This window comes from Eublepharis macularius, chromosome 4 (assembly GCF_028583425.1).
Source record: "Eublepharis macularius isolate TG4126 chromosome 4, MPM_Emac_v1.0, whole genome shotgun sequence".
Lineage (NCBI taxonomy): Eukaryota > Metazoa > Chordata > Lepidosauria > Squamata > Eublepharidae > Eublepharis > Eublepharis macularius.
Window position 1 is genome coordinate 183,152,707 of NC_072793.1, and position 138,147 is coordinate 183,290,853.

The 138,147-nt window shown below is 47.5% G+C and overlaps 5 protein-coding genes across 5 annotated transcripts; 2 read left to right on the forward strand and 3 right to left on the reverse strand.

The window, feature by feature from the left end:
- Positions 1-1,182: 1,182 nt before the first annotated feature.
- On the reverse strand, positions 1,183-62,122 carry LOC129329108 (zinc finger protein 850-like). Its single transcript, XM_054978537.1, has 6 exons — positions 61,923-62,122; positions 61,652-61,751; positions 56,670-58,203; positions 34,969-36,635; positions 1,776-2,213; positions 1,183-1,607 (listed from the first exon to the last, which is right to left on the reverse strand). The coding sequence occupies exons 1-6, from the start codon at positions 62,016-62,018 to the stop codon at positions 1,297-1,299; spliced, it is 4,146 nt and encodes a 1,381-aa protein (XP_054834512.1). The 5' UTR covers positions 62,019-62,122; the 3' UTR covers positions 1,183-1,296.
- A 5,791-nt stretch (positions 62,123-67,913) lies between these two features.
- LOC129327999 (zinc finger protein 665-like) lies at positions 67,914-85,446 on the reverse strand. The gene is made up of 6 exons (XM_054976739.1): positions 85,352-85,446; positions 84,837-84,919; positions 84,502-84,628; positions 80,500-80,592; positions 79,628-79,729; positions 67,914-71,329 (listed from the first exon to the last, which is right to left on the reverse strand). The coding sequence occupies exons 2-6, from the start codon at positions 84,906-84,908 to the stop codon at positions 68,841-68,843; spliced, it is 2,883 nt and encodes a 960-aa protein (XP_054832714.1). The 5' UTR covers positions 84,909-84,919; positions 85,352-85,446; the 3' UTR covers positions 67,914-68,840.
- A 20,995-nt stretch (positions 85,447-106,441) lies between these two features.
- LOC129328000 (zinc finger protein ZFP2-like) lies at positions 106,442-112,578 on the reverse strand. The gene is made up of 5 exons (XM_054976740.1): positions 112,327-112,578; positions 111,940-112,050; positions 111,308-111,407; positions 109,542-109,640; positions 106,442-108,669 (listed from the first exon to the last, which is right to left on the reverse strand). The coding sequence occupies exons 1-5, from the start codon at positions 112,576-112,578 to the stop codon at positions 107,420-107,422; spliced, it is 1,812 nt and encodes a 603-aa protein (XP_054832715.1). The 3' UTR covers positions 106,442-107,419.
- A 2,367-nt stretch (positions 112,579-114,945) lies between these two features.
- LOC129328001 (zinc finger protein 675-like) lies at positions 114,946-118,839 on the forward strand. Its single transcript, XM_054976742.1, has 5 exons — positions 114,946-114,958; positions 115,142-115,227; positions 115,884-116,010; positions 116,550-116,642; positions 117,459-118,839. Exons 1-5 carry the CDS (start codon positions 114,946-114,948, stop codon positions 118,415-118,417), a joined length of 1,278 nt encoding a protein of 425 aa, XP_054832717.1. The 3' UTR covers positions 118,418-118,839.
- A 5,318-nt stretch (positions 118,840-124,157) lies between these two features.
- On the forward strand, positions 124,158-133,526 carry LOC129328002 (zinc finger protein 135-like). Its single transcript, XM_054976743.1, has 5 exons — positions 124,158-124,173; positions 125,840-125,925; positions 126,559-126,685; positions 127,277-127,369; positions 131,832-133,526. Exons 1-5 carry the CDS (start codon positions 124,158-124,160, stop codon positions 132,599-132,601), a joined length of 1,092 nt encoding a protein of 363 aa, XP_054832718.1. The 3' UTR covers positions 132,602-133,526.
- Positions 133,527-138,147: the final 4,621 nt, after the last annotated feature.

The following is a 138,147-nucleotide window of genomic DNA, read 5'->3' on the forward strand; positions in this document are numbered from 1 at the left end:
AAATGGGCTTACTCTGCTGGCTTCCCATCGCAGTTATGCTTACTCCATACTTTTGGATGTGGATCATTGTACAGAACATTGGACTTTATTATATTTATTCATCTGTACCTCCCATAATTACGATTTGCGTTACTTAAATGTTAGACGAGTTTATGAATTTCAGGCATTAGTACTTTGTAAAATTATTGAGTTTAGCACTTGGCTCTTTGTTCTTTGCCATTGGCATATGAATTTTTGCACTTGGCACTTTGCATTTGCCATTATACTTCTTGTGAGATGCTTTGCCTTTTGTATGTATCCAAGCTATAGTGTATGTATAGTTTATGAGACCCCTGAGAGATTGTTACACCACTAAATGATATTTGGAATATATTTCTTAAGTGACTGTTTAAAAATTCTTCAATTAGTTGATCACGGGTTTTTTCCCTGTTGGGTAGCTGCTTTTACCGTGATACTCTCCTTTCCACATTTAGAATCAGGTGCAGAGCAGGTGGCCATACCCCCCCACCCCCGCTGCCTACATCCAACCGGGATCAGTAACAGAGGAGGAGGGAATGCCCCCTGACCACCCTCCCCTTTCTAGAGTCCTTTGTATTGTTTCCCACAACAGGCTTTGTAGCTAGTGTGCATATAACTATGGTACTACTTTGTCTCTTCTCTCTCTCCGAGGCTGTTCAACACTGGGCCCTTTCTGGCCAAGTTAACTCTATTCCTACATTCAGAGATAACCGCTATGATTTTCTCGATGAAATGCAGCAACGGTTTCCCTGTATTTCTGGCTGTATCTGCTACAACAGTCTCGAGCGGTGCAGTCAAAAGTTCCAAGGAAGTTGGAGAAGCATTAAGCCACCACACCTGTCAGCTACAAAGGCAGTTTCCAGTATTTTGCCTGCAGAGCCCAGAGGCATATCATGTTTCCCAAGGAAGGAAAGTGGGCAAAGGGCTGTGACTTGGACATCCATCTAAGTTTGCCACCTCTGGCTTGGGAAATGGTGGCATATGGGGATGGGACTGATCTCAGAAGGGATGTGAAGCCATAGAATCAGCCCTCTGAAGCTGGACTTCAGGAGAACTCATCTCGATGATCTGCAGATCAGATGCAAGTCTGGGACAACTCCTGGTCCCGCCTGGAGGTTGGATACCGCAAGTGACATCTGTGCGTCGCACTGGAGTGGATTGGATGGGAACTAAGATGTCCACTAACCCTGAAGCTTTTCCCACACTCCAGGCAATTGTTTCTCTCGTGTGAATTCTTTGATGGTAAGTAAGGCTTCCACTATCCTTGATGGTGTTTCCTCATTCCAGACATTTATATGGTTTCTTACCTTTATGAATTCTTTGGTGGGAATTAAGGCTTCCCCGCTGACCGAAGCATTTCCCACACTCCAGGCATTCATAAGGTTTCACTCCTGTGTGAATTCTTTGATGGCGAGTAAGGCTTTCCCTCTGACTGAAGCATTTTCCACACTCCAGGCATTTATAAGGTTTCTCTCCTGTGTGAATTCTTTGATGCTGAGTAAGCCTTGCCCTCTGATTGAAGCTTTTCCCACACTCCAGGCATTTATATGGTTTCTCACCTGTGTGCACTCTTCGATGGGAATTAAGTTCTCCATTCCGACTAAAAGTTTTTCCACACTCCAGGCATTTATATGGTTTCTCCCCTGTGTGAATTGCTTGATGGGCATTAAGGTGGCCACTCTGAGTGAAGCTTTTCCCACACTCCAGGCATTTATATGGTTTCTCCCCTGTGTGAATTCTGTGATGGGAAGAAAGACTTCGTCTATCACTGAAGGCTTTTCCACATTCCAGGCATTTATATGGTTTTTCACCTGAATGGATTCTTTGGTGGGAAGAAAGGACTGTAGTGTGACTGAAAGTTTTTCCACACTCCAGGCATTTATATGGTTTCTCCCCTGTGTGAATTCTTCGATGGGTATTAAGGTGTCCACTCTGAGTGAAGCTTTTCCCACACTCCAGGCATTTATATGGTTTCTCCCCTGTGTGAATTCTGTGATGGGAAGAAAGGCATCGTCTATCACTGAAGGCTTTTCCACATTCCAGGCATTTATATGGTTTTTCACCTGAATGAATTCTTTGATGGCAAGTAAGGCTTTGGCTCCAGCCAAAGCTTTTCCCACACTCCAAGCATTTATAAGTTTTCTTTCCTGTGTGAATTCTTTGATGGGAATTAAGGTGTTCACTCCGTCTGAAGCCTTTCCCACATTCCAGGCATTTATATTGTTTCTTTGTATTATGGATTTTCCAAAGCATGTTGACATCTGATTTTCCAGAATTTCCCCCCCCATTTGCTGTGCCCTCACTTTGATTGTCCTCTTTGTACATTTTTTCAAGTAATGGGATTTCATGAGTGTTTTCACTTTGTAAAAGACCAGAATTACTCCTTCCTTTAGACAGATGTTTTGTCTCCTCCTTCCTCAGTGTATCACAACATTCTACCGTCCCTTTCACATCTGCATATGTATCTCCTTTATCCATCACTGGATGTTCAGATGTTTCATTCACTGACTCCCACATGCCCCCTGCAGAAAGAAAGAGAAACCTGGTGTGAGGATAGGACCATTTTACAGCTCATCTGTGTCAGAGTTTTCTCTTTTGCTTTGTTATTATTGTTTGTACTCTGGGAATGCTCAGGGGTTAAGTTCACACAGTCTGTACCCAGTTCTCTCTCTCACTTTCTCCATTCCTTCTAAGAGCCGAAACAAACGTGACGAAATACCTAGATTCAACTCGTGTTCTCTTGCCTCAAGGGTTGTCAGGAAGTGTAGGCGTCCTTGCAGCTTAAAGTTTAGCATTTACAGAGCAGCAGGGACGGAAGTGCAGGTGTCCTTGCAGCTTAAAGTTTAGCATTTACAGAGCAGCAGGGAGGGAAGTGCGGGCATCCTTGCAGCTTAAAGTCTTCCGGTGCAGCCAGGCGTCGCTCTGCAGGGCCAAGCCGGGTGAGGGGAAGGGAAAATGCCGTGATGCACCTTGAGAGTGGGAGGAAAGGCACCCCATGCCTGCACTTCCCTCCCTGCTGCTCTATAAATGCTAAACTTTAAGCTGCAAGGACGCCTGCACTTCCCTCCCTGCTGCTCTGTAAATGCTAAACTTTAAGCTGCAAGGATGCCTACACTTCCTGACAAACCTTGAGGTAAGAGAACACGAGTTGAATCTAGGTATTTTGTCATGTCTGTTTCGAGTCTTAGTTCCGAGCTGGCTAAGCTGGCAGAGAAGCCATTCCTATGGTAATGACTGTAGGCCAAGAGGACAAAAAACAGAGAATATACAATGGAGATCGCCCCCTCCTCCCATCCCCAAGGCTCAAAGTGACTCTGTTGCTTTAAGTTCCTCTTTTCCTGCCCTGGTAAATTTAGAGGGTGATGGGTTTGGGGGGGCTTTGGGGGAGATTTAAGAGATAGACAGCAAGTTATGGTTTAACACATACAATAGAGGGTCTGAACAGGTGGCCAGCCAAATGCAGAAGGACAGAGAAAGTTTTATATGTAGGGAAAACTTTCTAGGGAAAAAAATCTAGGGAAGCCCTATATCTAAGGCTTTTCATATTTCCTTGTACATTCCACCTCTTTCATGACTTTTGCAACTGTTTTGTCTTTACATAGCCCTCACTCCTTGCACCACCTATATATCTCTGACCAGTTTCTTCATACCCTCCGCAATCTGACAAAGAGAGCTGTGGTTCTCAAAAGCTTATGCTACAATAAAGTTGGTTAGTCTTGAAGGTGCTACTAGACTCTTTACTATTTTGCAACTACAGACTAACATGGCTAACTCTTCTAATTTATTTTTTATGTTTTCTAAACATATAAAGGGGCACAGAGAGTAAAATATGCATTGCAAGGCCTATCAAAATGCCTTTAAAATGTATTTTTAAAATATATAACGCAACCATATTAAAAAATTTCCTCTTTTCATCCTTATCTATCCAAAAGGTATGCTAATCATAAAAAATACTGATTATGTTATATCAATCAACTTAACTACCATATATATCCATATACCATGTCAAAAACTTAAAACAAACAACACTATTATAGCCTCTACAGATCAAAATCCGTAACAAAATTTACAAAACTGTTCTACATCACTCTTTCCCATCTTTGTTGATAATAGGAGTAATAAATTTGCCATTTCTTTTCAAATTCTTCTGCTTATATAATTCGTTAAATTTACCATTACAGCATGTTCTGCCATTTTGTCTTTAAATTTTCCCTGGTTGGACATTCTTTGGCTTTCCATTTAGTTGCCATGGCTACTAGGGTTGCGCACCGGGAAAAGATTCGGTGCACAATTTGGAATAACCCGAATCTCGAAGCAACAAGTTGCTTCAGGATTCAGATGTTTAAACCACTTCGGTATGCTCTGTAAAGATTTGGGAATTCCCATTTAGTTGCCATGGCTGCTCTAGCTGCTGTCAACATGACCTTCAGAAATTCATGTAATATTCTTTCAATATTGTCTGGCAAATTCCCAACAACACAGTTTGAGGTTTCATGGCAAAATAATTTTTAAAATCTTCTGAATCTCCGTATGTATATCTTTCCATTTTTTTGTTGCTGTTCATTTAGTTCATTAACTACCCCCAACTCACAAGTAATAACAACAACAATAAAAATAGCTTATATACAGCTTTTCTAGACAGATTAGTGCTTGACCTGGAGCGGTCAGTTAGTGATAATAATAATGTTAGTGTTATTATTATCCCCACAATACAGCTGGGAAGATGTGGCTGAGAGGAGTGGCTTACCCAAGGCCACCTACTGAGTTCATGGCAGTAATGAGATTCGAACCAGTCAAGTGCTGATTAACAGCCAAACCACTTAACCACTGTGCTACAGCAGCTCTCCTTGCCATCTCTTATGTCACAGCCTTGAAGAATTACTGGAGGATAATTATTACTGGATAACAAGCAACTGTCCTTGTTTTCTGGAAGGCGTGGATCTGCTTGACAATGACAGATAAGAGGTACCTGAACTATCTAGCTTTGCTGGATTCACTGTGCATGTGGGAATGGAGTGCTTTGACCTGGCTGCAGATAGTTCCAAAACGAGAAGGCTGAAGATGGATTGGAACCTCTTACTTCCCTACATCCCCAAGCCCACGTCAAAACTCCACAGAAATGGAATTTGGGTAAAATTGACCCCACCATCTTCAAAGCGGATGACACAGTTTGGAATTGGACAAGGAGCGTGTGTGACAGGCCCTTGCGATGGAAAGGAAGACTCCAGTCATGCCAGTAAAAGTGTTAACAAGTCTTAACACAAAGAAAAAATATCTGCACACTTTCTCCGAATCTTATTGTAACCTGACCACAGGATGCAGTTTAAGGAAATTCCTTGGGAAGGCATGGGAGAGAAGTTGCATTTCTCTACACTTGACTTCCTGGACACAGATGTCGCCATTGATGTGTTGAAGTGTATGGTTTTTGTGTATCCATTTTATTCTGTACCTTTTAAGATAAAGAGTACGCATGTGGTCTTCTTGGCATCATGAGGAATACGCTAGCAGAGTTCTTGCCTTGAGGAGAATCTCTCTGAAAGTGCAGTTTTGAGAATTCACTCCTACCTCCATGTTAGCTGATGTAAAGGGGGAACCAGTTTGGTGTAGTGGTTAAGAGCGCGGGACCCTAATCTGGAGAGCCGGGTTTGATTCCCCACTCCTTCGCTTGAAGCCGGATCGGCGACCTTGGGCTAGTCACAGCTCTCTGGAGCTCTCTCAGCCCCACCCACCTCACAGGGTGTTTTGTTATGGGGATAATAACAACATACGTTGTAAACTGCTCTGAGTGGGTATTAAGTTGTCCTGAAGGGCAGTATATAAATCGAATGTTATGATTATTATTATAACTCTTATGCGATTAATGTGGGTCTGTTTCAGTAAACCTCTCAGAGGCCTATGGAGGCAGCTCTGACAAAGAAGAAAGGGAATGGACTTGGGTGAAGGCTCCTCATTGAGGTCCAGCAACTTAAGAACAAGGTCTGCAGAACAAGTGCTCATTCGCAGATCTTTCCCCCTCAGTCCCCCCCACCCCCGGCCAGAGGTGAAATGACCTTTCTTCTTCCCCTCTGCAATTTGGAGAGGAGCTAAAATGTGTTCCTATGAGACCAGTCTCAGGCTGCTTTTGATCCTGTCTGTGAGGAAAAGCAGATGCTTTGCTTTGTAGGCCCAGCACCCCAGGACCAAGGCCTGCCCCCTCCAATTAAACGGACTACTGAAGGAAGTTTTCTGTTTTCCTACGTTCAAGACCTACAGGCACCATTTCAGCACTCACAACCCAGCCAATCTCTTTGGAGAAGAGGCTCAGACTGTGAGGAGAAACAAGGCCACAGAAATCCACCAGCCCCTGGGAGGAAGTGCAGGCATCGCATAGCCCAACATCAGATGGAAGCAGCTACCTGCCAATCCCTCTTCTGCATCAGAGATCAGGAGAAACGGCTCTTCTTCTCCTTCCAGCCTGGAAATGAGGTCAGGTTTGGCAATCTCAGGTCCTTTTGTTAGGAAAAAAGAAACACAAAATTATGAATCTTCTGTGTGCTCCTGAATCGAGCAATTCCAAGTCAGGATGCCTGTTCCTTCAGAAATACACAACAGACAAGTAATTGAGGCAGGGTAGTATGGGACCATATCTGGCATGGGCAGTTCTGAGCCTCCTCCCTGCCAAGACGAGATGGAAGTCCCAGCTGAGAACTAAGTCAGTGGCAGAGAAGCCAGCACAGCTCCTTCCAGAGCCACATCTCAGTCCAGGTGAGACAAGGCCCAGACTGTGGGGAAGCCCCTGCTTAGACCCTCTCACCTCCTCCATATCTAGGCTCACTTGGCACCACTTCTGATGCCCTCTTTTGTGTTTCAGATGCAGAGATGCCAGATGGGGGGGCCCTTCTCCACAACCCCTCCCATATTGGAGGAAGGATCACAGAAAATGGCAGAGATCAGCCACTGGGCCCAGGGAAGGCAGCCTGACCACGTCCTCCCTTAATAAGGAGTTCACTTCAGTCACCCCTCACAGCCTCTCAGCCAGAAGGAGGCAGCCCAGGAAAAAAGGATCCTCACCCAAAGAGGCCACAGTCCCAAAATTCTCCAGCATGACTTCCTTGTACAGGGCTCTTTGCGCTGGGCTCAGCAGGCTCCACTCCCCCTGGGTGAAATACACAGCCACCTCCTCGAAGGACACCAGATGCTGGAAGAAGAGAAAAAGAAAATCCCAATGGCCAGTGTGATGTAGTGGTTAAAGTGAAGGACTAGGACCTGGGAGGAGTGTTTGAATCCCTTCTCTGTCATGGATGCTTCTCCAGGGACACTGGGCCCTTCTCAGTCTCACAGCCTAACCTACCTCACAAGACTGTTGTAAGGAGGGTTATCTGGTAGAGAGGAGAACTGTAAGAAAAGGTGCTTTGAGTCTCTGATCAGTGAAAAAAGAGAGATGTCATTTAAAAAATAGGTATAAATAAATCATACACAAAATCAGGGATGGCAAAAGCAAATTGGAACAAAGAGGAGAGCAGAAGACCCCATAGGGACATTTATCTCTCCCCCACCCCAGTCTTTCTAGGGGCATCTGAGGGCCAGGGGGGCTCTCCTTATCTGCAGGGGGCCAGCAGCCAAGTGGGGAAGGGGCCGGAGATGGCGGAGAAAAGGAGCAAATCCTTTCCCAGGGGGCATTTGAAGCGCAGTATTGGTTCCTTCTCTGAATATGTCATCCAATACAGGGAGTGACCATTTCCTACCTTCTAAGCAGGCAGCCTCAAAATCTTGTGGCACCAGAACCAAGAGGAAGGAACCCGATCCGCTGAGCCTTGCAGCAGAGAAGGAACCCCTTCCTCACATCCGCTGTGCATCCTCCCCTTACCTGAGCTGGCTGCATGGCTGGTCTTTCCCCTTCACCACACGGAGGAGACAGCAGAGAAACAGCCAAGAGGGTCTTTCTGGGGCTACATGGGGGGTGAGAAAGAAAGATAGAGGGCAACGCTTTTTGCTGCACTCAAATTTCTATGACAGTCCCTTCATTGAAACTCTCTCTGGATTTTCTTGGGGGCACAATTCAAGATCTTGGATCCCGAGTCTTCAGCCCGATATCTCTCCCCCTACCCAGCCATTCTTTACAGGGGAAGGTCCCACCTTCCTTATCCATTCATCCCCCTCCCCTTCTGGCCACCTTTCCTCCCAAGCTCACCAAATCCTTTCCTGGGTGCTGAGTCCCTGGCCCTGCCAGAAGCCACAACGACCCCTCCTCCCCTCTGAGGGAAGACAAGCCCCTCCGGCCTGCCCCACACAACTAGGAGGACGTGATGGGAGGGAGGAGCCCTGAGGTGACGGTTTGGACTGCCTGACTCCCCCATAGAAGCAGAGGAAATGCACATGGGGGAAGGGGAATGGAAAGTCTCCCCCCCATGCAGAAATCCAGGTTTGCAAGGAAGCTGGAGGGCGTCTTTCATCAGCCTCCAGTCCCTGACCCCCTCCCCAGGCTTTTGCCACCCAGCTTTGCAGAGAGAAGGAACTTCCGGAGGGGGGGTTGTTAGAGGAGCCCCAAGGGATCCACCGTGCAGCTACTCCCCCTCGAGTGCAGTGGGGGGGGCTCTCCCCTCCTCGCCTCATTCTCTCTCCCCCAAAGCAGCTCCTGCTTTCTTTCTCCCCTAACGCGATTCAAACTCACCAAACGCGTCTGGGATGGAGCAGAGGCTGTCAAGGGAAAAACCGAGCAGCAGGAAGTGACCTCATCAGACCCCCCGCCTCGCTGCCCGTCTAGGAGTCAGGTCTCTCTCGCTTTAACCCAGTGGTTGCCTACCCCCCTCCCCAGCCTTGCCCGGCTTTGCGCCCCTGGGAGGCCGGGGACTGGGTGGCCACGGAGGCGGCCCGGCTGGCTGCTGCGCGCTGCTCCGGCTGCTCCTCCGGCAAAGGCGTCGCCTGCCTTGTGCGGGGGGCGAGGGAAGGGGAGGGTCCCCTCTCCACCTTGCGGGGCTTCAGCCCGGGAGTTCGTGGGAGAGTCCCGAGGGGGAGCCGCTCCCAGTCCTTCTCCAGCCCGCCCCGCCGTTGAAGGAAACGGGCCTTTGGTTGCCTCCTGCATAGCCAACCCCCCCCCCCATACACACCCCCGGATCCTGAGAGGGGGACTTGCATGGGGGGGGGGTAGAGAGAGACACCCCAGACTGTAGCGGAGGAGGGACTTGCCTTTCCAGGGAACCTGCGCGAGGGGGCTTGAGAAAGGAAACATCAAACAGTTTTAAAAACTCGCTCTGGTTGGCTCCGGAGATCAGCCCAGCTTGCTAGGCAATGGGGCCTGAAATGGGAAGGTTCCCTAATGGATGTGGCTCTTGGCCTTGGCCTCGGCTTTTCCCTCTCTGCCTTTTTCCTGCGGACCCTCTTCAAGCCCTTTACGGATTGCAGCTTTGCTTTAGTGCCTTGGAGTTTGGAACTGAACGCTGACCAAGAATTCTGTGTGATACCTGCAAGCTGCCATCATGGATTAGAGGGGCAAAGTCTTTGCCAGTAAATATAATGTAGGTTTTAGCTAGCGGTATTGTTTTCTGTTTCTTTTCACGCTCTTTCTTAATACAGCCTTTTGTGTACAATTTTAATAAATAAAAAATACTCTTCAAGCTGTGTGGTGTTTTCTTGGCTCAACCTCAACCAGTGGCCAGGATGGACTGGCCCAGCTGCCTCTGCAACTCTTTATGTATGTATGTATGTATGTATGTATGTCATTTATAGTCCGCCTTTCTCACTCTGAGCCAAACTGCAAGTGACGCCTGACACTAGTTGGACACTTGTCAGCTTCCCTCAAGTTTTGATGGGAAATATAGGCGTCCTGGTCTTGCAGCTTGGCTCCCCGACTGCTGTCCAATGGACTTTTCAACTGCCACTCCTCCCACATTCCGCCCAGCTGCCTACATTTCCCCTCAAAACTTGAGGGAAGCTGACAAGTGTCCAACTAGTGTCAGGCGTCACTTGTAGCTTGGCTCTGAGACTCAAGGCAGATTACACAGTTTGAGATTAGTACAGTCAGTATCAAGAACATTTCCATAAACAATGCTACAGGGTAAATAGATACAAGTACACAAAGACATAGCATTAGCAGGAATCCAATACAACTTAGTGGTGAAGTCTAGGGTGCCTATTAGTGGAGCGTGTGAGACCCCCTCCCTGCAATACTGCCCTCCTATCTGAGTGGAAAGCCAGGAGAGTGGGGGCTCTCCTGACTTCCTCAGGTAGGCTGTTCCACAGGGTAGGGGGCCACCACAGAGAAAGCCCGTGTACAGGCTGCTGTTGATTTCACCCATGTGCAAGATGACACCTGCAGCAGACCCTGTTCAGAAGAGCGAAGCTGCCGTTGGGGATCATAGGGAGAGATGCAGTCCTGTAGGTATGTTGGGCCGAGGCCGTGAAGAGCTTTGCATGTGATAACCAATACCTTGAACTGAGCATGGTAACTGATGGGTAGCCCATGGAGTGACTGCAGGATGGGAGTGATGTTCAGGCTCCTGCTTGCTCCTAATAACAGTCGAGCTGCAGCGTTTTGCACCAGTTGGAGTCTCCTAGTTAACTTAGATGGGAGACCAATGTATAGTGCATTGCAATGGTCAAGCCTTGACGTTACCATAGCATGGATCCAGGTGGCCGGGTTAGCTGTGTCGAGGGAAGAAGCCATCTTGCAGGCTAGAGTGAGGTTGGAGAAGGAATGGCAGCTCTGGATGGTGGACTCCGTGGCATCGTACCCCTGCTGAGCTCACTCACTTCCCCAGGCTCCTCTCCCCAGTCTCCAGGAATTTCCATCCTGGAGCTGGGACGGCTAATCCCAGCAGTGGCACTCTCTCGTACCAGCCTTAGGAGGGAAGGGACTACAATATAAAGATGAATGTTGTTTCATGGGTTTGGCAAGTCTTGCTTGGGATTCCTGGAGGTTTGGGGGCTGTGCCTGGGGAAAGATACCCGTTTCTCCCAATAGAGGGAGAAAGTCCCAATAGAGTCAGCCCTCTGACACTGGGTCTCAGTCTTTCTCATCACCTCCTGTCTGATGACCCTTTTCACTGGAGATGCTGGGGCTTGAACCTGGGATCTGCCACAGGCCAAGCAGAGCCTCAGTTTCTCCCCTCCTGCCTGCTGGGGACACTGGAGAAGGCAGGCAGTGCAGGGCCTGGCAGGTTCACGTACAGAATCGGTATAAAGCAGCTTGAGGCCTGGACGTTATCTGGGTCAGAGCCACAGTGCTGAATGCAGGCGGCCCTAGTTCAGTCCCCGCCATTCAGGATAGGGTAAGGATGGCAGTCTAAACTAACTAGCAAAACTGGGATGGACGGAGATAGAGAAGAGCCTGTCTCATGGTTGCAAGAGGGAGGATGTCAGGGGGCCTCACCTGTCACACATCAGCCCTTGTTTATGACCTGATGCTTTCTATTCTGAATGTGAAAACCCTCCAGGCCTCTGCTGTGAAAATATACAAGGGAGGCATTTGTTCCACTGTTGTCTGTGTAATTGTCTGAACAGCCTCTCTCCCTCGTCTGGGAAAAGGCGCCACCACCTTGGAAATCCCGTGCCTTTTTCTGCTGTGTTAGTTAGAAATTAGCTGACTGTTAGAATGAAGTGTGGGGCTTTAAGATTTGCCGGGGCTCTGGGAACCTCTGTCTGGCTGGTGCTGGTGTCTGGTGCAAACGTCATTCCTGGCAAAGATGGAGTAAGATCATGATACAAGCAGATTTTCAATAAAGTTCTTTTACTACACCCAGTGAAGTCTTTTGAGAGTGCTGGAGGGAGGGAGGGAGGCCAACTGAGGGGGGATATGATCGCCTTCTTCAAGTATTTGAAGGGCTGTCACACAGAGGATGGAGCAGAGTCGTTTTCTGTTTGACCAGAAATGAGCTAAAGTTAAAGCAGAAGAGTTTTTGGCTAAACATTAGGAAGAACTTCCTGACAGTTAAGAGCGGTTCCTCAGTGGACTGGATTCCTTGGGAGGAGTGTAAGCCCCTTCAGGTGCCCATCTGGGAGAACAGAGGGTCTTTTGTAGGGGGTACAAGAGTTCAAGTGATTGCCAATAACTCTTTTATTCATAGGAACATCAGCACTCAAAGCACAAAAACCATCAAAACAGCAGTTATACTCAACTCCCCTCCAGAACACGCCCACCATTAAACTCAGCCAATAGCAAACACCCGGTATCCAGAAACCCTATTCGCTAGTTCATTAGTCTGCAGGGGAATCCTGACTGGCCAGCTCAACAACACGGCCAATCGGAATACAGCTGTATGGAACCTTGCTAGGAAAGGGCTGTTGGAATAGCAAGGCTCTAGCAGTTAGTAATAGCAGGGCAAATTTTCTAGTTACCCATTCTTATTTATCTTTTGCTCCCTTAACTTTTAATAGAAATAAAATATTAGATGCTTCCCCTCAACTTTTCTGCTTCTGTACCCTATTGTATTTCTTTCACTACATGCCCGAACCACTGTGCATTATAGTACTTTGCTCAATGAATGTCCTAGCTGTTGATTATATTGTATTTTCACTTGCAATGTGTGATCTGCCTTGGATTTCAATGAGGAAGGAAGGAAGGAAGGAAGGAAGGAAGAATGGCATGGGTTACAAGTGCACCACCATCTTTTGTTCTTCGCTCTTTTTGAAAGCAACAAACTTCACGTGGACTTTATTCCCAGTGCACTCGCCCCACTTTCCACATCACAAACAGGTGCTAACCAGCTCTTCCAGCATATAATTATCCAAATCACGGTGTCTGATTTTTCTCCTCCTCAAAGCTCAAGGGATTTTTCCTCAAAGGGTTTCTCACACAAACATCAGAATCAAGATCAACACGATGCCATCTTGTACCAAGGCAGGAAAAGCGAGTGCACAAATGCGTCCTGTGCGAGAGAGCCTGGGCTGGCACGGAGGGCACGTGTGAGGCTTAATAGCACCTCCTTTGGACCTGAGGCCAGGGCTGTGTTCCATGTCAATTAGCAAAGGGATTGGAGGCTCGGTCTTAGAAGAGGGGTTTGCTCCCTTCTAACTACCCACCAACGTAGCTGAGAAGGGGGGATCTGCAGCCCGCAAAACCCAGAATGGACCTGCTGTTGTTATTGCTGCTGTTTCTTTTGCTGCTGCCCCAGGCAGCCTGTGGGACTCGGAAGGCACGATGCTCCCTGCCTTTGAAAAAGGGGAATATCAAATTATTGAATTATTACAGGCCTGGAGACCATCTCATTCAGGGGTTCCTATCCACTGTAAATATTCATTTGGAACCCTACACCTTCCACGAGGTTCCCATCACCAGACATGACTTGTAAGTGATTCTGTGACGATGACGTGAATATTGCTTCTCGGAGTCCTCAAGATATATTGTACTTCTGACTTTAATGTTTGTATTTATATTATTTTAATAATGTTTTTATATGTATGCTGTAAACCACCTCGAGCACTAAATATGGAGGAGAGGCAGTATACAAGTTAAATAAATAAAAATAAAATAAATAAATATTATGGAATGATCTGGTTTCTCTAACATAATTTTACCCCAAAAGGACACAGAGCTTCCTTCCCTCATATAATTCCAACGTAAAGTAAAATTATTTTTTAAGTTAATGAATCGGTTACAGTCAGTATATTTGTTTTTAATAGTTACATCCCACATTCTCCAGAATCTGTTTTGAGTACACTAACCATTTAAAATAAATTTAAATTTAAAATAGAAATATGGCAATTAAATTACCTCATAAGAGGCAATTAAATTACCTCATTACCTCATAAGAACTTATTTATTTCTTTATGTCATTTATAGTCCGTCTTTCTCACTGAGACTCAAGGTGGATTACATAGTGTGAGATTAGTACAATCAGTAGCAAGGACAAGGGCAGGCATTTCCATACAGTGTCAAGAACATTTCCATAAACAATGTCATAGGGTAAATGAACAGAAGTTTACAAAGACATGGCATTAGCAACGATCCAATACAGGGCTGAAGAATTGCTGAAACAGGACATAATCAGTTCTAGGACTGACATTAAACAACATGAAGTACAGGTAGTATATAAGAGTACATACTTAAAGCAATAGATAATATGTAAGGCAACCTAATGGTGAAGTCTATGGTCCCTAACTCATTAGCGAAGCATCTGAGACCCCCTCCCTACAATACCACCCCCCTATCTGAGAAAAAAGCCTTTTTGAATAATTCGGTTTTGCATTGTTTGCAGAAAGCCAGGGGCATGAGGGGGGGGGTCTCCTGACCCTTTCAGGCAGGCCGTTCCATAGCGTAGGGGCCACCACAGAGAAAGCCCATGTACGGGCTGGCACCTGCAAGAGACTCTGTTCAAATGAGCAAAGCTGCCGTGGAGGGATATAGGGAGGGAGGCGGTCTTGTAGGTATGTAGGCTGTGAAGAGCTTTGTATGTAACAACCAATACCTTGAACTGAGCATGGTAATTGATAGGTAGCCAATGGAGTGACTGTAGGATGGGAGTGATGCTCCTGCTCACAGTTGAGCTGCAGCATTTTGCACCAGTTGGAGTCTCCTAGTTAACTTAGATGGGAGACCAATGAATAGTGCATCACAATAGTCAAGTTTTGATGTTACCATAACATGGATCCAGGTGGCCAGATCAGCCGTGTCGAGGTAAGGAGCCATCTTCCAGGCTAGAGTGAGGTTGTAGTAAGCATTTCTGCAGCTGTTTTAACGTGTTTTCTCGTAGCAGCACTTGATCCAGTATAGCCCCTAGCCTCTTAACTGAGTCTGCAAGGGTCAAACGAACTCCATCAAAAGTGGAGAGTACAATATCCTTCAAGATCTCTGACTTCCCAACAAGCATCACTTCAGTCTTGTCTGGGTTCAATTTTAATTTCTTATCTTTCAGCCATTTCACTACGGCTGTCAGGCAGCGATCTAAGATTTTTACTGCAAGCCACATCAATTTTCTCATCCTGCAACGTATCAGCAATGCATGCAACCTTGCACCTAATAGATGTGGTATTGCATAGTATTAGTGTAGCAGGGGTGGGGGTGGAAGTGGCCCCATTATCAGTAGGGGCCACTAGAGAGGTTGCAAGCATTACTGCTTGACGTTGGGTGCCTTTGGTAAGTCCTACTCCCATATTTACCAGCACCCGACTGCGCTTGAATAGCAAATGTGCCAGACATTTTCACCAAGCAAGTAAGTAGTAAGAAGCTTAGCATGGGACTCTACAACCACGTACTAGAGCATCAAACAGACCAGTGGTCTCAATTCAGGCAACAGACCAGGGCTACAATCATGGTATAGTTAAGCAAACAGCGTTGAACTGGTGTTGCAACCATCTCAGGAACAGTTCATAATACGGAGGTGTTCTTCTGATTCTCTCATGTCCTCCACCTCGTGAAGTTGATGATTGCTCCCTAGCTAGCTAAAATATCAGCAATAAAAACTATGACAATATAAATCAGCATAAAAGTAAGCACCACAAATGTGCAGAGAGAACAGGGCAAGATGATAAAATCTAGTTAAAAGCAGGGGTGAACCGCAATATTTTGACCTGGTGCCTGAAAGCCAATAATGTAATGCCAGGTGATCTTTTGGTGTAACCTCCTGAGAAGTGTCCAAATTTGTTTCCAAGGTGAAAGTGAGTTTGCGAAGTGATCGGGAAGAGAACAAGAGAAAGAGAAGAGACTGAACTACCCTCCTTCTATAATCTCCATTATGACATAGTAATTGCCTGAGAGAGCATTTCTCACAGAACAGCCTTATTCCTCCCCACAAACTAGAACTACTTTCTATTGTTGGGCAACTGGCACCTGACAGGCTCGCTCTAGACCTTTTCTTTGTATGAGTCAATTAGCTATTGGACAATGCCCTCCACAACCACCCCTGAACCTGTATCTCCTGTTATATTGGGATGGGTGGCTGTACTTCTGGCACCGGATCCAAGCTGCCTTGGATATATGACCTATGAGCCATCAGGTCGCAACTGACTTGGGGCAACCCCAGCGAGGGGCTTTGAAGGCAAGTGAGAAGGCAAGAGGTGGTTTGCCATTTCCTCCCTCTGGGGGATACCCCTGTCTTCCCTGGTGGTCTCCCTCCCAAGCTCTGATCCTGCTTAGCTGCCAAGAGCAGATGAGATCAAAGTATACTATGTCACCTTCTCTCCCAACACAATTAAATCCAGCTGAGTTGAAGAAGGATGCATTTGATATATTTTGTCGTAGGATGTCTCGCACAACCTACTGGGACATCCTGTCCTTCACGTTTGCCATTCAGGAGATCAACCAGAATCCCGGACTCCTGCCCAACATCACTCTTGGCTACAACATCTATGAGAACTTTTTCAACTCAAGAATAACTTTCGATGCCCTGCTGGACTTGCTCTCTCCTGGGCAGAAGACTGTTCCGAACTACACCTGGGGAAGACAGAGGGAACCGTTGGCTGTTCTGGAGGGGTCCGACTCTGAAAACTCCGTCCCCGTTTCCACTATGTTGGGCATCTACAAAATCCCACAGGTATGAACCAGGGGGAGGGGATTAATTGTGCTTGGATCATGTTCCTTGGCCACACCAAAGAACATTAAGAAAGTAGGACGTGCCCTTATGGACTTCCTACGTAAGATGAGGAAAAATGAACGGATGATCTGTGGTTTTGATTTTTAAGAAGATAAATTTGGAAAAAATAAATAGAAGAGGGGAAGTATTGAAAAGGTCAATTTTTGGATATATTAAAATTAAAAGTATAATGTTTGCTAAAATATAGATGTTGTAGAGAAAAATGGAAAATGAAAAGCATTATTTTTCTTTGTTATTTTTAATTTTTGTTCTTTTTCTCTCTTTGTATTCTTTTTTCTTTCCTTTTTTCTTCTATTTCTCTGCCTTTTTACTGGGCTTTTAATCTTATTAATAAAATAAAAATTTAAACTTCAAAAAAAGAAAGCAGAACGTGCTTGCTTTTATCACCCATCCAATAACAAATAGCCAAATTCCTACCAATAGGACAATGAATTGGGGTAACTCAGAGGCAGGAAAGGAGTATTTGCTCAAAAGTACTGCAAGGCAAGCAGAAAATATATACTTCATAAGGCTGTTTTCACATGGAAGTTTTGATGTCTAAATTAGAGAGCCAGTTTGAGAGAGCTAGTTTGGTATAGTGGTTAAGAGCATGGGACTCTAATCTGGAGAGCCAGGTTTGATTCCCCACTCCTCTCCTTGAAGCCGGCTGGGTGACCTTGGGCCAGTCACAGCTCTCTGGAGCTCTCTCAGCCCCACCCACCTCACAGGGTGATTGTTGTTGTGGGGATAATAATAACATACTTTGTAAACCGCTCTGAGTGGGCGTTAAGTTGTCCTGAAGGGTGGTATATAAATCAAATATTATTATTGGTGAATCCACACAACATCATCCCCCGATTGTCCCCTTTCCCTGAGTTAAAAATAATTCATTCAAGTGTTTATCCCAAAAAAAGCCCTTTCTTCATCTCGCACCCACATATCTGCAAGATCGGCAACCCTGCTCTTGATGTACTTTGATTGCATTGGATCCATCTAGAGGTACCAGCTATAGACTGGGGATTTTCTGGAGGTTTGTGGGGGTGGAATCTAGAAAGAGCGGAGTTTGAGGAAGTGAAGGACTTCAGTGGTGTATAATGCCTCAGAATCCACCCTCAAATAGACATTTTCTCCAGGGGAACTGATCTCAGTGGCCTGGAGATCGGCTGTAATTCCAGGAAATCTCCAGCTGCCACCTGGAGGTTGGCAACCCTAGATCCATCTGAGCAACGCCCCATTTCAAAAGTCTGTACCTGAGCATTCCCTGTTGAGGCCCCCACCTGGTGGAATAGCCTGCCTGAACAGGTGAGGAAGACTTATACACTTCTATCATTGCAGATTGTGTAGGAGGGCATTTTCCTAAAGGGAATAGGACTGCAGTGTAATGGAATGGTTTGGGAGGACAGTTTTTTCTTAAAGGAACAGGACTGCTTTTCTTGCCCATCAGCAATCCTTCATTGCTCATAGTTTGAGCGTTATCTCGCAGACTTACCAAGAGAACTCTCTCTTCCTTTCCTGACTAGGTCAATTATGGGTTGGGTTCGCATGTTCTTACCGATAAAACTCAGTTCCCGTTCTTCTACCGGATGATCCCAAAATCAGAACTCCCATATCTGGGGATTGCCAAACTGCTCCTGTATTTTGCATGGACGTGGGTTGGTCTCGTTGCTCCGGACACTGAGAATGGAGAAAGGTTCATCAGCACCGTGACTCCGGTTCTCACCAGAAGTGATATTTGTGTTGTGTTTACACAAAGAATAATAGGAGATGGTCTTTTTTACTTATTAAAAATGTACGACGATCTGCACCACATGACTTCTCTTTCTATACAGAAACGAGTCAATGTATATGTTTACTACGGGGACCTTCTCTACCTGGCAAATCTAACATTTGTGTTCAAACACATCGAGAAGTTTGCTAAACACAGCATTAGGAACATTTGGGTCACAGTCGCTTTATCAGACATCACATTTGGCTTGACTGACAACGCCTTTGACATCCACCAAATCCATGGTTCCTTGTCCTTCTTAATCCAGACAAAGCGAAAGCCAAACAATATTAGTTTTCTCACATATGATATGGATGATGCTATTGAGGCATTTGGGCGTAACACATTCCGCTGTATATATTTCGAAGATGCATTAAAAAGTTGGACATACTGTAAGGAGAAAGAGGAACGGCAGAGCCCGCCCCAGAAGGTCCTTGAAAGGACTCTGTCTCAAGACAGCTACGGTATTTACAACACCCTCTGGGCCATAGCACATGCCCTCCACGTGGTCTCTACCTCCCGATCCAGGCCGATGGCAATCATGGGCACCAACACGTCAGTGCTTCAGAGGTTGCAGCCATGGCAGGTACTCCTTTTTCCTACTATACAGTGCCACTGAAAAGTACAGTCTGTTCCATTCCAGATCCAAAGTCCAAGAAGAAGGTAAAATTTTACATGTTTCTGAGGGAAATCCAGTTTGTGAGACTTTAGTTAAAGCCCCGCACCCCTTCCCCCCACCACTTCAGTGGACGCAGCTCTGAGACTCCTTCCCAGGGGAATTTATTTTTGGCTTCGACTTCGCTGTGTCTTCCAAGACCTTTACGTGAGGCTTCACCCCTGGTGTAAAGGCCCATTTAAAAGGAGCTTTCCTCACATGGGGGGGGCCTTCCCTGGTCCCACCGTCCCCTTCTTGCCCTTTTCCTCAGGCTAAAGTTGAAGGGAAATCAAGCTGGCTGCATTATGGTGCCAGGCCTTTCTTGTCCAGGTCTGTCCTTGGTCCCGTGTCACTAAATGCCAACCACTGGAAACTTCACGGACTGAGGACTTGTGAGTAGCGATTATGTAAAATCTGAAGACAACTATGATCACAAGAACATCACAACATTGTACATGAGGATTTTCAAACCTGAGGAAGAATTTTTTTCTTTGAAATGGGAGAATTATTGGATGCCTGCAGTTGTTTAATCTAAGCAACATTTTAATGGTGTTGATAAGTTATTGAACATTTTAATCAACATCTGAATGGTGTTGAAAAGTAGGACCTTTCTCTTAGGTATTGTTTATATATAAGATCAGTTCTCTGTACTTGAGTGTTATGGAGATATGTTATCGTTCTGTCATGTATACATGTTTGGCAGTTGAAAGTAAGTAAGAGAGTAAGAAGGTTTAATTGTATATGGCCAAAGGCCATCACAATACAAAGTTAAAAACAGTAAAAATAGAAATCTATCTTACAAGCATAAAATACAGTTATTAAAATAATAAAAATAGAATACAATTAAAATGGGACCTTAATAAATACCAGACAGTTGTGGGAAAATTAGGTTTCTAAGGAAACAATCTTGGCCCTAATCTTTTTTGCAGCTAAGGAAAACAGGGATACTCTGCTAGTGACAAATGAATCAGTATCAGATAACAAAAAAACTAATTTGTCAATATCAGGGGTAAAGTTACGCCCCACTAATAAGTTGGCAAGAAATTTAGCTCTAACCTCTGCATACATGGGACAAAATAAGGTGTAATGTAGAAGATCCTCGGGAACTGAGGCACCGCATATGCAGAGACGGAGAGCCATTGGGGTTTGATGGTATCTTCCTGTAAGTAAAGCTGTCGGCATTGTTTGAAAGCGCAGGGAGGTAAATGATTTTCTGAGATTCTGGGATGTGATATTCACTAAATAAGGAGATCTAACATGATCTCTTTTGATCAGTTTAAACCAAGGGGAAGATCTGGACTGGGAAATTGTAAGACTGTCCAAAAAAGCATCACATCTGTAGACACAATTTCGTAAGTTGGAGCCATTATTTAAGACCCCCAACAAATCATCTGGAATGGTATAATGAACAAGAATGTTATTGTAGCAAGCTGCCCAGGGAGTTGAAAGTAAGTGCTCTTGACTTTAGGTGATTTTCTGTTGTGTAGTTTACTTTTGAATTAAATATAATTGCACTTGTTCACGAAGGATTTCATCCTACATACTCAAGCAGACATCTCAAATAATAACGATTTATGGTTGACTATAAAAATCTAGAATACATTTATTAGCCCTTTAACTTTCACACAGTGATCTTTTGTATAGGTTTTAATTTACACCATAGTCTGTTGTGTTGTGTAGATTTTTCCAGGACTCAACGGCAACTGCTAGGGGAAGAGGGGCCTAGATGAACCAAGATGACTTGAGGATGAGCTCTGAATCATTAAAAAATGAATCGGTCCAGACATGCAGGCCTGACACGGCTCTCACGGATTCCTTTTTCCTAAACAGTGGTGTTTTTTCCTCTCTCATTCTAGCTTCATCCTTTCCTGAGAAGTTTCAGGTTCTACAATATTTCCATGGAGGGAGTTTATTTGGATCACAACGGAGACCTGGCGACCAACTTTGATATTGTGAACTGGGTGGTGTTTCCCAATAACTCCCTTGCAAAAATGCGGGTCGGGAGTCTAGAAAGAGACGCATCTGAAGACCTAAAAATTTCCGTTGACCGGAATGCCATAGTGTGGCCAAGGCAGTTTAACCAGGTAGATCACCTAGTAAAATAGCCAACGCAGAGGCATCTTCACTCTACCAGGGACTGGGAATTAACCAACAGACGGAGGTCCTAAGTTATTCACTGTGGAATTCCTTTTTGTTCCACCAATTCTGGGAGAAATAGGAAGCTTACCCCCTTTGCCACTATCAGAAACTGGGCTTGTTTTTCCTTGTGGAAACTAAATTATCTCCTTTCAGTTATTCACAAATAAACAGCAGCAGTCTTTCCCTTGCTATGTGCTCTTTTCATCTGTCTTTTTATTATCTCCCTCAAACATGCAGCAGAAAGGAAGACTGAACTCAAAACTTGTGGTTTGAGTCTTCTTGAGAGAGGCAGATTGTTATGATCTTCACTTTCTTCAGGGTGGATTTTGCTTTAAAACTCCCCCTTACACCCTCTGGGTAGTTTGCTGCCACCAGGAATATATTATTCCAAAATGTTTTATTTAAATTTTCCCTTTTTTAACGTGTTTGAGCGTCAGGCTCCTTCATGGTTCTATGAGGCCTTGAGGATAAGAATGGGATATAACAAAACAAAATAAAAGTTTATTTTTTAAGAAGCGTATTGGTCTCATAAAAGTAGTTCTTAGTTCATCCAAACTCATTCACACAGATCTCTTGTAAGGCTTCACACACAGTTAGCCTCTTTCTCTAGGCTCTATATTTCTCTCACAGAGAACTCCTCAGACAGCACACAGCTAGCCTGTTTTCTTTTCACTCTCAATTCTTTCTCTCTCAGGCGCACACACAGTTTGCCTGCTTCAAATAGAATGAATATATAGTCTCACAGACACACTCAGTTCAGGCTTCCACTCAGGTTGCCTTTCCCTCACAAATACATGAACACCCTCAGGCTGCACACAGCTCGCCTCTCTTGCCCTGACTGAACCTTTTCCTCTCCCTCAATAACTGAAAACTGCCTTCACTCCGCCCACTCTTTGTCATCAACCAATCATATCACTCACTTATCTCTCTCTTTCACCCCCCCACTCTTCACCTATCTCACCAAACATTTAAAGACACATGCACCCATTTCTTGAAATCATTACACAGATGATAGACAATAAATTAACCAACTAAAAGTAGAAGTCACCAGGTTTAAAAATTGCCCCTCTTTGACTCCTGGCTGTGAGGCATTGGTGCTTAGAAGGGGGACTTGAAGGGGTTTTCATCATTCTCAACGTCTTATCCTCACAACAGTCCTGTGAGGTGGGTTAAACTGAGACTATGTGACTGGCTCAAGGTCACTCAGCGAGCTTCCATGGCAGAAGGAGATTTGAACCTGGGACTCCCAGATCATAGTCCAACACTCTACCCTGTACACCACACTGGGTCTCAGATAATACAATCACTCTTTGATGGCAATGGGCCACTTAAGAGGTCATTCTGACCTACCCCACAGGATTGTTGGGAAGGCAAAGAAAGAGAAGTGGGAAGATGCCACTTCTTAGATACCTGGTGAAAAGGCAAAGTAAACTGTGATAGGCAGCTGCGTGTTAGGAATTTATGTGTGCATGTGTGTGTGTGCTGCCAAGTCACAACTGATTTATGGCAACCCCAGCAAGGGGCTTTCAAGGCAAGTGAGAAGCAGAGGTGGTTTGCCATTGCCTTCCTCTGCAGAGTCTTCCTCAGTGGCCCCCATCCAAGTACCGACCTGGCTTAGCATCCAAGATCTGACAAGACTGAGCTATACCACGCAGTTCCACCACCTGCTTTAGGACTATAGCCCTCAAAAAATATGAGGTCACATAGTACTGAAATTAGGGCAGCAGTTCTTTGGAGTCCTTTACACCTTTATGACCAATTTCTACTGAGTGACGCCTTTTGCTTAATGCACCTCGTCTTTTTCGCTTAGACCCCGCCTACTTCCAGGTGTAATACAGCTTGCCCCCCTGGCTATGCCAAGCACATTCAGGAAGGAGAGCCCATTTGCTGCTATGCCTGTTCCCCATGCCAGGGTGGGACCATCTCTGCTCAAGAAGGTAATCACTCCAAGACAAAGCAATGCTGGGGGGGGGGCGGGCAAAGATTCACCTTGGCATTATTTATGGTAGTTTAAAGGCCATTTCAAACGACCTGAAATGTATGAGTTTGAGAAGGGGTACGTTAACTTTGTTTTTGCACATGCAAGTTTACACAGTATTGAACAGTAGACCCGAATGCACACACATATGTCTTAAGCATATATGCACACTGTCGTTGCTGTTGTAGTTATGTGGTGCAGTAGCTGGGATTGCGCTGTGCAGGGCTGAATGCCACCCTGTCCCAGCCACAAACCTCATTGCTTTCTGGTCCTGGGCAGCTTGGAGAAATAGTTGCGTTCCAATCAAATCATTTCCCCATAATCCTACGTACTTTCATGCGGGTAACCCTGTTAGTTGTAGCAGAAATTCTTGAGTCAACGTTCCCTTCTTCAGATACAAATAGGAATAGAGATCTCGGAGCCCTTATATCCATGTCCGAAGGTGGGAGGAGCATTACAGAGGTACAAGGCAGAATGTGACCAGCCTGCTCAGAGCGAGGAGATGAGCATAAAGATGGGAAGGGCAGAAAATATGCTAATGACAGGAGCTGCTTTTCTGCATTTCCCACCTCTGTGCGTACCTTCCAGCTCTGTTCCAACTGCTCCCTTTTTGCATTGCACCCAGACTTCAACAGGCCCTTCTTTGAAACATGCCTCTGACCTTCCGGCCTGGATAGAAGGGCTGATGGATCTTCACCCTCCTACCTGGAGAAGAGAAATGCCGATTCCCTGGAAAATTTTGTTGCTCTTTAAGGGGCTGCTGTACTCAATTTCGGTTCTATTATCTTAAGTAGTCTCTTTATTTTGGCTGCCATTTTAATAATAACAATAACACTAACAACAACAACATCTGCGCTTACATACCTCTCTTTTAGGCAGATTAGTGCCCCCATCAGAGAGGTGAACAGTGTATTATTATCCCCACAATACTGCTGGGGAGCTGAGCTGCGAGGAGGGGCTTGCCCAAGGCTGCCTGCAGAGCTCACAGCAGTAGAGGAAGTCGAACCAGAAGGGAGCTGATTTGTAGCCCAGCCACTTCACCTCTATGCTACAGCAGCTGGTTTATATGGAATCAGACCATTGATCCAGCCGCTCTGGTGTTGTTTGGTCTGATCAGTAGGGACTCTCTTGTTAATAATTTGCCTCTGAAAATGTCTCAGAAGCTTTAATTTGTGCAAAATGTGGCAGCAGTGCACCTCACTGGATCACTCTTCTTCTTTCCAGATACTGAGCATTGTTCCAAGTGTCCAGAAGATCGGTATCCAAACAAGGACCGGACTCAATGTGTCCCCAAGATTATAGCCTTCCTGGCCTATGAAGAACCCCTGGGCATCGGTCTGTCCTTCTGTGCCCTGTTTTTGTCCCTTATCTCAAGTTTTGTTTTAGTCCTATTTATTAGATTCCTAGAAACTCCCCTAGTCAAAGCCAACAACCGGGACCTCACCTACATTCTCCTGGTCTCCCTTCTGCTTTCCTTTCTCTCCTCCTTTCTGTTCATTGGCCAGCCAGGGAAGGTGACCTGTCTTCTCCGACAAACCGCCTTCAGCATCATCTTCTCAGTTGCCGTCTCTTCTGTGCTGGCCAAAACAGTCACTGTGGTGGTGGCCTTCATGGCCATCAAACCAGGAAACCGGATGAGACAATGGCTGGGGACGAGTCTGGCCAACTCCATTGTCATTTCTTTTTCTGGTATTCAAGTCGGCCTCTGCATCATCTGGCTGGGATTCTCTCCCCCCTTCCCGGACTCTGACATGCACTCCCAGCCTGGGCACATCACCCTTCAATGCAACGAGGGCTCTGTCGCCATGTTTTATGCTGCCCTGGGCTACCTGGGCTTCCTGGCTGCCGTCTCCTTCACGGTGGCTTTCCTGGCCAGGAAGCTGCCCGGGGCCTTCAACGAGGCCAAGCTGATCACCTTCAGCATGCTGGTCTTCTGCAGCGTCTGGGTGTCCTTCGTGCCCTCCTACCTGAGCACGAAGGGGAAGTACATGGTGGCCATGCAGGTCTTCTCCATCCTGGCCTCCAGTGCTGGCTTGCTGGGCTGCCTCTTCCTTCCCAAATGCTACGTTATTCTACTGAGGTCTGATCTTAATACCAAGGAACATCTAATGATTCAAAGGCGAGATCCCATATGATTTCCAGTACTTTCCCCCCAAAACTTTGCCATTTTACATCTATTATACCAGGAATGAAAACAATGTACTTCCCTTGGGGATTTTGTTTACTTACTCAGGGCCCAGCACTGCTGCCTCCACTTGCCAACTCCTAGCTCCACAGCCCTCTCAATATTTAACAATTCTGCTTCCTGACAGAAGAGTTGTAGCAACACCTCATGAAACAATAACGATCACTGTATTTTGGTGAACAGTAGGCAAAATTAGACTGATAACAAATGTTGTACCTCCCCTCTCTCCTCAATGGGGACCCAAAGCACCTCACATCATTCTTCTGCATCAGGGATCTCCAACCTTTTTGAGGCTGCGGGCGCATTTGGAGTTCTGACCTAGGGCAGTGGGCTGCCAAAAATGGCTGCCACAGGAAGCACAGCCAACACAAAATGGCTGCCACAGGAAGCAGAGCCAGCCCCCCCCCCGACTGCCCCTGCAGGAAGTCCGAGGCCAGCCAGTTAAGCAGGGGGGGGGGGTTGGAGACTTTTGTTTGTCCCTACATTAAGGCCTTTGTTGAGAGAGAGAGAGAAAGGAGGGATTCTTCTATTCTCATCTTAGGGTTGCCAGATGTACATGGCAACTGGCAAAACTGGACACAGCGTTTACTGTTCTTCAGGATGTGACATCATTGTGTCAGATATGCATGGGAACATATCTGTCATGGGTGTATTCTAGACCATGTACCAGTCCTCTGAGAATATGTGAAGTATACTTTGTATTCTGTACTGATCCACTGGAAGTACGTGTATGTGCAATACCCACTTGCTGTTAGATCAGTATCCGCTTTGCTTATCTTGCAGGTGTCTGCTTTTGGTTTTGAAGCAGGCTAGAGAATGTCCTTGACTACCAGCTAGTGTCTGGGAACTATAATTACTTCATTCCTTCTCTCCTTCTTCCCCTTCCCCTACCCCCGGTTCCTTCGTGCCAGAATCCTAACCGTTCCAATCCTAAAGGCGGGAACTTTCCCTATAACTAATCTACCCATCCCTACACACGTCACTTCTGCCAATGCTCTTGTCTGTGTATGCTGATACTGATGGATCTCTAATAAAGCAACTTTAACCCATACACCGGAGTGTTTGAAGTGAGGCACTATTGGGATCTAACTGCCAGAACCTGACACATTGCGCTGGCCTCAGGAGAGCTCCTGCTCTTGGTGCGGGGCTGATTCTTTAAGAGTCTTCAGCCTGTTTGGAGCTGAAATTGATGCAGCACGAAGTGTGATGACGTCACTTCCGAAAGTGACATCATCATGCCCAGCAGGGAGTGAATGTGTCACACATGTGCCTGAGTTGCCTGCTAGTGACAGACAATAGCTGGGTAGCTTGCCGTCTCCCACTGCTCACCAGCGTGCAGCAGTCAGGGGGCACAAATTGCCGAGTGTTTCCCCACTACTAGAGGGCATCTGAGAATCCCCTTTCGTTGCCCTAAGTGGCCAGCTGGGCCTAGTTTATGACTAATATTCAGATTAGAGACCAGACACAGCCTCCGGGTAGGGATCATCTTTTAGCCCTGCCCGTAACAGTCTGGTATAGCACCAGTAAAGCAGCAGATCAACCCGTAGGTTACAACAACCACTGGCTCAGGCCGAAGTTGCCACCTGCGAGTTGGGCTGGCCCAAGCAGCCCTCAGGAGAAGGGTCCTCAGTTGTGGTATAGATGCTGTGAAAATCACCAGCTGCAGGAAGGAAGGAAGGCTTATAAAATCACGCAGGCAGGTGAAGGCTTTCATCATATGGAACGAAAGGACCTCCCATTAAGCCTCGACTAAAAGGAGAGGGCTTTTTTCCCCTTCAGCCAGTGGGCAGCCTCAGCTACTCTGCAGCAGCTAGCAGATGACCAGTATCTCCCCTCCTGCCTGCTGGGGACTTCCTCCCGACTCCTGCCACAGTTTTCATTTTCCACCTACCCCACTGCACCCAGTGGGAAATCAAAAAGAAAAATATAAAGCCGGTTTGATGGGAGGCCTATAAAAACATGCGGACAGGTGAAGGCTTTCATCATATGGCACCAAATAACCTCCCATTAACCCTCTACTAAAAGGAGAGTGGGCAGCCTCAACTACTCTGCAGCAGCTGGCAAACAACCAGTGTCTCAACTCCTGCCTGCTGGGGACACTGGAGAAGGCAGGCAGTGCGGAGCCTGGCAGGTTCATGTGCAGCATCAGTAAAAAGGAGCTTGAGGCCTGGACATTATCTGGGTCAGAACCGCAGTGCTGAATGCAGGTGGACCCAGTTCAATCCCTGCCATTCAGAACAGGGTAGGGATAGCAGTCTAAACTAACTAGCGAAACTGGGATAGATGGAGATAAAGAGCTTGTCTTGCTCTCATGGGTGCAAGATGGAGGGAGGGAAGGGAGGTGACTGAGGAGTGATAGGATAGCCTTCTTCAAGTATTTGAAGGGCTGCCACATAGAGAATGGAGCGGAGTTGTTAGCACTGCAAGCTATAGGGTTACAGAAAGCCGCAAGGGGTGCCAGGCCCTAGGCATTGAATCAATCACTGCGGTGGATATCTTGGGGGTCTCACAGGCATCATCTGACACACAGCATTTTCTTCCTCCTGAGTCCTGCCACAGTTTTCATTTTCCACCTACCCCACTGCACCCAGTGGAAAATCAAAAAGAAAAATATGAAGTGGGTTTGATGGGATTGGATCGGGGCTGAGTATAAACTCACCCAAGCCTGGAACAATCACTAGGATAAAACTGACAGACACAAGAGGGTTTATTTTTTAATAGTGAACAAGAATAAAGTGTAATTAGAAAAAAACACAACTTTGAGATAAACATGAACAATTCTATCGAGAGCCAGTGGGGCGTAGCGGATAAAGGCTCAGAGTAGAATCTGGGGAAACCACGTTTAGATCCCCACACTACCACGGAAGCTTGGTGGGTGATGGAGGGCCAGAAGCACTCTCAGCCTAATCTTGTGAAGATAAAATGGAGGACAGAGTTATGTCATGATAACCACGTGGCTAGACCGCTTCAACGCACTCCACGTGGATCTGGCCTTGAAGTCTTAAAATGCAGCTGGCAGAGTAGAGAATGCCCCAAGGCAATTACTCTGAGGTTTGAGGCACAGAATGCCCATTAAACACATCCTGCAATGGCTCCATGGACCATTGATTAGTGATCAGGCTCAGCTGCAGGGGCTGGAACTTCACGGGGAGATCCAGGGTCCCCCTTTCTCTCCAGGACCAGGCCTTGCCATATGCTCTGCCGCAGGTCTGAGGGGAACAGCTGCCTGGACAGAGGCCTTCTCTCTTGTGGCTCCTATTCGGTAGAAGGGCCTCAGAAAGGCTCCCACAATTGTCTCATCCCACAGAAGGTGTCGGACGGAATGGTTTAAGAGGGGATTTTAACAGATGGAATAGGGTTGTAGTTTTACCACAGGCTCTTCTGCTTACCTCTGGCCAGGCCCGATCCAGGCATCGGCGTGCTCTTAAGAAGCCCTAACCTTTCCTATATGAGATCATTTAAGTAACGGCCAGAGGAACACCTCCGTAATGATTATAAGATCATCAAGGGGTATCGGACACAAGTACATACGATTACGGAGCCTCTGCTTCCATCAACATTCTCGGTATTATATAAATCTAAAGAAAATCATACCATCCATCACTGCTACACGGATTATTTGAAAAGGAGCTATTACATGAGTCTATACATGTTTCTTACCCCAAAAGATGAGCAGATCACAACCAAGAAGCCCCATCTAGAAACAAGACCTGATCAATTTCCCCTCCCATATTTAGACTTTCAGAATCATTTCTCCACAATTCCTAACTGTCCAACTTGCTAAGGGTGCGCATTCTTGGCAAACTCATTATTTTAACTTCTTAAAGCATACAAAATTTCTGAGTTCATTCTTGCTACTTATTATCTTAACCAAGTCTATATAAAAATACCGATTTCAAGTTTCTCATACATATGAATATATTTTGGGCCCAATACAACCAATACACCTTAAATCATATCTTTATTTCAATGAAATTGAAAATCGCCATTCTCAGATGAATCGATGTGCCTGAGCCTCAACACATGGGACCTACTGATAAGGATTAGCAGGATCTGAATCCAGTTGTATCTTCGAGACTAATCAGGTTTTCAGAGTGTCTGAAGAACTCCCTTCTTCTGACAGGAGTAGAAATGGAGATCTCCGAGCCTTTATATCCCAGCCAAAGGTGGGTGGGATGTTACAAGGAAGGGCATCAGACACAAAGGTAAAATGCAGCTGATTAGAGCAGAAATTAGCATTTGTAGTGAAATAAGAACCCCCCAGTCTCTGTTCAGCCCCGGAGTGGGGGGAGTTGTCCATTGATCTGAATGAACTCCATTTCTGCAATATCTCTCCTTGAAGTTTCTCTTTTTGAGGACAGCCACTTTTAGATCAACAATGGAATGTCCTGGTTATGAGTGTTGCGATGTATAATATCAGATTTATATCCATTTATTCTTCTGTGTAGGGACAGACTTGTTTTCCAGTGTAGAGAGTAGAAGGGCATTGATGACAATAGCATATATTGGAAGATAGCGAAGTGAATGAACCGGAGATGGTACAACTGGTGTTCTTGTCGAGATATGGTTTAGGTTGAGCTTCTGATGTACAAACAGCCATATTGTGTGACTACTTTATCTCTTGCCTGTCTCCAAAGCTATTCAACTCTGGGCCCTTTCTAGCCATGAGGCCAAGTGAACTCTATTCCTGCTTGCAGAGATATGATTTTCTCGATGAAATCCAGCACCTCTTTCCCTATATTTCTGGCTATATCTGATACGACAGTCATGAGGGGTGGGATCAAAAGGGCCAAGGGAGTCAGAGAAGCATGATGCCCACATAGCTGTCAGCGACTCAGGCGGTTCCTGGAATTTTGCCTGCACACCCCAGAGATGTGTCATGTTCCCCAGGGAAGGAAAGCAGGCAATGAGCGGCAATTTTGGATGCTCATGTAGGGTAGCCACCCCTGGCTTGGGAAATGGAGGAGTAAGGGGATGGGACAGAACTCAGAAAGGATGTGAAGCCATAAAAGGAGATATCCTTTTACCAATTAAAAATAATTCCCCCCTCCTTTCCGCAAGGAAAGAAGTGGTTGCCATGGAGGCAGAAGAAAAGGATCCAGTGTGGCTGGGAGAGGGGGAAATGCAAAGTTTTGGACTCCCAGGGTAGAAATCGAGGTTTGCAAGGCGGCTGGAGGGGGCGGGTCTGTTATCAGCCTCCAGCCCGTGACCCCCCAGCTCCCTCCCAGGATTCTGTCTCCGGCTTTGCAGTAATTTTGTAATTTTTAATGTATTGATTGTGGTTTTAAATCTTTGAAATGTAATGTTTATTGAACTGGTTATGCAGTGTAATCCGCCCTGAGCCTGCTGGTGTGGGGAGAGAGCAGAATATAAGTTGAAGCAAGCAAGCAAGCAAGCAAGCTCCTCCAGGCTGGGGGGGGGGCTGTTAGAGGAGCCTCAAAGGATCCACCGTGTGGCCCACTTTCCTTTTGGGTGCAGGGGGGCTTCTCCCCTCCTCATCTCCTTCCCCCTTCCTTCAGCTTCTGCTTCCCCACCCGCCACCAACTGTAACTCACCAGACGTGTCTGGGATGGAGCTGGTGCTACCGCCGGAAAGACAAAGGCCACATGCCTGGAAAGGAGAGGGGGTGGCAGGAAATGACCTCACCAGCCCCTTCCCACGCTGCACGTCTAGGAGTCAGGGCTCATTTTAACCCCATCGTTGACCACTCCCCCACCTTGCCCAACTTTGTTGGAGACTGGGCAGCCAAGGAGGGCCCAGCTGCTTCTCTTGGGCAAAGGCGTCACCTGCCTGAAGCAGGGGCAGGAGGTGCAGGGGCACGGGGCTGCCCTCTGCACCTGGGGAGGTGTCGGTCCGGGAGTCCATAGGAAAGTCCCAAGGGGGGAGCCCCTCCCTGCTCTTCTCCAGCCCACCCCACCATGCAGGCAAAGTGACCTTGGATTGTCTCATGCATAGCTACAGCAGCCTCCCCCCACGCTCTGGAGAGTCGGAATTGCATGGGGGGGGGCAGACGCCCCAGGACTGCCGCACCTTGCCTTTTGGCCGCTAGTAGCAAAACAGTATTGTCCAGAAGCACCTTTAAGACTAACCAACTTTACTGTAGCATAAGCTTTTGAGAACCACTGTGCTCTTCATCACATGCAGGGCCAGCGCGCCTATTAAGGCCAGGTAGGCGGTGGCCGCAGGCGCGGGGTGCCGGAGGGAGTGCCGGAGGAGGCGCAGCAGGCGGGAGCGCACGCCACAAAGCACCAGCCTCCTATCCCTCTCACCCCGCGCCGCTGCCGCTGCCAGCACAAGCCCCCGGCCAGGCACAGCCACCGCGGGCAGGCATCTGCGGAGGCACAGGGAACCGAGTGGGAGAGCTCGGAGGCCACCCACCGCAACACTCGGGCCGGTGGCGGCGCATGCGCTCCCGTGATGACGTCACGCGTGATGTCATCATGCAGGCCGGTGCGCGCACGCGCGCGTGCTCATGCGCACACAGGGGCACCCGGCCGGCTGGCCACAAGCGTGGCAGACCCTTGCGCCGCCCCTGATCACATGCATCTGACGAGGACAACTGTGGTTCTCGAAAGCTTGTGCTACAGTAAAGTTGGTTAGTCTTAAAGATGCTTCTGGACCCTTAATTATTTTGCAACCATAGGCTAACACGGCTAACTCCTCTGGATCTATGGCCCCTAGTAGGTTTGCCAGCCTCCAGACTGCAGGCAGCACTCGCCCTGGAGGAAAGGGCAGTTTTGGAAACTCACTGCTCATACCCTTGATTCATTTCTCCTACAGGGAGAAATGGAAGCTCCTTTTAGCCCTCAGGCTCCGTGATGAACTCTGCTGCATGAGTTTCTCTAGTCCCCTTTTCAAGATATTGTACTACAGCTTCATTGCCTGCCGACCCGGCTGCAGATTCCTTGGGGAGGTGGCAAAGTCCAAAGGGGCCAGCGTGGAGAATGTGGGCTCTTGGGCCATCAGCATTAAGAGCTCCTGGCAAGAGACCGGAGACATTAGGGGGAAGGATTGCTAGGGTGAGAAAGACTCCCCAGTTTTGCATTCCAAGCACTGCAAGAGGACATTTGCACAGAAAATATACTGTAACAAAATGTTTTTAAAAAGCAGCTTTGGGGAAAGAATTAGGGCCTGTGAACTATACTATTGTATATAGTTTCTGCTCTCTGTTGGTGTTGTCGCCCGAAGGCAGCTGGGCCAGGCAGCCAGACCCTTCCGGCTTCAAACCACAAGAAGAGAGATCAAGACTCTGAGAGGTACAAGCCGTTTTATTGAAGTACACAGGCCTGTGGGTGCCAAAGAGGAACCCAGAAGCTTCCTGAACAAGGATTTTTATACTGTAAATCAATACTGATAATTGACAGATGCAAAGTGACCTATCTCATCCGCAGTTTTCCCTCTCCTTTCCCCCATTGGCTGAGGTACTTGGGAGTTACACCTTCCGGTCTTCGCCTAAAACTCCGCCTTAGTTCACCACCTGAATTTTCATTATGTGATGTGTTTTATTACTTGTTTACTTATTCCTTACCTATTTTACACAGCCCCACAAATTGCTTATAGTATTTCCCCATCCTGGTTATCTGAAAAATCTTATAACTGAGTAAAAAGCAGATCTTGGTGTTACAACATAGAATAATCTACATCATTTGGGCCTGATCGAAGCACCTCTTGCATGTTCTTTATATTCAAGAATGCTCCTTATTGGTTGGCTCAGTTCTTTTAGACTCTTGTCAAGGTGCCATATGGGACTTCCTTGTTTTTTCCAGTTAATGATGTCAGCTCACACCTAGGTCTTGTCAAAAGAGCCACGCTGGATCAGACTGTTGAGCCCCTCCCTGCCTGGGGCTGCTTGCTGTCCCCCTGCCGTACTGGAATTGTGTCAGATCCAGGAGAGGAACCTGGTTGCTTCACCTGGCTGCCGCCTCCTGTCCTGGTGAGTATTGCCCTTCAAAAGCAGGTCAATGTCCCTAGCCTCCTGTCTCCCCGCATCTTCCATCCAGCTGGCTGCTCTTTGCGTTGCTGTTACTGCTTCCCCATTCCTGCACTCCCCGGGCTGCAGTCCCACCTGCATGTGTCTGCTGCTGCGAGTCTCCCTCTTGCCTTCCTTTCGGCATGGTCAGGGCCCCCAGCTTTCCCATGCAACTTGCAGGCAGCGCTGCTTGAACCGCATCTGCTTCACTTGCTCCTGCCAATGTTGATAACACTCGTCCTGGTTGGGCGGTGCTAGATGACTCCACCACTTCTGTTGATGTGTCCCAGGTAGCCTTAGCAGCTCGAGCGGTGCCCCTGCTGCCTTGGCCATGTTGCTGCCTTGGGAAGCCTTCTCCACTGCCTGGTATTCTGGGATGGCCAAAAGTCTGTAACCATGCAAGGGTAGGAGATTACATTTGCCCCCATTTCCAAGGTTCCCTGTACACATGGAATGCAATTTGTTGCAGTCTGGCTGCAGGCAACACACAGATAGCCATTTTTTTATAGGGAAAGTTTCTGCCTCCTACACATAAATACAATCTGATTATCTATAGTTGTTGTGGCTTTTCCACTGCAGACCAATCTTATTAGAAGGCCTAAATATGGGGCTTGAAGCAGGAAAAAACCCAGTGCTTGTATATGGCTCAGGTGAAAAAGAAAGAAGAGAGAGAGAGAGAGAGAGAGAGAGAGAGAGAGAGAGAGAGAGAGAGAAAGAAAGAAAGAAAGAAAGAAAGAAAGAAAGAAAGAAAGAAAGAAAGAAAGAAAGAAAGAAAGAAAGAAAGAAAGAAAGAAAGAAAGAAAGAAAGAAAGAAAGAAAGAAAGAAAGAAAGAAAAAGTGGGTACCACATCAAATTAAGCCTGGATTCTCCCTAGAAGCTAAAATGACAAGACTATCGTACTTTGCTCACATCATGAGAAGACAAGATTCTCTGGAAAAGTCAATAATGCTAGGAAAAGTGGAAGGCAATAGGAAAAGAGGAAGACCTAAAACGAGGTGGCTTGACTCAATAAAGGAAGCCATGTCCTCCATTTTGCAGGATCTGAGCAAGTGTGTTAATGATAGGACGTTTTGGAGGTCTTTCATTCATAGGTTTGCCATAGGTTGGAGAAGATTTGACCGCACATAACACACACAGTTAAGGCTTGCTAACACTATTTAAATATTTAAATTATTTATTTACACTTGAACGTGAAAGGTTTTCAGAAAACTTTTTGGGATATTTTCCAATTCAAATTTTCCCAGAAAACCCACGCCATTGATTATAGTGCACCTTCTGTGCAACTCACCCCTTGAGACAGCAGCTGCAATCTTCCTGCATGCTGTGCTTCACTAGGAATTATTTCCAGAAGCTATAGGGAAGCTATTTCCACATTCTGAGCATTTATATGGATTCTCTGCAGTGAGAATTTGTTGATAAAAGGTACGCTTTCTGAGCAAAGCCCTTTCCACAAATTGAGGACTTATATGGTTTCTCCAGTTTGTGGATTATCTGAGGGTAAATTAGGCTTGAGCCGTGACTTTCTTTCCACATTCCAAGCATTTATATGGTTTCTAACCTGTGTGGATTGTTTGATGGTAAGTAAGATTTGTGCTATGTCTGAAGCACTTTCCACATTCCAAACACTTCTATGGTTTCTCCCCTGTGTGGATTCTTTCATGGGAAGTAAGATTTGTTCTAGAACTAAAGCTTTTCCCACAAACTGAGCAGTTATACAGCTTCTCCCCTGTGTGGATTCTTTCATGGAAAGTAAGATTTGTTCTATAACTAAAGCCTTTTCCACACTCCAAGCAGTTATATGGTTTCTCCCCTGTGTGGATTCTTTGATGGGAAGCAAGGTTGGAGCTCTGACTGAAGGTCTTTCCACAAACCAAACAACAATGTGGTTTTTCTCCTGTGTGGATTCTTTGATGGGAAGCAAGATTTGTCTTATAACTAAAGCTCTTTCCACATTCAGAGCATTTATATGGTTTCTCTCCTGTGTGGATTCTTTGATGGTATGTAAGGCTTGAGCTCTGACTGAAGCTCATTCCACATTCCAAACATTTGTATGGTTTCTCCCCTGTGTGGATTCTTTGATGGGAAGCAAGGTTGGAACTCTGACTGAAGCTCTTCCCACATAGCAAACAATGATGTGGTTTTTCCCCTGTGTGGATTCTTTCATGAGAAGCAAGATTTGTCTTATAACTAAATCTCTTTCCACACTCAGAGCATTTATATGGTTTCTCTCCTGTGTGGATTCTTTGATGATATGTAAGACTTGAACTCTGACTGAAGCTCATTCCACATTCCAAACATTTATATGGCTTCTCCCCTGTGTGGATTCTTTGATGGGAAGCAAGGTTGGAACTCTGACTGAAGCTCTTTCCACACACCAAACAGCAATGTGGTTTTTCACCTCTGTGGATTCTTTGATGGGACATGAGATTGGTTTTATAGCTAAAGGCCTTTCCACACTCTGAGCATTTGTGTGTTTTCTCCTCTTTGTGGATTCTTTGATGAGATACAAGGCGTGAGTTGTGACTGAATCTCATTCCACATTCTGAGCATTTATATGGTTTCTCCCCTGTATGTATTCTTTGATGGTAATAAAGACTTCCACTCTCCCTGAAGCTCTTTCCACAAGCAGAGCATGTATATGGTTTCTCACCTGTGTGGATTGTTTGATGAGAAGAAAGATTTGCGCTATGTCTGAAACTCTTTCCACATTCCAAGCACTTATATGGTTTCTCCCCAGTGTGGATTCTTTGATGAGAAGCAAGGCTTGAGCCCCGACTGAAGTGCTTTCCACATTCAAGGCATGTATATGGTTTCTCCCCGGTGTGGGTTCTTTGATGAGATGCAAGCCCTGAGGCCTGACTGAAGTGCATTCCACACTCAGAGCAGTTATATGGTTTCTCCCCTCTGTGGATTCTTTGATGGGAAGTAAGGCTTCCATTCTTAGTAAAGCTCTTTCCACATTCTGAGCATTTATATGGTTTCTCTCCTCTGTGGATACTTTGATGGGAATCAAGGCCTGAACTCTGACTGAAGCTCTTTCCACATTCAGGGCATGTGTATGGTTTCTCTCCTGTGTGGATTCTTTGATGGGAAGCAAGGACTGAACTCTGACTGAAGCTCTTTCCACACACAGAGCATATATATGGTTTCACTCCTGTGTGGATTCTTTGATGGGAAGTAAGACTTCCACTATTACTGAAGTTTTTTCCACATTCTGAGCATTGATATGGTTTCTTCCCTGTGTGGACACTTTGGTGGGAAACAAGGGTTGAGCTTTGACTGAAGCTTTTTCCACAATCTGAGCATGTGTATGGTTTCTCCCCTGTATGGATTCTTTGATGGCAAGTAAGATTTGTTCTATAACTAAAGCTTTTTCCACATTCCAAACATTTATATGGTTTCTCCCCAGTGTGGGTTCTTTGGTGGGAAGCAAGACCTGAGCTCTGATAGAAACGTTTTCCACACTCCAAACAACTATGAGGTTTCTCTCCCCTGTGGATTCTTTGATGGGAAGCAAGATTTGGTCTATAGCTAAAGCCCTTTCCACATTCTGAACATTTATATGGTTTCTCCCCTGTGTGGATTCTTTCATGGCCAGTAAGGTTTGAACTCCAAGTGTAACTCTTTCCACTCTCTGAGCATTTGTCTCCATGTTGTGTTCTCCGATGTGGGCTAAGTCTTAAGTAACTAGTAAAGGCTTCTGTACACCGAGGGAACATTGTAATTTTTTTGTAATCTTTTTGTTGGATTGGAATTTTATTAACATCAGTTCCATCTGACAAAAGAGATTTCTTCTGCTGCTCATTCTTTACTTTGGTTTTCCTTCTTCGTCGTTGTTCTTTCTTATACTCCCTCTTATCACCTGTAGAAATAAAGAGAGAGATCTGATGAGAGAGAAATGGAGCCATAGATTATTGAATAAACCCCATTCACAGCTCAAAGACTCATTTTTGGAAGACTGATCCTGGGACCTTCAAGGGCAACTTCAAGGCTGAAAAAACAATGTTGGGTGAAAGGGAACTGGATGGGTATTTACTGGGTCAATGCAGCCCTGCATTGCTGTAACTCTTGTCAAATATTCAGAGTTAGAGATCTAGAAAGAGCCTATATAAGAAAGCCCTTGAAAATACACGCCTGAACTTTACTAATAACTGACAAGTTGGCAACTCAGAAAGCACTTGCAGCCCAAATACTGGACGTTGCAAGTTACCTCGCATGAAGTAATAATTTACACACAGGAGAACCCAGCAGGACTGTTTTAATGTAACTGCATACGTCTGTGCATGGTTCTCTCTTGGATTCCTGTTAACTCTTTGCCGGTCTCTCTTCTGTTAAGTATCTCCGAGACGCCCTTTAGTCCCGCTAAGATATCTGCCTGCCATTCCCTTCCCATGCTGGTGATTCCAGCATCCCACAAACCCCTCTAGGAACTTGTCGAAGGCTTTCACGGCCGGAGAACGATGGTTGTTGTGGGTTTTCCGGGCTGTATTGCCGTGGTCTTGGCATTGTAGTTCCTGACGTTTCGCCAGCAGCTGTGGCTGGCATCTTCAGAGGTGTAGCACCAAAAGACAGAGATCTCTCACTGAGATCTCTCACTGAGAGAGATCTCTCACTGAGATCTCTCACTGAGAGAGATCTCTCACTGAGATCTCTCACTGAGAGAGATCTCTCACTGAGATCTCTCACTGAGAGATCTCTGTCTTTTGGTGCTACACCTCTGAAGATGCCAGCCACAGCTGCTGGCGAAACGTCAGGAACTACAATGCCAAGACCACGGCAATACAGCCCGGAAAACCCACAACAACCCTCTAGGAACGTAACATAATTTGACTCTAACAGGTGGTGACCCACCATGAACCTCCTGAATTGTTTACAGCTTGCTCCTCTTCTACCTCTTGAATTGCACCCAAACCAAATCAGGACATTTTGCGCAATCCTAAGAAGAGTCACTCTTCTTAGGGTTGCACTGGTAAGCAGGAATTTCCCCTGCCACTCCACATTTCCTCTTCCACTTGCTTTTGACCTCTTCTCTCTTCCTCTATTTTTTCCTCTATAGCAGGGGAGACTTAAGAGCAAATGAGTGGGAGCTCAAGGAAGGGACCGGGAGTTGGAGACAGGAAGTGGGACGCACAGAGCAGGAGCACACAGGGCTTGTGCCTAGTGGATCAGTAGATCCAGCAAGGCAGCCTTCCCCGAGTTCAGTTTAAGGAGGGTGGGAGGTAAGTGGGCCCAGCTGCACTTATTTGAAAGGTGTCGAACCTCCTGAGGCTGTGGTGTTCTTTGGCCAGGATCCCACAAAGTAGTACCACTCGCAGCACTCTGCTCTGGATCTACAGAAAGGTAATGCACAGCCAGGCTTGCACATCACCTTCCTTGTGCCACCTCAGCCCGGGCCTTCCTTTGCTGCCATTCCTGTGGAGTAGAAGAGACTCCTGGTGGATACAGGCCCAGGTTCAAGTCCTGCCTGGTGGCCTACCACCTAACTCCAGGGCTGGTGACCTACTTTCTCTTGCAGGTTCTGGTAGGGGGGCTTCTGGTGCTGTTGAAGGGGCCTTTGCAGTGCTGGACACCCCTCTGGTCACGCTGGTCCTCCAAAGCCACCAACCTGGGCTCCTTCGGCTGCTCCCACAAGGATTCTAAGTTTGTCACAGAGCTGGTCATAACCATAAGCCTCTATGAGATCTATAGAGATTAGGAAGTCCCCTGCCTGGAAGGCCTCGATTATGGAGGGTCCAGGGGAAACTTCTCTATCTGACACCTCTGTTGTTTGCTTCAGGTCCAAAATTGCCCTCCAGTTGCTGTTTTTCTCGGGCATGAGAAATAAGATACGGGAGGTCCCAGAAAACCTTTGGCTCTCCAGGACTGGCTCCGGTGTCCTGAACTTCCAGGGGTGAGCAATGGCTTGCCGCATCAGCTGATGATGTTGGCGCTTGTTGGGGACAGGAGAAAACTGTCCCTTGGGGTGTAACAGAGGTCTATGTTGTAGCTCTGAGTTACAGTCAGGTGAACCACTTGCCCTGGGTGGAACAAGTCAGAAAAAACAGCCACACAGCTGTGAAAACTAACCAATAAACAATCAAATGCTATACAAAATGATTTTTGTGTGTACTGATTCACCAAGAAAAAATAAGTGAAGTCATACAAGGATCTCCACGCCGAGGCTTCCTTTTTGAAGATCCAAAAGGCTGATTTCTCTAAGTGATTGATTAGATGTTTCCTTGATGAAAGTACTTCTATCATGCAGCGTTGGTGGCTTTAATAAACAAGCCTGGAAACAGGAGAAAAACACCGGCTTTCCCATAAGCAGTCACGCTTGGAATTTGCATATTGTATTGCACCTTTCATTTCAGAGAATCGATTACAGTGTTCTGGGTTGAAGATTATCCAATAAAATTTCATAAAATCACAGGGTTGGGAGGGACCTCTAGGGTCATCTAGTTCAACCCCCCTTCACAATGCAGGAAACCCACAACTACCCCCACCCCCAATTTCCCCAGTGACCCCTGCTCCATGCCCAGAAGATGGCAAAACACCTCCAGGATCCCTAGCCAAAGTGCCCTAGGGAAAATTGCTACCTGACCCTAAGGTGGAGATCGGCATTACCCTGGGCATATAAGAAGGGCCATGAGAACTGAGCAGTTTGCTGTAGTGGTTAAGAGCATGGGACTCTAATCTGAAGAGTTTGATTCCCTACTCCTCCACTTGAAGCCAGCTGGGTGACCTTGGGCTAGTCACGGCTCTCTGGAGCTCTCTCAGCCCCACCCACTTCACAGGGTGCTTGTTGTTGTGGGGATAATAATAGCATATTTTGTAAACTGCTCTGAGTGGGCGTTAAGTTGTCCTGAAGGGTGGTATATAAATCGAATATGATGATGATGATGATGATGTAATCCATTCTGCCCTCCCCCTCATGATCTGCTCAAGTTCACAGAATCAGCATTGCTGTCAAATTTGCTTGCTTGTTGATATTTAGAAGTCCTTGATGTTTGCAGAAGTCTATTGTTTACATGTAAACGAGACTCTTGGGATGAATGATATGTCACCGGCATAGATTTTACCACTGTGTATAAGAATTGACACTTTGTTATCTAATTTGGCACCCATATTTATTGAATAAGTCAAATGTACATGGAGTTCCTTGTATGACTTGACTTATTTTTTCTCTGTGACTCAATTTCCTGCGGTATTAGGAACTGAAGGGCTTCTACTCAGACTTTTTGGCCAGTCTGGCCCTGGTAGGCAGCGATGGATGCATAAGAGAACAGGGGTCCGTTCCAGGTAGGCTTGCTGAATCTGGCATCTTTGGAAGCTCAGTGCTGAAAAGATCTTCTGGAAGCACAAAGGGAGCCATGGCCGGACCTGCTGGATCTGTTGTCCTCTTTTTCAGAAGCAGAAGAGCACCGCTTTTTTATTTTCCTTGGTCTCCACCCGAACTTCATTCAGCAAAAGGTCCCCCCAAGGTTTTCTCCCTCAGAGGGACGGCGGAGGACTTGCTCTTGGGGAGGTGATCGGCCTTCCAGAGAATTTAGAAGCTCTCTTGATTTTTAGTCGGTTTTGCTGGAGTTTGACTAGATCTAGATCTGGGTCCTGCAAGAGTCGCTCTGCCAAGAGAATGGAGGCTCCGAGAAGAGGCTGTAAGGCCGCACTTGCTCTGGTGGCGAGAGTGAAGGTCATGTGCTACTTCCTGAGGGAAAACTCATTCTTCATTACTTTGGTCTCTCGGGGTGTTGTCCCCATTCTTGGGGAGAATTGCCCTAGAGACCATGCCAGCCACCGTAGCGTTTACTAGGGGTACCAGCAAGGCTTTTGTGATGGTGGAAGGAAGGCGATACATTCTTTCGCCATCAAGATCAGGCCTTTCCTTTCCCCCAGGGAGGCCCACGCATTGCTCAGGGCCTCATTAAAGGAGTCTGGGAAGGCACAAACTGCTGTAAAATGCTGGTTAAGCAGTTAGGTTGAGAATCAGCACTCAGCCGGTTCGATTGCCACGAGCTCAGCAGGTGGCCCTGGGTAAGCAATGGCTGGCTGTGTTAATTGGCCCCAAGAACTGGGGAACAGGAGCTAAGTTTGTCAGACGAATGGCGTTGGTATCTGCTGGACCCCTTTCTTCACCTTCTCCTGGGGAAAGGGGGGGGGGGGTCTTCCTGTTTCATGCTTTTCCCCTCTCAGATGGCACTTAACATCTTTCCCTACTTTTTTGGCACTACAGGCCCAGAGATCTGGAGGGAGGGAAGCCCCACTGGTGAGGATGGGTGGGGAATGGAGACATCTCTCAGAAGGCAGAAGTGTTTCCCCATTTCCCCTGTTGCTAATTTTGGAGCTCTCTTTCCATGGTCAGAGAAAGTAGGGGCACTGCCCTTTCAGCACTCGTACTTGCTGGCCTTGTACAGATGCAGGAGACAGAGGCATCAGCTTGGATGAGTGGAGAATCTTCCTGCCGCCCTCCCTCCTTCCTTCCTTCCTTCCTTCCCTCCCTTCCTCCCTCTCTTCTTCCTTTCTTCCTTCCTTCCCTCCCTTCCTCCCTCCCTCTCTCCCTTTCTCCTTCCTTCCCTCCCTTCCTCCCTCTCCCCCTTTCTCCTTCCTTCCTTCTCTCCATCTGTCCCTTCCTCCCTCTGTCTTTCCTTTCTTTCTTCTTTCCTTCCCTCCCTTCCTCCCTCCCTCCTTTTCCTTCCTTCCTCCCACCCCTCCCTCTCTCCTTCCTTCCCTCTGTCCCTCTCTCCTTCCTTCCTCCCTCTCTTCCTTCATTCCCTCCCTTCTTCCTTCCCTCCCTCCTTCCTTTCTTCCCTCCCTCCCCTCTTCCTTCCCTCCCTTTCTCCTTCCTTCCCTCCCTTCCTCCCTTTCCCCCTTTCTCCTTCCTTCCTTCTCTCCCTCCATCCCTTCCTCCCTCTGTCTTTCCTTTCTTTCTTCTTTCCCTCCCTCCCTCCCTCCAAAAGTACTTTGAAGCAGGACAGGGCCTGTCCAGGACTCCCCATCCCCATCGTTGCTTGGCAGGGGGAATTCAATCCAAGGCTGCTTTCTTGCTAAAGAGTGAGAGGTGTGAAGGGAGGGAGGCTGATTTTGGGGGAGTTTTCGACGTTGGTCCTGCCAGGCCCTTGGTGAGGCAGGAGAGATGGAAGCTGGACTGCCCTCAGAGCAGGCAGGGCACGGAGCTGAGGGGGCGCAGCACCTCCCAGGGAACAGGGGCAGCCTCTGCCGGAAATCTGCACCTGCCCAGCCCACACAGCAAGGGGGACGCGCACAAGGCCTGCAAGCACAGGAGGGCCTGCTTCCTGGGAAGGGGGCTACACATGTCTCCACTTACAGGCTGGGAGGAGGGCGAGTTTCCTTTATGGGGACAGACCAGCAGAGCAAAGACAGCCGAGGCAGGAGGGAAATGATTCTTTTACAATAGGAAGTACAAGTCCGGAGCGGCCACTGAAGCTCTTTCGCTGCCTCAGGTGGGTCAGCCAAGGTGTGTGATTCCTAACTCAGCATGTTTTGGGGAAGACCGGAGTCCCAATCCCCTCCCCAGTCCCCGGCCCCCACCTCCCCTCTCACGCCAGTCATTGGACTCTCTGCTTGCTCTTGGCCCCCTCCCTTCACATGACGTCCTGCCTTCCACCCTTGCATGGCCTTTCCCCACCTTTCACCTGCCCCATTTCTTCCCCACTTCGGCTGCCTCCTCCTCTTGCACTCCTGCCTGCTTTGCTGGACTCTTTGGAGGCCTTTGGAGCCAGGGCTCAGTCACTTCTTGTCTGGTGGCCAAAGTTTCTGGCCAGGCCCCTAAGTAATTCCTCCAGCTGCAGTGCTTACGGGCATGTGCAGCCCATAATAATTAGGCTTGGGGGGGGGAGGTCTCTATAGAAGGGAATCATGAGCAGACCCCTGTCTGAACTTTCTGCCTGGTGCCATGACCCAAGTTTCATCACGTGTGCTGAGCCAGGACTCTGCAAGGAGAGAAAGTGAGTCCCATCTGCCAGGAGAATTCATCACCCGATCGAGGAGACAGAAGGGCCCTCCTGCCCCGTTCCTCACCGTCACCTGCTGCTCTCGCTCCTTGCTGAGAGTCCTGCCCAAACGGGTCTTCTCCTTCTAGCCTGGAGGGGGAATCAGTGGAGACAACCACAAGTCCTGCATTGGAAAGAAAGAAAAATATTGCAGAGACTCCCAAACAGCCTGAATAGCCTCAAAAAGAAGAACTTTTATCTTCTTTAACACTGCTCTTGCAAACAAATTTGCTGAGGATGTTTACGAGATGAAAGAATGCAAACATCCATCTATGGAACAAACTGCCCCAAGGTAAACATCAATCTAAAAACCCATCAGAGCAAAAATACTCACGTAATTAATTACCAAAGACATACAATAGCTGTACATGCAAACCGATGACCGGAACTACACATACAAAATGTAAGAGGTGTTGAAAGACGAAGTTCTAGACCTACTGGGAGAATTAAAAACCAGAAAGCACATACCCAAGAATTCTTAGGAAATTCATATGAGAGATTGTTGATATGACTACACGTTATATGTGCAAATAACGTAAATAAATAAATAAATGTAATTTGTCATTAAAATCTGCCACTGTACCAGAAGACTGGAAAGAAGCCAATGTTATACTGATTTTTAAAAGGAAAATTACAAGCCAGTTGGCCTAATGTCTGCCCCAGGCAAATTAATAGAAACTATAATCAACAATAGAATTATTAGGTACATTGAGTGAAGAGAAATAAAATCTACTGAGGGAAAATGAGCGTGGCTTCTGCAAACGGAAGTCCTGCCTCACCACTTGTTGGAGTTCTTTGAGAAAGTAAACAAGCACGTACATAAGGGTGATCTAGTAGACATTATACACTTGACTTCCAAAAGGCTTTTGACAAGATTCCTCATCGAAAACTCCTGGATAAGCTTAGTAGTTATGGGATAAGGGGGATTAAAAATTGGTTAAAAGGCAGGAGGCAGAAAGTAGAAATAAATGGACAGTTTTGGCAGTGGAGAGAAGTAAGCAGTGAGGTTTCACAAGGACTGAGAAACCAAGTGGGGGACAACAAAACTTGTGTGTGTGTGGGGGGGGGGGGGCGTTTTCAGGGAGCTATGCTGGGCTGCCTGCCCCCTTAGTATCGCTGCTGGATCCTGCCTCACCTTTCCTGCTTCCCAGGCTGCTCCGCAGTTCTCTCCAGCCACAGGTGCTCTTTTGCTCTCTCCACCACCTACCCGACCACCCACTCACCCTGTGATGTTAAGCTTCCCCCCTCCCACTTACCCCTCTTCCCTTTTCAGTACTTTTGGTTGCTTCCCGCTGCAGCTCCAGGGCTTGCCACCTTCACCCCCCCCCCCACCTCCCCTAACCTCCCAGGCTTATCAAATCTCTGAGGATTCTCTGTGGGCAGCAACAACGGAAGAGGTTATATGTGGATGCTGAGACAGCATGCTGTTGTGGGGGAGGGGGGAGAAACCCCCCCCCAGTGAATTGTTGTTGGTTTTCGGATTTTTCTGCAAACCTGAGGGGGGTCCCCAAGTTTGTAGAAATATCTGCTTCATTCCCAAGTGCCCCCACCTTGCTTATTTAAGTATCCACATTTCAGGGCCGCTTGGGGATGAGATATGCTTGAAGACTGCCAGGGGGACTCATAGCCTAAGAGGGTATTGCTTATAATGTCTGGTACTTGCCCTTGGGAAAAAACAGAGACAGTTTCCAGTATCCACCTGCCAAAGTCTCTCCCTCCTCGGAGACCTGTGCAACTGGATCGTCCCCTTCTTCCAGCAAGGAGACCCACTCGGGTATGGGAACCACAAGCCCTTATTTGGAGGAGGAAAAACGCACCAATTATTTCTGGCCTATGCAGCTACAACCATTTCTTAAGGCTTACAAATTACTCAGTTTGCACAATCTCATCCTTTCCCATCAGGGGAAAAGAGTGGAAGGCAAGCTGCTTGAATGCCTGGTTACAGAAGAAACACAGATCGGCTGTTTCACATGTTGGGTGGCTTCACTGGCATTCACTGATGGAGGACAATATGAGCAATTCCTGTTTTTAGTATCGATTAACAGAAAGGGAAAGCTGTACCGAGAGAGGCCAGGTTCCGGTAATTCTCCTCCGTGACTTCCCTGTGCAGAGCCCTTTGGCCCGGATCCAGCAGCGCCCACTCCTCCTCCGAGAAATCCACAGACACATCCGCAAAGGTCACCAGACCCTGAAAAAAGGAAGAAACAATTTCTCCTCAGCGAGAATCCATAAACACAACGAGCCAGGAGTTCTCTGACAGGAACCAAAGAAACCTTTTTCCTGTGACTCTCATAGTCTTTCTTGTCAGCAGTTTTGATAAAAATGAAGGAAAGAGAATCCTTCAGACAAAGGGGATGTGAAGAGGATGGGGCGCCTGGGGTCTCCCATCCCTTCTCCCCACCTGTTCCTCCCCTACCTGATCTGGTGGCACAGAGGGTGTGTGTGCTCCATCACACTGAAGGGAAGGCCCAGAATATACACCCAACATCTTTCGAGGACCTGTGAAGGAGACAAAGGAAGGGAGAAGATGTTTAGCCTATTCACTGCTTGGCCCAGTCCCAGATGCAGGCCCCCACCTTTAAAGTCCTCCATACCCTGGGCCTTCCATCGAGAGGCTAGATCTCATTGAGTTTGGGGAGGACATGCCTTTTTTTGTTATGGCTCCCCCTGCTTTGTGGAACTGTTTGGGAATTTTTAATGAAGACCCCTACCATTTTAGTTTTGTGAGCAAGAAACTTTGCCTGGCATGTGAAAGTTATGGGAAACACCTCAACAGCATATCCCATGTCTCTTGCTGTGACAGATCAAGATGGGTAGCCGTGGTCGTCTGTCTGGAGCAGTGGAAAAGAGCAAGAGTCAGTAGCACCATTAAGACACAAAATTAGTGGTAGGGTATGAGGTTTCGAGAGCCACAGCTCACTTCTTCAGTTTCTTGTTGCGATAGTTGCTACGCTGCAGGTTAGTATTTACAACTTTGTAAATACATAACTAGAAGCAATTTTTATCTAGAATTAGTGTTCCACATTCAGCCCTGGACACTTCATATTGCAGATTGTTTATGTTCCGGCCTTTCCACAAGGAGCCAGAAAGGATTCTTATTTTGGTTGTTGTGGGTTTTCCGGGCTGTATTGCCGTGGTCTTGGCATTGTAGTTCCTGATGTTTCGCCAGCAGCTGTGGCTGGCATCTTCAGAGGTGTAGCACCAAAAGACAGAGATCTCTCAGTGTCACAGTGTGGAAAAGATGTGGCAGGTCATTTGTATCTACTCAGGAGGGGTGGGGTTGAGCTGAGTCATCCTGTAAGAGTTTCCCCAGGTGTGGAATGCTAATGGCGGGAGGCTTCACTGTATCCTGAGGAGGTTCTTTTGCATATGGATTGGTGCTTGATGTGCTAATCTTCTCTGCAGAGCTATTGTCGGGTATAGAGTGTTTTGTTAGCCTGGTGTTTTTCAGAACTGGAAACCATGCTCTGTTCATTCTGTTCAGAGTGTCACTCAGTCTCTCAGTGTCACTGAGAGATCTCTGTCTTTTGGTGCTACACCTCTGAAGATGCCAGCCACAGCTGCTGGCGAAACGTCAGGAACTACAATGCCAAGACCATGGCTACACAGCCCGGAAAATCCACAACAACCATATTTCTCCTTGCCGCGAAAGCCTTCGACAATATAACAATCACTTAATTGATATATGGAGGTATAAACACAAAAATGAAAAAGATTGCATATAGTACTCACCCAAATATGGAATTTATACCAGAATTGACTGTTTATTAACTTCAGATACAAACATAAATAGAATAAACAATTCAGAAATTGGCAGTATTACTCTATCTGACCATGCGTGGGTGGAATGCACTGTAATTATTAATCAGGATCCACCTAAACCAAAAAAATGGGGAATGGAGACATCTCTCAGAAGGCAGAAGTGTTTCCCCATTTCCCCATTTCTGGCACATCCCAGACTGTAGAGGGATGTGCCAGCAGCCCTTGGATTTCAGGCTGTGCTGGAAAACGCTCCCCCCCCCCATTAAATTCACCCTCCTTACCCAGCGAAGGGGCACTTCCATCGCCCTTCTGCTTGACCTCCCCCCAAATTAATCTCTGCACAGGCACTGCCACGCCCTTCTGTGCTCCTTCCAACGGCCCCTGAAAAAGCAGAGAAGGAAGAGGGAAAGGGGTTAGGGGAAAAGAACCGTGCCCGTGAATGCCTGGGAAAGTGGCCAGAATGGACTCTGCCTTGGAGGGTTTCCTGAAAAGTCTGGCTCTGGGGGCAGTTCTGAAGACAGCCGTCCCCACACTTTGGGGGCCGCAGGGGGAAACCCTCTCACCTGCTCCTCCCCGTTCATGCTCCCCGCCTGGCTCTGGAGGAAGGCTTCTGCCAGGGCCACCACCTGGGAACTGGGCTCTGGCTTGGATTCCCTGGCCCAGCTCTCCATCTCAGGGGCACAGCGGCTGGGATCTCCTTGGGACCTTCTGCCTCCTTCTTTGCTGAGGTGAGGAACAGCAGAACGGGTGGGGCTGTGAAGTCCAGAAGTGTCTCCGGGCAATGGAGGCAGGAAGGGGAGGAAGCCGGCTAGGAGATGAGTCTTCTCCCTGTACGGAAAAGAGAACATTTCCAAAGTGGGTGACTGGATGCCTCCTGGAAATGCACTTGCCAGGAAAGAAAGCAACCGGCCTCCCCTGCTGCCGCCCCTTCCCTTTAATTGATCTTCACAGGTAACCTGCCCCTGAAAGTGGAGGCTCTGTTTAACCACTAATAGGTCCACCCCCATGAAAGTGTGTCGTCTCCCTTTATACTCCCCAACACAGCCTGCAGCCCTGAGCTGCATACATTAATTACATGTTTTTCGGACACTTCAAGAGAGGAAGAAAAATTCACTCTGTGGACCTTCCTTCCCTTCCCATGAAGAGTTTTCCTTCTACACCTGAAGCCACAAAGGTCTCGACCTTTAGGGAAGGAGCTGCCCCCCCATCATCCTTTCAGCTGTCCACCTCTGCCCCTATTTCAGTTGGATATCTTTAAGACTCCAGACCTGCATGCAAGGTTCAGACGTGGTGACACCAAAGACCGACTCACGGGAAGAATAAGGTGGACCATTTACTCCCAGACTTGAAAACAGCCAGCAATAATTCCTAACCCCATTCATAGCTGGCCTCCAGATCCTTTTCTTGATCGCCCTCCACCCAGTTCATCATCCACAGCAAAGTAATCTTAAGATTCTTTATTCTCCCGACATAAGTCAGTTTCCACTTGCCTAAAATGAATGTGTGACGTCCCAGCTGCAACTCATGCCCCTGCGGCTGCCAGTGGATCACAAATGCTCTTGAGTGGGCCAACTTTCGGCGGGCGGGGGGAGGGGGGGTTGCCTTCTCCTGGCTTCACATTTGCCGGGAAGGAAGGTGCTTGAAAAGGGTCCTGGCAGGATGGGGCTCAGCTTTGCACAGTGGATCTTAGCCCCATGCACCCTTTAACATCCACAGCTGGCTGAGACCAAACTCCAAGGTGGAGGTTGGAAATGAGATGCGCCCCCCCCCCCCGCCCCGAGCTGCACCCAGCCCAACTTCTCCCTTTCAAGGCCAGACAGAACAGGGGCTTAAATCGTGTGTGTGTGTGTGTGTGTGCGTGTGCGTGTGCGTGTGCGCGCGCTGCTTGTGAGGGGTTCAATCCAGAATGGGGGGGGGGTTGCAGCAGGCACTCCCTAGACCACCGCCTTCTTAGCCCCCCCCCCCCCCGCCCCGCACCTCCATCCCCCTTTTGCTCCTACGTTCCAGTCTGGTATTGCGTTGCATTGCACCCCCCATGCATTTCCAGCTCACCCGATCCTGGGGGTCGAGGCTGATTGACGCCTGCAGCGAAGCCACCGAGCCATGGGGGGGGGGTCTATCAGGAAGTGACTCCCCAGTCCTCCAGCCCTTATCCTCTCTAGTCGTGCACACTCGCTACCCTTTAACCCTTGGAGGGTCTTTCTGTAAGGAGCTGAGTGGGCGGAGTGAGGGGGGGCTTTGATGAGCGATGCGGGCCCCGCCTGACCTGCCCCCCTGCTAAGTTTTCTTGATGAGAATCTGGGCTTTTATTCCTGCTGCAGAATCAAGGGAGTAAAAATGCATTGTGGGAAGGAGGGGGGGTTGAGTAAGCAAGAAAAAGAGTTGGGGGGGGTGGCCAGAGGGGCTTGGCCGGAGGAAGAGACCCCGAGCCGAGGAAAGGGGGGGATGCAATGGGAGGCCGGGAAAGGAGGCCGAGGGCAGCCGCTGGTCCAGGAGGGGAAGCGACAGCCCCCCCCCCCCAGATCTCTGCCGCTGCCCACCCACAGACCTGGGCTGTGTGTGTGTTCCTTCCTTTCTGCAAAGCCACGAAGTCCCTGCAGCACTCAGCACCTTCCTCGGGGCAGAGACCCCCCCCCCCGATGCCCCTCCCATCCTTCGCATGTAAATGCACCCACACGTGTCCCGTTTCTAACCTGGGAAATGGTGCAGTTCCAGGTTGGGGAAAGGGTGCAACTCTCTGCTATGCAACCTCACTGGGGGGCGCCAAGGGCCCCTCCTCTCCGGTCCCTCCTGCAAACGCGGACTCGGCCAGCTGGACCTACTTGGCGGGATGTTGGGAGGGGGCAGAGGGTTAAGGGTGAAACATTGAGGAAGGGGGGGGTGAATGGGGGAAATGGGAGGTGAGCGCCCCCCCCCCCGGGGGGTTTCTTGCTGGAGACTCGATTTGGCACCCACCCCATGTTCCAGGAAAGAGGACAAGGTCTTGTCCAGAGGGCCTGGTAGTTGGCAAGCAGATCCCACCTTGAAACAGCTGGACTGCAGGTCCTTTGGAGCCTCCCTGCAGTGTAGGCCTCATGGCGTTGATGCCAGGAAACATGGCCCTTAGTTGAGGGCCATTGAGAACAGGGCCCTCCGTGGGCCGTGGACCTAGTCTCGGTGGGCTGGAGCCTTCCCATCCCATCCACCCACAAAGCAGGACCCGAACCACTTTCTTCTGTTCCACAATCCTCTTGCAAGAGCTGCTGAGCTCCCTCCTGCCTCAATGGGTGAGCGGGGAGGGATGGTTGGGCAGCTTCCATGCCAGGAGCCAGCTGGAGCCACCCATCCTTGCCCCCAAGAGGCATTGCCAGTTTCCTTTCTGAGTCCCCTGGGGTGGTGGAAGGACCTGGGATATCCCACATAGAGAAAATGAATCTGTAAGAATGGCGGGGGAGGGGCCTTGCTCAGGGCCCATCAAATTCAAACGCTTTGTCCAATTTCTTTTAGATTTGGGGCTCCTTGAAGGACAGGCAGAAGATCCTCCGATGCAGTTTTGGTGATCTTTAGTTGAACAACAACAACTCCAGCTCCTTTGCCCCCGATAGCCTCCCATAAGGAATAATTGGAAGGAAAAGTAAATAAAGAACAAACCTGTCACGTAGGTTTTCAGCATATCTGCCATGTATCGTGCATTATGTGTACTTTGCTTCAGTGCCTCTGAGTGAGTGCAGAGGGACCTGGAGTTGTGTAGACCTGTTGCTAACTGCTTTTCTCCTCCACGCAAGGTGTTTTGGTTACGCGTTCCTGCCGAAGCCTGAGAACCTGACCTTGGACTTAACATGGAGACTGTGCTGAGCTCCTTGTCTCCCCCTTTCCTTCTTCCCAGGCAATGTGCACCAAAACCTCCTTCCCACTGGGTGGAGCGGGGTGGAGACACTGACCCATAATTGATCCTGCTTTATTACCATTGGGCATTCCAGTCAATTCCATTGTCATCGCTTCTTGATACTGGTATCTCTCCTTAATAAAAACATCTTTAACTCATACTCCGAAGCGATGCAGTGAAGTGTTTGGAGAAGTACCTGGCAAGACCTGACAAAACCACAAGGAAGGAACGAAAATGCAGTCTTCAGCGGACAAGCAGGTTTTTTTCGTTCCTCACTACTGGCTGCTGCTTGACAGCCATTTTTAGAATTAATAAAGAGAATTTAGTGCAGCAGTGCAGAGAGGGTTGAAATTGTCCTCCGTGTCATAGCCGCATTGCACAGACCTTTCCTTGCATCCATCCTTGCTCAGCTCGCAGCCTTACATGAGCTACCAGGTGTGGAGCCCAAAAAGAAATGCCGGAGGGAGGGGAAAACTCCGGGCCTCTGGCTCTGTTCCTCCTCCTTATCCCACCTACCCTGCTCTGTTCTCTGGGTATGAAAAGAAGGTGTTGGACCTGTTGGGGGAAGCTTTTTATCATCTCTGTTGCCAGTTGCGAGGTCCCTCTTCTCTCCTTGTCGGAATAAGAAATCAAGGCTTCAAACTTGGTGATCTTTGAAACAGAAAAGGTTTATTATGAGTTGTTCTCAGATAAGCCTAGTGCACACACTATCGCAGCAGGTTGCATGCCAACAACCAGGCTGTACCTACATTTCTATCATCACACAGGCATGATGCAACTAAACAACAATTGCTTACACTGTAGAGAAGTATTACAAGAAGAGATAAGCAATCAAGTAAATGTCTCATGATGTTTGGGACACGGTAGATTGACAGGTCGAGATTATGTTTTCTTTCTGGTCATGCAACATCAGCTATCTCTACGTTGCTAACGGAGATCACCCCAAGTCTGAGAACAGGGCCGGAAGAAAACATATGTAGCCTTCATAGTAAACAGACTGTACACAATACAGGATGGAATGAGGGGTGATAAGCAAACAGATAGGAGGGTTTTATTCTATCACCCCACTAGCTGAAGTCATGTGTGAATATGTGCACCAATGTGTTACATGCAGCAAGCATCCTCCCAAAGCATCCCTCTTTCCACCCATCTCTCCCCATCTCCTGCCTGGGGGGGGGGGCTCAGTTCCATCCCTTCTCACCCCCTCGCTGGCTCTAATGCTTCTTCAGGGTGATCAAGCCCCCCCTGAACTGCAGCTCGGAGTTGAGGGCTCACCGCTGAGTGTTCCAGTCTTTCTTCACTTCCTTGACTCTTTCTCAGCAGAGATAGATCAAGATGGGTTGTCTTCTTAGTCTGTCTCTAGCAATAGAAAAGAGCAAGAGTCCGGTAGCACCTATAACAAAATTTGTGGTAGGGTTATGAGATTTCATGAGTCACTGCTCACCCCTTCAGATATTGGTATCTGAAGAAGTGATCTGTGACTCATGAAAGCTTATACCCTACCACAAATTTTGTACGTCTTAAAGGTGCTACTGGACTCTTGCTCTTTCCTTCTTTCTCAGCCGTTCCACACAGGGCTATCTGGCCAAACTTAATCTTCCGTTGACAACCAGTACGGGCCAGATTTTCTTGTTGTCATGGAAGCAATGCCTGCCAAAGTCAAAGAGGCTCTCCCGGCAATACAGTCAAACAGCAAAAGGTGGTAAACCACAACCGCGGGGATCAAAGAATCAAAAATATTTGTGAAATGTTTGTAGATCAAATGTAATAGTGTGCAACATGACTTCGTGCTTAAATAAATTCTAATAAATTACCAATGACATATCAATCAAAATACATAGTAATATACAAGAATCATATCTCTTAACTGATGGCCATGATAACAGTCTATGAAAATATGTTGAGTAACATTCTCTCTTTCTTATAGATGCCCAATAAATGGATACTCCCACAGGAATGCTGTTGCTTAAGGTAAGTCTTGAATGTGTGCAAAAAAAATCTAATGTTCTTTTCTATTCTTTTTCAGGTGGAGCCATAAAACAAGACAGGGGAGGTGGAAGAACCCCTCGGCCCAACAAGGGGCCAGCTGAATATTCACACTTTTTCATATAAATACTTCCTCAGGGGTCAAGTCCCCGGTCCACCATGAACTAGACTGCAACAGAAACATTCTACTCAATACAATGGACAATTAATACACAGTTCGCAATACCATTTTTATGTAACTCATCACAATCAAATGCAAATACTTCTCAAATGGCAATCTTGGCGCACCTCACGTTTCAGCTCTGTGCAATGCCCCACTTGGAAATATACTATTTATGCAATACACAAATGCTTATGTGATTTGAATTAAAGGTACAGAATCCACATAAATACAATCTAACCGATCGTTCACAGCTTCCTTCCCCCACCCCTGCCAGTGACCCCTGATCTTAATCCAGGAGGGGGGGGGGCGAAACCTCTAGGATCCCCGGCCAATCTGGCCTGGAGGAAAATTAAAATGGCAGCCTTATAACTTCAAACACCAGATAAGGTTATCTGTATTTGACACAACTTCTTGAAGGATATAAAAAATGTTAGTTCATTCTTCCTATATGTGATCTTAACAAAATTAGTGGCTACAAGTTTCTCATAGCTTCAACTTCTGTGAAGTTGGACATTCCTACCATTCTCAGATGCTCTTTGTTACCTTGGCCTCAATAAATTGCATATTTTGACATGGGTTAGATGGTTTTTTCTGATCTGCACAAGGCCATACAACTTTGTTACCCCTCCGTTTTATGCCCCTTTCCAAGGTTGTTCTATTTCTCTTCTTGGCCTCCAGACTGCCTTTGTGGCATGTCTAGCTATGGGTCTGGGCTACCCCCATTTCTGTGTGAAAAGACATCTGCTATGATTTGCTTTGTCTAATGCAGCAGCTGTCCTCCTGTAGTTTTAGCTATATCCCTGACACATGAATCTACAATTCCCCCTAAAGTATCCTTAGAGTCTCTGAACTAGAAATATGAAGATTTAACAGATGTGTAGGGAAACCGGGGTTGGAGACCAGTTCCCTAATTCTCCCTAGCCTAACTTAGTTTATCCAACCAAATCACATCCATCACTGACTCTTTAAAGATAGTATCAATACACCTTCAGCAACAGAGTTAATGTGAATTGCACTTTTCCTAAAAATTAAATGTTCCAGTCTTACAAAGCCATATTTTCAAACTATCCCAGCCAATATTAGAAGCAAAGCAGGTGGCAATGCCCACCTTTGCTTTAACCCAGCTGGGTATTAGGAGTGGGACAGGTGGCAATGCCTATCCAATGCCTTAACCCAGCTGTTGTTAGGAGCAGAGGAGGTCGTAATGCCCGCCACCCCACGTTAACCAAGCTGGTATTAGGAGCAGGACAGGTGACAATGCCTGCCCCAGGCACTTCCCACACTCCAAATTAACCCAGTTAATATTAGGAGTGGAGAAGGTGGCAATGTCCACCCCCACCTTAAGCCAGCTGGTGTTTTGAGCGGAGTAGATGACAATGTCTGTCCACTGCCTTAACCCAACTGGTATTATTAGTGAAGCAGATGGTAATGGCCACTCCCCACCTTAACCCAGCTGGTATTAGGAGCGGGGCAGGTGGCTATGTCCACCACCCCAGCCAGCTGTGATCAGGAGCGGAGCAGGTGGCAATGCCCGCCCCAGCCTTACCCAGCTGGCATTAGAAGCAGAGCAGGTGGCAATTCTCACCCCCCGCAATTCCCACCCCCTGCCTTAAACCAGCTAATATTAGAAGCGGAGCAGGTGGCAATGTCCACTCCTACCTTAACCCAGCTGGTATTAGGTGCGGAGTAGGTGACAATGCTGATCCAATGCCTTAACCCAGCTGGTATTAGGAGAAGAGCAGGTCATAATGTCCAACACCCCCCCACACACACACACACGTTAACCAAGCTGGTATTAGGAGTGGGATAGGTGGCAATGCCTTCCCCCCTTCAGCCATCTGAGATCGGGAGCAGAGAAGGTGGCAATGCCCGCCCTCTGCCTTCACTCAGGTGGTATTAGGAGCAGAACAGGTGGCAATGCTCACCCACCGCCTTAACCCAGCTGATATTAGAAGAGGACCAGATAGGAATACCCACCCCTGCCTTAACTCAGCTGGTATCAGGAGCGGAGCAGGTGGCAATGCCCTCCCCCCACCATAATGCAGCAGGTATTAGGAGCAGGTGGCAATGCCCACCCCCTTCACCCAGCTGAGATCAGGAATAGCAGAAGACATTGCCCGCCCCACTTCACCTAGCTGACATAAGGCACCAAGCAGGAAGCAATGCCCGTCCCCCTTCAATCTGTCACAATCAGGAGCAGAGCAAGTGGCAATACCCGCATCCCCTTCACCCATTTGGTATTAGGAATGGAGCAGGTGGCAATGCCCACATCCCACCATAACCCAGTTGGTATTAGTAGCAGAGCAGCTAGCGATGCCCCACCCTACACCTTGCTGGGATCAGAATTGGAGCAAGTGGCAGTGCCCGCCCTGGCCATCACCCAGTTGTGATTAGGAGTGGAGCAGGTGGCAATGCCCAACCCATGTTTTCACCTGGCTAGGATCAGGTGCAGAGCAGGAGGCAATACCCTTCTTCCCTTCCCAGCCAGGATAAGGAGCGGAGCAGGTGGCAATGCCCACTCCCACTTCCGCAAACTGGGATCAGGAGTGGAGCAGTCGGCAATGCCTGCCCCCCTGTCATAACCCAGTTGGGATTAGAAGTGGAGCAGGTGGCAATGCCCGCCTTGCACCTTCACCTGACTGGCATCAGGCGCAGACCAGGAGTTAATGCCCCTCTTCTCTTCATCCAGCCGAGATAATGAACGGAGCAGGTGGCAATACTCATTCCAACCTACCGGAATAAGGCACTGAGTAGGTAGCCATACCTACCCCCCTTTACTCATCTGTAATCAGGCATGGAGCAGAAGGCAATCCCTGTTTCCCCTTCACCTGTCTGCGATCAGGAGCAGAACAGGTTGCAATGCTAACCCTCTTTACTTGGCAGTATCAGGCATGGAGCAGGAATATTTCTCCTTGACAGTCTGAGAGCACGCTTGGGGCTCAACCTTCCAGGCTGGAAGGCTCACACATTGGAAACGTCTTAGAGGTTCATGTATATGTTGGTCTATACATTAGAACCAAGTCTAACAAGGGGATAAAAGGATAGTTTAATGTCCACCATACATAAACAGATATTCTGCACACCGTTTAACTTTTATCTCATAATCCCCGTTTCTTATCCTTTCACACATGAAAGGGTTCCCTTCATGAAACTGTTCTTACCCATCCGTTCTATCACTATATCCGATTCTCAGCCAGACCCCCAGAGTGCAGATCAAAAAATCAACATAATGGGTCCGGAAAAGGATGGATGGTTTTTCCATAGGCCTGAGAGAAGATTGAGGTTTGCTGACAAATCTGAAATCTTTAAGCGAAAAAAATATACTGAGAGGTTATGAACAACCCAAATAATAAAAGTGGCATCTGTTGCTTTAAGTAGTTAATGCCTAGTGAGGTCTCACAAGACTAAGTTCTCAGTGGCCATTTTAGTGGTTGCTAAACAACCATGACAATATTGCTGAGAATTCCAAGCTTTCAGCCAGTCAAAGATGAGGAAGGTTTGTCCCCCTATGTGGATTCTTTGATGGGATGCAGTTTAGGAGCTGACTGCAAAGATCTTTCCACATTCTGAGGATTTATATGCCTTCTCTCCTGTGTAGATTCTTTGATGGAAAGTAAGACTGAACCTATAAATGAAGCTCTTTCCACATTCAAAACCTTTTATAGAGATTCTTCTCAGTGTGGTTCTTTTTTAAATGTAAAACTAGGGAAGACCTGGCTGTGAAGCTCTTTCCACATTCTGAGCATTTATATGGTTTGTCACCTGTGTGGATTCTTCGATGGCAAGCAAGGCTTGAGCTGTGTGTGAAAGCCTTCCCACATTCTGAGCATTTATATGGTTTGTCACCTGTGTGGTTTCTTTGATGAGCATAAAGAGCTGAACTGTTCCTAAAGCTCTTTCCACATTTCAAGCATTTATATGGTTTCTCTCCAGTATGGATTCTTTGGTGGTAAACAAGGGTTGACCACTGTGTGAAAGCCTTCCCACATTCTGAGCATTTATATGGTTTGTCGCCTGTATGGATTTTTTGATGGGAAGAAAGGGCCGAACTGCTCCTAAAGCTCTTTCCACATTCCAAGCATTTATGTGGTTTCTCTCCTGTGTGGATTCTTTGATGGCACTTAAGTTCTGTAGTCGTCCTAAAGCTCATTCCACATTCTGGGCATTTATGTGGCTTTTCCCCCGTGTGGATTCTTTGATGTAAAATAAGACTTCCACTGCTACTCAAGCTCATTCCACACTCTGAGCATTTATATGGTTTCTCTCCTGTGTGGATTCTTTGATGGCGAGCTAGTGTTGAGTTGAGCCTAAAGCTCTTTCCACATTCTGAGCATTTATACGGTGTTTCACCTGTGTGGATTCTTTGATGGCAAGACAGGTCTAAGTTGTGTATGAAAGCCTTTCCACACATGGAGCATTTAAACGGTTTCTCCTCTGTGTGTATTCTTTGATGGAAAATAAGGCGTGTGCTGGATCTGAAGCCCTTTCCACAGTCAGAGCATTTAAATGGGCGCTCCTCTGAGTGGATTCTTTGATGGGAAGCCAGGCCGGAGTTATCTCTGAAGCTCTTTCCACATACAGAACATTTATAGGGTTTCTCCCCAGTGTGGATTCTTTGATGGGAAACTAGTAATGAGCTGACTGTGAAGCTCTTTCCACAATCTGAGCATTTATATGGTTTCTCTCCTGTGTGAATTCTTTGATGGGTCTTAAGATCTGTACTCGTCCTAAAGCTCTTTCCACATTCTGGACATTCATGTGGTTTCTCCCCTGTGTGGATTCTTTGATGTAAAGTAAGACTTCCACTGCCACTGAAGCTCATTCCACATTCTGAGCATTTATGTGGTTTCTCTCCAGTATGGAGTACTCGATGCGAAGCAAGGGTAGAGCTCTGCCTGAAACACTTCCCACATTCTGAGCACGTGTATGGTTTCTCTCCAGTATGGATTATTTGATGGGAAGCAAGGGATGAACTTTGCCTGAAACACTTCCCACATTCTGAGCATTTATATGGTTTCTCTCCAGTATGGATTCTTTGATGGGAAACTAGTGATTGCTTGGCTGCGAGGCTCTTTCCACATTCTGAACATTTATACCGTTTCTCTGCTGTGTGGAGTTTGTCATGGCTGGTAAGGTGAACTTCACTGACATCTGCTCTAGCCAACAAAATGGATTTCTTCTGCTGGTTCTGCTGTACTTTGATTTTCCTTCTGTGCTGTTGTTCTTTCTTGTGCTCCTTCCCATCACCTGACGAAAAAAGGAGATAAATCCAATGAGGAACAATTGGAACCAGAAATTAATTAATATACTCAATTCATCCCTCAACCTAAAGACCCATTTTTGGAAGTCTGTTCCCAGGACCTACAAGGGTATTATTTCCAGTGAGAAAAGGACCTCAACAAAGGTGTGGCAGAAATCTCTCAGTCACGGCCAGACACTTTGGGAATGCTCAGTGCAAGTTTACAAATGGTTTTGTTTTCAAAAGCACCCTGTTTCTCTCTCCCCCTCCCTTAGGCAGATCTCACTATCTCTTCCTTGGTACCAGCCACAGTCAGGAACAGGGGGAAGGAAGACCAGGACAAGGAAGGGAAGGATTGTTTAACAGCAGAACATAGAGGTCTGGAGCTGCCTCTGAAGTCCTTTCCATGCCCCAGGCATTTCCCCCCATTCTGGGTTCTCCAACATCAGCCAAGGTTCAGTTTCGTAACTAATAATGTATTTGGGAAGAGAGGAATCCTATTCCCTCTCCCATTCTCCCCCCCCCACCGTCTTCAGCCCACTGTATTCTTTTGGCTGTCTGCTTCCTCCATTCCCACTTCCTCTTCCTCCTTTTATCTCTCTCTCCCCTCCCCTGTTCTGTCACCGCTTTACCTTTCTCCTCCTTTTAACCTGCCCATCACCCCTTTTCATTCTCCCCTCACCACACCAGGACCCTGTTAGAACATGCTCCTGCTGCTCTTGCTCCTTGCTGAGAGTCCTGCACAAACAGATTTTTCCTTTCTTCGAGGTAGGAGGGGAGGTCAGCGGGGGCAACCACAATTCCTACTTTGGACTGGAAAAAAATTATTGCTGGGATTCTACGCAGCCCTGGATAGCCTCAGAAAGTGAATAGAGTTTTTTTAAAAAAAAGAAGAAAGAAAGAAAATATTTTTAATCTTGCACCTGCAAACCAATTTGCCGGAGGGATTTGCAAGATAAAACAATGCAAAGGTTCATTAAAAGAATAAATTACCCAACTGTAAACATTAACCTTAAAAGTTATCAGCACCATGAAATCATCACAATATAAAAGTCCACAGAATTAGTTACCAAAGGCAATTGTACATGAAACAAATGGCAAGAAGTACAAATTTAAAATCTCAAATTGAGGTGATGAGAGATGAAGTAAATTGTACATGTGCAGAAAAATTGCTGGTTTTGTTATTGTTGTTGTTGTGTGTGTGTGTGTTTTAAGTCAATATATTTTTGTTGGTTTTCAACAAAACCAACACTTGGAGGCTCCCCCAGATTGGCAGAAACAACAGTTTTATTCCCAAGTGGCCCCAATTTGTTGATTTAAATATCTGCACATTACAGCCACTTGGGAGTTAGATACAGGATTGAAGGCTGCCAGGGGAACTCATAGCCTCATCAGGAACATCAGTTATTGCTTATCCTGCGTGGTACTTCCAACCAGGAAAAAGAGAGAGAAAATTTCCCATCACACAACTCAGTAGCTACCTGCCAATCTGTTTCCACTCCTGGAGACCTGTCAGAATGATAACTAAACCACATGAGATGAATTACATGAGAACGTTCAAGTCAAGGGAAACACAATATTAGCCAGGAAGTGTAGTTTGAATTCAACCTCCCTCTATAAAGCCGGCAAAGATCACTTCTTAGAGGGTTTGTTTGATAGAAACAAATGGAAGAGATTCCTTCAGACATAGGGGCTGTGAAGAGGATTGGGCACCTGGGGGCACCTGTCCCTTCTCTCTGCTTCCTTCCCTACCTTATCTGTCTGCACAGAGAGCATGTCCATTCCCCTACACTGAAGGGAAGGCCCAGAATATCCACCCAGCATCCTTCTGGGGCCTGCGAGGGACAGAAAGGAAAAGGAAAGGTGTTTCCACCCATATTTGGATAGAAAGTAGCATATAATTATCCTACTATATAATTGTGCGAGCGTGTTTCAGACAACTCACTTTACAACCTGGTGCACCACAAGAGGGCGCTGCCACGGAGGGAAGCCCAGGCAAGGCACCATTTCACTACAGAAAACGTGCTGTTGCAGGAAGGCCAGGCTGGGATCAGGAGGGGAACAGGTGACAATACCAGCCCCATGCTTTTACCCAGCTGGTATTAGGAGCAGAACTGGTGGCAATACCCACCTACCACCTTAACCCAGCTAATATTAGGAGTGGAGCAGGTGGCAATGCCCATTCAATGCCTTAACCCAGCTGATATTAGGAGTGAAGCAGGTGGCAATACCCGACCCCCACCTCACCCAGCTGGTATTAGGAGTGGAGCAGATGGCAATGCCCACTTCCACTTCTGCCAGCTGGGAACAGGAGCGGAGCAGGTGACAATGCCCACCCCCCTACCATAACCCAGTTGAGATTAGGAGTGGAGCAGGTGGCAATGCCTGCCCTGCACCTTCACGTGGCTGGAATCAGGCACAGACCAGGAGGTAATGCCCTTCTTCCCTTCACCCACCTGGCATAAGGAGCGGAGCAGGTGGCAATTCTCACTCCCTTCAACCTACCGGAATAAGGTACTTAGTAGGCGGGAATACCCACCCCCTTCACCCATCTGTAATCCAGTGTGGAGCAGGAGGTAATGCCCATTTCCCTTTCACCCGTCTGTGGTCATGAGCAGAACAGGTTGCAATGCCACCCCTCTTTACACAGCAGTATCAGGCATGGAGCAGGTAGCAAAGCCCCCCCACTCGTTCATGTGACCGAGATCAGGTGTGGAGCAGGAAGCAATGCCCGTTCCCCCATCACTCAGCTGGAATCAGGAGCAGAGTAGGTCAAAATGCCCACCCCCCTTTACCCAGCCTGTATCAGGCGTGGAGCAGGTAGCAAAGCCCACCCCCTTCACGTGGCTGAGATCACATGTGGAGCAGGTGGTAATACCCACTTCCTCCTTCACTGGCCAGGATCAGTGATGGAGGAGGAGGGAATGCCTGCCTATCCGCCCTCCCCTTTCTAGAGCCCGTTGTATTTTTTTCCGCAATGGGCTTTGTTGCTAGTTCTACACAAATCAATAAAATAAACATTGTCAGGAGTCAGGTTACATGGGCTGTTCAAAACACCTTTGTGCTTAGGAGGTGGTCTCAACAAGGGGACAAAGTACTTCATGAAAGAACTATTGGGAGGGGGGGAGGAATAAATTACTCTTCATTCATATCATCCTGCATTGGGCAGGGGGTTGGACGAGAAGGTCTGTATGGCCCCTTCCAGCTCTGTGATTCTGCGATTTCACTATCTGCTCCTTTTAGGAAAGGCCTCTTTCTCCTGCCGCCTCCTGGCTAGAATCCCAAGGGTTGTCTTGGACCTAGAAAAGGGCTGATGTGCCTTTTGACATTGGGAAAGAAGCTCAGTGCAGACAAGCATCCCGTCGAGGGGTGTGTAAGAAGCCCTTGAATTTCAGGATTACTCAAGAGAAGGAAGCTGAGCTGAAAGATGACCCCGGTTAAATTCACCCTCCTTACCCAGGGAAGGGGCACCTCCATCACCCTCCTGCTTGACCTCCCCATGGAGTAACCTCTGCCACGGCACTGCTGGAGCATCTTTTTCTTCTTTCAATGGGTCCTGAAACAGAAGGGAGAGGGAAAGGGATCAGGAAAGGACGGGGGACAGGGAATGTTTGGGAAAGGGGTCAGAGTGGGCTCTTCCTTGGATGGTTTTTGGAAAAGTCAGATGGGGGGGTACATGAGGACAGCCTCCCCCCCATCTCTGGGGGTCCTAGGAGGAGTCCCTCACCTGCTCTTCCTGCTTCACGGCCCCCGCCTGGCTCTGGGGGAAGCCTTCTGCCTGGACGCCGGTCTCTGGCTGGGACTCCCCGGCCCGGCTCTCCATCTCGGGGCTCAGCGGCCGGGACCCCCTGGATCTTCCGCCTCCTTCTTCGTCCAGGTGAGCGAGAGCAGAAGGGGAGGCGCAGAGTAAAGGGCTGGGCGAGAGCAAAGAGGGGGCGTTGCTGTCTGTCAAAGGCTCAGCACTTCTGCGCCCACCGCCTGGGGGCGCCTTTGGGTGCAGCCCCACCTCCGGATGCTTCTCAGCCCCCCACCTCCACCTCACTTTTGCTCCCACGTTCCCGCCTTGCATTGCATTTCCTCCTCCACCCCCCATGCATTTTGCAGCTCACCGGATCCTGGGGGTCGAGGCTGATCCCGGGAGCAAATCCACCTTCCGAGGGGGGAGGGGGTCTGGCAGGAAGTGAGTGCCCAGTCCTCCGCCCCCGCTCCTCTCTAGGAATGCACACTCGATGCCTTTAACCCTTGGAGGGCCTTTTTGCAAGGCATTGACGGAGCGGGAAACGGGGGCTTTGATGGGCGATGGGCGCCCCCGCCTGACCTCCCGCCCCCCTCCTGCAAAGTTTTCTTGGCGAGAATCTGGACTTTTATTCCTGCTGCAGAATCAAGGAGGCGAAAATGCGCGGAGGGGGACGAGTGGAGGAAGCAAGAAAAAAGGGCGGGGGGGGGGCAGAAGGGCTCGGCCGAAGGAAGAGACCCCCGAGCCGAGGAAGGAGGAGGAGGCTGGAAAGGAGGCCGAGGGCAGCGGCCGGCCCAGGAGAGGAAGCGACAGACCCCCACCCCCCGATCCCTGCCGCTGCCCACCCACGACCCGGGCTGTGTGTGTTTTCCTTCCTCTCTGCAAAGCCGGGAGGTCCCTGCACCACTCAGCAGCTTCCTCGGGGCAGAGAACTCCGAAGCCCGCCCCCTGCGTGTGAATGCACCGACACGGGTTCCGTTCTCCGCGCGGGGTGGGAAATGGTGCAGGGCGAACGGAGAGCATCCAACTTGGAGGCGTCTCCGTCTCGCCTTCTTTTCGTCCTCAGGGCGGGCGGCGAAGGGACCCTCCTGCCCCTCCTGCAAAAACGGACTGGGCCTGCTGGATCTCCTGGTGGGATGCTGGGAGGGGGCAGAGGGTTGAAGGGGCAACATTGGGGGGTGGGAGGTGGGTGGGGAAGGGGCAGGCGAGTCCAGAGCTTTGGGTTTCTGGCAGAACCGGGGATGTGCTTTCAGGGCTCTTCCAAGCATCCTGCCCCAGCTGGGCACTGCCCCATGTTTCAGGAGAGCGGGTGAGGCCTTGCCCGGTGGGGCTTGTGGGTGCCAAGGGGACCCCACCTTGAAACAGCCCAAGGGCCAGGACAGGTCCTATGGAGCCTCCCTGCTGATCCCCTGGGAATAAAGTTTGGCTCAGTGAGCTCCGCCTTTGCTCTTGGCCTCCCTCGTGGCTTTGTTCCTGGCCTTGCCTTCAGCCCCCTGGTTCTTGAGCCTGGGGTCTGGACATGACTGGATTTGGCATCATGCTTTGATGTACTATCTGGAACTCTGATGCTGAACACGGTGGAGAGTGCTGTCAAGTCACAGCTGACTCCTGGCGACCCCTGGTGGGGTTTTCATGGCAAGAGACTAACACACGTCTGAGAGGATTGAAAGTCTTACTGACCACACAACCAACAGAAGAATACTTTAAAGATTTTAAAATAAAAAATGATAAACTCCAAAACAAATGAATTGCAGCTAAATGGGAAATAATGTTAGTTTAGTGGTCTGATTTGAATAACTGAGACCAAAACAAGCTTCCCTTACTTGAATCAAGTATGTTTTGTGAGATATCAAACACAGATTATTATATTTTAGACAATATTGAAACAAATAGATATATGTGAATAACAGAAGTGTTAAAAGAATTATAAACAGTTGCAACAATAGCGGGATCAACAATACTTCCCAGTAACAAAATTTTATAATCCAGGCTAGCAAGAGCAAATGAAAATACAAGATTGGTTAACCAAGTACCACTTGATTTGATTTAAAAAGAAACCTTGTACTAAGAGGCAGTAGCTAAATTTTCCTAAAAAATAGTGTCTATGAACAGTAATGTTATAGTGCACTACTATTAAGATGTGCTATTGCTATTTGAAATATTAACCCTCGAACACCACTTAAAATAAATAAAATAGTATCTACAGATTAGTGAGATAATATAGTCACTTAAGATCCGTGAAAAGTTTATGATAAATTGATCAATTAAATGTGAATTAATTAAAATGTGAATTACTTAATAGCAAGTAGTTTGTTATAAGATGAACAAGATGATCAGACAGTTTATATCTGTTCAGTAAACTCCCCCAATCTACTTCCCACCCCTTCCAAACCTTCCCTCTGATTCCCCCTAACACTTGTTCTTAACAGTAATAAGCCTAACTAATACAACTATTACCCTTTCTACCCCCTACCCCTCCCTAAATATAATCAGAAATTTTCTTTTAATTAATTATTTTTAAAAGTAATTCCCTTTATCTTAGTAATGTTGTTATTATGAATATGATGTGAGATTAAATTATTAATTTACCGCCAACCCCCTCCCCTTAAATCCCAGTTAAAGCTCCAACTTCTCTCTTGCCTCTTGATGCTAAACAGCCCGCTAGTTTTAATTAAGTAATTGAAAATATATTAAAATGAATATAATCAAATGCTATAATATGCCAGTTAGTGACTTGAGTGGGAAAGCCAGCAAAGGAGATAGTGGCAAGAGGGAAGTAAACAGTTAAGATAAGTAAAAGTACCTAAGTCCTGCTGTGCTAAAACACACCACAGTATTGACTTATGTCAGTTTCCTGGTACCACTAGGCTACGAACCTAGGAGCTACACTAAAAGAGACACAACCACCCCTTCCCAAAATCACAACTATCAGCGCAATCCTATGGCCGGCCCCAACGCCGGCGTGGCTGCACAGGCAGAGCAGTGGTGGCGCCGGGCCGGATCCTGTGCCAGCAAAGTGAGGCAGCGGCACAGAGATGCCAATTGGGAGAACCAGAAAGTGTTGTGGACGAGTCTGATGCGTGGCCGCCGCCAGGCACAGCCAAAGGGCGCTGTTCCTGACAAGCGGCAGGGGGAGGGGCCAGGAAAGGCATAGCCAATGGGCATCACGCGATCATTACAAACACCTGGTCACAAGCGGTTTTCGGGGCGACTGCCTCTGAGGCGGCGAGGGGCGGCCACGATTGCCCCCCACCCCTGCTGGGCCTCACCCAAAGCGGTAAGTGAGCAGGTGGGTTCAGGTGAAGGGGCAGATGGCACTAATCCGCAGAACGGGGCCCCCTGTCCCCCCCCTCCTCACCTGTCAGCGCTCCGTCACTCAGGCGGGAACTCCAGAGTCAGGGTACCTGCAAGGAAACAGGAGAGGCTGCAGTTAGTTCGCCAAGTTTCATTCCCTTCTGCCATGGAAGGGTTAATTTGTTTGTGCTTAGTTAGAGGCAACTGGTTTTCATGAGTCCAGTTAGATGTTGAGTTGTTCTTCCTGCCAGGGTAAAAGGGGAGTTAGACAGACATTTGCACTTTTTCCCTTTGACGGGAAGTTCCCCCACTTTTTCACAAAGTCCCCCAAGTGCATTCCGTGCCCGCCACCGTGAATGCCCTCTCCCCCGCTCGGTGTTCAAAGAGGCCACGCCACGCAGCACACGGACAGAGGGACAGAGCCTCCAGCCAAGTGCTCACTTACCTGAGGGGTTTGGGCGATGGTGCCCGGATGTTTTGTAGGGTGCTGTTGCGGATGATTGGGTGCGGGGAGGGGGGCTCATCCACACCGGGCACGCATGCTGATTGGTCCCCAGGATAGTTCTCATCCTATGCTCCTTCGGGCCACGGGGGCGTAGCTGGGTGCTCGGAGAGGGGGCCGTTTTTTCGCTGTTCCATAGGCGCCTATGGGCTACACCTTCTTCCGTAGAGTAGCTCTTTTGCGCAGCTGTGGGCGTTCCCGCTTCTGGAGGGGCTTAGGGAGCGGACTAACTCCAACCCCGCCCTTCTCCCCGCCCCCGCCCCCCCCCCGCGCTGGCGTGGGGCTCTACACCGCTCCTGCGCCTCTGCCCAGCCGCCTGTGGCTTGCGCTGGTGCTGGCCCGCTGGCGGGCCAGTGCCGCGTCCCAGTGCAGGCGGAGGGCCACTTACGCGGGCGTAAGAACCAGATACGCCATCGCAAGCCTTAGTTCAGTTCCTATTCACTTTCCCCGCCCCTCTTAGGATTGGGCTGCCTCAGTCAGTTTGTTTGCCAACAACATGTTAATTTATCTAGCCGACCCACTTATGTCACTGAACCATCTACAATTACTATTAACAGAATTCGGTACAATTGCAGGCTTAAGGGTCAATTTGTCAAAATCTCACATCCTCCCAATTAATTTGTCCAAAAACATGTGCAAACAAACTAGCAAGAACTATAAGTTCCAGATTGCTTACAAACAAATCAGCTACTTGGGGATAACTATTCCAGTCAACATTAACTCCCTCATAAATATAAAGTATATGAAAATAATGAAACAGATCAAAACACTTGGAATGATCAACAAACTCTCCTTGTATGATAGAATACACTTAATAAAATCCTTTATTTTTATTTTCCCTAATCTGCTCTACCTTTTTAGAGCTATCCCAATTGTTATCCCACGGATACAAATTAAAATCTGGCAAGGAACATTGAACCAATTCCTCTGGCACAATAAAAAACCTAGAATTGCTTTTGAGACATTACGTCTGAAAAGATCCAATGGTGGGTTTAACTACCCAGACCTATACTTATACCAGATTGCAGTAAGATTGGTTAAGACAACACAACTCTTGCGTCATTCAGATCCTCCAAGTTGGGCTATCTTAGTCCAACCTCTGATTAGACACTACTCTATAAGAGATATCATCTGGAAACACCCCATAGATCGCCCCCAAACTATCCATAGCAATATTTTCTTGAACTCACTACTAAAGGCCTGGGATTATAACAGGAAAAATTTAGTTCCAGCTATTTTTCGCTATACTACCTTTATACACCAACACTGGTTTCCATCAGGTCAAAGCAATTCTTTCTCTGAATTTTGGACCCAGTTAAATCTGACAAGAATTATAGATGTGACTTCCAAGAAAGGGCTGTTTGAGAAATCTAAACTTGAAGATATCTCAAAGAATAAAATACCTTGGAGTATGTATCTACAACTATCTGGTCTCGCTGATCAGATTGATCTAAAGAAACTATTACTCACTCCTGCTACAGAATTTGAATGTATCTTAGAGCCCTCTTCTCTCAATAATAATGGCCTAATTTCAAAATTGTATAATGTAATTTTAAACACTCTTAAATCTAAAGAATTGAAAATTCAAGCCCAATGGGCCCAAGACTGCCAAATAGATTTTAACACTGATATCTGGAAGCGAGTTTGGTCCTCCAATATATATAATTCTGAAACAATAGTCACTAAGATACAAACTTACAAGATAATAAATAGATGGTATCTAACCCCCCAAAAACTTTCTCAGTTCTCAAATGCACAGTCCCCAAACTGCTGGAAAAATTGTGGTGAAATGGGTAGTTTTGATCATTGTTGGTGGAAATGTAAATATATAGAAAAATTCTGGAAGGAGGTTATTAATGAAATATACCAAATCACAAACTTTCACATTCCATTGTTGCCAGAACTCCTTTTTTTAAATCTTTGGGACAACTGTCAAGTTAGTATACCAGCAATAAGGAAAAATCTCATTGAAACTCTGCTAGTGGCCGCTAAGAGTACAATTGCTGGGCTTTGGAAGTCAAACACTAACCCTTCAATCAATAGTTGGTATATGAAAATCTGGAATCACTTCATTTCAGAGAAATTACATGACAAAATCCTTCAGATGGAGCACTTCCCAAGAACCACCAATTTTTTAGAAAAGTGGCTTCCCTTCCTTGATTATCTTGAAATTAATAGACCCCATCCAGGCTTAAAACAGTTTTATTTACATACATGTGTGTAAATTACTTTTATGTTTCTTTACTAATGTTAAGTGTTTTTATGCATGTTGGTGTGTATCATAGAATTCATTCGCCTTCTGACACAAGCAATTGTTATAATTTATTACTTTTTATTGTACAGTATTTTAATCTAGAATTTTCTGTAAATGACAAACTACAATATTTATCTTCTGTATTTGAATTCAATAAAAACTATTTTTAAAAAAGGTGTCATGAGGAACAAGTCTTGAGATTAGCAATCTATACATCAAAGGATAGTACAGGGCAGTAACCAGAAACCTCAGGGTGACACTGAGAGATCTCTGTCTTTTGGTGCTACACCTCTGAAGATGCCAGCCACAGCTGTTGGCGAAACGTCAGGAACTACAATGCCAAGACCACGGCAATACAGCCCGGAAAACCCACAACAGCCATCGTTCTCCGGTCGTGAAAGCCTTCAACAACGCAGAAACCTTTCTATCTCTGGTTTGTTCCCCTCAATTTTTATCTCTGGTACCTCTGGTTTGTCCCCCTCTGAAACTTGAGGGAAGGGATGGCGTCAAGTCCTCCTCTTCTAACATTCCCCAAACGTAAATTGGAGCCAGTCAAATATACTGGGCCCAACAGAGGCCTTATAGCCTGACTGTGAGCCAGCCACGGTTAAGGACTAAGCCACTTTGTGTGGGCCATATTCACAGGTCTGTTAAGGCAGCGTATACATTCTTTTTTTATAAAAAATATTTTTTATAAACAGAAAAAATAAAATAAAAATGATACCACAATTATAATTGCATCAAAAGGAAAGAGTAAACAATACAATAAACAATGATATTGTAAACAGTAAAAATTATATGATAATAGCAACAATTTTTTTTACTGTGTCTCAAATGAAGTTCTCACGTCCAGAGAACTTCATTTGTGACTCATCATGACTGTATCGGTATTGACTGCTTGATTGCTTCTCTTATGGGAAGCAAGGGCTGAGGTCCGCCTGAAACACTTTCCACATTCTAGACATTTATATGGTTTCTCTCCTGTGTGGATTCTTTTATGGGAAGCAAGGGATGAGCTGTCCCTAAAACACTTTCCACATTCTGAACATTTGTATGGTTTCTCTCCTGTGTGGATTCTTTTATGGGAAGCAAGGGATGAGCTGCTTGCGAAAGCCTTTCCACATTCTGGACATTTATATGGTTTCTCTCCTGTGTGGATTCTTTTATGGTAAGCAAGGGATGAGCTCTGCATAAAACACTTTCCACATTCTGAACATTTGTATGGTTTCTCCCCAGTATGGACTATTTGATGGATAGCAAGGTCTGAACTTATTGTAAAGGTCTTTCCACGTTGAAAACATTTATATGGTTTCTCTCCGGTATGGATTCTTCGATGGACAGCAAGAACTGAGCTCTCCCTAAAACACTTTCCACATTCTGAGCATTTATATGGTTTCTCTCCTGTGTGGATTCTTTTATGGGAAGCAAGGCCTGAGTTGTGCATGAAAGCCTTTCCACATTCTGAGCATTTATATGGTTTCTCTCTGGTATGGATTCTTCGATGGACAGCAAAAACTGAGCTCTCCCTAAAACACTTTCCACATTCTGAGCATTTATATGGTTTCTCTCCTGTGTGGATTCTTTTATGGGAAGCAAGGGATGAGCTGCTTGCGAAAGCCTTTCCACATTCTGGACATTTATATGGTCTCTCTCCTGTGTGGATTCTTTTATGGGAAGCAAGGCCTGAGCTCTGCCTAAAACACTTTCCACATTCTGAACATTTATATGGTTTCTCCCCAGTGTGGATTCTTTTATGGGAAGCAAGGCCTGAGCGCTGCCTAAAACACTTTCCACATTCTGAACATTTATATGGTTTCTCCCCAGTGTGGATTCTTTTATGTAAAATTAGAGATTTGTGGATGCTGAAGTTCTTTCCACATTCAAAGCATTTATATGGTTTCTCTCCTGTGTGGATTCTTTTATGTAAAATTAGAGATTTGCGGAGTCTGAAGCTCTTTCCACATTCCAAACATTTATATGGTTTCTCTCCGGTATGGATTCTATTATGGGAAGCAAGGGCTGAGCTCCTCTTAAAACACTTTCCACATTCTGAGCATTTATATGGTTTCTCTCCTGTGTGGATTCTTTTATGGGAAGCAAGGCCTGAGTTGTACATGAAAGCCTTTCCACATTCTGAGCATTTATATGGTTTCTCTCCGGTATGGATTCCTTTATGGGAAGCAAGGCCTGAGTGCTGCCTAAAACACTTTCCACATTCTGAGCATTTATATGGTTTCTCTCCTGTGTGGATTCTTTTATGGGAAGCAAGGCCTGAGTTGTACATGAAAGCCTTTCCACATTCTGAGCATTTATATGGTTTCTCTCCTGTGTGGATTCCTTTATGGGAAGCAAGGCCTGAGTGCTGCCTAAAACACTTTCCACATTCTGAACATTTATATGGTTTCTCCCCAGTGTGGATTCTTTTATGGGAAGCAAGGCCTGAGCACTGCCTAAAACACTTTCCACATTCTGAACATTTATATGGTTTCTCCCCAGTGTGGATTCCTTTATGTAAAATTAGAGATTTGCGGATGCTGAAGTTCTTTCCACATTCAAAGCATTTATATGGTTTCTCTCCTGTGTGGATTCTTTTATGTAAAATTAGAGATTTGCGGAGTCTGAAGCTCTTTCCACATTCTGAACATTTATATGGTTTCTCCCCAGTGTGGATTCTTTTATGGGAAGCAAGGCCTGAGCTCTGCGTAAAACACTTTCCACATTCTGAACATTTATATGGTTTCTCCCCAGTGTGGATTCTTTTATGTAAAATTAGAGATTTGCGGATGCTGAAGTTCTTTCCACATTCAAAGCATTTATATGGTTTCTCTCCTGTGTGGATTCTTTTATGTAAAATTAGAGATTTGTGGAGTCTGAAGCTCTTTCCACATTCCAAACATTTATATGGTTTCTCTCCGGTATGGATTCTATTATGGGAAGCAAGGGCTGAGCTCCTCTTAAAACACTTTCCACATTCTGAGCATTTATATGGTTTCTCTCCGGTATGGGTTCTCTTATGGGAAGCAAGGGCTGAACTCTGCCTGAAATACTTTCCACATCCTGGGCATTTATATGGTTTGTCTCCTGTATGGATTCTTTTATGTAAAACTAGCAGGTTGCTGACGCTGAAGCTCTTTCCACATTCAGAACATTTATATGGTTTCTCCCCTGTGTGGATTCTCTCATGGCTGCTAAGGCCAATTACACAGACATCCGCTCTATCCAATAAAATACATTTCTTCTGTTGCTTCTGCTTTACTTTGATTTTTCTTCTGTGTTGTTGTTCTTTCTTGTGCTCCCTCCTGTCACCTGAAGAAATAAGGAAACAAATCCAATGAGGAAGAAATGGAGCTAGAAATTATTGAATATACTCAATTCGTCCCTTTGGGACAACTTATGTCACTCTCAGAGAAGTTTACAAAATGTGTTATTAGTATCCTCACAGCAATCACCCTGCGAGGTCAGTGGGGCTGAGAGAGCTCCGAGAAGCTGTGACTGACCCAAGGTCACCCGGTTATCTTCAAGCGGAGGAGTGGGGAATCAAACCTGGCTCTCCAGATTAGAGTCCTGCCGCTCTTAACAACTACACCAAACTGGCTCTCAGTTTCCTAAAGAGTCAAATTGTCAAAAATTCAGAGTAAGAGATCAAAGAAGATAGCATACAAGAAAGCTCATCTGCATGTCTGAATGTATACATCCCTAATATTACTCACTAGCAACAAAGCCCGTTGGGGGGAAAATACAACGGCTTCTAGAAAGGGGAGGGCGACTAGGCAGGCATTCCCTCCTTCTCTGTTATTGATCCTGGCTGGTGACAGAGGGAGTAGGCACCTGTTCCACATGTGATCTCTGCCATGAGAAGTGGGGGTGAGCTTCGCTACCTGCTCCATGTCTGATACAGGCCAGGTAAATGGGGGTGGGCGTTGCCACCTGCTCCACTCCTGATCCCAGCTGGGTGAAGGGGAAACGGGCATTGCTTCCAGCTCCATGCTTGATCTCAGTCACGTGAATGGGTGGGGGGCTTTGCTACCTGCTCTACATCTGATACAGGCTGGGTAAAAGGGGGTGGCATTGCCACCTGCTCTGCTCTTGATTGCAGATGGGTGAAGGGGAAATGGGCATTGCCTCCTGCTCCATGCCTGATTAAAGATGGGTGAAGGGTGTGGGTATGGATACCTGCTCAGTGCCTTATTTCTGTAGGTTGAAGAAAGAGAGTATTTCCACCTGCTCCACTCCATATCCAGGCTGGGTGAAGAGAAGAAGGGCATTACCTCCTGGTCTGCGCCTGATCCCAGCCAGGTGAAGGTGCAAGGGGGGGCATTGCCACCTGCTCCACTCCTAATCCCAACTGGGTTATGGGAGGGGGGCAGGCATTGCCACCTGCTCCACTTCTGATCTCAGATGGTAGAAGTGGGAGTGGGCATTACCAGAATAATACCAGCTGAGTTAAGGCGGTGGGTGGGCATTGCCACCTGCTCTGCTCATAATACCACCTGGGTGAAGGCAGAGGGAAGGCATTGCCACCTGCTCCACTCCTAATACCAGCTGGGTTAAGGTAGGGGTGGGCTTTGCCATCTGCTCTGCTCCTAATACCAACTCAACAGGACAGACGCCCCCATAATACAATTGACAATTGAAAACTGAAAATAATATACTCTGCAATAGCTACTATTTGATTTATATTCTCTCATAAATTCAATTAATCTATATATACATAAAATTAGTATTGAACAGTAAATGAAACAGGATGGATTTTCTGGATTTTCTAATTGGCCTGTTCAAAAGATACATAGATGATGTGTATTGTATTTATAATGAAAAGAAGTCAATGGATGAATTTGTTAAATGGATGAATGAAGTGGATTCCAATATCCACTTCACCTCAAATAGCAGTGCCAATTGCGTGAATTTCCTTGATGTGGTGATAAATTAACTTTATCACTGTGAAAACGAATATGATGCGCAAACAATATAATCACATCACAATGCAACATTCATTGTACAACAGTACTAATACAAATTGTGTTACAACAAAGCTCATTCAAATATTTCTTATTAAAGTGTCTCCAGTGTCTCCAAAGCACATCATTAACCGCAGGGGACCACCAACCCCATTCCTGTTTCTTCTTAGAACGAGGTAAGACTCCTTGGGGGATGAAGACATATTCCTGTGCTGGTCTTTGTAATGTGGTTTCGTTTTACAGGTGCCTCACATTGATTTTGACAAGGTGTTACAAGGGAAATATAGCCACTGATACTCTTAGCTTTCGTCAGAATGACTTCCTCAGGGACTTGTGGCACATTACATGAAAGCAATTGAAGGCATATTCATAAACATTAACATTAACAAGTCAATGTATTGTCGAAGGCTTTCACGGCCGGAGAACGATGGTTGTTGTGGGTTTTCCGGGCTGTATTGCCGTGGTCTTGGCATTGTAGTTCCTGACGTTTCGCCAGCAGCTGTGGCTGGCATCTTCAGAGGTGTAGCACCAAAAGACAGAGATCTCTCAGTGTCACAGTGTGGAAAAGATGTAGGTCATTTGTATCTACTCAGGAGGGGTGGGGTTGAGCTGAGTCATCCTGTAAGAGTTTCCAAGGGTGTGGAATGCTAATGGCGGGAGGCTTCACTGTATCCTGAGGAGGTTCTTTTGCATATGGATTGGTACTTGATGTGCTAATCTTCTCTGCAGGGCTATTGTCGGGTATAGAGTGTTTTGTTAGCCTGGTGTTTTTCAGAACTGGAAACCATGCTCTGTTCATTCTTAAGGTTTCTTCTTTCCTGTTGAAGTTTTGCTTATGCTTGTGAATTTCAATGGCTTCCCTGTGCAGTCTGACAAAGTAGTTGGAAGTGTTGTCCAGTATTTTGGTGTCCTGGAATAAGATACTGTGCCCTGTTTGCGCTAGGCTATGTTCAGCCACTGCTGATTTTTCAGGTTGTCCAAGTCTGCAGTGTCTTTCATGTTCTTTTATTCTTGTATGGATGCTACGCTTTGTGGTCCCGATGTAAACAAGTCCATTAACAAGTCCATTCTTAACAAATAAAAGTTTTCAAAAAACCACAAATTCTTCTCCTTGACATCAGTCCAAACTCAGGTTTCTTACCCTGCAGCTGACTCATTCAATCTAACCCAGAGAGTGACACATGAAAGGAGATCGTCGTGTCTCTCCAGAGGTGGTATGTATGGAGGTAGCTCTCACAACACTGAGAACAGCTCCTTTGATATGATAGGGAATATGGTGTGCTTCTGAGAAATGCTCCGTCAACGGTGCCTCCAAGACCTTGTTCCTAATCCTCGAAATATGTTCTAATATCCTTACTTTTAAAGGTCTGCTTGTGTTACCCACGTAGAGTTTATTGCATGGGCAAATGAGAAGGTATACTACAGCTGGAGTTTGACAAGCTGCAAAATGTTTGATGTGAATCTTCTTCCCACTGATTGGTATAATAAGCTCATTGCTCTCCAAAATCAAAGGGCAGATGGTGCAATGCCCACATCTAAAGTTGCCCCTTGGCCAGTGGCTATCAGTACCAGTTTGAACCATATCTGAATGTGATATCATCTCTTTGAGATTTCTAGTGCGTCTGTAGCTAACGCTTGGAGGTTCCTCACAGCCCGCTATATCTGACACCAGAGTCCAATGTCTACGGACAATGCCCTGCAAAGATCTAGAAAGTGGCGTGTAGTCCAACGAGCAGAAAAGTCCTTCCTGCCTGGTCCTTGGTTGCTGTGCTAATAACTGCTGTCTGAAAGTATGATCAGCCCTAAGCCTCTCCATTCCGATAATACTCTCAGGGTAACCCCTATTCCTAAAGGCCCGTTGCATATTGTCACTGCCTCATGTATAATCTTCCTGCTGAGAAGAGTTCCTTTTTAACCTTAAGAACTGCCCATAGGGGATATTCTTTCTGAGATGCACAGGATGATGGGAGTCATAGGACAGGTATGTATTTCTGTCCGTGGGTTTGGTGTAGGGACGTACTTTAAGTCTGTTGTCATCTCCTATATAGACAGTAATATCCAGGAAGTTGACTTCCTGTTCACTGCTACACAACGTAAAGTGGATATTTTCATCCACTTTAGAACATATTTCGAGGGTTAGGAACAAGGTCTTGGAGGCACCATTGAAAGAGCATTTTTCAGAAGCACACCATACTCCCTATGATATCAAAGAAGCTGTTCTCAGTGTAGTGAGAGTTACCTCCACACATACCACCTCTAGAGATTAATTAAGACAGGAGGTGGAATGGATTTTCACACTGAACACTCTGAAGCCCCATGGATTAAATACTGAACTCTCTTTTCAAGCCTTTTTGGGATGAGAAATTAATGGAATTTATGTTACTGTGTCTTTAACAAGGCTTGGTTCTCTCTATAGCTTGAGAAGATAGTGCATATAGAGATTGAAAACACCTGGAGAGACACGCCGATCTCCTTTCACGCGACACTCTCTGGGTCAGCTGTAGGGTAAGAAACCTGTGTTTGGATTGATGTCAAGGAGAAGAATTTGTGGTTTTTTGAAAACTTTTCTTTGTTAAGAATGGACTTGTTAATGCTTATGTTTATGAATATGCCGTTAATTGCTTTCATGTAGTGTGCCACAAGTCCCTGAGGAAGTCGTTATGGTGAAAGCTAGGAGTGTCAGTGGCTATATTTCCCTTGTAACACCTTGTCAAGATCAATGTGAGGCACCTGCAAAATGTTTTACTAACACAATTTGTATTAGTACTGTTGTACAATGAATGTAGCATTGTGATGTGATTGCATTGTTTGCACATCATATTCGTTACCGCTCCTAATACCAGCTGGCTGAAGGGGGGGCGGACATTTACACCTGCTCTGCTCCTGGTCCCAGATGTCTGAAGGGGAGCAGGCATTACCACCTACCCCACTCCTAATACCAGCTGGGTAAGGCAGGGGCAGGCATTGCCACCTGCTCCGCTCTTGATCCCAACTGGCTGAAGATGGGGGGTGGGCATTGCCACCTTCTCCACTCCTGATCCCAGATGGCTGAAGGGGGGCACGTATTGCTACCTGCCCCACTCCTAATACCAGCTGTGTTAAGGTGGGGGTGGGCATTACCACCTGCTCCGTTCATAATATCAGCTGGGATAAGGCATTGGACGGGCATTGCCACCTGCTCTGCTCCTAATATTAGCTGGGTTAAGATGGGGGTGGGTATAGCCACCTGTTTCACTCCTAATAACAGCTTGGTGAAGACAGGGCGGACATTGCCACCTGCTCCACTCCTAGTACCAGCTGGGTTAAGGAGGGGGTGGGCCTTGCCATCTGCTCTTCTCCTATTATTAGCTGGGTTAAGGTGGGGTGAGGGTGAATTTTGCCACCTGTCTGCTCCTAATTCCAGTTGAGTGAAAGCGGAGGGCTGGTATTGCCACCTGTTCCCTTCCCATTCCTGGCCTGGCCTTCCTGCCACGGCATGTTTTCTGGAGGGACATGGTGCCTTGCCTGGGTTTCCCTCTGCAGCAGCGCCCTCTGGTGGTGTACCAGGGTATAAAGTGAGTTGTCTGAAACACGTTTACTCAATTATATAGTAGGATAATTGACATGCTGATTAGTAATCCCTAATTACTGATTAGTAATCAGTAGTAATCCCTAAAAATCCCTACACCAGTTTGGTGTAGTGGTTAAGAGCACGGGACCCTAATCTGGAGAGCCGGGTTTGATTCCCCACTCCTCCACGAAGCCAGCTGGGTGACCTTGGGCGAGTCACAGTTCTCTGGAGCTCTCTCAGCCCCACCCACCTCACAGGGTGATTGTTGTGGGGTAATAATAACACTTTGTAAACCGCTCTGAGTGGGCATTAAGTTGTCCTGAAGGGCGGTCTATAAATCAAATATTATTATTATTAAAGGTTTTGCAGACCAAATACTGGACGTTGTAAGTGACCCAACAAGAATAAATACGCATACACAGGAGGGCTTGTTGTGCCATCGTTTCAATGCACTGGCCTAAATTTGCACACATTGGATGCTCTTGTATTCATGGCAAATGATCGCCTCTCTCATTCCTTCTCTGTAAAGCAGAAGCCCTTTAGTTCCATTGAAATCTCTGCTCTTGAGGCTAATTCCAGCATTCTACGTATCCCTTTTTTTAAAGAGCCATATTTGACTCTAGACTCAAGGCACAGAAAATTCCTGCACAGCTTAAATACAGACCATTTGTCTCATTATTATTACCTTCCTTTCTGTGATGACGCAGTCTGTTTCACTATTCCAAGTCCCCCTCTTACAATTCATCTACTAACAAGGGTTACCACGACAGTATACTATGAATTGCGTAAAGCTTGCTCCTTCTGTACCTTTTGAGTTTCATAAAAACCAATTCAGGACACTGTATTGCAGAATCCCACCAGTAAGAAGGAATCCTCCCTCCCTCCCGTCCCCAACTCCACATTTCCTCTTCCACTCCCTTTTCATCTCTGATCTCTCTTCCTCCACTCACTCCTAAAACTTATGCTCCTTTTACAACACTGGGCAACAAACAAGGAGCAACCCTCAAGAAAGTGAACCAACCAGGAAATAAGAGGGCTAAACCAATGAAAAAATAGAAAAGTATTTCATTGTGGAATACTCAAGCAACAAAGTGCATAAGAGTGCAATTTTGCTACAGTAATTTCAAAGTGCAACATCGAAGGAACAGCGGCAGCCACAGGGAACGCAGAAGGAGTGCCATCAAGAAAAACCACACGAGGGCTACAAAATGGGACCCTAGGGTAGAACAACGTCTGATACTATTATGCAAACTTATTTATAACAATGTTCTTATAGATTTCTTATAATCACAGGGGCAATGAGGCAAAACAACGGGCACAAGCCCCCCCCCCCCAACTCTACAAGATGCCAGCAATAGCTTGTTTCGATCTTTCTTCCTCAGGAGTCGTGGTAATAATTACACCTGAACACATACACTCAAGAGTCCTTTTCACAGGAGACATGTAGAACCGAGAATTCTGTGTATGTGCACAGAATTAGCCCGAAAAGATACTTTTTGGATTCATAGGCTTGGTTGTTTGAAACCTTTTGAACTTAATTCTGAAATAACTTATTCCTGCTTTTGATAAGTGTTTGTACCTGTATTGTTCTGTCACTTTTTGTTATATAATGTGGGGATTAACGGGCGTTTCCTTGTCAGTGGCTGTACCTTCCCGCCAAAGTGTCTCATGGTGGTGTTTTTCTTGTAAGTCTCTCTTGAGAAAAAGGTTTTGTATTATGTTGGTATGTACATAAGGCAGAGCTGACTAGTTGTATGATACAATTCTTTTATTTTTCGGTTCAGGTGTAATTGCTACCACGACTCCTGAGGAAGAAAGATCGAAACAAGCTATTGCTGGCATCTTGTAGAGTTGGGGGGGGGGGGCTTGTGCCCGTTGTTTTGCCTCTTTGCCCCTGTGATTATAAAAAATCTATAAGAACATTGTTATCAATAAGTTTGCAGAATAGTATCAGACGTTGTTCCACCCTAGGGTCCCATTTTTCTTGATGGCACTCCTTCTGCGTTCCCTGTGGCTGCCGCTGTTCCTTCAATGTTGCACTTTGAAATTACTGTAGCAAAATTGCACTCTTATGCAAATCCACGCAGAACAAAAACTTCAGACTTTGAACTTGTTGGAGAGAGAGAAAACACACACGCCCACTCAAACGCACACCGCCCCTTTCAGTGACTCAAAGGAAGGGACGGATTCTTTAACAGGAAGGGGAGGTCTGGAGCTGCCCCTGAAGTTCTTTCAGGGCCACAGGGATTTCTTCCCATTTTGTCTTCTCCAACATCAGCCAAGGTTGGATTTACTAACTGATAATATATTTGGGCCCCGTGGCACAAAGTGATAAGCGGCAGTACTGCAGCCCAAGCTCTGCTCACGACCTGAGTTCGATCCTGGCAGAAGCCAGGTTCAGGTAACCAGCTCAAGGTTGACTCAGTCTTCCATTCTTCTGAGGTCCGTAAAATGAGTACCCAGTTTCCTGGGGGTAAAGTGTAGATGACTGGGGAAGGCAATGGCAAACCACCCCATAACAAAATGTCTGCCAAGAAAATGTCGTGATGTGACTCCCCCCCCCCCCCCCGTGGGTACTTGCTGTTTGCACAGGGGACTACCTTTACCCCTAATATTTTTTGGGAAGACAGGAATCCTATTCCCTCCCCCATTCTCCCCCTTCAGCCCACTGCACCCTTTTGGCTGTCTGCTTCCTCCATTTAAGTTTCTTTTCTCTCCCCCCCCCCCCCGCATTTCTTCCCCTGCTTTGGCTTTCTCCTCCTTTTAACCTTCCCATCACCCAGTTGTATCCACCTCTTCAGCCGATGCCTGCTTCACTGAGCTCTTCAGAGGCCAGGGCTCACTCATGTCCTGTCTGGTGGCCAAAGACTCTGGTCAGACTCAAAGCAGCTCCTCCAGTTGTGTCCCTGTCACCATGTGTAGCCCATAATAAACAGGGTTTGGAAAGGGGAGTCTCTCTATCAATGGGAATAACAAGCAGATCCCATATTTGAACATGCAGCCTGGCTCCAGGGCACAAATTTCATTATCTGTGCTGAGCCAGGACTCTGCCAGGAGAGAATGTGAATCACATCTGCCAGGAGAATTCATCATCACCAGATCGAGGAGACAGAAGGACCCTCCCGCCACGGTACTCACCGTCAGCTGCTGCTCTCACGCCTTGCTGAGAGCCCTGCACAAATAGGGCTTTCCTTTCTTCGAGGCAGGAGGGGAGGTCAGCAGAGGCAACCACGAGTCCTGCTTTGGAACAAAAATGTTATTGCTAGGATTCAAAGCCACCCTGGATAGCCTCAGAAAGGGAATAGAGTTTATTTTTAAAAAGAAAACATTTTTAATATTGCACATGCAAACAAATTTGCTGGAAGTTGTTTGCAAGATAATACAATGCAAAAGTTCATTGAAAGAATAAACTACCCAACTGTAAACATTAACCTAAAAACCCATCGGCAGCATGAAATCATCACAATAAAAATAGCCACAGAATTAGTTACCAAAGGCGTAAGGCAGCTGTAGATGCAAACAAAGGGCAAGAAGCACAAATTTAACAACTCAAACGGAGTTGAGGAGAGATAAAGTAAGTTGTGCGTGCGAAGACACCTGTGCTTTTTAAAAATCTTTTTGTTGGTTTGAGTGTTGTTGGAAGTCAACCAAGAAAAGGGAGAGGGGAGGGGGTGGGGTATATACCTAGGCTGAAGGGATAATTTGGATAAATGTAATGTATTAATCAATTAATGTATATTGCCTCATCCAATAAAAATTATTTTTTAAAAAAAAAGATATTTTGTTGGTATTCAGATTTTACTGCTGACATCTATGTTGTTTCCAAGGTGTTTCAAATTGCTAATTTAAGTATCTGCACATTACGGCCACTTGAGAATTAGCTATATGATTGAAGACTACTAGGGGAACTCATCGCCTCTTCAGGAACATGAGTTATTGCTTGGACTGTCCGGTCCTTCCAACCAGTAAAAAGAGAGTGAAAATTTCCCACCACACAACTCAGTAGATACCTGCCAAGCTGTTTTCCTCCTTGGAGACCTCTCCAAATAGATCTTCCTCTTCTTCTGGCCAAGAGGCACACTCAGGTTTGGGAATCACAAGCCCTTATTTGGAGGAGTAAAAATACATAAACTATTTAATAACTGTGCTTATATAATAACTGTTCTTATATACTGCTCTTCTAGACAGACTAGTGCCACACACAGAACACTGAACAAAATCAGTGTTGTTATTATCCCCACAAGAGAACTGGGGCTAAGAGCACTGGCTGACATAAGTCCACCTGCTGAACTCATGGCCATAGTGGGAGTCAAACCAGCAGAGAGCTGGTCCACAACCCAAACACTTCACTATGCTACACCAAGTCTGGCGCACATTGCCATAACAAATTTTCAGGTCTTGCAAACCAGCCAGTATACATAACATCACCCCATCCTATCAAAGGATGGCGTGAATCTGACCACCGGTGGACTTCACAGAGTAGGACTTGCCCACTTCCTCTTCCCATGCAGGGAATCAGTGGAAATCACTGCACTCTCATCTGCAAACAGAAATCCCATTTCAGGAAAGAAATTGCATATTTGGGACATGCCACCTTCTGGAATATTTCTAAACAGGTTTTAACATTCTCGTTAGGGCTTCCCTTCAAATAATCCTACTATATAATTGAGTAAGCATGTTTCAGACAACTCACTTTATAACCTGGTGTCAGGGGTTGCTGCTGGGTGGGGCACCGGCTGGGCCAGCCCTGACATCAGAGGGGCACCAGGGATGCTGCAGGACCCTGCTCTGTGGAAGGAGGGGCGGTTTACATCACCCAGACTCCCTCTCAGTCCACTCTCTGGCCTGCTTAACCTGGTCGGCTCACCCTCTGCAACCTCTGCCCTCCTCTCCTTCAAGAACTCTCCTTCAAGCCTCCGCTCTCGCATTGCTCTACCTCCACGCCATCACTCCTTACTCTCACCCACCACCCCAATGCTCTTCCGAGCCATCCTTTATAGGGCCTCCTCTCTCCGCCCCGCCCTCCTTCCAGCAGTACCCTGGGCTGCCTTAAGCCATTGCAGCTGGGGTAGCTGACCTGGCTGCGTCGGCCAGCAACAGCTGTGCCTAGTTGTCTGGTTGCCCAACCTCCCTGGCTAAGCTGATTGCCGAAGGCAGGCGCAGCTGTGGCCCCTTGGCTGGCTGCCCAGCTCCTCCCCCAGAATGCCTGTGGCAACTCCACCTGGGGCTGCTTTGTTCCTGACCTCTCCTGAGCCAGGTTATTGCCTTCCAGCTGGTGCATAGGCTAGGGTGTGGCTCTGAGCTGTTGGGGCTGCTTCTCCTCTCTATCAGGTAAGAGCTCTGTTTGGGCAGCTGCTGCATCCCTATTCCCCCTGCTTTTGCCCTCTCCCTCTGCTCTGTTGAGCCCCCATCGCCCCCCTGGAGGGTGGGTCTAGCTGGTGCCTCTCTGCCTCCTCTAGCCCTCTGAGGCCTTGGCCCTTTGCCCCGTTCCCTGGATGTAGGTGGGTTCTGATCCTGGTTGCTGGCTGGGGCAGCAGGGCTGCTGTCTCCCGGTTGCCTCCTGTTGCTCCCTCCCAGCAAGTCAAGGGGCTGAGGCTCAGACCCCGGACACCTGGTACACCACCAGAGGGTGTTGCCATAGAGGGAAGCCCAGGCGAGGCACCATGTCCCTCAAGAAAACGTGCCAGGAGGGTAACAGGTGGCAATACCGGCCACCCGCTTTCACCCAGCTGGTTTTAGGAGTGGAACAGGTAGCAGTACTCACCCTCACCTTAACCCAGCTAATATTAGGAGTGGAGCAGGTTGCAATGCCCACCCCTGCCTTAAGCCACCTGGTATTAGGAGCAGAGCAGGTGGGAATGCCCATCCAGTGCCTTAACCCAGCTGGTATTACGAGTGGATCAGGTAGCAATGCCCATCCAATGCCTTAACCCACTTGATATTAGGAGCTGAGCAGGTGGTAATGCCCACCCCCACCATAACCCAGCAGGCATTAGGAGCAGGGCAGGCAGCAATACCTGCCCCCCTTCAACCATCTGGGATCAGGAGCGGAGCAAGTGGAAATGCCCGTCCACCGTCTTCACCCAGCTGGTATTAGGAGCAGACCACGTGGCAATGCCCACCCCCCTTAAATCAGTTGGGATCAGGAGCGAAGCAAGTGGCAATGCTCACCCCCAGCCTTCCCCAGCTGGTATTAGAAACAGAGTGGGTGGTGATGCCCAGCCCTGGCAATGCTCACCCCTTCCTTAACCCAGGTGATATTAGGAGCGGAGTAGGTGGCAATGCCCATCCAATACCTTAACCCAACTGATATTAGGAGCAGACCAGACTGTAATGCCCACCCCCACCTTGAGACAGCTGGTATTAGGAGCGGGACAGGTGGCAATGCCTGCCCTCCTGCAATTTCCACACCCCACATTAACGTAGCTAATATTAGGAGCAGAGCAGGTGGCAATGCTTCCCCCCCCATCCTCACCCAGCTGGTATTAGGAGCAGAACAGGTGGCAATAACCACCCCCTCCTTAATCTAGCTAATATGAGCGGAGCAGGTGGCAATACCCACCACTGCCTTAATCCAGCTGGTATTAGGAGCAGAGAAGCTGGCAATGCCTTTCCAATTCCTTAAGCCAGCTGATATTTGGAGTGGAGCAGGTGGTAATGCCCACCCCCCTTCAGTCATCTGGGATCAGGAGTGGAGCAGGTGGCAATGCCTGCTCACCCTCTTCACTCAGCTGGTATTAGGAGCAGAGCAGGTGGCAATGCCCACCCCTCACCTTATCCAGCTGGTATTCGGAGTGGGGTGGGTGGCAATGCCCACTCCCTTTCAGCCATCTGAGACCAGGAGTGGAGTAGGTGGCAAAGCCCGCCCCCAGACTAATGCCCACCTCCCACCTTAACCCAGCTGGTATTAGGAGTGGGATAGGTGTCAATGCCCACCCCTGGCAATTCCCACACCCCACATCAACCCAGTTAATATTAGGAGCGGAGTACATGGCAATGCCCACTGCCACCTTAACCAAGCTGGTATTATTAGCGGAGCTGATGGTAATGGCCACCCCCTACCTTCACCCAAATGGGATCAGGAGCAAAGCAGATGGCAATGCCCTCCCCATATACCTTGCTGGGATCAGGAGTGGAGCAGGTGGCAGTGCCCACCCCATGCTTTCATGTGGCTAGGATCAGGTGCAGAGCAGGAGGCAATACCCTTCTTCCCTTCCCAGCCAGGATAAGGAGCGGAGAAGGTGGCAATGGTCACCCCCTTCAATCTACCCAAATAAGTCACTGAGCAGATGGTCATGCCCACCATTGACTTAACGCGGTTGGTATTAAGAGCAGATCAGATGGCAATGCCCATCTTGACTTCTGCCAGCTGGGATCAGGAGTGGAGAAGGTAGCAATGCCCACCCTGCACCTTCATGTGGCTTGGATCAGGCGGAAACCAGGAGGCAACGCCCTTCTTCGCTTCACCCAGCTGAGATAAGGAGTGGAGCAGATGGCCATGCTCACTTCCTTCAACCTACTGGAATAAGGCACTGAGCAGGTGGCCATACCCACCCCCTTCATACCCCCACCCCACCCCCATCTGTAATCAGGTGCGGAGCAGGATGCAATGCCTGTTTCCCCTTCACCCAGCTGGAATCAGGAGCAGAGCAGGTCGCAATGTCCACCCCCCTTTACCCAGCCTGTGTCAGGTGTGGATCAGGTAGCAAAGCCCGCCCACCCCCTTCACATGGACAAAATCACACGCGGAGCAAGTGGCAATGCCCACTCCTTTCTTCACTGGCCAGGAAGAGTGACAGAGGAGGAGAAAATGCTGCCTATCTGCCCTTCCCTGTCTAGAGCCCATTGTATTTTTTCCCACAACGGGCTTTGTTGCTAGCGAAAAATAGATTTTACAGTTCGGTAGAGAACAGTAAAGAGATTTTCTATTTTACATGCTTGTTTACTTCCCTAGCATCCAGAGACAGACAATAGGAGCAATTTGAGTAACAAACAGAAAGGGAGAGCCGTACCAAGAGAGGCCAGGTTCCCATAATTCTCCTCCATGACTTCCCTATGTAGAGCCCTTTGGCCCGGATCCAGCAGGGCCCACTCCTCCTCTGAGAAATCCACAGACACATCCTCAAAGGTCACCAGAGCCTGAAAGGAGGAGGAAACAATTTCTCTTCAGCAAGAATCCATAGACAATGAGCCAGGAGTTCCCTGACAGGAACACAAAAATCGTTTTTCCCATAGCGTTCACAGATTTTGAGAAACAAAGGGAAGAGATTCCTTCAGACACAAGGATGTGAACAGGATGGGGCACCTGAGGTCTCTGGTCCCTCAACCCCACTGGTTCTTTCCGTACCTGATCTGGCTGCGCAAAGGGTGTGTCTGCTCCATCACACCTGAGGGAAGGACCGGCATATCCACTCGACATCCTTCCAGGTCCTGCAAGGGAAAGGAAGGAAGGGGGAAGATGATTCCACCCGTATTTGGGTAGAAAGTGGCATATAATTATTCTACATAAATAAATAAAATAAACGTTGTCTGGAGCCAGGTTGCATGGGCCGTTCAAAATACCTGTGTGCTTAGGAGGGGGTCTCAAGGGGAGAAAGTGCTCCATGAGAGAACTGTTGGGAGGGAAAAACTAAAATGAATAAATGATTCTTCGTGCCTCTCTCTCCTGCCGCCTCCTGGCTAGATTTGCAAGGGCTAGCCTGGAGCTCGATAAGGGCTGACGCGCCTTTTGACATTGGGAAAGAAGTTCAGTGCAAACAAGCATCCCGTCGAGGGGTGTATAAGAAGCCCTTGAATTTCAGGATTAGTCAAGAGAAGGAAACTAAGCTAAAAGATGCCCCTCATTAAATCCACCCTCCTTACCCAGCGAAGGGGCTCCTCCATCGCCCTCCTGCTTGACCTCCCCAAAGAGGGATCTCTGCCAGGGCACTGCTGGAGCATCTTCTGCTTCCTCCAAAGGCTCCTGAAACAGGAGAGAAGAGGGCACACATGGATGCACATTGAAGGAGCTCCTGCTCTCCCCCACCTGGAAACATGTAAATAAAGCTTTTTAAAGCTTAAAGTTTGAGAAGGCTATGAAAAAACAGGAGCTGATGAAGAAAAAAATCACCAACAAGAGCAGTTAAGTGCTTGCAAAACCTCTTTGAAGGAGCTGACTTTGAAGTGCAGAAAAGCCGCAGCTTGGACAGCAAAACAAACATGGCCGAGGGAATGCTGGAAGCTAGTGCAGAGGTACATAAACAGCTTTTGCTCCTACCTAAACAAATAGCACAGCTTGAACAGTCTTAAAACAAATGTCAGCTTTGCTATAGCCCCTTTCAATGCAGTTGGCAGATATTAAGCTAGAGCTCATTAAAACAAACAAAATAAAACAAAAACAAAACAAAATGCCCTGGATTTGGCGCTTATGTCACAGAGGGATATTCGTGAGCTCCAAGACACCTCTGACTCTCATCAAATGAGGCTAATCAATCTTGAAGTGGCTGTACGAAGAAACAATTTGAAGATAAGAGGCGTAGAAGAGTTGCAATCTATTAATGATAATTTAATCACAATGCTAACTAAATGGTTCTCTGAACCGCTCAATTTACATAAGGATCACAAATTCTTTTCGACTGGGATCTGAGCAGGCTGCCAAAAAGAGAAATCTTCCAAGAGATATCATTGTGGTAATTGCAGATCACAAAATACGCAACCAACTAATGGATGTGACCAGAGTCAAAAGCCCACTTCTCTTCAATGAAAAGCCAGTTTACATCTTCCCTGATCTACCTGGTGAAGTGCTATCCAAAAGGAAGGAGTTAAAATCAGTTACATTAGCCTTGCAAGGAGCTAACATTCGTTACAGGTGGAACAATTTTATTAAATTCGCTGTCATTCATAATGGAAAACAACTGATTGCTTCAAATTTAGATGAGGCTGAACAATTGTTACAGAGCTTGCATTTGGAGACTCCGATGGATGTCAGCAAGTACAGCCAAAAAAGAAAATTTCCAACACCTTCTCCTCCAAAAGGGAGTAAAATCCCTATTCGGGACAACTAACTAAGAATAAACAAAAAAAGAAGGAGGAGGAGGAGGAGGAGGAGGAGGAGGAGGAGGAGGAGGAGGAGGAGGAGAATTAAGCTTAATGTAGGAATTTGTTTTTGAGTTTAGTCAACAGTTGAGGTGGAAATCCTCTGCATGTTAATTTTCATCTTATTTTTCCAGGTTGGGGGAGCCTAGGGTGGCTTCTTCAGTGTGGCTCCTGCTGAGCTGGTAGTTACTAAGGGTTGGTTTTTTTACCAAATAGCTAGTGAGTGCAGTAACACACTAGTCCAAGTGAACTATAATTTTTTTTTCTTACAAATTTTTTTTCTTACAGTTTTATAACTGAGCTGTTAAGATTTGGGGGAGGGGAGAAGGGTATTGTGTTAAAGGGTTAAGGGGAGATAATAGACACTAACAACAGTAGGGTTTATATTAAGGACAGGGACAGTGAAAAGAAGCTTGTTTTTATATACGTATTTACATAAAAAGAGAGAGAGAAGAGAGAGCGGGGAAGAAAAGAAAAGCGGGGAAAGAGGGAAAAGGAGACGGGGAGGGAAAGAAAGGGGAAAAAATTATAGTACATTATAGGGATTTCCTTTAACCATTACGGGCAGCCCAATCCTAAGAAGGGCAGGGAAAGTGAACAGGAACCGAACTAAGGCTTGCGAGGGCGCATCTAGCCCGTACGCCCGCGTAAGTGGCCCTCCGCCCGCGCTGGGACGCGGCGCTGGCCCGCCGGCGGGCCAGCACCGGTGCAAGCCACAGGCGCCCGGGCGGCGGCGCAGGAGTGGCGTAGAGCCCTACGCCGACGCAGGGGGGGGCGGGGAGCAAGGCGGGGTCGGAGTTAGTCCGCTCCCTAAGCTCCTCCAGAAGCGGGAACGCCCACAGCGGCGCAAAAAAGCTACGCCACGGAAAAAGAAGGCGTAGCCCATAGGCGTCCATGGAACGGCGAAAAATCAGCCCCCTCTCTGAGTGCCCCGCCCCGCCCCTATGGCCCGAAGGAGCATAGGATGAGAACTATCCCGGGGACCAATCAGCATGCGCGCCCGGCGTGGACGAGCCCCCCTCTCTGCACCCAATCATCTGAGAACCCGCCCTACAAAACATCCGGCCAGCACCGGGCAAAACCCTCAGGTAAGTGAGCACTCTGCCGGAGGCTCTGCCCGTCTGCTGAGTGGCATTGCCCCTTTGAAAACCGAAACGGGCTGAGGGCATTCACGTTGGCATGCGCAGAATGCACTCGGGGGACTTTGCGAAAAACTGGGGGAACTTCGCATAAAGGGGAAGAGGTGCAAATGTCTGCCTAACTCTCTTTCTACCGTGATAGAAAGAATGACTCAACAGCTAACTGGACTCATGCATGCTAGTTGCTTCTAACTAAGCACAAACAAACTAACCCTTCCGTGGCAGAAGGGAATGACACTTTGCAAATTAACCGCATGCTCTCCCGTTTCCTTGCAGGTGCCCTGACTCTGGCGCTCCCACCTGGTGATGACCGACGGAGCGCTGACAGGTGAGGAGGAGGTGGGGGGGGCATTCCGCAGATTAGTGCAAACCGCCCATTCACCTGAACCCACCCGCTCACTTGCCGCTTTGGGTGAGGCCCAGCAGGGGTGGGGGGCAACCATGGCCGCCCCTGGCTGCCTCAGAGGCAGGCGCCTCGAAAACCACATGTGGCCAGGTGTTTGTTGTGACCAGCTCATTCCCTCCCATAAAGGTAAAGGCTTCCCAAGGCTGAGTGCATCCTTGCCAGACCGTCAGGCATCAGCTGCTGCCCTCGACCATGTGCAACCCCACCCCGGATGGCGGAGTGTGGGGCTTGCCTTGCCAGTGGAACGAGGCAAAGCCCACACGTGTCTTTTTCCCCCACAGGCACGTCCAGGGCATGGCTGCTCCCCCGCGCCCCGCCCTCCCCAAACATCTCTGACGGACGGTTGGCTGCAGCCCAGGAAGCACCGTCGCGCCGCGGCCTGCATCCCAGCCCCGCCCCTCCGAGCGGGAAGGAGGGCTGTGTGGAATGCTCCGGCTCCCTCGCCAGCCTAAACGCAAGCCCGCTCTTTCCAGTGCAATAAAACGAGATGTACAACAACTGTCTTCTGTGTCTGCGAGTCTGACTTCGTCCTCCGCCCCTCCCCCAACACTCCCGTCACATCTCCCCACCTGCACATTGCCACAAATGTATCCGACACACCCCGTCTTGCCTCCCCGCCCCCTCCCTCCCCTCACAGTAACACCCCCTCCCTCCCTCCTCCTCCCCCCCTCCTCCTCTGTATTTGACCAGTGTCTGTACCACCCATCTGCCGAAGAGAACTTGATTCTCAGAAGCCTATGCCACAATAAAATTGGATAGTTTTAAAGGTGCTACGGGACCCTTTTTGAATTCGCTACCACAGGCTAACACGGCTAACCCCCCTGTATCTATGGCCAGGTAGAGGGTTGGGGCGGGGCATGTGAGCGGGGAGGGGGATCAATCCCCGGTGGGGAGAGTAGCTGGCACCCGATAAGCCAGGGAGAGGGTGGTGCGAGCTGCCGCTGCAAGGGGGCGGGAGATGGCAGGGGAAACGGTCCACTCGCGGGAACCCTAGCCCCCACCAATGGAGAATCCAGGGTGGTGGCAGGCGGATGCCATATCCCGGGCAGGAGGTCTCGCGCGCCTGGGGAGGGTCGCCCCCATCGCAGCCGCAGCCCCAGCAACACAGTCCCATGAGCGGCCGCCTCCCAGAGTGGGTCCAGCCCCTCGGGCGTCTGCAGCAGCCCCATTGGTCATTCCAACACCTTCCACCCCAGGGCGTCCTGCCTCGCATCCAATCCCGTGGAGCAGTTGCCAGCCTCCCACGCCAACAGGCCATGGTTGTTGGGAGGGGTGGGGTGTGCCTCTCAAGTCCGTGCCGAAGCCCTGCTCGGGCAGCTCGTCGCCATCCTCGACCCTCCGGCCCCACCCGCTGCAGCAGCTCCACCCGCCCCAGAGGCACCCCTCCCTCGGGCCCAGTTGCGTGCGAGAGGCCGGGCCCGTGGACGGCCAAGGGGGTCCGGCCGCCGGCCTCGCCGGTGACCGCCGCTGCCGCCTTGGGGGTGGGGTGGGGTGTTTTGCTGCACAGGCGGCTCTCCTACACGCCTCCCCTTCCTCACGTCTGCTGGGGGAGGTGGGATGATATAATAATAAAGGCTGATTTCTGTGCAATGGGTGTCTGTGTTCTTTGCCTTGGGATGGGGACGAGGGGGCAGGCCCGCTGTGTCTGCCTCTTGGTGGCGGCCTCAGGCCAGCCCTCCCCTTCGGCGCCACTTGGGGGCTGTCCCCTGCTGCCAGAGACTGGCTGCTGCCCTGGATTCCTCATGGCAGGGCGCCTGCCAGTCCCATGCCAACCTCTTTGGACGCGGCCGCCACGGACTTGGTGCTACATTGGGCAAACGGGGGAAAGGCTTCTCAGACTACGCCCACCCCTCTCCTTCCCGACTGCGAGCCCCGCCCGACACACGAGCCGAGGCAGTCTGCCGGCATGGGCGCGGTTTGCCTGCTGCTCTGGGGCCTGGCCGGGATCGCGTGCTGCCCATAGGCTGCGCCTTTCCTGGCCCCTCCCCCTGACGCTTGTCAGGAACAGCGCCCTTTGGCTGCGCCTGGCGGCGGCCTTGCATCAAACCCGCCCACAACACTTTCTGGTTCTCCAAAATTGCATCTCTGCACCGCTGCGGGCGCCGCTGCGGCCACACTTTGCTGGCACAGGATCCGGCCCGGCGGCGCCGCCACACCACCAGTGCAGCCGCGTCGGCGTTGGGGCCGGCCATAGGATTGCGCTGTAAGACACGTTATTGTAATAGTAATAAGAGTTACTTTGAATAGAATTTATTTGGGGAAGAGGGGAGGGGGAAAGGGGGAAAAGAGGGTGTATAATAATTTAATTGATACTCAAAGTTCATTTGTTATAAGACATTTTGTCTAGATATTAGTAAACAAAGTTAGTGTTAATAATTTAGTAGTGAGTGTGACATTATATATAAAGATACATTTTTGCATTTATCTTATTAAAAGAGAAGTTCATTGATAATAACAAATTTTTTATTTAACTTATTTTCTTTTAATAGATATGCTGAATTTAAGCCTATTTTTAAGTTACTAGTTTGTTAAAAACCATTGTGATTGAATAATTATTGCCTTAAGACAAATATACAAACACTTAACAGTTTTTTTTATTTAACTCAATTTACTATTTGAAGACATGCCGACTGATCTTAAAATCATTTCGTGTAATGTTAGAGGGTTAGGAAACCCGATCAAAAGAAAACGCATCATTACAAACCTAACAAAAGCAAGAGCAGACATCATATTACTTCAAGAAACCCATTTTCACCCTAGGAATACTCGTATCTTGAAGTCTAATTACTTTCAACTACAGTACCATGCAACTGGTTCTTCTAAGGCAAGAGGGGTCTCAATTTTAATTTCCAAAACAGTCCCATTTCATCTTGTTGACATAATAAAAGATCCAAAAGGAAGGTTTATATTCATTAAAGGAACAGTAGAAAATCAGTTTTTTACTTTTGGATCAGGCTATGCACCAAACCAAGACCAGTTGTTATTTATAGATTCTCTACTGTACAAACTTTCTCAATTCCAAGAAGGAATCGAAATTATAGGAGGGGATTTTAACTACATAGTAAACAACAAATTAGACAGATCTTATCCAAGAAAAAATACACCAAGAGGGAGGAATATTTACACTGGACTGGCTAGAATATTAGACAACAATCACTTAGAGACACTGTGACACTGAGAGATCTCTGTATTTTGGTGCTACACCTCTGAAGATGCCTGCCACAGCTGCTGGCGAAACGTCAGGAACTACAATGCCAAGACCACGGCTACACAGCCCGGAAAATCCACAACAACCATATTTCTCCGGCCGCGAAAGCCTTCGACAATATAACAATCACTTAATTGATATATGGAGGTATAAACACAAAAATGAAAAAGATTGCATATAGTACTCACCCAAATATGGAATTTATACCAGAATTGACTGTTTATTAACTTCAGATACAAACATAAATAGAATAAACAATTCAGAAATTGGCAGTATTACTCTATCTGACCATGCGTGGGTGGAATGCACTGTAATTATTAATCAGGATCCACCTAAACCAAAAAAATGGACATTGAACAAATACCTGTTGACTCAAAATGAAACATCTCAAGAAATCTATAAATATACAAAAGAAATTACTCCAAGCTTACTATGGGACACTATCAAAATAGTTGTAAGAGGTCACATTATATCTCTTTCATCCCATGTAAACAAACAGAGAAATAAAACAAAACAAGATTTGCAGGAGAATATTAGGTTACTGGGAAATGCCCATAAAAAAACAGGGAACAAGAAAACCTACAAAAAACTACTGTCCCAACGTAAACTTCTTGAATAATTGGAAACAAACATTATAAAGAAAAATCTTCAATATGTTAAAAAAAACTATTGGTTTCATTCACCTAAATCATTACGCCTTCTCTCCTATAAAATTAAAGAAAAGAAAGCATTAAACTTCATTTAAAAAACTATTGATGATAAGGGGCAATCACACACCAAGATGAAAGAAATTTTAGGAATCTTTGAAAGTTATGACACCCAGCTCTATAAATCTAAAAATCCAGCATATGTAAAAAAAAAACCCCAATTTTTACAATCTCTTAAAAGTTTAAGCAAATTAAAGGAGATCCACAGAAATTTATTAGATAGGAACATCACTCAACAGGAGGTGACAGAAGCAATTAAATCTCTGCAAAACAACAAAGCACCAGGCCCAGATGGTTACCCATCAGAATTTTATAAAAAATTCACAATGCTTATATGCAAACCCCTAACTGATGCTTGTAATGCTATTTTAGAACATGGTTCAGTGCCCCCTACCTGGACAAATGCACTGATTACAGTTATTCCCAAACAAGGTAAAGATGTCACTAGGCCTAGATCCTACAGACCCATCTCTCTTCTTAACCAAGATTATAAGATTTGTACTACCATGCTTACTAGAAGACTTAATTCCGTTATTTCCCAATATATAAACAAAGACCAATCTGGATTTATTCCACATAGAGATTTAACGAACAACATCTATAAAACTTTAAATTTAATTTCATATTGTCAAAAACCCGTTTAGAATCAGCTTTTCTCTCTCTCGATATTGAGAAAGCTTTTGATTCTATTGAAATCCAATGCCTCAAAATAATATTACAACATACGGAGTTGGGTAGTAATTTTCTTAGAACCATAAACACTATCTATGCGCAACCTTCAGCACAGGTCAAGATTAACGGGCATATGTCTAATAAAATTCCTGTTCAGAGAGGTACCAGACAGGGTTCTCCACTTTCACCCCTTTTATTTGCTATAGCCGTAGAGCCCTTAGCAGCAACTATTAGAGAAAATATAAGTATACAAGGTATTAAAAATAAACGTTATAATTTCAAGCTTAGCCTTTTTGCAGACGATATGTTGATTTATCTTACAGACCCTATAAACTCATTAAAACACCTTCAACCCACACTCACAAATTTTAGTTCAATTTCAGGTCTAACTATTAACCAGTCCAAATCACAACTATTCCCGGTATTCATTCGACCTGATATAATTAAAATTATAAAGCAAACGAATAAATTTCAATGGGCACCCAACCAACTTTTATATTTGGGCATAGTTATCCCAACAGATCTGAAACAGCTACAGAAGCTAAATCATGATAAAGTTATGAACCAAATTAAAATAAACTTAGATAAGTGGAATAAAATGAACCCTTCATGGTTAGAGAAATATCATCTAATAAAAGCCTTTGTATTACCTAAACTTCTGTTTCACATGCGAGCGATCCCTTTAAAGATACAGCAAAAAAACATGTAATTCCCTGTTTACTTAGCTTTTTGTAAATCTTGTTCTGTGATTGTTTAACAGATGCACGATAATGTAATTGTTTAAACAAATTTTATAGTCCTTACTGTAATTCATAATCTCTATTTTTTAATTATCTTTAATATTGTTGTACTGTTATTGTTGAAATGAATAATTAAAAAAATTAAAAACAAACAGGAGAGAAGGGAGAGGGAAAGGGGTTAGGAGAGGAAGGGGGCTGGGGAATCAAAAAGAGTCCAGTAGCACCTTTAAGACTAACCAATTTTATTGTAGCATAAGCTTTCGAGAATCACAGTTCTCTTCGTCAGAGGCATGCAGACTGTGACACTTAGGGCCAAGCTACACATGACGAATGACACTTGAACAGCAAGTGTATTTCTCCCTGTTCACTTGCCCTCCACTCAATCCACTTGCTGTTCAAGTGTCATTCGTCATGTGTAGCTTGGCCTTGAGAGATCTCTATCTTTTGGTGCTACACCTCTGAAGATGCCAGCCACAGCTGCTGGCGAAACGTCAGGAACTACAATGCCAAGACCATGGCAATACAGCCCGGAAAACCCACAACAACCATAGAACTGTGATTCTCGAAAGCTTATGCTACAATAAAATTGGTTAGTCTCAAAGGTGCTACTGGACTCTTTTTGATTTTGCTACTACAGACTAACACGGCTGACTCCTACGGGGGAATGCCTGGGAAAGGGGGCCGAGTGGGCTCTTCCTTGGGTGGTTTCCTGCAAAGTCCTGGGGAGGGGGCCATGCGGACAGCCTCCCCACATCTCTGGGGGTCCCAGGAGGAGTCCCTCACCTGCTCTTCCCGCTTCACGTCCCCCGCCTGGCTCTGGAGGAAGCCTTCTGCCCGGGCGCCGGTCTCTGGCTGGGACTCCTCGGCCCGGCTCTCCATCTCGGGGCTCAGCGGCCCGGACCCCCTGGATCTTCCGCCTCCTCCTTTGTCCAGGTGAGCAGAAGGGGGGGGGGGGCTCAGAGCTGGCGAAGGGCTGGGCAAGAGCAAAGAGGGGGGGGGTTGAATCTGCGCGTGGAGGGGGGGCCGCAGGTCCTCCTCCGTCCACCGCCTGGAGGGGGGGGCTTTGGGTCCAGCCCCCTCCCCCCTTTGGCTCCCCCCTCCCCGCCTGGCGTTGCACGTTCTCCGCTCACCCCGGGCGGATTTGCAGCGCACCCGATCCCGGGAGTCAAGGCTGACGCCTGCAAAAAAGACCCCCTCCCCGCGGGGGGTGGTGGGGCGGGGGTGTTTATATTCCTGCGTAACGGAGCCTCGCCGCCTTAATCTGAGGCCACGACTCAGGCGCAAGGTGTGTTTTTCCCTTTCACTGATCCAAAATGCGGTGCCCTTTGCTCGGAAAACAGGCAGTGTGCCGCTTGCTTTGGGCTTGTGGACAGAAGTGGGCAAACAATTGATCACCTTCGGGAGGGGGGCCTGGCAGGCAGTCCTCCAGTCCTCCAGCCCCCGCTCCTCTCTAGGGATGCACACTCGATGCCTTTAACCCTTGGAGGGCCTTTTTGCAAGGCGTTGACGGAGCGGGAAAGGGGGGGCTTTGATGGGCGATGGGCGCCCCCGCCTGACCTCCCCCCCCCCCTCCTGCAAAGTTTTCTTGGCGAGAATCTGGACTTTTATTCCTGCTGCAGAATCAAGGAGGCGAAAATGCGCGGAGGGGGACGAGTGGAGGAAGCAAGAAAAAAGGGCGGGGGGGGCAGAAGGGCTCGGCCGAAGGAAGAGACCCCCGAGCCGAGGAAGGAGGAGGAGGCTGGAAAGGAGGCCGAGGGAAGCGGCCGGCCCAGGAGAGGAAGCGACAGACCCCCGCCCCCCCCCCCCCCAAGATCCCTGCCGCTGCCCACCCACGACCCGGGCTGTGTGTGTTTTCCTTCCTCTCTGCAAAGCCGGGAGGTCCCTGCACCACTCAGCAGCTTCCTCGGGGCAGAGAACTCCGAAGCCCGCCCCCTGCGTGGGAATGCACCGACACGGGTTCCGTTCTCAGCGCGGGGTGGGAAATGGTGCAGGGCGAACGGAGAGCATCCAACTTGGAGGCGTCTCCGTCTCGCCTTCTTTTCGTCCTCAGGGGCGGGCGGCCTTCTTTTCGTCCTGCCCCTCCTGCAAAAGCGGACTGGGCCTGCTGGATCTCCTGGTGGGATGCTGGGAGGGGGCAGAGGGTTAAGGGGGCAACATTGGGGGGTGGGAGGTGGGTGGGGAAGGGGCAGGCGAGTCCAGAGCTTTGGGGTTTTGGCAGAACCGGGGATGTGCTTTCAGGGCTCTTCCGAGCATCCTGCCCCAGCTGGGCACTGCCCCATGTTTCAGGAGAGCGGGCGAGGCCTTGCCCGGCGGGGCTTGTGGGTGCCAAGGGGACCCCACCTTGAAACAGCCCAAGGGCCAGAGGAACAGGTCCTATGGAGCCTCCCTGCTGATCCCCTGGGAATAAAGTTTGGCTCAGTGAGCTCCGCCTTTGCTCTTGGCCTCCCTCGTGGCTTTGTTCCTGGCCTTGCCTTCAGCCCCCCCCTGGTTCTTGAGCCTGGGGTCTGGACAGGAGTTGGCCATCTGGATTTGGCATCATGCTTTGATGTACTATCTGGAACTCTGATGCTGAACACGGCTTTGTTGAAGGGAGATGTCGGCAAGTATGCTTAGATGCTAGATTCTTTAGCCTTCTTCTATTAGCTGTCCTTATATGCACACTTTCTACTTTAGGAATCATGGGAGGTGGTGGAGAGTGCTGTCAAGTCACAGCTGACTCCTGGCGACCCCTGGTGGGGTTTTCATGGCAAGAGACTAACAGAGGTGGTTTGCCATGGCCTGCCTCCTCAACCCTGGTCTTCCTTGGAGGTCTCCCATCCAATTACTAACCGAGGCCGACCCTGCTTAGCTTCTGAGATCTGCCCAGATCAGGCTTGCCTGGGCTATCCAAATCAGGGCTTAATAATTGCCTTCACTTATATATAAAGAATATCTATTTTACAACCCTGTGATGTTTCTTGAGTCCAAGAGCTTCAGTCTGAAGACAATGGCTAGGCCAATTCTGGTGGCAGAAAGAAGGCCGGGTTTACCTGCCTCCAGGTGAAGGAGCCCTTGTTTGCATTCACCTTCGAGAAGAATTGAAACAGGCCTCCCACGGGGAATTGCTCTTTTATGCTCTCCGTGCATTCTATTTCCAGGTCTGGAATACCATTTCTTGCATTATTTTACGTTATGTTTTTTTTTAATAATAATTTTTATTGGATGAGACAATATACATTAATTGATTAATACATTAAACTTATCCAAATTAACCCTTCTACTTAGATATATACCCCACCCCTCTCCTCCCCCTTTTCTTTGTTGACTTCCAACAACACTCGAACCCCCCGTTTATTCATAGATATTATTATTACACTATATTGCTATTACTTTTACTATGGTAAAGATCTTGATATATTTTTCTTTCATTAAATTTAAAATTTAAAATCCCTCCAAAGACCACAATTGTCCTTTAACATTGCATTTCTTTTCCAAATATTTCTTAAGCTTCTTCCAATCTTTCAAAAAGGTTTCTGGATCTTGCTCATTCAGGTTTCTAGTTATTTTGTCCATTTCAGCCACATACAACAGTTTTCTTGTCCGTTCTTCAACATTCTGTATTTCTTCTTTTTTCCAGTATTGAGCATATAAAATTCTCGCTGCTACTAACATATAATATAACAATATCTTATCATTTCTATTAACCTCTTCTAAATGCAAAGATAACAATAACATTTCAGGATTTTTAGCAACATTATATTGCAATATCAAAGACATTTCAGCACATATTTTAGACCAGAAGTCTCTAGCCTTTTGGCAAGTCCACCACATATGAAACAAAGAACCTTCACGCTCCTTACATTTCCAACATTTGTTTGATAATTGTTTGTTAGCAATGGCTAATTTTTTCGGTATTAAGTACCATCTATACATTTTATATCCATTCTCTTTGATACTGGTACAAGTGGATATTTTTAATGTATTTTTCCATAATTGTTCCCATGCTTCCATGGCTATTTCTTTATTACAATTTATAGCCCACTTTACCATTTGAACCTTTACTGTCTCGTCTTCTGTGAACCACTACAATAACAACTTATACATTTTGGATATTACCTTAATATTATCTCCCAGTAATATCTCTTCCAATTCTGAATTTTTGGTTCTAAAACTTACCTTCCTTTGCTCTGAGTCAAATAAATCTTTAATTTGCCTGTATTGTAACCAACCATATTTGAATGGCAAATCCTCATTTCGCATAAGCTTCAACTCATCATCTTCTAATATTGTTAGTTTTTTGAGGGTAAGCCATTCTTTTCCCTGATATTCCAAATTTGGGTTGACTACTTCAGCTGGTATAATCCAAAGTGGTTTCTTTTCTTCTATAAATTTCTTATACTTGAGCCAGGTTGACAATAAATTTCTTCTTAGATAGTGGTGCTGAAACATTGCATCCATTTTATACTTTTCATACCACATGTACGCATGCCATCCAAATATTTTGTTATGTCCTTCCAATATTAGTAGCTTGTGATTGGTCAAGGTCACCCATTCCTTAATCCACACCAAACATATCACTTCATGATAAAGTCTTCGATCAGGTAACTGCATTCCTCCTCTTTCTTTGGCATCGCAAAGAACTTTCATCTTTACTCTTGGCTTCTTTCCTGCCCAGACAAACTCAGATATTTTCCTCTGCCATTTTTCAAACTGCTTTTTGTCTTTCACTACGTTACATTTAATACTTGTTTCAGATTTCTTCAGTCCTGCTCCTATTATATCATGTACTGCATTGTTTACCTCCTCATCCTATCAATGCGTGATCTGTCTTGTGTCCCAGTGACAAAGGCAGACCTAAGTGAAGTGGGAGGGGACTGTAAGTATAAATACATTCAACACAGTTTGTGGTAGGGTATGAGCTTTCGTGAGCCACAGCTCATGTCTTCAGATACTTCTTCAGATACAGTATATTAAAAAGTAAGCTGTGGTTCACGAAAGCTCATACCCTACCACCAATTTTGTTAATCACAAAATCACAGAAGGGGCCATACAGACCTTCTAGTCCAACCCCTTGCCCAGTGCAGGATGAGCCTAAAGCATCCCTGACAAATATTCACCCAGCCTCTTCTTGAAAACTGCCAGTGAAGTGAAAACCAGTGAAAACCCTCTCCCTAGGCAGCTGATTCCACCTTTGAACTACTCTGACCATGAAAAGTTTTTCCTAATATCCAGCTGGTAGCTTTCTGCATTTAATTTAAGCCCATTGCTTCAGGTCCTACCCTCTGCTGCCAACTGGAACAGCTCCTTGCCCTCCTCCAAATGACAGCCTTTCAAATACTTAAAGGGAACTATCATGTGCCCCTTCAGTCTCCTCTTCTCCAAACTAAACATTCCCAAGGCCCTCAGCCTTTCCTCGTAGGGCTCAGTCTCCAGACACCTGATCATCCTCGTCGCTCTCCTCTGTACCCTCTCGATTTTGTCCACATCCTTTCTGAAGTGAGGCCTCCAGAACTGCACACAATACTCCAGGTGCAGCCTGACCAAGGCAGTATAGAAAGGGACTATGATCTCCTGCGATTTTGATGCAATGGCCCTTTTGCTACAACTAAAGACTGAGTTTGCCTTTTTTGCCACCGCATCACACTGACTGCTCATATTTAGTTTACAGTCCGCTCTTACCCCAAGATCTCTTTTGCATACAATACTACCTAGAAGTGTATCCCCCATCCTGTATTTGTGCTTCACATTTTTGAGGCCCAGATGTAATACCGTGCACTTATCTATGTTGAATTGCATCCTGTTCACAACCGCACACTTCTCCAGAGTATTCAGGTCTTGTTAAATTTTAACTCTATCTTCTTGGGTGTTTGCTACTCCTCCAAATTTGGTATCATCAGCAAATTTAATGAATAGCCCATTTACCCTTCCTCCAGATCATTGATAAAAATATTGAAAAATACTGGGCCCAAAACCGAGCCCTGTGGGACCCCACTGGACACCTCCCTCCAATCTGATGAAACACCATTGACCACCACTCTTTGGGTGTGGTCCTCTAACCAGTTCCCTATCCATCAAACTGTCCTATAGTCCAGTCCTCAGTCTTCCAGTTTACCCATTAGAATGTCATGGGGAACCTTATCAAAAGTTTTGCTGAAATCCAGGTAAATCACATCGACAGAGTTCCCACTATCCAGTAAGCTCATCACTCAATTAACTAGGAAACTAGGTTGGTCTAACAAGATCTTTTGGGGACAAAACCATGTTGACTTCCCTGGATCACTAAGTGGTCCTTCAGATGCTTACAGATCGATCCCTTGAAAATCTGCTCTAATATCTTCCCAGCAACAGAAGTCAGACTGACCGGCCTGTAGTTTCCCGGGTCATCCTTCTTCCCTTTCGTAAAGATTGGGATAAGATTCGCTCTTCTCTAACGTGGCACATCCCCAGTCCTCCAGGAGGCCTTGAAGATGATGGACAGAGGCTCTGCAAGTTCTCTAGAAAGTTCTTTGAGCACTCTTGGGTGCACACCATCTGGTCCAGGGGATTTGTATTTGTCCAGTGCAGCCAGGCACCTCTCCACAACCTCTTTGTCAATGTCAACTAGCCACCCAGGTGTCCTGTCATGTCTATTACCATCTCTAGATGGGCTAGAGTTCTTCAGGGAGAAAACAGAGGCTAAATTAGATCCATCTAATTAGCCTGCCTGCTGGTCTCCTGTCACTGTGTGTGTGTGTGGGGGGGGGAGCATATGGTCCATTCTGCCTCCCCATGCACGAGGAGTTAGAGGTTCACCAACCCACACCTCCACCCTTTTCTTCCCTTGTGTATGGTGAGCAGGGAAAGGGGGAAGGGTGCCCCATCTGGAATGTGGCTAACCATGTTTGCGCTGAGACGCTTTTTCATTGGTTTTACCTATTGTGCCTTATTTATGATTGTAACCTGCACTGACCCTGCTTGGAGGTAGGGCAAGTCATTAAGTGTGTCTGCTTTTTCTCTGTCCTCCATCAGTTTCTCCATCTACTCCCAACAGTGGTCCAATTGCCTCTTTTACCTTGCGTTTGCTTCTCACATATCTATAGAAGTTTTTCTTTCTGTAGCGAGCCCCCCTGGCCAGACCCAGCTCATACTGATGAAAACTGATGAAGTGAATTTCAAAATGTAACATTTATTGAAGAGATTTTTAAAAGGAAAAGATTGTAGTGCAATAAATGAAGTGAAAAATACACACAACTTTTTCCTTCTACTGAAGGACCTCTTTGCAGACCTCATTGGTGCCCCCCCCTTTGGAGCCCCTACTTTGAGGAGAAGCTTATGGGCTTGGAAGCCAGGAGTGTTGAGCATGTAGAGGGTAGTGGGCAGCAGCATGCATTTGCAACACAGGCCCCACAGGGAGATTTGCAACCCTAGAGAGGAGTTTTTTACCTCAGGACACGTTCAACGACTGGGAGTCATTGAATGGCTGATTCCGTATACGTTGGATAATGCACTTTCAATGCACTTTATCAATCGTTTGAGGTGGATTTTTTGATCCGCACACAAAAATATCCATTCCAAATGATCTATAAAGAGGATTGGAAGTGCATTATCCAACGTGTGTGGAATCACTCAATGTGTCCTGAGTACTGCATGTGTCCGCCATGCTGTTTAAAATGTTGGGCCGATAGTCAATCAAGGCTGCATTTGCAAATAACAACAACAACAACAACAACATTTGATTTATATACTGCCCTTCAGGACAACTTAATGCCCACTCAGAGCGGTTTTCAAAGTGTTATTATTACCCCACAACAAGAACCCTGTGAGGTGGGTGGGGCTGAGAGAGCTCCAGAGAACTGTGACTCGCCCAAGGTCACCCAGCTGGCTTCGTGGAGGAGTGGGGAATCAAACCCGGCTCTCCAGATTAGAGTCCCGTGCTCTTAACCACTACACCAAACTGACCTCAGGGCAGACTGGTTCAGTTGGCAGTTGACGGTGGGGGGGGAGGACCCTGCCAGCCACACAGGGAAGCTGTATCCCTATGGGGAAACACATTTGACCCCTTTTTACCCCCTAAGGGAGCAAATTTCTTAAAATCCCTTCTTAGTGAGCCTCTACACCACAAAAGAAATGTCCTGTCCAAATTTCATGTTCCTAGGTCCAGGGGTTCGGGCTGGGCCTTGATGAGTCAGTCAGGACACTTGTCTTTATGTATATAGATGAAAGAATCTTTGCTTCCATTCCAAACTTTATTATTAAAAAAATTATAACTTAGCATTCAATATCAGCTCAATCAAGAGGAAATCATTATAATTACATAAATCATTAAAGGAGAACAATTACATGAGTCCAAAGAAATATCTTACCCAAAGATAAACAGGCCAGGATAAATAGGAAGACGTTCCTGACCAATTTAACTTCTCATATTTACAGGGTTTCAGAGCCATCTCCTAACACTAACTCATCATCTTGCTTCAAAGGGTTCACATTCTTGGCTAACTAATTAGAACACAGAACAAAGAAATGTAAAGCTGGAAGGAACCCTAAGGGTCATCTAGTCTGCCCATGCACAATGCAGGAAATTCACAGCTACCTCGCCACACCCTGGCCAGCGACCCCTGCTCTAAGCCCAAAAGACCTCAATGAAGCCTGGAGGAAAATTCCTTCCTGACCCCAAAGTGTTTTTTTTCTAATTTCAAACACCAGATAAGGTTGTCTATATTTGAAACAACTTCTTAAATGATATAAAAATTCTTAATTCAGTCTTCCTGTATTGTATCTTAACAGAATGAGTGACTACAAGTTTCTCATATCTTCAACTTCTGTGAAGTTGACATTCCTACCATTCTCAGAGGCTCTTTGTACCTTGGCTTGAATTAATTGTATATAATGACACAGGTTAGATGGTTTTTCTAATCTGCACAAGGCCATACAACTTTCAGTGCAATCCTAAGCAGCAGGGTGGAAACTGCATAGGGAGAGAACTACGCCTTGCATGGGCATAAATGGCACTTAAGTAGACGTAAACCCCTCTCCACCGGTGCCCACCTGAGGCACATTACCATAGATGGGTTGCCGCCAGTGGGCATGCTGGGTGGCTGGGCAGAGGCGCAAGTCTGGTGCAGCTCCCCATGCCAGCGTGGGAGGGGGTGGGGCGAGGCGTGAGTCAGTCAGCATCCTAAGCCACTCCAGCCCTGGGAACGCCCTCCCCAGCGGCAGAAAGTTATGCCTGGAAAAAAGGAGGTCACTGGAAAAAGGGAAAACTTGAGCCCCTCTCTCGCTGCTCAGCCCTGCCCCTGCGGCCCAAAGGAGAATAGGCTGGGAACTACCACGAAGTCCAAACCACGTCCACTTCGGGGGTGGGCGAGCCCCCCTCCCTGTACCCAATCACCTGCTCATGAACCCTACAAAATGTCCAGCTGCACTGCTTATGACCTCAGGTAGGTGAACACACAGCCAAAGGCTCTGCCCGTCAGCCTTCTGCCATGAGTGCTTTGTGCACAAGGCGGGAGAGAGGGTACTCATGGTGGTGGGCACTGAGTGCACTGGGGGGACTTAGTGGGAAAACCAGGAGAACTTTGCACTAGCCCAAGGGAAGAAGGGCAAAGTCCAGACTGTCTGGCTAACTAACAATAACCACTCGAGTCTCCTTGCAGGTTATCTGACTCCGAAGTTCCAGCTCAGTAAGGAGCAAAGGAGCTTTCACAGGTGAGGAGGAGATGGGGTGGGGGCTACCCCGGCTCACTAATTTGTGCCGGCTGCCCCATCACCTGAACTCGCCTGACCGCTATCCTCTTCAGGTGAGACTCAGCAGGGGAGGGGACGATGGCGGCAGCCCCTGCCTTCCCCAGAAGCAGTTGCCCAGAAAATTACTCTTGACCGGGCGTTTGTAACTACCTGTTGACTTTCTCCCTTAAAGGTAAAATCACCCCAAGGCAGAGCTCTTCTTCACCAGAGGGTCTTGCATCAGCTGGTCACTAGCTGCACCTGTGGGGCTGCCGGGGCTGCTCTCTACTACGTGCATCTTCCCAGATGTTGGAGCGTGGGCTTTACCTCGGCCATGGATCGGGCTGGGTTACTTGCAGCCCATGTCTCTCTTTCCCTTGCAGGCACATTGTGACTTGTCTGGGAGAGGACAGAGCATGTCATGTCTGCTTCAGCCCCCGCCCCCGGTAATCCTCCGCGAACGCCATTCAGATCCAGCCCTGGAAGCGCAGAACAAGGGCTGTGCAAAATGCCTTGGCTCCCTTTCTAGCTGAGGGACATTGGCACTTTTTCCAGTTTAATAAAAGGTGTTGAAAAACAACAAACTGCTCTGTTTGCATGCTTGCCTGACATTGCCTGTAGTCGCCCCCTCAACTCTCTGTCGGAATGTCCTCTCACGCACCCTTGCAAATGTTTCAAGTGACGCCCTGTCCAGCCTCCCAGCCCCCTTCCTCCCCTCAATATAACTTCAGGCAGTGGGGTGGGAATTGAACTGTGGCCCATGAATGTCTGGCAGGGCGGGGGGGGGGATGCTCCACTGAGGATGTTCATTCTCTGATGGACTGAGCTGCTGGCATCTGATAAGCCAGGCAGAGGGGAAGGCAGAAGTTACTGCAGGGAGGTGGGGGCTGTGAAGCGACATCGTCGGATCTCCTCCGCCTGCAGAAGGATGGACCACCCTCCATTTTGCTGTTTGTGGAAGCAGGGATGGACTTGGAAAATCTGGCCCCGGGGAGCTGGCCTCTCACATGGTTTCCAATGGGCATTCCTGACACTCATTGTCAAACCCGCCCCCCCCCCCACCTGCCTCTCCAGATCCTGGGGGCTGCTCCCAAGTACTGCAGGCTTTCTGGTCCCACTTTTCAGGGAGGGGGAACCTGTTTCTCGTGGTAGCGGTGGCGGCAGCATGGATTTGCAGGCGCCTGCGCTTCCATGGCCTGGCCCTCATCAGAAATGAGGGCTAGATGGGCGTTCAATCCAGACCTTCACTGTTACCTCTGCCCCCCTCCCTGGCAGGGATGCCTACGCTCTGAGGGGGGGGGCTATGGGCAGCAGCGGGGATCACACGCTCCCCATTGGTTGCACCTCACATTGCCATGCTTGGGCGCTGGTGGGACTTCTGCAAAAGTATATAGGGAGTAATGGAGTGGCGCCCCTTTTACGTCGATATACAAGTGACAACGCTGCCTCGGGGCATAGGACTGAGCTGCCCGTTACTCTTCTGTTTCATGGGCCTCTCCAAGGTTCTTCTATTTCTTTTCTAGGCCTCTGGACTCCCTTTGTGGCATGTCTGGGCTAGCCCTGTTTCCGTGTGAAAATACATCTGCTATGATTTGCTTTGTCTAATGCAGCAGCTGTTCTCCTGTAGTTCTAGCTATATCTGTAATACATGCATCTACAATTCCCCTCAAAGTATCCTTAGAGTCTCTGGACTCTAAGGAATTTGGAAACTGGAATTAGGGAACTGGTTTACAATGCTTGTTTCCCTACACATCTGTTAAATCTTCATAACAGATGTGTAGGGAAACAAGCATTGTAACCCAGTTCCCTAATTCTCCCTAGCCTAACTTAGTTTATCAAACCAAATCACATTGACCATTGGCCCTTTAAAGATTGTATTAATTTACCTTCAGCAACAGAGTTAATGTGAATTGGACGTTCCCTAAAAATTAAATGTTCCAGTCTTATGAAGCCCTATTTTCAAACTGTCCCTGTTTAAGAAAGTTTCCTTTGGCCAACATTCATCTCTGGTGGCTCTTTGCCTCACTTGTTTCTGATCTTCCTTGCCCAAATTTCTTCATAAAACATTAATGACATTTTCTTCATAAAATATTTCTTCATAAAACATTAATGGTCATTTCCCCCCTGCTGCTAATTCTCTTTAAACTGCTTAATTAATCCTGTGCCAATATCGAAATGGCTCCTTAAAAATCCCATTCACTGGCTTGTTTGCTTATTCCATCAAAAATAATTAAAGAATATATATATATATATACAGCAGTTCAACCGTTCTGACTGGCAAACAGAGCCAGAACCTGCCTACTCCAGGGGGAAGGGGCAAAAGGCCAGAGCCTCAGAAGGCTGGGGGGAGCAGCGAGAGGCCAGCTAGCCCCACCCTCCAGGGGGAAGGGAGGGGACTAAGCAGGCTAGAGGAAAAGGGCCAAGGCAGGGGGAATAGGGACCCAGCAGCAGCCCAAACAGGGCCCTTACCAGCTAAGGAGGAGAAGCAGCCACTACAGCCCAGAGCCACACCCCGGTGAGAAGACAGTAGCCTGGCTCAGGAGTTGCTAGGAGCCAAGCCCCTCCAGGTGGGGCTGCCACAGGCATTCTGGGGGAGGAGATGGGTAGCCCCGCTCAGCAGCAATGAGCAGGCAGCCCAGAGGCTGGCCAGGGCAATTCCTCGTGAGCAAGGCCAAGGAGGCTCAGCAGCACAGCAGCCGGCTGGGGCAGTTCCTCGTGAGCAAGGCCAGGCAAGCTCAGCAGTTCAAAGGCCTACTGGGGCAGCTCCTCATGAGCAAGGCCCAGGAGACCTCAGCTGGGGCTGGCTCGCATTCAACCCCACCCTGCCAGTAAGGCAAGGAAGCCAAGGAGGGATTAGTGGTAGGAGGGAAACACCTGAGGGAAGGCACAGCTGGGCCAAGTCAGGAGAGGGAACAAGCCTGGAAGGAGGGCGGGGCGGGGAAAGGTGGCTAGGGAGAGCTCTGAGGTGGTGGGTTTGAGCAGGAGTGATGGAGCAGGGCAAGGGCGAGGTCGGATGAAGGAGGAGGAGGAGGAGATGGCAGAGACCAAGGGGAGTGAGTGGCAGAGGTTGAGCGGGCCAGCGAGTGGAGTGAGAGGGAATCTGGGTGATGTATACCGCCCCTCCATCCACAGAGCAGGGTCCTGCAGCATCCCTGGCCCCCCTTTGACGTCAGGAGCAGACCGGCCAGCACCCCGCCCAGCGGCGACCACGGCAAGCCCTGACACATCGCTCAGGACTTCCACTCTTCTTTCTGGGCTGATCCCAAACTCTTTTTTAGCCTTTTAGAACACTTTTAACACTGTCCAGAATAAACAAACTGCTTGATGCTATTCAGAAAAACTCTAATTGATATAATTTTGGCAGTAAAAATGCAGGAATATTTCTCCTTTGTCAGTTTGAGAGCACGCTTGGGGCTTAACCATACAGGCTGGAAGGCCCACACATTTGAAAAGTCTTAGAGGTTCATGATTATGTTGGCCTGTACATTAGAACTTAGTTTAACAAGGGGATAATAGGATAATTTAATCTCCACCATACATAAACAGAGATTCTGCACACTGTTTAATTTTTACCTTATAATCCCTGTTTCTTATCCTTTCACACATGAAAGAATTCCGTTCATGAAACTGTTCTTATCCATCTATTCTATCACGATATCTAATTCTGAACCAGAGTCTTATAGTGCAAATCAAAAAATCAACATAATGGGTCTGGAAACAGATGGGGGACTTTTCCATAGACTTGTGAGAAGCCTGAGGTTTGCCAACAAATCTGAAATTTTTAAACAAAAAAATATACTGAGAGGTTAAGAACAACCCAAATAATAAAAGCAATGGCTGTTGCTTTAAGAGATTAATGCCCACTGAGGTCTCACAAGATTAAGTTCTCAGTGGCCATTTTGGTGGTCGCTAAACAACCATGACAATATTGCTGAGGCTACCAAGCTTTCATTCAGTCAAAGGTGAGGAAGGTTTGTCCCCTGCGTGGATTCTTAGATGGGAAGCAATTTATGAGCTGACTGCAAAGATCTTTTCACATTCTGTGGCTATATATGCCTTCTTTACTGAGTGGATTCTTTGATGGAAAGTAAGGCTTAACCCATAAATGAAGCTCTTTCCACATTCAGAACAACTGTAGAGATTCTTCCAAGTGTGGATTTTTTAATGGAAAATTAGGCTGGCTCTGAAGCTGTTCCCACATTCTGAGCATTTTTATGGTTTCTCTCCTGTTTGGATTCTTTGATGCTATTTGATGCGAGCAAGGTCTGAATTGCACATGAAAGCTTTTCCAAATTCTGAGCATTTAAATGGTTTCCCCCTCTGTGTGGATTCTTTGATGGTAAATAAGGCGTGTGCTCAAACTGAAGCCTTTTCCACATTCAGAGCATTTAAATGGACGCTCCCCTGTGTGGATTCTTTGATGGGAAGCCAGGCCGGAGCTCTGTCTGAAGTCCTTTTGACATACAGAACATTTATAGGGTTTCTCCCCAGTGTGAATTCTTTGATGGTAAGCTAGTGACGAGCTGAAAGTGAAGCTCTTTCCACATTTTGAGCATTTATATGGTTTCTCTCCTGTGTGGATTCTTTGATGGAACTTAAGTTCTTTACTCGTCTTGAAGTTCTTTCCACATTCTGGGCATTTATATGGTTTCTCTCCAGTATGGATTCTTCGGTGGATAGCAAGAGCTGAGCTCTGTGTAAAAAACTTTCCACATTCTGAACATTTATATGGGTTCTCCACAGTGTGGATTCTTGTATGTAAAACTAGAGATTTGCTGATTCTGAAGCTCTTTCCACACTCAGAACAGCTATATGGCTTCTCCCCTGTGTGGATTCTTTGATGGTAAAGTAGTGATGAGCTGGCTGTGAAACTCTTTCCACATTTGGAGCATTTATATGGTTTCTCTCCAGTATGAATTCTTAGATGGGTAACAAGTCTCGAACTCTGCGTGAAAGCCTTTCCACATTCTGAGCATGTATATGGAATGTCACCTGTATGGATTCTTTGATGGGAAGTAAGTTTTCCACTCTGTCTGAAGGTCTTTCCACACTCTAAGCATTTAAATGGTTTCTCTCCGGTGTGGATTGTTTGATGGCTAGAAAGGGCTGACCTTTGTCTGAAACACTTTCCACATTCTGAGCATTTATGTGGTTTCTCTCCTGTGTGAATTCCATGATGGGAAACAAGGTGTGAGCTTTTTCTGAAAGCCTTCCCACATTCTGAGCATTTATGTGGTTTCTCTCCTGTGTGAATTCCTTGATGGGAAACAAGGTGTGAACTTTGCCTGAAACACTTCCCACATTCTGAGCATTTATATGGTTTCTCTCCAGTATGGATTCTTTGATGGGAAACTAGTGATTGCTTGGCTGTGAGGCTCTTTCCACATTCTGAACATTTATACCGTTTCTCCGCCGTGTGGATTTCGTCACGGCCAGAATGTTCAATTTCACTGACATCTGCTCTAGCCAACGAAACAGATTTCTTCTGCTGGTTCTGCTGTACTTTGATTTTCCTTCTGTGCGGTTGTTCTTTCTTGTGCTCCTTCCCTTCACCTGTCGAAAAAAGGAGATAAATCCAATGAGGAAGAACTGGACCCAGAAATTAATGAACATAATAAATTCATCCCTCAACCTAAAGAGCCATTTTTGGAAGACTGTTCCCGGGACCTACAAGGGTATTATTTCCAGTGAGAAAAGGACCTCAACAAGAGGTGTGGCAGAAATCTTCCAGTCACGGCCAGGCGCTTTGGGAATGCTCAGTACAAGCTGACAAATGGCTTTGTTTTCAAAGGCACCCTGTTTCTCCCCCCCCCCTCCCTTAGGCAGATCTCACTCTCTCCTCCTTGGTACCAGCCCCCGTCGGAAATTGTTTCTGACTTATTATTATTTCAAGCCCTCCCACCCACACATGGATTCCCCTCCACCTCTCAAGCAAGGACAGGGGGAGGGAAGGAATGATTCTTTAAGAGTAGGACAAAGAGGTCTGGAGCTGCCCCTGAAGTCCTTTGCATGCCCCAGGCATTTCCCCCCATTCTGGGTTCTCCACCGTCAGCCAAGGTTGGATTTACTAACTAACAATGTTTTGGGGAAGGCGAGAATCCTATTCCCTCCTCCAGTCTCCCCTCCTTTCAGCCCACTGCAGTCCTTTGGCTGTCTGCTTCCTCCGTTCCCACTTCCTCCTTTCTCTCTCCCCCTTCTGTCCCTGCTTTGCCTTTCTCCTCCTTTTAACCTGCCCATCACCCCTTTTCATCCCCACCCCACCCCTCAGCAGACCCCTGTTTGAACATGCTGCCTGGGTCCAGGGCACACATTTCATTACGTGTGCTGAGCCAGGACTCTACAAGGAGAGAAAGTGAGTCACATCTCCCAGGAGAATTCATCACCCAATCAAGGAGACAGAAGGACCCTCCCGCCATGGTACGCACCATCATCTGCTGCTCTCACTTCTTGCTGAGAGTCCTGCACAAATAGGGCTTTCCTTTCTTCAAGGCAAGAGGGGAGGTCAGCGGGGGCAACCACAAGTCCTGCTTTGGAATGGAAAAAAATTATTGCTGGGATTTGAAGCAGCCCTGGATAGCCTCAGAAAGGGAAAAGAGCTTTTTTAAAAAAATAGAAAACATTTTTTAATACTGCACCTGTAAACACATTTGCCGGAGGATGTTTGCAAAATAAAACAATGCAAACGTTCATTAACTACCCACTGTAAACATTTTCCTAAAAAGTTATCAGCACTATGAAATCATCACAATAAAAACGTCCACAGAAGTAGTTACCAAAGGCGTAAGGCAATTGTACTTGCAAACAAATGGCAAGAAGCACAAATTTAAAAAGTTAAATTGAGCTGATGAGATATGAAGTTGTACACGTGAAGACAATTTGCTGTTATTTTGTCTCTGTGTGTTTTTTTAAGACAATATATTTTTGTTGGTTTTCAACAAAACTAACAAATGTTTTGTTGGTTTTACTCCCAAGTGGCCCCAAGTTGCTGCTTTAAGTATCTGCACATTACGGCCACTTGGGAGTTAGATATATGATTGAAGGCTGCCAGGGGAACTCATAGCCTCATCAGGAACATCAGTTATTGCTTGTAATGTCAGGTATTTCCAACCAGGAAAAAGAGAGAGAAAATTTCCCATCACACAACTCAGTAGCTACCTGCCAATCTGTTTCCATCTTTGGAGACCTCTCTGAATGATAGCTAAACCACATGAGATGAATTATATGAGGAAGCTCAAGTGAAGGGGAACACAATGTTAGCCAGGCAGTGTAGTTTGAATTTCACGTTTCTCTACAGAGGCCGCAAAGATCACTCCTCAGAGGGTTTGTTAATTTCCTTTTTGCCTCCCTGAAAGCTTTGTCAATTACTAATAAACTCGTCTTTGCTGGCTCTGTAGAGAGAGGTAAAATTCAAACTATATGGCTAACATTGCATCTCCCTTGTTAAACTGAGCTGCTGAGAGATGAAGTAAGTTGTACATGTGAAGACAAATTGCTGTTGTTTATTCTGTGTGTGTGTGTGTGTGTGTTTTTAAAGTCAATATATTTTGTTGATTTTCAATGCCAGCCCCCCCCCATCACCAGTTGGGATCAGGAGCATAGCATGTGCCAATGCCCACCCTCTCTTCACCCGGTTGGGATCAGGCGTGGAACAGGTGGCAATGCTCTCTGCCCTTCACACCCTACGGGTATCAGATGCATAGAAGACGGCATTGCCCACCTGACGCCTTCACTTGGTAGGGATCAGGCACCGAGTAGGAGGCAATCCCCACCCTTCCCGTTCTAGAGCACGTTGTGGGCTTTGTTGCTAGTTCTACATAAATAAATTAAAAAATAATAATCTGGAACCAGGTTACACGGGCTGTTCAAAATACCTGTGTGCTTAGGAGGGGGTCTCAAGGGGAGAAAGTGCTCCATGAGAGAACTGTTGGGAAGGAAGAACGAAAAGGAATAGATTCTTCTTCATTCACATTTCACAATCGTCTCCTTTTAGGAAAGGCCTCTTTCTCCTGCCGCCTCCTGGCTGGAATCCCAAGGGCTGGCCTGGACCTAGAAAAGGGCTGATGTGCCTTTTGACGCTCAATGCAGACAAGCATCCCGTCGAGGGGTGTATAAGCAGCCCCTGAATTTCAGGATTACTCAAGAGAAGGAAGCTGAGCTGAAAAATGGCCCCCGTTAAATACACCCTCCTTACCCAGGGAAGGGGCACCTCCATCGCCCTCCTGCTTGACCTCCCCATGGAGTAACCTCTGCCACGGCACTGCAGGAGCCTCTTTTTCTTCTTCCAATGGGTCCTGAAACAGAAGGGAGAGGGAAAGGGGTCAGGAAAGGAAGGGGGACAGGGAATGTTTGGGAAAGGGGTCAGAGTGGGCTCTTCCTTGGATGGTTTCCTGCAAAGTCCTGGGGAGGGGCCATGAGGACAGCCTCCCCCACATCTCTGGGGGTCCCAGGAGGAGTCCCTCACCTGCTCTTCCTGCTTCACGGCCCCCGCCTGGCTCTGGGGGAAGGCTTCTGCCTGGGCGCCGGTCTCTGGCTGGGACTCCCCGGCCCGGCTCTCCATCTCGGGGGCTCAGCGGCCGGGACCCCCTGGATCTTCCGCCTCCTTCTTCGTCCAGCAAGAGCAGAAAGGGAGGCTCAGAGCAGGCGGCGAAGGGCTGGGCGAGAGCAAAGAAGGGGGGCTGAATCCACACATGGAGGGGGAGCACGGACGCCTCTATCCACCCCCGGGGGGGGGGCTTTGGATCCGGCCCCCTTCCAGATGCTTCTCAGCCGTCCCTTTTGCTCCCACGTTCCCGCCTTGCATTGCATTGCATACCCTCCACTCACCCGATACTGAGGATTGAGGCTGATGCCAGCCCCCCCCAAGACGGCCTTCCCGGGGGGAGGGGGGGCGCTCTGGCAGGAAGTGGCTCCCCAGTCCTCCAGACCCTTTCCTCTCTGGGAATGCACAGTCGCTCCTTTTAACCCTTGGAGGGCCTTTCTGCAAGGAGCTGAGCGGGAAACGGGGGCTTCGATGGACGAGGCGCATTCCTGCCTGACTTGCCCTGCCCCCGCCCCCCATGAAGCTTTCTTTGCGAGAATCTGGACTTTTATTCCTGCTGCAAAGTCAAGGAAATAAAAATGCGGGGGGAGGAGTACAAAAGTGGCCGGGGGGTGACCAGAAGGGCTTGGCGAAGGACGAGACCACCAAGTGGGGGGTGGGGAGTGCCTTGCCATGGGAGGGCGGAGAAAGGAGGCTGCACAGCCGCTAGTCCAGGAGAGGAAGCCCCCGCCCATCCCTGCAGCTGCCCCATCCCCAACACCAAGAGGGCTCTCCTTCCTTCTCCCCCGCTCCGCAAAGCCAGGAGGCCCCAGCGGTGCCTTCCTCGGGGCAGAGAACTCCGAAGCCCGCTCTTCTTCTTTGCGTGTGAATGCACCGCACGGCTCCTTGTGTGTTGGCCGGGGGCGGGGCAGGGTGCTCTTCATAATAAGGGCACAAGGCAGGCGACGCCTTTGCTCAAGGAGACGTCGGAGCGGCGCGCACCCTTGGCCACCCAGTCCCCAGCCTCCCAGGGGCGCAAAGCAGGAGGGAGGCAGAAAAGCACAGGGTTAAAGCAAGAGAGTCCCGACTCCTGGATGTGCAGGGGAGGGTGAGGTCATTTCCTGCCGTGGCCCCTCCCTCCCTCCGAGGCCCGAGGCCGTTGCTTTCCCGCGGCGGCATCGCCTCCATCCCAGGCTAGTCTGGTGAGTTAGAATCGCATTGGGGGCGGGAGGCAGGGAGGAAAGGGGCCGGGGGGAGGGGGCTGCACGGCGGATCCCCCCCCCGACCCTGGAGGTTCCTCCTCTCTGCAATGTCGGGAGGCAGAATCCGGGGAGGGGGCTGGGCGGGGGGTCACGGGCTGGTGGCTGATGAAGACCCGCCCCCCCCCTCCAGCCACCTTGCAAACCTCGATTTCTACCTTGGGGGTGGGAGACTTTGCATTTTTCTTGTGTCCGTTTCCTCTGCCTGCATGGCAGCCTTCTCTGGCCGGAAAGAGGGGGAATTATTTTAACTGGCAGTTGTGATAACGGGTCTGTTCGTTTTTCAGGCCATCCAATTTGCCTTTTATAAAAAGCCAGCCTCCAGCCCCTTTCATTGCAGCGATGTGCCTTTATCTTCACAGCAAAAGGGGCTAGAGGCGTTGTAGACAGTGGTTAAGTGGTTGGGCTGCGAATCAGCACTACTGGTTCGAATCCCACTCCTGTCATGAGCTCAGTAGGTGGCCCTGGGTAAGCCACTCCTCTCAGTCCCAGCTCCCCAGCTGGATTTTGGGGATAATAACAACACTAACTTGTGAAGCATTAAGCTGTCTAAAAGAGCAGAATGTAAGCACTGTTATTATTATTGTTATTGTTATTTGTGGGTTGGAGTGGTGGTGAATTAATCATTGCAAGTATGTGCCTATCTCCTTATATCTTCACAGCAAAAAGGGCTGTAAATTTACTTGGAAAAAAAACCGAAAGCTTCAAATCCAAACAACATTTACATCCAAAAAACTTGATTCACATCAAGTATAACATAGTTATGTCAGTTCAGTTCCCAGCTTTAAAAGCAATTGGGGTGGGGGAAAATCTGTGACATGGAAGGGTTAGGGGTTGATGGGCACTACTAGAGGATGGGGCAGGAGAGATACAGGCAACCTGCCACGTGGAAGCCCCATTGCCACTGCATTGTCTTGGCTGTCCCAACAGCAACAAGCCTGCCCCCCCCCCGTGGAAAACACCTTAGGTGACCTATGCTCCCCCTCCCTCCCTTTGCTTTGCCATCCTGGTCAGTCTCCCATAACTGCTTGGCTGCTGTTCTCATCCTCTGGGCATGTGCGAAGGGAGTTTCTCCCTCCAGCCCCCCCTAGATTATCAACCACAGATACAGGGTGTCTTTGGCATCAGCAGACAAGATGACCAGCCGCTGCCTGGCAGAGAGAGAAACCAGAGGGTCAGACCTAGTCCAGATATCAAGCAGAACGAGCTGGCGGAGACCTGAGCAGATGCCAGTTCCAGGCGCTTCCCGCTGCTTATTCCACACAAGTTGGATTCAAGTGGGCTTTGCTTAAGATTGCCCAAAGAAACACACATTTTGGGATGCTCCTCTCTGCTAAAATCTTTCTGCCATGGAAAAACATCATCCAGTAGAGGGCAGAAATGTTTCCCTTGAGTAGCCCTCAGACCCTTGCCTTAAGGGGGGGGGGACATTTTTGGGCCCCTGCTTGGGTTCTAAAATGGGCTTAGGGCTACAAAATGGAGTCTTCCCCCTGTTGAAGTTAAGCTAACATCAGTGGCAGTGAGCCATGCAGCGAGCAAGATGGTGAGTCCTTAATCAGCAATGGAAGGCAGACCCACTCCTCCCTAGAGCCCTCCTCAGGCTGGTTAAACCAGAGGGCCATTCTCCCCAAGGACTTTGGAGCCCCATCCCTGAGTAATCTGACCCTAGTGAAGGACCCTCTCTCAGGGACACTAATGAACTGCCCCAGCTAGCTCCTCCCCTTATTGTAGTGACTGTACCGGAAGATTCCTGCCCTCTCCTTGAACTTATTATTCACCCCACTTCGGGATGTGTTTCTCCAAATCTCCTCCAGGTAGCATTTTTCAACTTTTATGCATACTGAGAGAGCCAGTTTGGTGTAGTGGTTAAGAGTGCGGGACTCTAATCTGGAGAACCTGGTTTGATTCCCCACTCCTCCGCTTGAAGCCTCAGGGTTTAGCCACCTCCTTCCTCCTAGTTGTATGGTGGCTTCTGGCAGGGCCAGGGACTCAACACCCAGGAAAGGATTTGAGAGGTTGGGAGGTAACGTGGCAAGACGGGGAGGGGGAGGAATGGATAAGGAAGGTGGGACCGTCCCCCATAAAGAATGGCTGGGTGTGGGGAGAGATATTGGGCCAAAGACTCAGGATCCAAGATCTTGAATTGTGCCCCAAAGCAAGTCCAGAGAGAGCTTCACTGAACGGACTGGCATAGTAATTTGTGTGCCCCAAAAGCATTTCCCTCCATCTTTCTTTTTCTCCCTTCCAGGTAGCAGCACAAAGACCCCCTTGCCTGTTTCTCTGATCTCTCCTCCGTGTGGTGAAGGGGAAAGACCAGCCATGCAGCCAGCTCAGGTAAGGAGGAGATGTAAAGTATATACGAGGAAGGGGTTCCTTCTCTGCTGCAAGGCTCAGCGGATCGGGTTCCTTCCCCTCGGTTCTGGTGCTACAAGATTTTGAGGCTGCCCACTTGGATGGTGGGAACAAATGTCCCCTGAAAAGGGATTTGCTCCTCTTCACAGCCATCTCTGGCCTTTTCCCCACTTGGCTGCAGGCCCCCCGCAGATAAGGAGAGCCCCCCTGGCCCTCTGATGCCCCAAGGAAGACTGGGGTGGAGGAGAGGCAAACGTTCCTATAGGGTCTTCTCCCCTCCTCTTTGTTTTACTTTGGCTTTAACATCCCTGATTTTGCTTATGATTTATTTATCTCTGTTTTTTAAATGACGTCCCTTTTTTTTTAACTGATCAAAGACCCAAAGCAGCTTTTCATACTGTTCTCCTCTCCACCACTTATCCCTCCCAACAACAGTCTTGTGAAGTAGGTTAGGCTGCAAGACTGAGAAGGGCCCAATGTCCCCGGAGAAGCATCCATGACAGAAGGGGAATTTGAACTCAGTCCTCCCAGGTCCTAGTCCTTCACTCTAACCACTATGTCACACCAGCCATTGAAATTTTCTTTCTTATGGACTGCCTTTCCAGCAATATAATGAAACTCTCTTCTCTTTCTTCCAGGGTCGGGTGTCCTTCGAAGAGGTGGCTGTGCATTTCTCCAAGGGGGAGTGGAGCCTGCTGAGCCCAGCGCAGAGAGCCCTGTACAAGGAAGTCATGCTGGAGAATTTTGGGAACGTGGCCTCTCTGGGTGAGGATCCTTTTCTCCTGGGCTGCCTCCTTCATACTCTGAGAAGGGACTGGGGAGGCGGCCTTAATGAGGAAGGACGTGGTCAGGCTGCCTTCCCTAGGCCCAGTGGCTGATCTCTGCCACTCTCTGTGATCCTTCCTCCAACCTGGGAGGAGTTGTGGAGAAGGGGTCCCCTATCTGGAATCCCTGAGTCTGGACCACCAGAGAGGGTATCAGATGAGGTGCCATGTGAGCCTGGATATGGAGAAGGCGAGAGGGTCTAAGCAGGGGCTCCCCCTCCCCCAAGTCTAGGCCTTGCCTTACCAGGGCAGAGATGTGGCTGTGGAGGACCTTGCTGGATTCTCAGCTGGCATTTCCATCTCATCTTGGCAGGGAGGAGGCACATCACTGCGCGTGCCACGTATGGCCCCCTACTGCCTGCCCCCTATTCCTTGTCTTGGGTATTTCTGGAGGGGCTGGCATCCTGGCTTGGAATTTCTCAATTCATGAGCACAGAGAAGAGTCACAATTTTGTCTTTCTTTTTTTTTCCTCATCAAAGGGCCTGCAATAGCCAAACCTGACCTCATTTCCAGGCTGGAAGGAGAAGAAGAGTCGTTTCTCCCGATCGCTGATGCAGAAGAGGGATTGGCAGGTAGCTGCTTCGATCTGTTGTGGGGCTGTGAGAGGCCTCCACGTCCTTCCAAGGCCTGGTGGATTTCTGTGGCCTTGTTTCTCCTCTCAGATGGAGCCTCTCCTCCAAAGAGCTTGACTGGGCTGTGAATGCTGAAATGGTGCTTCTAGGGCTCGAACCTACGAAAACAGGCAGCTTCTTTTGGCAGCCCCTTTAACTGGAGGGGGCAGGCCTTGATCTGGGGGCACTGGGCCTGCAAGCAAAGCATCAGCGTTTCCTCAGAGAATACCAAAAGCAACCCCAGACAGGTCTCTTAGGAACACATCGTAGCTCCTCTGCCAACTGCAGCATGTAGGAAGGAAAGTTATTTCACCTCTGGTGTGGGGCACTGAGGGGTAGAGATCCTGCAGGCCCTTTTTTTGCCACTGGGATGAGCACTTGTCCTGCAGGCCTTGGTCCCAAGTTGCTGGGAATTCAGAGAACCTGCTACACCTGTTGTTACAATGATATATGCATATTACAATATTCCCATACTATTTTTCATAAAGAACCCCCACCCCGTCAGGGGGAGGAAATGGCTGCTGAAAACCTAAATTTTGCCACCCACAATACAGCCAACCAATATTTTACTACCATCGTTCCCAAACATTTGGAGCAGAGCACATTTGAGAAAGACGAGAAAATCAAGGGAAACTCTGTGAGGTGCAGAAATGTACTCTGATGCTGTGGGGAAGCAGGAATAAAACCCAGTGCACAAAAGCATTCAAGTTTGGCTGAGAACTGATACAATAGGTTGTAAATGTGTCCTAACTTCACACTATGTTTCTCTTTCTGCAGAAGGCGTGTGGGGGTCGATAAATGAAACATCTGAGCATCCAGAGATGGATAAAGGGGATACATATTCAGAAGTGAAAGTGAAGGTTGAATATTGTGATACCCCAATGAAGGAGGAGAGAAAACATCCATCTAAAGGAAGGAGTCATTCTGGTCTTTTACAAGGTGAAAACAGTCATGAAATTTTGCTATATGAAAAAATGTACATAGAAGGCAATAGAAATGAAGGCACAGCAACTGAGGAAAATGTTTCTAAGAAATCAGAGGTTAACACACATTGGAAAACTTGGAAGAGAAAGAAAAAATATAAATGCCTGGAGTGTGGAAAAATCTTCAGTCAGACTGAACAGCTTACTACCCATCAAAGAATTCACACAAGGGAGAATCCATATAAGTGCCTGGAGTGTGGAAAAAGCTTTAATCAACCTGGAAACCTTTCACGCCATCAAATCGTTCACACAGGGGAGAAACCTTTTCAATGCCCAGTGTGTGGAAAAAGCTTTAGTCAACGTGGAAGCCTTAAACGCCATAAAAGAATTCACACAAATGAAAAACCGTATAAATGTCTGGAGTGTGGAAAAAGTTTCAATCAAAATGCACACCTTACTTCCCATCAAAGAATTCACACAGGGGAGAAACCATACGAGTGCCTGGAGTGTGGAAAAAGCTTCAGTCATCATGGAAATCTTACACTCCATCAAAGAATTCACACAGGGGAGAAACCTTATCAATGCCCAGAGTGTAAAAAAGGCTTTAGTGATAGAAGAAGCCTTAATTCTCATCAAAGAATTCACACAGGAGAAAACCCTAGTAGTAGTAGTAGTAGTAGTAGTAGTAGTAGTAGTAACATTCAATTTATATGTCGCCCTTCAGGACAATTTAACACCCACTCTGAGCAGTTTACTATTGTTATCCCCTCTCAGAGTGTTATTATTATGCCCCCAATAACAATCACCCTGTGAGGTGGGTCAGGCTGAGAGAGCTCTGGGAAGCGGTGACTGACCAAGGTCTCCCAGTTGGCTTCAAGTGGAGGAGCGGGGAATCAAACCCGGTTTTCCAGATTAGAGTCCCGCACTCTTAAACACTACACCAAACTGGCTCTCGAAATGTGTGCAGTGTGGGAAATGCTTCGGTCAGGGGGGAAAACTTTCTTCCCACCAAAAAATTCATAAAGGTTGGAAACCATAGAAATGCCTGAAAAGTGGAAAAGCCTTCAGTGATACTGAAAGCCTTGAAAGAATTCACACAAGGGAGAAACCCTATGACTAACAGGAGTGTGCGGAAAAGCTTCAGGATTATTGTGCACCTTAAGTCCCACCAAAGAATTCACAGAGGAGAAACCATAAAAATGCCTGGTGTGGCGGGAAAAGCTACCCTAGCTGAAGCTGCACTGGAGCCAATCCAGTCCAGTGTGCCTGACAGATGTAACTTATGGTAACCAATCTCCAGGTGGTGCCTGCAGTTTTCCCAGAATTACATCTGATCTGCAGGTCTTAGAGACCAGTCCCCCTGGTGCCCAGCTTCAGAGGGCAGATTCGGTGGCTTCACATCCCTTCTGAGGTCTGTCCCACCATTTCCCATGCCAGAGTTGGCAACACTATGTGTCCACGTTGCTGCCATTTCCTGCTCTCCTTTCTCGGGGAAAATATAACACACCTCTGGGATCTAAAGGAACATTCCAGAAACCACCTGTGTAGCTTCTCTGACTCCCTTGGCCTTTTTGACGCCACCCCTCAAGACTGCTGTAACAGATATAGCCAGAAATATAGGGAAAGAGGTGCAGGATTTCATTGAGAAAATCATAGAGGATATCGCTGCATGCAGGAATCAAGTTCACTTATCCCCCTGGCTAGAAAGGGCTCAAGAGTTGAACAGCCTTGGAGAGAGACAAGAGACAAAGTAGTCACACAATTATATGGCTGTTTGTACATCGGATCTAACCCTTGTCACGGTCACTGGATGTAACAGCACCAGTTTTACCATCTCAGGTTCATTCACTTATTCATCTTCCAATGGTCTATATGCTCTTAAGTATCAGCAGTGCCCTTCTACTCTCTATTCTGGACCAACAGGTCAGTTCCTATGTAGAAGAATGAATGGACATAAATCTGATGTTATAAATCACAGCAGTCAAAACCATTGAGAGAATATTTTGATCTTCCAGAACATTCCGTTGCTGGTCTAAAAGTGGCTGTCCTGAAATAGAGAAACTTCAAAAGATTACGACGTGAGATTGCAGAAATGGAGTTCATTCAGATCAATGGACACCCTCCCCCCTTTGAGGGGCTGAACAGAAACTTGGGATTCTTTATTTCACTACAGATGCCAATTTCTGCTCTAATTAAGCTGTATTGTTCCTTCACATCCCGATGCCCTCCTTTATAACACCCCACCTGCCTTTGGCTGGGATATAAAGGCTCTGGATCTCTGTTCCCGCTTGTATCTGAAGAAGGGAGCTCTGATTCTTGAAAACTTACACTCTGAAAACCTGTTTAGTCTCTAATGTGCTACTGAACTCAAATCCTGCAAGCCCATATCAGTCGATCCCACGTGTCGAGGCTCAAGTGCACCGATGCATCCGAGAATGGCAAGATTGTTCGACTTCACCGAAATGAAGATACTGATTTAAAGTATGTTGGTTGTGGGACCAAACGTTATTCATATGTATGAGAAAATTGTGATCAGTATTTTTATATAGTTTTTGTTAAGATAATAAGTAGCACGAATGAACGAAGAAATTTTGTATGCTTTAAGAAGTCTTTTTAAGTATCGATAACCTTGTATGATGTCTGAAGTTAAAATAATGAGTTTGCCAAGAATGCGCACCCTTAGCAAGTGGAACAGTTAGCTATTGTTGAGAAATAATTCTCAAATCCAATAAATGTGAGAGGGGAAATGGATCAGGACTTTTTTTCTAGTCGGGGCTTCTTGGTCGTGATCTGCTCATCTTTGGGAATAGGAAACTGTTATGGATTCGTGTAATTGCTCCTTTTTAAATAATCTGTGTAGCAATGAGGGATGGCATGATTTTCTGTTGATACATTTAACACTGAGAATGTTGAATAATGATGCTGGAATAAAAGCTTAGAATGGAAGCAGGGGTTCTGTAATAGCATTTACTGGTGTCCTGTTCCTCTTAATGGTCCTAAAACAATTGCTGAGGTGTGGCTCTGGCCGTTAGTTAAATGAGATATAGGAAGGGTTAAGGCTTCTTAAGAGCCCGCTGATGTCTGAATCAGGCCTGGCCAGAGCTATGCAGAAGAGTCTGTTCTAAAACTACAATTCTACTCCCTCTGTTAAAATGCCATTTTAGACCATTCTGTTCGACACCTTCTGTGGGATGAGACAATTGTGGGAGCCTTTCTGAGGCCCTTCCACCAAGAGGGAGCCTCAAGAGAGAAGGCCTCTGTCCAGGCAGCTGTTCACCTCAGCCCTGTGGCAGAGCATATGGAGAGGGCTGGTCCTGGAGAGAAATGGGGACCCTGGATCTGCCCTTGAAGTTAGAACCCCTGGAGCTGCCATTTTCTCCAGGGGAACTGATCTCTTTAGTTTGGACAACACGTAATCCTGGGAGATCTCCAGGCCCCCCCCCCCCGGAGGCTGGCATCACCTGGAAGGAAGGGACAGGTGAGACAGTAAAGCGCGTGTTCTGACTCTATGGATGTGGAGAGAGCCTCCTGATGGGCATGCTGAGTGTATATCATTAAAATCAACAACAACAACACCATTCTCCCTAACTAACCCTAGCAGGTGGGGGCACAGTTTTCCTGCCTGACCTAGAAGTCAGCTAAGCTGAACCTCCCACCAAAGAGCCCCAAAGGCAGCTGGGCCAGTTCAGCCTGGACACTGGTTGAGGTTGAGCCAGGAGCCAAGCAAACACCACACAGCTCGAAGAATGTTTTTGTTTATTGTGCACAAAAGGGTCTATTAAGAAAGTGTGCACAAAAGGAAACAGGAAACAATACAGCTAGCTAAAACTTTGCCCCTCTAATCCATGATGGCAACTTGAAGTTATCACGCAGCATTCTTGGTCAGCATTCAGTTCCAAAGCCCAAGGCATCAGAGCAAAGCTGTAATCCATAAAGGTGTTGAGGAGGAGCCACAGAGGCAAAAGCTGAAGCTAAGGCCATGAGCCATGTCCACAGCAGAACCTTCCAGTTTTACACCTCGTTGCCTAGCAAGCTGGGCTGATCTCTGGAGCCAATCAGGGCCCTGTCCTACCATGTGGGGTTGGTGCTCTTCAGTTTTGTCAAGCTCACGTGTCCCGACCCTCGCCTCCATCTTTGACCCTCAAGGGTTTGGTAGCAGCACTTGGAAAGCAAAATGGGGGTCATTCTCGCGCTAACAATTCTTCCCCATAATGCCTCCAGACTCTTGCCAGGAGCTCTTAATCCTTATGGCCAAAGAGCCCAGAGTTTCTACAAGGGCCCCTTTGGACTTTGTCACCTCCCAAAGGAATCTGTAGCCAGATTTGCATGGATTGAGGCTGTAGTAAAATATCCTTTAAAAGGGGAGTAGAGAAATCCATGCAGCAGAGCTCAGTCACAAACCCTGAATGGAGCTGCTCCCTGTAGGAGAAATGAATCAAAGACAAGATGTGAAGGGTGACTCTTGAGAAGCTTTGGATGTTTCATTTCTCAAGCCCCCTTGGGCAGGTTCTCTGGAGAGGCAGCATAGAAATTTTCCAGATAAATAAAATCGACTGAAGCGTGCTTTGGGGGAGAGTCCCAGGGTAAAAACATCCGCTGGGTCTGTCTGACTCGGGCCCCCTCTTACTGCAGCACCAAACCACAGGCGGGAGGGGAAGGCAACAGCCCTGGGGGGGGGGGTAAATGGAGCCTCCATTCCTCCCTGTAGGAGAAATTAATCAAAGACCAGATGTGAAGGGTGACTCTTGAGAAGCCTTGGATGTTTCATTTCTCAAGCCCCCCTGGGCAGGTTCCCTGGAAAGGCAGCATAGGATTTTTGAGACTTCCTTCAGCCCCAAACTCGAGCCTGCTTGGGTGGAGAGTCCCAGGGCAAGAACCTCAGCAGGGTCTTCGCCACAGCTGCTGGCGAAACGTCAGGAACTACAATGCCAAGACCACGGCAATACAGCCCGGAAAACCCACAACAACCATCGTTCTCCGGCCGTGAAAGCCTTCGACAATACATCTCAGCAGGGTCTGTCTGGATCAGGCCAAGAGTCCATCTGGTTCAGCCCCCTCTTTCTGCAGGGCCAGGGCCAGGCCAGAGCCCACAGGCAGGACAAGTTGAGTATACAGCAGTGGGGCTTCGGAGGTATCCTGCTCTAGGAAATGGACTCATGAAAATGAATCACCCCCACCCATGAAATTCCCACTCTCCATAAAGATCACTATTGTGTCTTTGGACTGGTGGGTGGGGGCTAGGGTTGCCAGCTCCAAGTTGGGAAATTCCTGGAGATCTGGGGGGGGGAGGTGAAACCTGGCGAAGCCTGGAGAAAGTGGGGTTTGGGGAGGGAAAGGACCCTGGCATGGCATAATTCCATAGAGTCTACCCCCAAAAGTAGACATTTTCTCTAGGTGAACTGATCTCTGTGGCCTGGAGACCAGTTGCAACTCCGGGAGATCTCCAGCCACTACCTGGAGACTGGAAACCCTAGTGGGGGCTCTCCTTCACATCCCCTCGTACTCAGAGCCTTTTATGCTGCCGGGGATTGAACCTGCGACTTTCTGCAGGCTAAGCAGCCGCTCTTCCACTCAGCCACAGCCCCCCCCCTCTACAAAACTGCCCTTTCCTCCCGGGCAAGAGATGCCTGCAGTCTGGAAGGTGGCAAACCCACTAGGGGCCAGCAGGCACGTCCCCCCCCCCCACTGCAGCCTGGGGCGTCTGTCCCCCCAATGCAATGCCCCCTGCCCAGACCCGGGTGTGTGTTGGTGGGGGGGGGGCTGCTTTACCTATGCAGGGGGCAACCAAAGGCCCCTTTCCCTCGAGGGCGGGGCGGGCTGGAGAAGGGCAGGGAGGGGCTCCCCCCTTTATACCCACCGGGAATCGGACCCAACACCCCCCCCCCCAGGTACAGAGCCCCCCCTTCCCGCCCCCCGCCCAAGGCAGGCGACGCCTTTCCCCAAAGAGCAGCCGGAGGAGCGCGCAGCGGCCTCTTTGGCGACCCAGTCCGCCGTCTCCGTGGAGCGCAAAGCCGGGCAAGGGCCGGGGCAGTCAACCACAGGGTTAAAGCAAGCGAGTCTCAACTCCTAGACGTGCAGCCGGGGGTGGGGCTGGTGAGGTCACTTCCTGCAGCGCCCCCTCCCTTCTAGGCATTTGGAACCTGTTTTTTCCGCGGCGGCAAATGCTCCATCCCGGACTCGTCTAGTGAGTGAGTTGCAGCCGCTTTGGAGGAGGGGGAGATCAGAAGGGGGGGCTGCACGGCGGGTCCTTTGAGGTTCCTCCTCTCTGCAATGTCGGGAAGGAGAATCCGGGGAGGAGGGGGGGTCACGCGCTGGAGGCTGATGAAAGACCCGCCCCCCACTCCTCCAGCTGCCTTGCAACCTGATTTCTTCCCTGGGGGAGAGAAAGCGGATTTCCCCTCTCCCAGCAACTCAGGGAAGCTGGGTTCAGATAGCCAAGACAACGAGCAAAGTGGACTCAGCCCTCCATCCTTCCGAGGTTAGTTTCCTGGGAGTAAAGTGCAGGCAATGGCAAACCACCCCATAACAAAAGTCTGCCAAGAAAACATTCACGATGAGACCTCCTTTGGGTCAGTAATGACTCGGTGCTTGCACAGGGGACTACCTTTACTTTTTTTTAACCTTCGCAACAAAAGGTACTAGAGCTGCTGTAGCACAGCGGTTAAGTGGTTCGGCTGTGAATCAAATCCCACTCCTGCCATGAGCTCAGTAGGTGGCCTTGGGTAAGCCACTCCACTCAGCCTCAGCTCCTGAACTGTATTGGGGGGGGGAATAATAATAACACCAACTTGTTCACCGTTCTGGGTGGGGCACTAATCTGGCTAGAAGAACGGTATCTGTGCAATTATGTTGTTGTTGTTAAAAAGCGAAAGCTGAAAATTCAAAGACCTTGATTCAATAATAATAACATTCAATGTATATACTGCCCTTCAGGACAACTTAACACCCACTCAGAGTGGTTTACAAAGTATGTCATTATTATCCCCACAACAACAAACACCCCGTGAGATGGGTGGAGCTGAGAGCGGTCCTAGAAGCTGTGACTGGCCCAAGGTCACCCAGCTGGCTTCAAGTGGAGGAGTGGGGCATCAAATCCGGTTTTCCAGATTAGAGTCCCGCATTCTTAATCACTACACCAAACTGGTACATCCTGGTATAACTTTGTGCCAACATAGTTATGCCAGTTCATGCCGTGGTAGGGGAGTAGGTGGGCATCTGTGACATGGAAGGGTTTGGGGGTGGTAGGCACTACTGGAAGGTGGGCAGGGGACATACAGGAAACCCGCCACGTGGAAGCCCCATTGCCACTGCATTGCCTTGGCTGTTCCAGCAGCAACAAGTCTTCCCCCCACTTGTGGAAAACACCTTAGATGCCCCCACTCCCCCTCCCTCCCTCTGGAGGGGTATTTTTTCCACCCAGTCTCCAAGACAACGATCAATGGACTGTCCCAGCTAGTTCCTCCTCTCATTTTAGGGACTGTACCGGAAGATTCCTGCCGTCTCCTTAATCTTGTTTTTCACCTCCCTTAGGGATGTGTTCCTCCAAACCTTCTCCAGGAAGCATTTTTAGCTTTTATGCAAACTACGAAAATTCCCCTTTTCAGCATCAGCCTCTTCCACACTTTAAACATGGGTGATTCACGAGAAGGTAGTTTTGGGATAGCCTTAAGGCAGGGCAGGATCTAGCAGCTGATCAGCCTTATCACAGACCACTCACCCTCCCAGAGGCAGCCATCTGTCCATCCTGGTCTTTTGTCCACTTATCATTGCCTGATATTATGGCCAGCACAGTCCAGATCATGAATATCTGTACTGTAAGTAGAGCCCCCAAATCCTCAATGCTTTGCAGCAGTCTTTCAAGGTACTGCCCCTGCATGGCAAAAATCGCTTGGAGACACAAGGTGGTCTCTGTTTCTATACCCCACTCTTCTCTTCGCAGCCGGATTTCCTCAATCTACAGGATAGGTCAAATGTTTCCCCCGCCCCCAATCTTTTCTTTCATGGACTGGAAGGAAAGATTTTTGGTCAGCTGCTTTGCAATCTCTTTCTTTCTCTCTTGCAAACGGTATACCGATTTGGGTAACGCTTGCAGGGATTGTTTTCTCTGTGAGGGGAGATTTCAGTTCCTAACTGGCACCTCTAACCCAATTAAGGCAGTCCAGCTTCACCAACGGAACTGGCATAGAAATTTCTTTGCCCCCAAAATGCTTCCTTACATCTGTCTCACCCTTCCAGGTAGCAGGAGAAAGATCGCCTTGGCTGTTTCTCTGCTGTCTCGTCCGTGTGGTGAAGGGAAAAGACCAGCCATGCAGTCAGCTCAGGTAAGGAGGGGTACACAGTGGATGTGAGGAAGGGTTCCTTCTCTGTTGCAAGGCTCAGAAGATCAGGTTCCTTCCCCTCTGTTCTGATGCCGCAAGATTTTGAGGGTGCCCATGTGGAATGTGGGAAATGGCCACCCCCTCTGTCGGTGACATGTTCAGAGAAGAAAATAATACTGCACTACAAATGTCCCCTGGAAAAGGATTTGCATCTCTTCCCGGACATCTCTGGCCACTTCCCCCCGTGGCTGCTGGCCCCCTGCAGATAAGGAGAGCCCCCCTGGTCTTCAGATGACCCCAGGGAATGCTGGGGTGGGGGGGAGACGAACGTCCTGTGGGATCTTCGCCCCTCCTCTTTGTTCCACTTTGGTTTTCCCATCCCTGATTTTGCTTTTGATTTATTTATTCCTGTTTTTAAGACCTCTCAAGACAACAGTCTTGTGAGGTAGGTTAGGTTGAGAGACTGTGAAGGGCCCAATGTCCCCGGAGAAGCCTCCATGACAGAGACGGGATTCAAACTCAGTCCTCCTGGATCCTAGTCCTTCACTCTATCCACTGCGTCACACCAGCCTTTGGGATTTTCTTTCTCATGGACTGCCTTTCCAGCAATATAAAGAAACTCTCTTCTTCTTCTAGCGTCTGGTGTCCTTCGAAGAGGTGGCTGTGCATTTCTCCAAGGGGGAGTGGAGCTTGCTGAGCCCAGCGCAGAGAGCCCTGTACAAGGAAGTCATGCTGGAGAATTTTGGGACCGTGGCCTCTCTGGGTGAGGGTCCTTTCCCCCTGGGCTGCCTCCTTCTGGCTGAGAGGCTGTGAGGAGAGACTGCAGGGAACTCCTTATTGAGGGAGGACGTGGTCTGTCTGTCTTCCCTGGGCCCAGTGGCTGATCTCTGCCACTCTCTACGATCTTTCCTCTGATGTGGTTCTGCTTGTGGAGAGGGAGTCCCCCCCCCCCCCAATCTGGCCGCCCTGTGTCTGGACCACAAGAAAAGGCCTCAGAAGAGATGCCAAGTGAGCCTGGATTTGGAGAAGGCAGGAGGGTTTTAGCAGGGTTTCCTTTGAGTCTGAGTCTTGTCTTAACTGGGCAGAGAGGTGGCCGTGGCGGGAACTCTGTTGGCTCCTCTGCCACTGACTTAGTTCTCAGCTGACATTTCCATCTCATTTTGGCAGGGAGGAGGCACAGAACTGCCCATGCCAGATATGGCCCCGTACTCCACCACCACCACCCCCCGGCCACCGCCCCTATTACTTGTCTGTTGTGAATTTCTGGAGGAGCGGGAATCCTGACTTGGAATCGCTCAGTTCATGCACACACAGAAGAGACACAATTTTGTCTTTCTTTTTTTCCTCATAAAAGGGCCTGAGATTGCCAAACCTGACCTCATTTCCAGGCTGGAAGGAGAAGAAGAGCCGTTTCTCCCAATCGCTGATGCCGAAGAGGGATTGGCAGGTAGCTGGTTCCATCTGCTGTAGGGCTGTGGGATGCCTGCATTTCCTCCCAAGGGTGGGTGGATTTCTGTGGCCTTGTTTCTCCTCTCAGTCTGAGCCTCTCCTCCAAAGAGCTTGGCTGGTTGTGAATGCTGAAATGGTGCTTGTAGGTCTTGAACTTATGAAAACAGGCAACTTTTTTGGCAGTCCCTTTGGCTGGAAGTGGCAGGCCTTGATCCTGGGGCTCTGGGCCTCCAAAGCAAAGCATCTGTTTTTTCTCAGAGACAGCTCTGAAAGCAAGCCCAGACAGATTTCAGAGGAACACATTCTAGCTCTTCTCCCAGCTGCAGAGGGGAGGAAGAAAGGTCATTTCACCTCTGGCGGTGGGCGGTGGGGGGACTGAGAGGAAGAGGTCCTGTAGGTCCTTGTTTTGCCCTTGGCCTCCATAGGCCTCTGAGAACTTTCAGCAGGGAAAGAATGGATAAGCAGTGTTGGCATTCACAGTTGGCTTCTGGTTTGTTCATCAGTTTTCCTTTCTGGTCTCTTTATTCCTGTGTTGCTGAAGAGAGTTATTCTTGAGGCCTGATCCTTTCTCTTAGTAGCTGATGCCCTGATTGAGAGAACTGCCTGGTTTCCTTAATTTTTTTGATATAATACAGGATCGGTTGTACCCCTGCACCAAAGTAACGGAGTTGTCTTTTTTTCGCCTTGAGAAGGTTAAGTGATGTGTTTAAATAGAAAGGGAAATAAGGCTTACAGGTTTCCAGGTTTGTTCTTCAGATTAAAATCAGTTCAGTTACCTTCTTTATCTGGCTGGCATCTCTCATCAGGTCATGTGCCCGTGTATCTCTCTTCTCTCTTTCTTAAATATTTTTTATTTTATTAATAAGATTAAAAGTCCAAAAAAGAAATTAAAGAAAAAAGAATAGAAAGAAAGAGAAAAAGAAAAGAACGAAAATTAAAGAAAGGAAGAACAAAGAAAAATAATACATATTTTATTTTCCGTTTTCCTCTACAACACCTAACATATCTTTACACACATTATACTTGGAGTTCTAATACCACTAAAATGTGCCTTTTCAGTACCGCCTCCATTTTGTTTATTTTTCCCGTTTATCTTCTTAGAAATCATATCCACAAATCATCAATTCATTTTTTCTCATCTCATGCAGGAAGTCAATTAGGGATTTCTAATTAACTATAAAGGTAGACAGTGTTTTATCTCTGATCACAGCTGTAAGTTGACCCATCTCCACGAGCTCCCATCACTTTCACAATCCGGTACTTTTCCTTTTTTGTGCATATTAAAGCCAAGCTGCTGTTGTCATATATAGAAATAGGATACGATGTTTATTTTCCAACTGTTAGTCCCACAAAAAGGCTTCTGGTTTAAGTTCTATGTTGATCTTCGGAATTTTCTGTATCAACATATGAATTTGTGACCACATTTTTTTTGCTTTAAGACAAGTCCACCAAAGATGATAAAATGTTCTTTCATGTTGCTCACATTTCCAACATTTATTTGACATACCTTTACTCATTTTTGCTTAATGGGGGGGGGGAGATTTGTCTCTTCAGATAATAAAAAGAAAAATGGGGTGGTATTGTATCGTAAATCAGTACTGAAACCAGAACTTGTAATATCTGACAATCATATTAGATTTGTGGGGGGTGGAGGCAATGTTAAATGGGAGTAAAATTTTGGTGGTGAGAATCTATGCCCCAAATGAGGAAAAGGGGAGCATCTACAAAAAGCGAGGGGCAGCTTGCTTTAAAATTTTAGTCGTAGCTGTTTATCCCATCTCCGACCTTCCAATCTCCTGTTACCAACCAGGGACCTGGGCAGTAAAAATTTCAGTTGTCAAAGGGAGCACAAAACTCACGATCCCTCCTTACCCAGAGCGATTTATCAAAGCTACGTTGGCTCTCCTCGAACGGAAAGTTTCAGGCAGCTGTGTCCTCAGGTCAGGTGTCCATATCTCTGTTCTCTTTGATAATTGCTTCTGATTTCCTTCTCAAAGCATCTCTTCCCCTAGAGGACCCCTCTAAAAATGGCTGCCAGGGGGTCTTGGGCGAGGAAATCCCCTTGAGAAATAAGCCAGGGCAGAACCACCACTGGTTTCTCCATTGCTTATCTGAGTAGGCCAGAGTTCTCTCTCTCCCTCATCTCTCTGCCAATCTCTCCCCCAGTAAAATGCTTTTCTTCATTTGATTGCCACAAGCTACAGATCGGAGAGCAGGTTCTAGACGAAATCCACCCTGAACTCTCCCTAGAGGATAAAACGACTAAACTGAGCTCTTGTTCTCTGGTCAAACATGAGGAGACAAGATTTGCTGAAAAACACAATAATCCCAGGGAAAGTTGAAGACAGTAGGAAAAGGGATGCCGTAAAGGAAGTCATGGCCTTCAGTTTGCAAATGAAGGCTGATAATGAGAGGAAGTTCTGGAGGACTTAACACATACGGTCTTCTTAAGTTAGGGACAACTTAATGGCACGTTAAACTCACAGAAATTGATCGATATCATTTCGTCTGTCACAGAACCAGACTCCCAAATAAGACTTTGGAAAGCGTGTCCAGACCCCAAACCTTGATAATGCTGGCTTCCAGACAGGGAGGGAATTGTGTGGTTGCCCCACTGCTGGTGTGGCTGAAGATAAAGCTCAGCAACAATGGGGCTTCCACGTGGCAGGTTTACCTTCCCTGTCCTCCAGATGGGGCCATCCTTCTTTCCCGATCCACCAGCTTTTGCAATTTTTAAAAATCGGGGCTGGAAGATTGTTATATTGAGATGCCATTGTAAAAGTAGGTGTGGCATGTTCTCTGAATTCCTAGCTTTATTTTTTTTTAAAGTCTCTGGCCACTTCTCTTCTGAAGACATGCCTTTTCTTTTATATCTCTGCAAGGGAAAGGGACAGAGATTTACTTTTTAAAAAATGAAAGCTGGGAATTCAGAGAAACTGCTACACCTGCCGTTACAATGATATATACATATAAAAATATTCTTGTACTATTTTTAATAAGCCATCCCCCCCCCCCCCCCGCCATGGCTGGGAAAGGAAATGGCTGCTGAAAACTCAAACTTTGTAACCCACAATACAGTCAACTAATGTTTTGCTACCATCATTCCCAAACATTTGGAGCAGAGCAGGTTTGAGAAAGACTGGAGAATAGCAAGGGGAACTGTGAGGTACAGAAATGTACTCTGATACTGTGGGGAAGCCGGAATAAAACCCATTTCCCAAAAGCATTCTAGTTTGGCTGAGAACCGTTATTGAAATGGCCATTTTTGTTTTCTCAACAGCAGATCATTGGGTTGGTCCCCCATTTTCACGCTTCATGTGCTTGTTCTGAGTCCTTGCTTTTACCTCAGACAATGAGAGATTTGCTGTTATGGTCTTATATGTTACTAGATTACAAGGCATAGTTCATCTCCATCTGGCCTCGTCCCCTTCCTGGACAGCCAAACTCTCCGTACAAGAATCAGCCACTGCGGGGGAGGTCTGGCCCTCAGCCACGAGGCCACCCTGAGCAGACACCAGGTAGACATGGACAAGAACCCACGGTGCCAGGGGAAGGGCACCAGTCAGGTCTGTGTCCCCAACACCAGCAGCCCAGTCACCACCATCCCACATGGCAGCAAGAACAGTTCAGGAATCTGTGGGGGAGCATGCTCCCTAATTCGTTCCCATTGTTGGGGTGTGGGGGCAGGGGGCAGGCCCTCTTTGCCTTCCCTTCTTGTCTCCCCACAACTCAGCAGGGCGCTCAGAGGACAGGACAGCTTGGAAGTCAAAAACGCTGAAGCCAGCCTGAGTCCATGAAGAGGCATTTCCAACGCAGCAGCTGCTCCATTGCGAGGACAAAGCAGGAGGCTTTCTGTGGTCGCAGAGAAAGAGAAATCTGAATTTGAGAACATCATTTTTTCTCTTAAAGAATATACTATGAAATCAACTGTCAAAAAAACCCATACATCTGAGCATAGAGAAAATGAAAAAAGTTAAAAACACATCCTTTCCCCCCTAGATGTCAAACTTATCTCTGTCCTTCTTCTGCATCTGTTCAGACCATCTATTATGTGTGTTAAACTCTAACTGGCTGGCTGTCTCTTAAAGGGTGACCATGTTCTTCTCCCAAGGCCTCTCAAACTATTTGCCCTCTAAATTCACAAAGGCAGGAGAAGGGATACTTAAAACAACAGGGTCACTTTGCATTCCGGGGGGCGGGGGGGGCAGTTGCAGTCTCCATGGTATGGTCTCTGGTTTTGCCCTCTTGGCCTACAGACATTGCTATAGTAATGACTCCTCAGCCAGCTTAGTTAGCTTTGAATTCAGAAGGAATGGAGAAAGCAAGGGGGAGAACTGGCAACAGGCTTTGTGATCTTAACCCCTGAGCATTCCCAGAATGCAACACAACCGTCACAAAACAAAGGAGAAAACTCTGTTAGAGATGTGTCCTATCCTCACACCAGTTTTCTCTTTCTGCAGGAGGCCTCTGGGGGACAGCGAACGAATCATCTGAGAGTCCAGTGATGGATAAAGGGGATACATATTCAGAAGTGAAAGTGAAGGCGGAATATTGTGATACCCCAAGTGAGGAGGAGAGAAAACATCCATCTAAAGGAAGGCATCATTCTGGTCTTTTACAAGGTGAAAACGGTCATGAAATTCCACTCCATGGAAAAATGTACATAGAAGGCAAGAGAAATGAGGGAGCAGCTAGTAGGGGAAAATTTTCTAAAGAATCTGAGGTTAATACGCATTGGAAAACCTGGAAGAGAAAGAAAAAATATGAATGCCTGGAGTGTGGAAGATTCTTCAGGCAGAATGGACACCTTACTACCCATCAAAGAGTACACACAGAGGTGAAATCATATAAGTGCCTGGAGTGTGGAAGAAGCTTTAGTCAAATTGGAAACTTTACACGCCATCAAATCGTTCACACAGGGGAGAAACCATATCAATGCCCAGTGTGTGAAAAAAGCTTCAGTCTGCGTGGAAGCCTTAAACGCCATAAAAGAACTCACACAGAGAAGAAACCATATAAAAGTTTGGAGTGTGGAAAAAGTTTCAATCAAAGTGGACACCTTACTTGCCATCAAAGAATTAACACAGAAGAAAAACCTAATAATAATAACAACAGCACTCAATTTATGTACCATCCTTCGGGGCCACTTAACGCCCACTCAGAGCGGTGTATTATTGTTATCCCCTCTCCGAGTGTTATTATTATGCCCCCAATAACAATCACCCTGTGAGGTGGGTGGGGCTGAGAGAGCTCTGGGAAGCTGGGACTGATCCAAGGTCACCCAGTTGGCTTCTAGTGGAGGAGTGGGGAATCTATCCTGCAGATGTGGCCATCAACCTCCATTTTTGCAATGTTTAAAAACTGGCACAAGAATATTGTTTTATCGAGATATCTTTGTAAAAGTAGGTGTAGCCTGTTCTCTGAATTCCCAGCTTTCGTTTTTTTAAAAGTCAGTCTCTGGCCAATTCTCTTCTGAAGATATATGCCCTTTCCTCTATATCTCTGCAAGAGAAAGGGCTAGAGACTTACTTTTAAAACAAATGAAAGCTGGGGATTCAGAGAACCTGCTACACCAGTTGTTACAATGATATATACAATATTCTCATACTGTTTTCCAAAAAGGTACACACACCCCATGGCAGAGGGAGAAAATGGCTGCTGAAAACTCAAATTTTGCCACCCACATTACAGCCAACTGGATTTTACTACCATCATTCCCAAACATTTGGAGCACAGCAGGTTTGAGAAGGATTTGAGAATAGTTAGGGAAGCTCTGCAAGGCGAAGAAAACCCAGTCCACAAAAGCATTCAAGTTTGGCGGAGAACCGTTATTGAAATGGCCATTTTTGCTTTCTCCGCAGCAGATTATTGGGTTCATCCCCCAATTGTGGTTGTGGTCTTACGTTACAAGGTGGAGTTCATCTCTGTCCGGTCTTTCCCCTCCTTGGACAGCCAAACCCTCTGTAGAAGAATCAGCCTCTGCAGGGGAGGCCTGGCCCTCAGTCACGAGGCCACTAGATAAACATAGACAAGTGCCCAGGGTGCCAGGGGAAGGGCACCAGTCAGCTCTGTGTCCCCAACGCCAGCAGCCCAGCCACCACCACTATCCCACACGGCAGCAAGGACAGCCCAGGAATCTGTGGGGGAGCAAGATCCCTAATTCCTTCCCAGTGTTGGGGTGTGGGGGCAGGGGGCAGGCCCTCTTTGCCTTCCCTTGCTTCTTGCCTCCCCACAACTCTGGGCGCTCAGAGGACAAGGGACTGAGAGAGCCAAACCTGCTGAAGCCAGCCTGAGTCCATGAAGAGGCATTTCCAACAAAGCAGGAAGCTTTCTATGGTGGTAGGGAACTTTCTAATTTCAGGAACATAAATTTTTCTCTTAAAGAATATACTATGAAATCAACTTACAGAAGAGAACATACATCTGAGCACTGAGAAAATGAAAAAGTTAAAAGCGCATCCATTTTTTCCTAGATGTAAAACTTTATGTATATGTATATATATGTGTGTGTGTATGCATATATATGTATGTATGTATGTGTGTGTGTGTGTGTATACACATACATATACACACACACACACATACATACATATACATATATACACCTTGTAACACCCTATAAATAAAAAGTTTTTGTACAGCAACATTAGTTTCCTGATCTATATTACTTCTTAAGACAATCAATGTAAAACCATAACTCAAAAGCATACAGTCACCTACGGTTCAAAGTTAACCCTTACGTGCACAACATTCAATGCACCCCAATACTGTCGAGGTAACAACCCCTCCCTCCCAGATTCTTAAATACAACGCTGACCTTGGAAATTTAAAGTGACAGAGACTACACACAGTGTTTGTGAGTCCTAATGGCTAACAATCATACAATACAGATAGACCATGATACAAAGTTACACAAAACATGACAAGTTCAATTCAGAGTTTAGACCCTTGGGATGTAAAGACCTTAACTTAAAAGATCCATTCAGCTTCCTGTCTTAATAAATCCTTTTGTCCTGAGGACTGGGATTCTCTGAGTGACACATACAGCACTGTGAACTTAAAAACTCATTTTCATTTAGATGGTGCTTCTGAAAATGTTCTACTAATGGTGCGTCTAAAACTCGATTCCTTATCCTGGACAGATGTTCCATGATTCGGGTTTGAGTGGGGTGAGCAGTACTTCCTACATACAATTTGTTGCAAGAGCAACTGATCAAATAGACCACTGATTTAGTTTGACAGGTGGAAAAATTAGATAGACTGATATTAATCTGGTTATTTCCCACCTGTATGTCCTTTCCTGTCCATACCAAGGGGCAAACTCGGCAATGGCCGCATGCAAAATGCCCTCTTGGTAACATTGTGGTGTCCCCTGGTGTGATGTGTTTAGTGTGTGCTAGAATGTCTTTTATGGTCCTAATCCGCCTGAACCCAATCTGGGGAGGTCTGTCACAGCCTGTGATGCCTGAGACAAAATGCCCGTGCTGATGAATGATTTGTCTGATCTCGTGTGCTAAGGGTGCATATTCAAACGAGCAAAAAACCGAATCCTGGGTACGGGACTGTTTGGGTTCGAATAGCTCCCTCATGTTAGTTCATTCTACTCTCTTTTCTGCCTCTAATATCACTCCTAGAGGGTAGCCTCTATCCAAAAAAGCCCTCTTCATTTGCTTGCTTTCCCTAATATAATCCACCGGTGAAGTGGAATTCCGTTTTAATGTCAGCATCTGTCTCAGGTGATGGGGATGGAAGGACCGATAGTCCCAAAACTGATAATGGTTCGCATCAGATTGTATTGTAAATTTGATGTTAATATCTAACTGATTCATCCATACTGCAAAGGGCTCCACAAAGTTCTGGCCCTCAAATAAGATGTATAGATCATCTATAAATCTCCTGTATACTTTAATCCTTTCAAAAAAAGGATTTGCAAGTGGTGGCAATATGGACTGGGACTCTAAACTTGCCATGTACAGGTTAGCAATACTGGGGGCAGCGGCACACCCCATCACTACCCCCTTGGTCTGAAAGTAATACTGTGTCCTGAACAGAAAATAATTCATTTCTAATATAAGATCCACCAGTTGTAATAGAAATGGTGTACTTGGAACCTGAGTCTCCCGTTGGTATAAAACCGTCTTTATAACCAATCTAGCTCCTTCTTGGGGGATGGACGTATAGAGGGAGGCAACATCCATAGTGATAAAAATGTAATCAGCTCCCATCTCTCTTCCCTCTATGCCTTTTATGAAGGATCCTGTATCTTTTACAAAAGCAAGTGTCTGGCTAACAAAATGCTGTAAGATCGTATCTAGAAAAATAGCTAGCGGGTCAAGGACCGAGTCACAACCGGATACGATTGGTCTGCCCGGAGGAGGGAAAGTACCCTTGTGAATCTTTGGAAGGACATAAAACAAGGGGGCCCTTGGGGTCATATTAAGCAGAGAACTGTGAATTGACTCTGTGATCTCACCCATCATTAGTTCCTCATCCAGAACAAATTTAACCAAATCAAAAATTCATGCAGTGGGGCCACGATTGACTGGTGAATAGCTGTTAATATCCTGTAATTGTTTCAGCACTTCCACCTCATAAATTTCCATGTCCAGTATGACCACTCCACCCCCTCTCACATGGACTGAGAGATCTCTGTCTTTCGGTGCTACACCTCTGAAGATGCCAGTCACAGCGGCTGGTGCAACGTCAGGAACTACAATGCCAAGACCACGGCAATACAGCCCGGAAAACCCACAACAACCAACATCCTCCAGCCGTGAAAGCCTTCGAAATATCTCTATTGACAAGTAATATTCTGTACTTGTTTTGCTGCACTGTTGCCCTGTTCCTATCTGTAATTTTAATCTCATTCTGTGTGGACTCATTTCTGTATTTAAAATCTTATATTTTATATATGCCAGTAAAGGCTTGCTTGCTTGCTATCTCTATTGGGTTCTTACCAATGCTATGTCTTTTATTTACCATATGGCATTGTTTATGGAAATGTTTTTGAAAGTGACTGTATTAATTGACTGTACCCAGAGAGGCAGCACAGAAACGTTCCAGACAAACGAATCGAGACGTCCTCCAGCCCCAGATGGAAGCCTTCGGTGGAGTCCCAGGGCAAGAACCTCAGCGGGGTCTGTCAGGATCAGGCCAAGAGTCCCTCTGGTTCCACCCCCTTTTTCTGCAACCCCCTCTTTAGAACTGAGGGTCAAGCCAGAGAGTCAGTTTGGTGTAGTGTTTAAGAGTGCGGGACTCTAATCTGGAGAGTCGGGTTTGATTGGAGCCAGCTGGGTGACCTTGGGCTAGTCACAGCTCTCTGGAGCTCTCTCAGCCCCACCTATTGTTGTGGGGATAATAATGACATACTTTGTTACCTGCTCTGAGTGGGCATTAAGTTGTCCTGAAGGGGGGGGGGTATATAAATAGAATTAATACAAATAGAATGTTATTGTTATTAGAAGGCAGCAGAGAGTGGCCTGTGCACCAAAGGGTCGTCGGAGGTATCGTGCTCCTATGAAACTGCAGTATGCAGAAGCAAACCATTGGCCCATGAAGATCACTGTTGCGTCCTTGGACTGGTGGAGGGGGGGGGCGGGCTCTCCTTCACATCCCCCTCCTGCCCGCCCCTTTTAACTGGAGCTGCTGCCGGGGACTGAACCCGCGACCTTCTGCAGGCCGAGCAGCCGCTCTGCCACTCCGCCACTCAGCCCCCTCTCCAAAGCTGCCCTCTCCTCCCGGGCAAGAGATGCCTGCAGTCTGGAGGGTGGCAACCCCACTGGGGGCCAACAGGCAAGCCCTTCCAGCTCCACTGCAGCCCGGGGACATCCGTCCATCCCCGCCATGCAAATCCGCCTCTCCAGATCCGCTTCAGCTATGCGGGAGATGATCCAAGGCCCCTTTGCCGACGGAGCAGCGCGCAGCAGCCGGGCCGCCTCCCAGGGGCGCAAAGCCGAGCAAGGCTGGCGCCGGGAATCGAGCAGGGGGTTAAAGCGAGAGAGTCGCGACTTCTAGACGGGCTATGGGGAGGGGGCGGGGCTGGTGAGGTCACTTCCTGCCGTGCCCCCCCTCCCTCCGAGGCTTGAGGCCATTGTGTCCCCCCAGTAGCACCTGCTGCATCCTAGACTCGGCTGGTGAGTTAGAATCGCCTTGGGGGGAGCGGGGAGAAGAAGCAGGACCTGCTTTGGGGGTGGGGGGGGGATATGAGACGGGGAGGGGGAGGCGCCGAAGGGGGGGGGCTGCAAGGCGGATCCTTTGGGGTTCCCCCCACCCTGGAGGTTTCTCCTGTCTGCAAAGCTGGGAGGGAGAATACGGGTCTGGGGGGTCACGGGCTGGAGGCTGAGGAAAGACCCGCCCTCTCCCTCCAGCTGCCTTGCAAACCTAGATATCTACTTTAGGGGCGAGGAACTTGCTTTTCCCTCTGCCAGCCACGCTGGATCCGTTTTCCCTGCCCCCGTGGCAGCCGTTTCTTCTCTGGCAGAAATGGGGGGGGGGATTATTTTAAATTTGCAGTTGGCTCTTCTCTCTCCCTTCTCAGATGTTCCCGTTGGCAGTTTTAAAAAGCCAGCCTCCAGTCCCTTTTGTTATAGCGGCCGTGCCTTTCTCCTTATATCTTCACAGCAAAAGGGGCTTGAGGTGCTGTAGCATGGTGGTTTAGTGGTTCAAATCTCACTCCTGCCCTGAGCTCAGTAGGTGGCCTTGGGTAAGCCTCTGCTCTCAGCCTCAGCTGTATTGTGTGGATGATAATAACGACAACACTAATTTGTCCACCATTCT

Coding starts and splice junctions, on each gene's coding strand:
- LOC129329108 (XM_054978537.1), bottom strand. CDS start 62,018: ATGGAGAGCCGGGCCGGGGAGTCCCAGCCAGAGACCGGCGTCCAGGCA. Junction 36,636..56,669: donor GGAAAGAGCTTCACAGCCAG/GTCTTCCCTAGT, acceptor TTTCTATCAGAG/CTCAGGTCTTGCTTCCCACC. Junction 1,608..1,775: donor AGCCTTCAGTGATAGACGAA/GTCTTTCTTCCC, acceptor GTCGGAATGGAG/AACTTAATTCCCATCGAAGA.
- LOC129327999 (XM_054976739.1), bottom strand. CDS start 84,908: ATGTCGAGTGGATATGCCGGTCCTTCCCTCAGGTGTGATGGAGCAGAC. Junction 80,593..84,501: donor TGGGAACCTGGCCTCTCTTG/GTACGGCTCTCC, acceptor CCTCCAAATAAG/GGCTTGTGATTCCCAAACCT. Junction 79,730..80,499: donor GGAGGAAAACAGCTTGGCAG/GTATCTACTGAG, acceptor TTTGTTCCAAAG/CAGGACTCGTGGTTGCCTCT.
- LOC129328000 (XM_054976740.1), bottom strand. CDS start 112,578: ATGAAGAGCACCCTGCCCCGCCCCCGGCCAACACACAAGGAGCCGTGC. Junction 112,051..112,326: donor CCTTTCTCCGCCCTCCCATG/GCAAGGCACTCC, acceptor GTGCATTCCCAG/AGAGGAAAGGGTCTGGAGGA. Junction 111,408..111,939: donor GCCTCAATCCTCAGTATCGG/GTGAGTGGAGGG, acceptor CTTCTGTTTCAG/GACCCATTGGAAGAAGAAAA.
- LOC129328001 (XM_054976742.1), top strand. Junction 116,011..116,549: donor TGGGAACGTGGCCTCTCTGG/GTGAGGATCCTT, acceptor TCCTCATCAAAG/GGCCTGCAATAGCCAAACCT. Junction 116,643..117,458: donor TGCAGAAGAGGGATTGGCAG/GTAGCTGCTTCG, acceptor CTCTTTCTGCAG/AAGGCGTGTGGGGGTCGATA.
- LOC129328002 (XM_054976743.1), top strand. Junction 125,926..126,558: donor CAGCCATGCAGTCAGCTCAG/GTAAGGAGGGGT, acceptor TTCTTCTTCTAG/CGTCTGGTGTCCTTCGAAGA. Junction 127,370..131,831: donor TGCCGAAGAGGGATTGGCAG/GTAGCTGGTTCC, acceptor CTCTTTCTGCAG/GAGGCCTCTGGGGGACAGCG.